This window comes from Bubalus bubalis, chromosome 21 (assembly GCF_019923935.1).
Source record: "Bubalus bubalis isolate 160015118507 breed Murrah chromosome 21, NDDB_SH_1, whole genome shotgun sequence".
In the NCBI taxonomy this organism is placed as follows: domain Eukaryota; kingdom Metazoa; phylum Chordata; class Mammalia; order Artiodactyla; family Bovidae; genus Bubalus; species Bubalus bubalis.
In genome coordinates this window covers 58,985,546-59,124,142 of record NC_059177.1, presented here as the reverse complement: position 1 = coordinate 59,124,142, position 138,597 = coordinate 58,985,546, and the positions used below count along the sequence as shown (strand labels likewise).

Genomic DNA, 138,597 nt, shown 5'->3' with positions numbered 1-138,597 from the left:
CCTGTCTGACTATTTGTGACCCCATGGGCCATAGCCTGCCAGGCTCTGTCCATGGGGATTCTCCAGGCAAGAATACTGGAGCGGGTTGCCATGCCCTCCTCCAGGGGAATCTCCCGAACCAGGGATCAAACCTTCATCTCCTGCATTGCAGGCAGATTCTTTACCGCTGAGACATGGGGGAGGCCCTGTGTTTTTAGGGTTAGTATTGTGGAAAACAACTGAAGCAAGTTCTGCCTTAAAGTCATGCCAAAATGTCTGCTCAGTGCTTAAAAAATAAAGTAGTGACAACCTTAGAACCGACGTTGATCTTGGGAATCACCAGTTTGAATGTGAAAGAAATGTCCTCCTTCTTGAAGCCACTGACCGTTCCTGAGCTTTACTGGTGTGCTGGGTGCTGGACAGGCTGGCACCCTTACACGTGCCACTCCAGGCTATGGCATGTGTTAAATATGGCAATGGAATTAAGTCAGCCAGGTTCCTCACCTGCACTTAATGCTCGGTAAGCAGCAGTCACTGCTGGGGGTGACCTTGAGTGGCTTTCTGTGTCTAGGGCCTTTGTTCTTGTTCAGTAGCTAAGTCGAGTCCGACTCTTTGCGACCCCATGGAGTACAGCACGCCAGGCTTCCCTGTCCTTCACTATCTCCTGGAGTTTGCTCAAATTCACGTCCATTGAATTGGTGATGCTGTCTAACCATTGTATCCTGTGCCTCTGGGGCCTGTAGGAGCTTAAAAAATATGCCGGTTGCCCTATGGGCGTTTATCGACTTCGGCCGCATGGTGTGATGGGAAGAATTTTGCTCCTTCTTGTGCACGTTGAGTAAGTCAGTCAGTTACACAACCTTTCCAGACTTCAGTCTCCTCCTGAGTAAGAGAATCACAAAACCTCTTTCTCAGCCTCACTGTGAGCATGACCATTAGAACACCGTGTGTGAAGCGCATCGCGCAGGGCATGCCACAGGCCCTCAGTCCTGGCCTCCAGTGCGGCCACAGGGCTAAGGGACTAACACTGGACTCAGAATTCTGTGTTCACGGGGCAGGAGCGGGTGGCCGCAGAGTGCCAGTTAACACAGGAAGCCTGTGAGAAGTTGGAGGGCGGGCAGGTCTGCTGGCTCCAGGGCCGCAGGCTTCCTGTTTGCATGGGGAGGCTGCAGGTATGGTCTGCAGGCCGTTTGTGGCCGTGTCTCCTTGCCGGCAGCCACCTCTCTGTTCAGTCCCAGACACCCCTTTGGAGCATCTTCCAGCGCCTTTCACAGGCGTCAGCCTTGGTTTCTGAGGCTCAGTGCTCGCACTTTATTGCTCATTTAATATGGAACTCATACCGCATAGATTTAAAAGTTTTAAGAAAATTTAATAGGTAAGGTACACATAATGTAGAATTTACCGTTTTAATATTTTTAAGTGTACATTTCAGTGGCATTAAGTGCATTCACACTGTTGTGTCTTTTCATTTCACAAAAAGATGAAGCTCTGCAGTAAACGGTGCCTCTCCATTTTTCCTCCCCCTGACCCCCTGGCAGTCACCGCCTACCTTCGTTGTCTGTGAAGTTGACTGCTCCAGGGACCTCCTATAAGAGGAGCGAGAGTGCTTGTTTCTCTCTCTGTGACTGGCCCATTTCACTTAGCATAACGTGTCCTCGGGGCTCACCCCCTGTAGCCAGTGTCAGAACTTCCTTCCTCTTAAAGGCGGAGTAATGCTTTCTTGTCTGCGTGTAGCCCGGACGGGAGCAGAATACACCAGCCGAAACATGCCACTTTGTCATGTGAATTATTTTGAGCCGAAGGAAATCAAGACCCAGCAGTTTTTAGGAAAAACCTTTATCTCTTTATCTGCCTACAAGAATTTAAATAGGGGGCCAGCCCGTAGAGACAGCAGTTACCAGAGATAGCTGTTTTATCTTCTGGACTTACCTGTGCGGCAGGACCAACATGTGATCGCCAGACATGTGTCCTCATCGTCCTGTGGGCGGCCCTCCCCTCTGCACACCCAGCCCCTAGCCATTTCCTCAGCTCAGGGAGGCAGATAAGCCTTAATTGCCCAACTGCCTATGGGTCTCATATTTTTATGGGGCTCCCATGCATATGAAATGAAATCGGTTTGTCTCCAGTTAATCTGTCTTCTATCAGTTTAACCATTAGACCAACCAAGGGGAGAAGGGACATGTTTCTGCCCCAACACCGCATTGTGTTGTTCACCTGTCAGTGGACAGCTGGGTTTCTTCTACCTTTTGGCTCTTGTGAATAATACTGCTACGAAGCTGAGTGCATGCATATTTTAACTTGAAGTAATGTCCAATAGGATTATAATAGAGGGTAGAGTGTGTTTTATATGCTTACATTTGATGAAGTAATTCTGAATCATGAAAAATGCAGTAGTAAGCTGTTCACAAGATCATTAGATGGTTTAAGAGACGTAGTCACAGTGCTTCATGGGCCGTCGCGGCTGGCGATGGGACGCAGGTTCAGGGCGCTGTGACTGTCAAAGCTCCCTTCTGCCCCCCGGCGGGCTTGGGGGAGGGTGTGGCTACTCTTATTTAAAGGTGGCATTGAAAACCTAAGACAGAGGTGCACAAAGATTGGAATCAAAGAGCCTTAAGAAATGACTGTGAGGTGACCTGTTGGGAGCACTGGCGGCCTAATCTGTGAGGCTGGATAATGAGTGTTCATCTCGGGGTCGTGGTGAGCACAGCAGGTCACGTGCACATGGGGCTCGCCTGGCCAGGAGTGGATGTTGGCCATGACGACCGAGGATGTGGAATCATGTCCGTGGTGTGCAAGTAATTTTTAAAAGGAATGCAGTGAATCTAGGTGAAGGGAACGCGGGGATTTACAGGAGTTCCGTGTAAGCTTTCCTATAAACTCTTCTGTAAGTTTACGTCAAACTAAGCTAAAAAAACACGCATCAAGGGACTTCCCTGGTGGTCCACTGGTTAAGACTTCGCCTCCCAATGCAGGGAGTTCAGGCTGGATCTCTGGTCAGGGGGTGAACATCCCACAGGCCTCAGGAGCAAAAAGGCAAAACAGAAAACAGAAGTGCCGTTGTAACAAATTTGACACAGACTTAAAAAGATGGCCCATGTCAAAAGAATCTTCAAAAACCCACATCAAAATAGCACATAAAATAGAATACAATTCAGTAAAGAGTCTGCCTGCAGTGCAGGAGACCCAGGTTCAATTCCTGGGTTGGGAAGATCCCCTGAAGAAGGCAATGGCACCCCGCTCCAGCACTCTCGCCTGGAAAATCCCATGGGCAGAGGAGCCTGGTGGGCTGCAGTCCATGGGGTTGCAAAGAGTCGGACACAACTGAGCAACTTCACTTTCACTTTTCACTTTCCTGCACTGGAGAAGGCAGTGGCAACCCACTCCAGTGTTCTTGCCTGGAGAATCCCAGGGGCGGCGGAGCCTGGTGGGCTGCCGTCTATGGGGTCGCATAGAGTCGGACACGACTGAAGCGACTCAGCAGCAAGAGTCGGACACGACTAAGCACACAGCACGCACGGAAACACCTGAGGCCTTTCCTGGACTCGCGTTCATCCAGACGGCCCCGGGCTTCTGTGACGGGCCATGGCCTCTGGGCAAGGATGCCTACTGAAGCGTGATGGCTTCTGGTCCCACTTTGGGCGGGTCCTTTATCCAAGGTTGACAACATCACAGTTGAGAGCCACAGCAGATGCTGGGAACATCAACAGCTCGAGGGTGAAACATCCTTCATGGTCGTGGAGTTCACTTCCTGGCGCTCTGGACGGCTCCCCCTCCAGTGCCTGGTCTCAGCTGGTCCTTGCTCTGCAGCTCTGTCTGTGGAAAGGCCTTTCTTCACTTGGAGTCCAGATCTGATGGCTGCTCTGTTCCTCAGAGACGTGCCCGACCAAGACCGCCAGCGAGGGGCTCTAAAGTGTCTGCCCTGAACTCCTGTGACGCGCGCTTCCCCAGCCCAGCTCTTTCCCCCAAGCCCCAGACCCGCCCCTCCAGCTCTCCTGTTCTCTGTCCTCGTCCGCCTCACTGAGACCTCAGCGTGGCCGTCCTCTTCCCCCGTCCAGGACCCGAGAACAACGCGTGCCATCCCCTGTCCCTGCTGCAGTGATGGATAGGTTAAGCAGGGAGCTCTTGGTCGCAGCTGTAGGCTCTGCTGCTTGCTCTTGCTCGCTGCCTCCAAGACACGGCTTTCTCCTGGCCGCCTGGGCACCTCTGCTGTGACGGACACGCAAAATACAGTAACTGTATTCAGATGAAAGAGTGGCTCCTCTCGGCAGCTCCAGCGACCGGAGCACGAGGGCTCAGAGTCAGAGTGCTGGTCATGGCCAAAGGATGACAGAGGCACAGAAGGAGCGTGAGCCTCCTGTGCCAGCCGGAGCGGGAAAAGGGCCGCACCAGACGTCCCCGGCAGACTGTCCCTGGTGCCCCCTCACACTCGGTGCCAGTGAGTGGGAATTACCAGAGCTGGAACTTGAGGCTGAACTCCCGTCTGCAGTGGGAGAATCCATTAGAATCGGGGAACAGATGAAGCCTCACAGAGAAAAGCCACAGGCCGAGAGAGCAGAGGAAGATGGTCTGAGGGGGATGGCAGTGCCGGGTGGACGCGTAGAAGTGGTGACTGAAGCCGGCCCACTGCTGCGTCAGGATCAGAGGGCTGAGAGCCCCGCACTGGCGTCCCCTCACTTGTAGGCAGGGAGCTGCGGCAGCTGGAATGCTGGGTCCGGCTCACCCCAGGCGTGGGCCGTGCTTGCGGGGCTGGTGGGGGGCACAGAGCCCCGGTCACAGTGGCGAGGGCAGGACAGGTCCCCAGGACACTGCACTGATGGGGGTGGGGGTAGGATAACCAAAGAGTCTGTTGCGCTCCCTCTCTCTTCCTGAACATTAGGGGAGGGGGTGTGATGATGTTCTCTGTCGCCCCCTTCGAGGAAATGGCCGGGCATGTCCCGGACCCCTGTGGAGGGAGCTGGGGAGGCTGCCTGGAGGAAGCCCTGTTCCCACTGACATTTGTGAGCAGAACAGCCTGCGTGTCTCCCGAGCGTGGTGGGTGGGTGCCCGCTGCGCTGCCTTCATCTGCTGGGCACACGCAGTGCTCTCTCCCGTAAGGCCTGCCTGTGCTCAGCCACTCAGTCATGTCTGCCTCTTTGCGACCCGTGGTCCCAAAGACACAGTAACGCGTCAGGCCCATCAGGAATTATATTTAAAAAAAAATATTGAAATACTTATACACTGCTGGTGGGAATGTAAAATAGTGTGGCTGCTGTGGAAAACAGTTTGAGGTTCCCCCCAAAATTACCTATAGAATGTCCACGCTGCTGCTGCTAAGTCACTTCAGTTGTGTCCGACTCTGTGCGACCCCATGGACTGCAGCCCACCAGGCAGCTCCGCCCATGGGATTTTCCAGGCGAGAGTGCTGGAGTGGGGTGCCATCGCCTTCTCCGATAGAATGTCCACATGATCCAGCAATTCCTTTTCTGGGTGCATTGCTAAAAGAACTGGAAGCAGGTACTCAGGTGTGCACACAAGCATGCTCACAGCAGTGCTCCCCAGGCGGCCCAGTGACAAAGAGTCCGCCCGCCAGTGCTGGAGGCGCCCGTTTCATCCAGGGCTGGGAAGATCCCCTGAAGGAGGAAATGGCAGCCTGCTCCGGCGCTCTCGCCTGAGAAATCCCATGCACATAGGAGTGTGGCGGGCTACGGTCCAGGGAGCTGCAAAGAGTCAGACACAACTGAGCGATCGGACATGGACACATGGGGTAAGCGGCGAAGAAAGCAGTTAAGAGTGACTGCTCTGAGGAGCAGCCTTGGGGTTGGGAAGGGCTGGGGTGGCTGGCTTTTACTAAATGCCTTTAGTGCTACTATTTTTTAACCATAGGCATGCGTTGCTTTGATTTTTAAAGGACTTCAAAACCATGCAAAAGATCACACTGCAGAGTAACATGTCATCTCTGACCCCATTTTTAAAACGAGACCAAACCCCAGCAGACCATCCGTCTGTGTACAGATCATCTGAGCACCGAGAGTCGTGAAAGCGGGCGCTGGAGTCCGGGAGCAGCAGCAGAGGGTGGGGAGAGACCCTCACCTGTCCTCCGTGCTGTGCTGTCTGACGTGACCACAGACTGCTTAGGTGAATTTTTTGTCTTTATCATTCCTTCTCGCTAAACCACTTGAGAGTGAATTGAAAACATCTTTGTTTACCCTCTAACTCAGGGGTTATTTCCTGAGATCACAGGCTGATTGTTGTTCAGTCCCTAAGTCCTGTCCTTCACTGTCTCCCAGAGTTTGCTCAAATTCATGTCCACTGAGTCAGTGATGCTATATAGCCGTCTCATCCTCTGTCTCCCCTTCTCCTCCTGCCCTCAATCTTTCCCAGCATCAGGGTCTTTTCTAAGGAGTCGGCTCTTTGCATCAGGTGGCCAAAGTATTGCAGCTTCAGCATCAGTTCTTCCAATGAATATTCAGAGTTTATTTTCTTTAGGATTGGCTAGTTTCATCTCCTGGCAGTCCACTGGACTCTCAAGAGTCTTCAACACCACAGTTCAAAAGCATCAGTTCTTCGGCACTCAGCCTTTTTGATGGTCCAAGTCTCACATCTGTACGTGACTACTGGGAAAACCATAAGTTTGACTATACAGACCTTTGGCAGCAAAGTGATGTCTCTGCTATTTAATACCCTGTCATAACTTTCCTTCCAAGGAGTGAGCGTCTTTTAATTTCATGGCCGCAGTCACCATCTGCAGTGATTTTGGAGCCCAAGAAAATGAAGTCTGTCACTGCTTCCACTTTTTCCCTGTCTATTTGCCATGAAGTGATGGCCCTGGATTCCATGATCTTTGTTTATTTCATGTTGAGTTTCAAACCAACTTTTTCACTTGCCTCTTTTACCTTCATCAAGAGACTCTGTAGTTCCTCTTTGATTCTGGCATTAGCGTGGTATCATCTGCATATCTGAGGTTGTTGATATTTCTCCCAGCAATCTTGATTCCAGCTTGTGAGTCTTCCAGCCCAGCATTTTGCATTATGTACTCTGCATATAAGTTAAATAAGCCGGGTGACAATATGTAGCCTTGTCATACTCTTTCCCAATTTTGAACCAGTCAGTTTTTCCATGTCTGGTTCTAACTGTTGCTTCCTGACCTACATAAAGGTTTTTCAGGAGACAGGTAAGGTGGTCTGGTATTCCCATCTCTTTAAGAATTTCACACAGTTTGTTGTGATCCACACAGTCAAAGGCTTTAGCATAGTCAGTGAAGCAGAAGTAGATATTTTTCTTGATGTCCCTTGTTTTCTCTGTGATCCAGCGAATGTTGATAATTCGATCTCTGGTTCCTCTCTACCTTTGAGGCCCAGCTTGTGCATCTGGAAGTTCTCAGTCCACATACTGCTAAAGCCTAGCTTGAAGGATTTTGAGCATAACCTTGCTGGCATGTGAAATGAGCACAACTGTGCCGTAGTTTGAGCATTCTTTGGCATTGCCCTTCTTTGGGATTAGAACGAAAGCTGACTTTTTCCAGTCCTGTGGCCACTGCAGAGTTCTGATACAAAACCAGAGTACTGTCATCAAAATCTAGAAATTGGACGTTGATACAATCCTGTTATCTAATGTACAGCCCATGGTCAGGTTCTCCCAAGTCACAATAATGTCCTTTCTGGCCAAGATCCATAGGGCTTTCCTGGTGGCTCAGTTGGTAAAGAATCCACCCGCAATGCAGGAGACCCCGGTTCAATTCCTGGGTTGGGAAGATCCCCTGGAGAAGGGACAGGCTGCCCACTCCAGTATTCTTGGGCTTCCCTGGTGGCTCAGCTGGTAGAGAATCTGCCTGCAGTGTGGGAGACCTGGGCTTGATCTCTGGGTTGGGAAGATTCCCAGGAGAAGGAAACAGCTAAACACTCCAGTATTCTGGCCTGGAGAATTCCACGGACTATGGTCATGGCGTCGCAAAGAGTCAGACATGACTGAGTGACTTTAACTTCCAAGATCCATTCGAGGACCACGCGTTGCATTTTATGTTCATGTCCCTTGAGTCTTGATCGGGAACAGTTTCTTAGCCCTTCTTTGTCTTTCTGACCTTGATATTTGTAAAGAGCACAGGCCAGTTGCTTTTTAGATGGTCCCTCCTCGTGGATCTGCCTGACGTTTCCTTCTCGTTACACGCGGCCTTTGCATTTTCGGCAGGAACGCTGTATATAATACTGGGTCTGTCTCAGGTCACCTTGTCACGAGGTCCTGGTGCCACTGTGTCCCGGCATTGCTGATGTTAGGTGGGGTCACTTGGTTATGCTGGAAGTCTGCCAGCGCTCTCCACTATAAAGTTACTGTCCACTGGTGAGTGAGTGAGTGTGGGGCTGTCGTTCACGTTACTTTATTTACAGCATGTGAATTTCTGCTCTTCAGCAGAGTGATTGAGTTGTACATACACATACTGTTAATATTCTTTCCCATTAGGGTTTGTCCCAGGATACTCATACACAGTAGAACTTGGGGTTTATTCAGCCTGTATACAAAAGCTTATCCATCCACTCACCCCATCTTTCACTCCCTCTCCTCGGCAACCACACATCTGTGATGCTGTTTCCATTTCACAGATGGGTTCATTGGTGTCGTAGTTTAGAGTCCGCATCTAAGTGGCAGCGTACGGCGTTTGTCTTTCTCCTTCCGACTTGCTGAGTATGGTGGTCTCTGGGTGCCTCCGTGTTCCTGCAAACGGCATTATTTCATTCTTTTTATGCCCAAGCGGTGCTCCACTGTGTGTGCATATGGCGTTTTCTGTGCCCATTCCTCTGCTGTTGGACGTGTAGGTTGTTTTTCAGCTTTGTGTACTTGTTTATTTGTTTTGGGTGCCTGGACAGTGACTTGAACCCTGGACCCTCAGAGTAAAGCTCTGATGCTCTGCCGACTGAGCTACCCAGGCACTCGGCCAGCACATCTTTTTTAAGCCAGGCGAGAATGACAAGGAAGCGCTTAAGACGGTCTGGTCAAGGCCAGCGTCCAGAACCTGCCATCCCTCATGCTCCCCCGCTCCCCAGGTCCCTTGGTCACCACTCGCATCCCGTCCATCTCTGCCCTGGGTACTGCAGAGCCAGGCTCGGAAGGAGGCCCTGCACACAGTTCTTCAAGGCTGAGGCCTCGGCGATGCGAAGGCAGTGTTCCTCCAGCTGTTATGAGAATCTAAGACAGAGGAGACAGAAGTCTTTTGGTTGGAGGAGAGCAGTGAGCTGCAGCCGAGCCCAGCAGACGTCCTGTCCCCCGTGGGCCGGCCTGTGGGTGCCCAGCCGGCGCCCTGGGTCAGCGCTGAAAGCCCTGGTGCGGGGGGTGTACCCACGGCACTGGCTGCTCAGGAGGCTGGCTCGGACAGCTCTGAGCCCGAGTCCTGGGCCACACGGGTCCCTGGCTTTTGAGAAGGGACTCAGCCTGTGTTCAGGCAGCCTCCCAACCCCCGCACCACCCCAGCTGCACTTTCTCTCTTGTTTTCCTGGGATATTGACTGCAGCCCCGAGAGGAGGCCAAGAAGCTCAGGACAGGCCCCTGCCTCCTCTCTGCCGCTGAACCTGAAGGCGCCCGCTTCCTTTTGACCTGTGCCTTGGAGGAAGCGGCCAGCGTGGACATGCATCCCCCAGACCTGGCACCTCCCCTGGGTGCTCTCTGCAACACACCAGCCCCTCCGAGGGGAACCAGGACCTGGGGGATGCGACAGCCACCAGGAGGAAGTGGCCTGGAAGAGTTTCTCACTTCTCCAAAGTCCCTCTCCCTGGTGTGTTTCAGGGTCTGCCTATGACAAATACGGTGGGGGTGGGAGGGGGCAAAGACCGCAGCAGCCAGGGAAGAATCCCAACTGCGTCACCAACCGCTGGCAGCCACGTGACACTGGCAGATCACTTCAGTCATCTGAGCCTCACTCCATCCTAATGTGGGGGCAGAGCTAAGCGACTCGCGGTTGTCACAAGGGCCAGATGTCATCTCGCCGTGGGACTTCCAGATCTTAGGAATCGGCATGCCACCTGCGTGGTTCTGGCCATCTCTTCATGCCACTTCTGCTATTATTTCCCTAATAATTCTCTGTAATTGGTTTTCCTTTCTAACATGTTCTAAAGAAATATTGCTCATGAAATTCAGCTTGTTTCACATGTCATATTTTCCTACTCCACCTTAAAATAAGTAGATGATGATTAAATTGGAAAAATCCTCTTGTGGTCCCCAGTGGGGTCCCGGGTGCAGTGTGGGGGCCCCTCCTCTGTGCTCTGCACACCAGCAGTCCTCCCCAACAATCCCCCGGAGGCTCTGATTGAACCTCCGGTGGCTTTGTCTGTAGGGAATAGAAGGAGGCCCCCAGTCTCTAGGATGAAAGGCGCTTCAACTCACTCCGTGCGTTGCTGCAGACTCTGATCAGGCCCGAGTCGTATGGCGTCAGGCCAGGACGGTATGGCCCTTGCCCTCTGTGTGGACAGAGGCAACCCGGCAGTAGCAGGATTTCCGCAGCGCAGGTGGTGTCTGCTGGCCCTGAGCCCCCTCAGAGGCGGCCTGTGCGCCACTGGGGCCAGCCAGGCCAGGGGATCTGTTTGATGCGGGGTGTCCACGTTGCTGCTTCGGCATAACAGCAGGAGGCTCTCCAGAACGCAGGCAGAGCCTGGACTTGAGCCACATTTTAGGTGGAATATGGCTGAATCGCCAGCTCTGACTGCAGGCCTCTGCATAAGTCATGGTCCAGTTAAGGAAACAGAAGCCATCCCCGCAATTCTAATCAGAAAGGGATTTAACCCAGGGCGTTAGATGCTCCCAGAGTCACTGCTGGCTCTGGGGGGCGGGGGGAGGGCGGGGGCCGGGGCTCTGAGCAGCAGGGCGCTGGGCCGCTGATAGAGGAGGAGGGATGCTGCGTCAGGTGCGTGCGTCGGGGCTCTGGGAGCAGCTGCAGCAGCACCCGATGCCTCCTGGGTCGGAACTGTGCAGCGCCGCGGGCACTGCTGTCGTGTAGCCGCGGCTTCCCCTGGAGACAGCACGGAAACCCGAAAGGCAGCACCTGCCTGGGGCTGTGCGGTGCAGGCGTGTTCTTCCTGCGTCCCTGGAGCAGGGAGGCGGACCCAGAAGAGACACTCACTCTGTAAAAGTTAACGATCTAGGAGGTCGTGTGTGTGTTTTACTCTGTCTCAGGCTTTCTTGTGACAAGGTGGCCTGTTCCCAGCCTCTCTCGGGGAGGGTTGTCTTTTTTAATGCATTTTTGAAATTGTAAACTAGTTTTTACCTATTTATTTTGGTTGTGCTGAGTCTGTGTTGCTGTTCACGGGCTTTCTCTGGTTGCAGCGGACAGGGGCTCCTGTCTAGCTGCCGCGGACGGGGGCTCCTGTCTAGCTGCAGCGTGAAGGCTTTGCCTTGCGGTGGGTTCAGTAGTTACAGCTCCTGGGCCCTAGAGAGCAGCTCAGCAGCTGTGGCACGCAGGCTTGGCTGCTCCACGGCACGTGGATCTTCCTGGACCAGGGAGGGAACATGTCCCCTGCACTGCCAGGCGGACTCTTAACCGCGGGACCACCAGGCAAGTCCTGTTCCCAGCTTTAAAGGAGTTTCAACAAGGTGCAGAAAGCTCATTACATGACAGTGTTCAGCATCGTGAAATATTAGAAATGATCTACTAATAAATCAACATGGGAGAGATTAAAAAAATTCATTAAGTCAAAGGAAAATTTCATCCATTAAAATGACAATTATGTGTCAATGAATACTATGCTTTGAAGTTATGCTAAATCAAGAAAGATTATAAAATAAGACTGTTGAGTCTTAGAGATACACAGATTAATAAAACATGGTCTTGGGCTTCCATAGTGGTCCGGTGGTTAAGATTCTGTGCTTCCACTTCAGAGGGCAGAGGTTTGATCCCTGGTGAGAGAACTAAGATCCCACATGCTGCGGCAGCCAAAAAAAAAAACCTCATGGTCCTGTTACGGCTCTGCTACGAGACCTTCAACCGCCGGTATGCAGTTAAATGCATAACCAGCTGCCACTCAGTTGGGAGTAGGGAGAAATGTTTTGTAATTTCTGTCAATTTCTGTGGTGTAAGCATTTCCCCCATGGCTGATTTCAAGCCACCAGTGGGACCTACTGAACGGGGAATTGGGAAGACATGCACACAAGTGGCTCTTGAGAGTCAATACCAGCTGGCTTCCTATGTCCCCAGAGCCCGCCACCTCTTCATGTGGGCCAGTTGGGAGGGGGTTTTAAGTAAATAATAATGTATTCATAGAATGGAATGCTAATCAGTCATGAGACGATGGTTTTTTGAAACACAGTCATGAGACGATGGTTTTTTGAAACAATCAATCATATTTGAGAAAAATTGAGGTTTACTTGCAAGTTTAAAACACAAGCAAGTGTGAGCGAGATCAGTGAAAATGTCAGTGTAAGGATTACAGACATTGCCTCCTCCATAAAGTCAACCGGAAAATGGGCAAAAATTGTCAACTTTTTGAAAAGTGTGGAAATTAGCCAAACGGTTGAAACAGCCTGGAGAGCGTTTATTCGAGAATAAGGCTGAACAGAGAGTGTGCTGACATTTGTCTTTGCTCTAGACTCATCCTGTGTTCTCCAGTCCACAGTCACCTTAGAAATAACAGCTTGCGTTCCCGGGGCTGCCCACCAGCTGCCAGAGGGACAAGAGTGGAGCTGGAACCTACTCCAGGACACGCTCTCAAGTGGGGCCCTCGTGGGACTGTCCGGGGTTTCCCGGAAGCCCTCAGGGGCCAGGCTGTCTAGGAGCTCACTCAGTGTGGGAAGGCTTCTCTCCATAGAGGGCGTTTTGGAGAAGCCATCACAGGGCTTCCCTGCTGGCTCAGTGGTAAAGAACCCACCTGCCAGCGCAGGGGACACAGGTTCAGTCCCTAGTCCAGGCGGATCCCACGTGCCGCAGGGCAGCTAAGCCTGTGGGCCACAACTGTTGAGCCTGCGCCCCGGAGCCCCGAGGCCACAACTACTGAAGCCCGTGTGCCCTGCAGCCCAAGCTCCACCGCAAGAGAAGCCGCCGCAAGAGAAGCGCGTGCGCCGCACCTAGAGAAAAACCCGCACAACGAAGGCCTGGCACAGCCACAGATAAAGAAAATTAACTTTTTTTAAATGAAGAATTACAGACAAGTGTCTTAACTATGTGAGTGTTAGAGGCAGCAGAAAAGAGTCCGGTCAAACACCAGACCCAAAAGAGGAAAAGCTTGAAAAAGCAGGTTAGGGAACAGAGTCCCTAAGGGCTTTGGAGGCGCTGACGTACTCGGGCGTGTAGGTGGCCGTGCTCATCTGTGGTCTGTGTGCCCAGGGATGTGCGCTTGCTCAGGACAGAGCTCAGAGGGCCCTAAGCACTCACCTCCGGTTGACCTCAAAGCCTTGCATACACAAGGCAACGAAGCCTAAGGTGGAGCCGTAAACCGCCTGCCTGTACGCTGAAAGCCTGTCCTAACACGCACTCTGAGCCCCATGGCAAAGACTGGGAGAACTATGTGTTCCAGGCATTTGAAGAAGACTCTGTCCCGTGAGCCGATCACTAACCTGACTGACTGGAGATGGTAGAGGCCTCATGTGACAAAGGATACAGACGCTATAGCATTAGTTCAGCACAATTACTCGACCAACAACTCTGACAACCAGCAGTAATGACAGCGGACCCGGGGGACGGAGAAGACCTTATTTCTAAAGCTGCACATTCAGTTGTTTAAAATATTCAGTTTTCAGCAACAAAAAAACGAGAACACTTCCCAGCTCATTTTCTGAAGCCAGAATTACCCTGACACTGAAACCAAAGACACCGCAGGAAAACTACAGACCAGTATCTTTTGTGACTACTGTGTATTTTGTTGTTGTTTAGTTGCTCAGTCGTGTCTGACTCCTTGCGACCCCGTGGACTGTAGCCCGCCAGGCTCCTCTGTCCACGGGATTCTCCAGGCAAGAATCCTGGCGTGGGGTGCCATTCCTCACAAAGTGAATCCAGTAGCATATAAAGAGGATTATACGCCATGGCCAGCTGGGACTTCTCTCAGGATGCAAAGCTGGTTCAACACACAAAAATCCAAATTGATCTACAGATTCAATGCAATTTGTATCAAAATCCAGCTGCCTTTTTTTCCAGACATTGACAGGCTGATCCTAATATTAATATGGAAATGCAAGGGACCCATCATAGTCAAGACAGTCTTGAAAAATAAGGACAAAGTTAGAAGACTTCATTCTCCCCAGTGTGAGAAGTACCTGTAATCCAGGCAGTGTGGTGCTGGCATCAGGGTAGACATGTGGATTAACGGAACAAGTTGGGGAGTCCAGAAGTAAACCCATACACCTGTAGGCAACTGTTTTCAAGAAGGGTGCCAGGCCATTTACTGGGATCAGGAAACAGATGGTATTTACTGTCAACAGACGGTGCTGGGGCCATGGCAAGAGAATGAAGTTGACTCCCTAACCATCCTGTGTACAGACGTGAATTCAAATTGCTCAAAGGCCCAAGTGTTGCCACTGACACTGTAAAACTTGTAGAAGAAAACATGAGAATTCCCTGGCGGCCCCGTGGCTGGGACTCTGTGGTTTCACTCCCGAGGCCCCAGGGCCAGTCCCTGGGTGGGGAGCTGGGATCCTGTGAGCTGCATGGTATGGGCAAAAAAGAAGAAAACAGATGGAAACGTTTTCGCCTTTAGAGTACACAGTGGTTTCTTAGGTATGACATCTAAACCACAAGCAGCCAAGGATAAAATTATTGGGACTTCATCAAATTTTAAAGGTTTCATATGTCAATACTGTCAAAAAGTGAAAAAATCCACAGAATGGAAGAAAATATTTGCAAATCATATATATGCAAAGGATATAATACCCAGAATATATAAAGAATAGTTACAACTCAATAATAAGACAACCCATTGAAAAATGGGCATAGGATTTGAATGGACATTTCTCTCAGTAAGCACATGAAAATATACACAACTTCATTCATCACTAGGAAAACGCAAACCCAAATCACAATGAGAGACCATTTCACCCACTGGGATGAGTAAAGGAAAAGAAAAGTGGACAGTAACAAGTGTTGTCCAGGATATCAGGCAACCAGAACTCTCATCCATTGCCGGTAAGAATGTAAAATGATGCAGCAGCCTTGGAAAATAGCTTGGCGGTTCCTCAAAAAATTAACAGAGTTACCACATGACCAGCCAGGTGTATACCCAAGAGAGATGAAAACATATGTTCATGAACATGTGTACATGAATATTACTAATAGCGCCATGATTCCTGATAGCTGGAAAGGAGAACAGATGTCCATGGACTGAGGACTGAATGAACAAAATGTGTCCATCCATATAGTGGGGCTTTTCTTGGTCACAGAAAGGGATGACATGCGGTAACACGGATGAGCCTTGAAAAGATTATTGCTAAGAAGCCAAGAACAAAAGGCCGCAAAATGTATGCAGTTCATATGCACACAGATGTGTAACAGCCGATACTTCACGTGTGCATTTATGTGCAATATTCAGAATAGACAATGCTTGTAGATAAAGTAGATCAGTGGTCTCTGGGCTGGGAAAGAGGGAACAGGGAGTGGCTGCTCACGGCACAGTTTTTTATAGGGTCTTGAAAATGCCGGGAGTTGGTGATGGACAGGGAGGCCTGGCGTGCTGCAATTCATGGGGTCGCAAAGAGTCAGACGCGACTGAGCGACTGAACTGAACTAAACTGAAAATGTCATGGAGTAAGTGGTGGTCTCCCCACAGCCCTGTGAACATACTAGAAGCCACCGAGTTGCCCGCGTTAAAACTGGTTTTGTGGAATATGAACTATCTCCAATTAACAAAAAACAAGTAGGCTACAAGACAGTCTTGCCTGTAAGTGGTTAGTAGGTAGCCTGTAAAGTGGCCCCAAATGGTTTTCTTCCCCTGTGTATCCCTCACCCTTTGGTGCAGGTCACATTTAGGGACTCACTTGTGTTAATCACACACGACAGAGCAGAAGTGGTGGAAGGTCGCCTGCAGCGTTAAGTTGAAAAAAGATGGAGCCTCCCCATTGCCCTTCCTCTCACGCACATCCCTCCCCCTGGGCGGCAGGCAGCTCCACGCCGAGTCCTCTGTGGGGCTCCCGTGTTGGGGGACACTGCTGCCTCAGACAGGCCAGCTCAGCCCCACCGCTCGCCAGCAGCCACGTGGGTCAGCACCTGGGGTCCTTGCCCAGCCACGGCACGAGGTGATCACAGCTTCAGCCAACACGGCAGCTGCAGCCGGGTGACTTGTCGAAACCGTGGGAGCTGAGTGCTCATCTTTCACAGCTGCTGAGTTTTAAGGTGATTTTTATATTTTCTGAAGGTAAGTAACGTGGTATGTTGTGTCCGACATAGACAAAAGACATGGATGATGAACACCACTTATTATTTTCCCAGTTCTCTCTAGGCAGAATGATGGTTGGTGCCTCATTTTCCTATCCACAGATGCCCGATTTTCCTAAAATGTTCAATAATGGACCTATGCTGTTTACAGAGTCAGGGAGAAAGTGCAAGTGAGAGCTGATTTTAGGAGACTTGGGGACTGTTTGGTCACACAGACGCATTTGGTGCAACATTTGGTAAAATGGGGAGTATAAAAATGGTCTGCACGGAACTCCCTCGTGGCCCGGTGGTTAGGACTCCTTGCTCATTGGCAAGGGCTCAGGTTCCACCCCTGGCTGGGGAACTAAAAGCTCACAAGCTGCTCGGTGCAGGTCTGTATTCTGTTATCATTGCATAAAAATTCCATCTGCGTTTGAACGAGGCCTGGACAGGAAAAGTCAAAACATTTAGTTCTTTTGGACTATCTATCTTAAATAGCAAATGCATTGTTAATTGCAATGTCTAATTATTGAGTTGCATTAGCCATAACATGGAAAGTAAAGAAAGGTCCCTCTGGCAGACACTGGAGGGAGACAGGGTGGACCCCAGCCCCAAGCAGCAGGGGAATGGGGAATGCCATAGGGAATGCGAAGGTTGGGGTTTGGAGTGGACCAAAGGCTGAACCCAGGAGAGGACTAGGAGGGGACAGTTGGGTCCTGGTGCCTGGCTTCACATGAGGACAGAGAGACATGGTCCAGATAACTGCCCCACACTTGAGAACACAGAAAAGGAAAATGCAGTATTGATACAGCTTCCCCCACTGTTTGAAAGTAAAGTGTTCCTAAGAAACCTTTCATGAGCCAAGCGGCATAAAGGGAAAAAACAGTCACCTTAGGAGACATCTTGCTCTCAGATGCACAGACAAGTCAGGATGAGACGCTCGCAGACACAGCTCACAGCTCTGGCTGCGGATTCTGAGATGCTGAGTGCGCTTCCTGGGAAGGACCTGGGGGGAGGGGGGCGGGGCGGGTTGCCGCTTCTGCTGCTCAGAGCTTGCACTGCCTCTAACAGCTTGCAGCAGAACTCACGGGAAACGCTATTTCCACTTTTTGCCTTTTTCTTATAAAAGTGAAAATCCTCTTTGGATTTCTTTTGGTTAGTAAAAACTAAAGTAGGGCTTTCTTAAAATTGGAGTGGCATAAAGCAACCGTTTAACAAGTGGGGAATGCCTGCGTCGGGTCATTTTGAAAGTTTTACATAACTGTCTGTGTTCTCTTTGCCTTGTTTCTTCCAAGAATAGATTAGAGACCTGGCCTTTTAGGGTGCTCACCAGTGCATTCAGAGGGGGAGGAACGTCTAACCATGAGATGATGGTCATTAATACTCAGTTACTGTTCGAACAGTCACTGCTGTTCCTTAGCGCTCAGATTCCTCTCCTTTCATGGACGTGGTAAGATCCTGCTTCCCTGCCTCGTGGAGGTTGCTGTGACCCGGGGTGGGGAGGGGGGCAGTGCAGGGAGGCATGGCGGTTCACGTGCGGCTGGGGTCTCCAGGGGGCAGTACAGGAGTGGGCCACATCGCACCTGAGACACAGCAGGCAGGGGGCCCGCAGGGGTCGGGGCTGGCACCATCAGCCCGTATTCCTGAGTTAGAATGGCGTTCAAACACAGTTGGGTGATGGTGGATACACAGACCTGCATGGGGGATGAACTTACATAGCACGCATGTGCACACACGCGCACACACACGCAGAAGGGAGTCCAGGTAAGACTGAGGAGCTCAAAATACCACCGGTGTCAGTGTCCCCGTGGGGGCACCCTTGGGGGATGCCGAGTAAAGCGTACAGGCCGTCTTTCTGGACTGTGTCTCACGCCTACATGTGGGCTCCGGAAAACCAAAAAGTGACCGAATTATTCCTTTTCCAGCAGTTTTCCAATCTTCCTGATCACCTCAGGGAGAAATTCTTGGTATGCTGGCAATGCGCATGTCGCATTTCTCTAAAACTTGCAAATATGCATTTTGAATAGAGAAAGTGTAGGCTTCCTTCTCAACTTTCAGCAGACCACAGCCAGTTATAAGTCAACAATCTTATTTTTGTGATGCTTGCCTTGCCAGTTATCTTTGCTTGGCAGGAGAGACTCATCCCCTTATGATGCTGATACAAAGGTTTATTTACAAAGAGTTTAAATTTTTAAAAATCAACTCCCTTTCCATAACTAGCAGTATTGATGGCATAGGATATATAAAAAAAAAATCATGAAGATGGTATGCAAATGATAGAATTTGAGGGAACACAGATCCCTTGGGGAAAAAGTTTTGAAAGAAGTTTAATGTTAATCGGTTGAAGAATCTCAATGTCGTGTAACATAAATACAAAATACGCCATGAGTTCGATCCCTGGGTTAGGAAGATCCCCTGGAGGAGGGCATGGCGACCCACTCCAGTATTCTTGCCTGGAGAATCCCATGGGCAGAGAAGTCTGGCAGAGTATGATCCATAGGGTCGCAAAGAGTTGGACACGTCTGAGCAACTTAACACACATGTGCCATGGATAACAGATTTCCTAATGGCATTAAATATTTTGAAGTGTAACACATATATGAAAAAGCATTCAAATAATACGTTAAGTGTACAACTCAATAAAATTCTCCCCAAGTGGATCATAAATGCGATATGATTCCAGTCTATAGCAGAATTTTTATGTGGAAATTGACAAGCTGAGTCTAAAATTTATATAGAAATGCAAAGGGCCAACGATCGCAAAGGCCTTCCAGAAGGGGAGGAGGAGAAAGTTGGAGAACTTACCCGCCAGATCTCAGGACCTCCCATGTAAGTATAGTAATTAATCCAGTGTGGTGTTGGCATAAAGTTGGGCAGACAAATCAATGGAACAGGACAGTCTAGAAATAGACCCATAAATCTACAGTCATCTGACTTCTGGCAAAGGTGACAGCTGAGCGCCGTGGGGGAAGGGCGTCTTTTGAACAGATCCTTCAGGTCGTGGCTGCTTCTCTATGCTCTGGGAGCCCCGACACCTGTGCGGGGCCATGGGTGAGCTACCCACAGAGCTCTGTGGGCCTTCCCCTCGTCTGGGTCCATGGTAGGGTAGAGCCGGCCAGGCTAGAACTCTTCTGCCTCTCCAGCTCATCCTCCTCGGGTGCCCTGTCCCTGGCCAGCCCTCCCAGCCGCAGAGCCAGCAAGAGAGCCGTGGTCTGCAGCCTCCATGACAGCCATGATTCTCCTGCCAGGGCTGCACGTCCTTCCGTGGTCCTTGCACACTGAGTCAGAGCTACTCCGTGCGAGCCCACCGAGTTCTGTGGAGGTGATGGCGGCTGACTTGTGAGGCTTGGTCATGTCAGAGATTGCAGCGTCACCTTGGCCTTTGGGTGGTTTTCTCCGGCGGGAGCCAGCTGCCACGTGGTGCGTACACGAGCAGCCCCGTGGGAAGGCCGCGTGGAGAGAAGTGCACGTGTCAGCACCAGCACCATTGTGTGACCAGCCCCAGGCGAACCCTCAGCTCATCCCTTAGCCGTGTCCCTCTGCCGTGGCCCAGGCAGCATGGAGGATACAGGGGTCATGCTCACGACCCACTGTATGACCTCCTGGTCCACAGGAGTCATGAGATAAGAGGTGAGCACAGGTTTTCGTCACTTAGGCTTGGGGGTGTTTTGTTTTGCAGTGAAGGATCGCTGATACAGTGGCTTAAGCAAGCTGCTGCCCTTTGGACCGACCTCTTGACTCCAGGAAAAGCCTACAGGGTGGCCTCGCCCAGGCCAGGCAGGTATGCAAGCAGCCACCCTGTAGCCTCCTCTCCTCTCGGGAGTCCTCTCCTGCCCCTGCCAGGGGTTGGAGGGCAGGATCCATTCAGAGATTCCCCAGGAAAGGAGAGTCCCATGGGTCCTGTTCCCCCCACCCCAGCTGTAAGTCTCACAGAGCCCCCTCACCTCGGTAACCGGGGTGGGGGGCAGCCCAGTGATCCCCAGCGGCCCTGTGGCCCCGTGAATTCTGTCTCCCCTCTCCTCGGTGCGGTGGAGGTGAGCCGGGTGGCGGGGCCAGTCCTGCCACTTCTGCCTGCGCCGAGACAGGGCCGGGTCTCACCCGTCTTAGCCGGTGTCCCAGTCCCCCTAAATGTCAGCTCCTCCACACTCTTTGCCCTCAATTGTGGATCTGGACTGTCAATAGCAGGGAAACAGGAAAAGGCTCCCTCAGCCTCGGGATCAAAGGCACTCAGGACACACCACCAGCCAGCCTTTGTGCATGAGTTTCCTCTCGGCTCCTGCTTCCTTCCCTCCAACTCTGTTCTCCAGGAACACCAACTGGTCAGCAATTTCTGGAATGAGTTATGACATGCTCTCTTTTCTCAACCTTTGCACATAGCCGTCCCTCCAGGGTAGTCACCTTCCTCTTGGCCCAGCAGGTTCTTATTCATCCTTCATGAATCACCTCGGCACCACCTCCTCTGGGGAGCCCTCCTTGGCTACTCCATCTCCTGGGCAACCTCAGCTGTTTCTCCTGCGCCGCCCTCACTCCTTGGCGTCCTGTATCCAGTGTTCTCCACGCTGTATCTCTGGCAGGGCAGACAGCTCGTGACCAGGTTCATTCTCCCTCTTCCGGAGCACATAGCTGGCTCCTCGCCCGCTGCCACGTTTTGCAGGTCGTCTTGTATCCAGGTGTGCAGCACAACTAGCTCTCACCAGAGGAATGTGAGCAGAGGTGGTGTGTGTCACTTCTGCGCCCAGGTGTTTAAGAAGCAGGTGTGCCATCTCTACGGAGCTCCTCCCCTGCTCCCAGCTCTCTATACAGTAACAAGCCCCTTGTGAACAGTGTGGCCACGGGGTTGCCCACGTCTGCGTGTGCAGGAGAGCCACCTACTTCTGTCTTGTTTCAAATCTGACTCCTTGGAGGCCTCCTGTTAAAGCAGGTAGGGTCACCTTCTGAAATACAGCACCATGACTGCATGTTTACTAATATAATCTTGCTGGACTAGCCTCAGGGGAGTGGTGGGAGCTCCTCATGTGAAAGGAGAGGATTAGGGAGATGGCAGAGGAATGAATTTATCAGTCGCTCAGTGAATACTCACTGCGTACCTGTCACGACTCAGGCACTGTTCCAGGCATTGGCATCTCAGCATCAAACCAGGTAGACAAGGAAGTGGCCTGATTTGGGGAGACAGGCTGGAGTCACTCCCTACCCACTGCCTTTGCTGTGTTTCTCTTCATCACACTTAATTTTTTTTTTCTTATTTATTTGGCTGTGATCTTTATTGCAGAATCTTTAGTTGCCCACAAAGCCTTAGCTCTGGCATGTGGGATTCTTAGTTTTGTGACCAAGGATCGAACCTAGGCCCCCTGCATTGGGAGTGGGGAGTCCCAACCATTGGACCACCAGAGAAGTCCCAGGATAGGAACTTTGGGTTGTAAAGCCTTTAGTTTGAGCAGGAGAATGACATGTTATTGTGCCTGCTGGGTTGATACTAGATAGGGAATGGGGTGGGAGCAGGAAGCCAAGTTGTTGCCATAATCCAGGTGAGAAAGGATGGTGGTTCAGAGCAGGTGGTGGTGGCAGAGAGTGGAAGGGGTCACATTCTGGGTATCTCTCAAAGGCTGTGGGTGAGGGGTCCAAGAGAGAGAGAGATTTAGTGTCCTGGAACTGCTGGAGGCTTAGAACAGCACAAATAGATTCTCTCAAATACAAAAGTCAAACTCAGCACCGGCCCCCACCCCTTGCTGCTGGCATCCTTTCGATTGTGGCCACTCTATCTCCACATGGCCTTTTCCTCTTGATTTGTCTCTTACAAGGAGGGAATCCAGGAGGATCTCATCTCCAGATCCTTAATTACACCTTCAAATACATTTTTTTCCAAATCAGATCACACCCACAGGTTCCACGATGTGGACATACCTTTTGGGGCGTCACTATTCAACCCACTACGGTAATCAAGAATGATTCCATAGTTACTGTATCCAGCAACCAGAAGAATGAAGTTTGCAGGAACCAACACAGGAAAAGGCTATGAGAGGAGCATGTTGTTGAAGACGGAGCCAAAATTCTGAGCAGCTCCTACGGTGTGCACGTGGAGCTAGAGCTGGGTGGGCTGCCCCACCCTCCGCGGAGCTCTCCGGGTTCAATTTCTTCGCTCCTTTTGATGAGGAGCTGCTTAGGGGCTGAGGCTTCGGTGGGTGGGTCCAGCATGGCGCCGCTCTGCTCCCCGCGGGGCCGCCAAGATGGCCGCAACTGCTGGGGGCAGACATGTTTGTACCACGTGACTCGGGCCGGGGCCGGAGACGGCGGAACGTGACGCACGGCTGAGGTGGGGCTCCGCCCCCGCAGCCCTGGCGTCGAGCGTCTCGTGACAGGTACTTCCGTTCGGGGCGGCGGCGGTGGCGGAAGTGGGAGCGGAGCCGGAGTCTTGGCCATAAAGCCCGAGGCGGCGGCGGCGGCGGCGTTGGAAGCTTGGACAGGCCCGGGAGCCCGCAGGAGCCGCAGCTTGGACCTCCCCGCGCGCCGGTCAGCCCCCGTCTGCTCCTCGGCGGAGCCCTCGCGACGCGCCCGGCCCGGAGCCCTGCGGAGCGGCCGCGGTAAGCGGCGGCCCGGCCCCATCCCCCTCCCTGGCCTCGGTCGCCGGCGCGAGCCGTCCGCGTCTCGGGCAGGCCGGGCCCGGCCCCGCCGGGAGCCCCGCGCCCTCGGGCCCGGCGGCAGGCCAGCCGAGAGGTGGCCGGGTGTGACCGTGGCCGGCCGCGACTCGGGTCGGCGCCGCGCACGCCCTCCTCTCGGGCCGGCCGACCGGAGCGGCCCGGTCTGCGCGCCCGGGCGGTGGCCGGCCAGCCGGCCGGCCGCGGGGGCGCCGCCCACCCCGCCCCGATGCCAGGCCAAGCCGCGTGCCCGCCGTCCCGTCCGCCGAGCAGCAGATCGGCCGAGGGTCCCCGACGCCGGGAGTCGGCGGAGAGCCGGTCACGTGCCCCCAGCTCCCCCGAGCGCCGCGGGCTCCACGGGACGCGGAGCTTTTTCTCTTAAACGGGTCGCGGGGAAGCCTGGAAGAAGTTTGCAAACTTGCTGGGGGCGAACCGCTGCCGGGTGCTGCGCCGTGTTAGGTCTGGACCGCTACGGGGCCCGCCTGTGCATTCAGCCCGGGCTTCCCGGCGAGGAATGGTTCGCGAAACTGGACGATTGAGAATAAAGACAGCGGCCACTGGGGTGCTTACTGTCTGTCGGGCGGCGTGGCGAGAGACCTCTGCACCGATTGTTAGGTTTGATTCTTAGCACAGCCTTCTCAAGTACATTGCTGTATCCACTGGTACATAGCGAAGTCGAAGATCAGAGAGGTTAAGTCACTGGCCCAAGGTCGCGGAGCGGAGATCGGAGTGCGGGTCCCTGAAGCTTGTGATCTGTCTCTTGCCACCGGGTATCTGCCTCTGTCCGCGTCTTTTCTTTCTGGTGATGTGACGTTGGAAACCTCTGGTAGCATTAGTTCTGCCTTCAAACCACAACATTCCGTTTTCAGTTGTGAGTTACAACGCTTTTTTTTTTTTTTTTTTTTTTTTGTAGTGTCGCGCCAGTCAATTGGGAACTCTAAAATTCTAGTAGAGTTGTTGGTTGAGGTTTGAAAATTTTTGTCACCTTGGTCTCTTGTCAAGTGAATTGGGCTGGCAGTCTTGCGTGTGAACCTTTCTGAAGCCGTAGTGCGTGGGTGTCCGGCCAGTTGGTTCTCTACTATTGGAAATACTGTATCTTCTCTTTAGATTCCAGAAGAACAGGCTCTTGTCTCTTCCTTGTGACTGAAGCAGCTGATTCCCCGCATGACTTCTCATCCAGGGATTAATGAAGTCTCCTGTTAGTGTGCTTCTCTCTTCAGACTTAGGAGAGTTTGTTCAGTTTTGAGTCCTAAGAGCTGGGAAGTGAGTCCTGAGTGCTTCTCCTGAAGGTCCTGTCCAGGCTAGAAGTTGGTGCCTCCTACCTTGTTGTAGTTTGATTTCTTTCTTTCTTTTTTTTTTGTTACCTGGTCTGATATATTGATGTGAGTAATCTGCGTGGTAGCTATAACTACTGTTTGTGTTTGGAGCAGAGTAATGGTGATGAGTGTCTTTTCATCCATTCATCAGGTGTTTTCGGTATCTCCCGAGTATCAGGCATGGCTGAGTATTGACTCAGGGAGAGAGCTCTGGTTCCTGTCCTCAAGGACTTTAAAGCTGCTGAGAGATCATGGCCAGGAATTCTCTTGTGGACTGGCATGACGGCGCTGTAGATGCTGAGATTTTTCATAAGGGAGAGTTATTTTTCATCTCAGCAAGTGCATCTGTGGTAATCCGGACAGCATGGTGTTCTGCCCTAACTTGAAGGCTTTGTTAATTTTCACAGCAGCATTTGGTTTGGTTTGCTTTTGAAGAGGGTGTGTAGAAGATAATATCACAGTTTCTAACTGATCGTGTTTTTTGAAGAGTAACTTTCAGCTCTAAACTTGTTCTTTTGCTCTGGGGCATTTGTTGTCCACTCCACATGGAGTTTGTGTCGCCAGAACCTTCCAGGACAAGTCTTAGCTGTTGGGGGCTCTCTGAGCAGAGATACCCTTGTGGGGCTGAGGTGGCTGCTTCGGCTGACAGCACAGGTTTAATGTGCCAGGGTCACCCTAGGTAACTCCCGCCACCCCGTCTCCACCAGCCCTCTGTCTCTGCTTGGTTCACAGGGGAGTTTTACATTTGCTGTAGGATTGCATGAGTAAACAAGTAGAAGGGGGGAGTGGAATGTAGAGGACACTCTAAAAATAGCTTTATTGGTACGTTTTTCCAGGTAATTGTAAGCAATCTCCTGAGGCAAAAATATTTTTTGGTGCCAAACAAGTCTAAGCCACCCCCCCTCCCCCCATCAAACCCCATAATCAAAGACCATTGCTTTATAGTAAAGTGTGGCTTTGAATCCAATTCCTTACTCTACCACCAAAGAAAGCAAAAAAAAAGGGGGGGGTTGGCTGTTTGATTAGCTGTTAATAAATTTCCAACGGGACCTGCACTGAATGTGTACTCACCCTTTGATTCGGCATTGGGGCTTCTACGCGAGGGTGTAGCAAACCCAGATCCCACACGTGGGACTATCGTTGTACGAACTGTTTCTCTGAAATTGGACCTAAATATTTGTCATGACTCCTGTCTGGAGTTGTCTGGTTCTCCATCTAGTAGTTCACATAGGACTGAGGAGAACTGGACCAGTTACTGGACTGGGAGCTGTACCGGCAGGGTGTTCGGGGGCAGTCAGGAGGCGTCCTGAGCCAGGCCCAGGTGGGGGTTCCCCCGCGCCAGTGGCATCTGGAAGTGAGCTCCCTGCTGCCCACCCCACTCTGCAGCGCCTGGCTCTCTGTCGCCTCGAGTCTCCCCTGTAGGGTCGCTCCTGTGTGTGATCAGACACGCGTCCGGGATGCCGTCTTGGGACTCTGTGCTGTCTGCAGTTTGCTGCGGTGTTGATGTCTTCAGTTACTGGCTCTCGTCTCTTTCCTCTGTTTTCTGGTTTTTGCTTCCCGTGTATGGCATTAAATACAAACAGTTTGCATTCACGTTTTAAAGCTTCTTAATGGTGGCTGTGGTCAGTGTGACCTGAGAGTCAAAGGTGAAAGCGAAGCAGCGGGGAACTTAGAGCAGGCTCTTCAGCGCCGCCGCCCACTGGTTTCAGTCTCAGCACTCCAGGCTGCGATTTCAAAAACAAATTTAAGAATAGCTACAGAATGCCTCTGTGGGGGAGGAAGCGAGCTCGGCAGTTGGTTCCAGGGGTGACACGCAGTCCTGGCCGAGTTCTCCTGCCTGGAGATGCAGCACTTATGCAGGGGATCGCAGGCCTCGCCCGGCTGCTCTGTTTTGGTGATGTCATCACTGCTGAGGAGAGCAGTCTGAGTCCCTTGTCCATTTCCTGGCTGCGCTGGACTGCTCGCTGTCCGGCAGAGCAGCTCCGAGGCGGCCTGTGAGAGGGAGCTGGGGGCCTGGTGAGGCTGGCATGCGAACCTGCCGCCAGGTGCCACGAGCCACCTTCCCTGGTCTCCCCTCCCTGTCAGGTGTGAGCGGCTTGCTGCTTGCTACTGGCCTTCCTGGCCTGACCCAGCTCCTCTAGGGAGTCTTTGGAACATTAACCTGCGGACACCATTGGTTTCCCATTCTTGTAGGCAATTTTAATTTTTTAAAATTGACTTCCATTTGAGTTGTTTGCGAGTACACAACAAAGCTACTATGAATTATCCTTTTAAAAACCCGATCGTAACAGCACAGAACTTCGGGAAAATTGGTGCCCTTTACATGTGGCTTTCAGTCAGGCTGCTGACAGTTCTCTGGACACTTACTGGTCCGGGGGCCCCAGAAATAGCTCAGGGTTGCCCTGGCAGCCCGCAGGTTAAGAGACTCGATAAAACCCCCTGACCTATGCCTTGCTGTGGATGCTTGCTCAGGAGCACTTTTGTAGAAACTTTGCTACACGACTCGTCTTGCAGTGTTACTTCATTAGAATTTGGGGAGTGCTCACGGTTCCACCGCTTTCGGCCGGAGCTCACAACTGTCCTGCAGGCTCAGGAGGCCGGCCACTTGAGTGCTGGCCGGGGTCTCTTGGAACACACTGAAGCTCTGACACCCCAGTTTGGCTTTTGGATTATTCACGATTGCTCTGAAGCTCTCAACTTTCGAGTCTTTATAAAAACGTTATCCTTCCTCCACCAAAAATTGCTTGTTGCTCAGTTGTGTCTGACTCTTGGCAACCCCTTGGACTGTAGTCTGCCAGCCTTTTCTGACCATGGGATTTTCAGGGAAGAATACTGGAGTGGGTTGCCATGCCCTTTTCCAGGGGATCTTCAGGACCCAGGGATCAAACCCGGGTCTCCTGCATTGCAGGCAGATTCTTTACCGTCTGAGCCACCAGGGAAGCCCTATTTTTTATTTAAAGTGACATTTTTCTTTTGCTAATTATTAAACTAGTCACTTCTTTAAAAAAAAAAAAAAGCTAGGAAAATACAGAAGTGAAAAAGAAGAAAAATGTAATTCGCTATCCAGAGGAAGACCAGAGTGTTGGTTGGTAATGTTGTTTTTATGAATGCGTGTTTTAATGCCTTCCTTTAACGAGATGGAGTTTTAAAGAGATGGCGTGAGAAAGTCACTGTGGGTGTCCGTTGGCCTCTCTGACGGGTGGGAGGGGAGCTGGTGGTCAGGAGACGAGCTGTGCGTTCCGGCTGTGTGCTGGCAGCAAGGGAAGAGCCTGGTGAGTGCAGTTCGGCGGCGAGGTCAGCCTGCTGTGGTGACGGTGGGCAGCCAGGTGCTGCAGCTGTCGTTTCTGTGTTTTACTAAGCTCTGAATTTGCAGTGGGACATACGAAGCGCGTGCAAGGGAGTGAGAAACTGGGAGAGTTCCCATGGGCTCGGAAGGCCGCTCGTGCCTGCTTGCGGGCGTCGTCACCCGCGCCTGCCGGTTTTCTTTCCTGTGTAAACGCTGTGCTTCGGCTCCGGCGGTGTCCCTGCGTCAGTCCCGTGCCCTTTTGTCTCTGTCCCTCCGAGTCGCTGTTGCCGGTGGGATTTTCTGGTGGGTGCAGTCCCGATGCCGTTCTCATTGCTCCCTAGTGCTTCTTCACGTGATGCGCCGTGATGTTTTTAGCAACTTCCTGGTGGGCATCTGGGTGGCTTGTAGTGCGTGGCTGTTAGAAGTAGTGCTGTCCTGGGAGCCCCCTGGCGCTCCAGTGGCTAAGACCCCACATTGCCGCGGCAGGCGGCCCAGGTTCCATCCCTGGCAAGGGGACTGGCCAAACAATCTCCATGGCGAGAGGAGTGGCCAGCAAACCTCCGTGTGAATAGTGCCGGGTCTGTCTGCTGATGGACCTGTGTGCACATGTCCGTTATGTCAGCCCTGAGGCGCGGAAAGGCTGGGTTCTAGCCCATGTATCTGTAGATTGCTAGGCCACTGTACCAGAACAACAGATTTATTGTCTCTTAATTTCGGAGCCTGGAAGTCCAAGTTTGAGGTGCTGGCAGAGTTGGTTTCCTCGGAGGCCCCTTCCTTGCCTTGTGGGGACCGTCTTCTCCCTGTCTGCTCACCCTGTCTTTCCTCTGCAGGGGTCTGCTTCCTAGCCCTCTCTTCTCAGGACCCCGGTTAGATCCACCGGGGCCTGCGGGACCTCGTCTAATCTCCCTCCCCCTGTGAGGGCTCGTCTCCACCTGCGGTCACGGTTTGACGTTCTGAGGTGGCGGGGTTGGGACTGGAGTGTGGGGGGCACAGTTCAGCCGTAACCGTGTGTGCGGCGCTGTGGTGGACCCGCTAGTTTCCCACAGTCCTGCTGCCTCCGCGCCCGCCAGCCGTGTGTCAGGGCTCCAGATACTCCGAGTCTTTCCTGACTTAGCTTCGTTTTGCCCCTGGGGTACTGGCGTTGCACCCCCGTCCAGTACTAGTGTGAGCAGTCCTCGAGCAGGTGGGGAGGTTGTTTTCGAAACAAAATGCGTCAGAATTTGAGACTGCCTCTTGTGAATGCTTCTTGAATCCACCGGGGATAGAAGAGCAGAGTGGCTTTAGCAGGGGAGCAGGTGGCCCTACGTGCTGGCCCGTGGGGGCTTCTGCAGTTATCGTCTGACTCACTCCTGGAGGTGCAGCTGCCTCAGAGCGCCAGCTGTAGGGTGTAAAGGTAGCCAGACGAGAGTTCTTCTTTGGCCGGACACTTGTGTCCTTAAAACACTGGATTCCCTCATATGTATGCCCCGAAGTGGCCTGTATTGCGTGTTCTGACTGAGCGTTTAGACGGTGGCTGGTGTTTGAGCAGCAGCCTTGGAGCTGAGTGCTGGCTGTAGACCTGGGATCGCTGAGGTAGTGCTGCCCCACCCCTCCCCCACACTCACCTTGCGGGCAGGGGTGAGTCCCGCTCCAGGATGAGCCTTGAAATACTGCTCAGTAGCTTGATAATATTTCTCCAGTTCTAACTTTGCACACTGGGTTGCTATTTGTAGCATGTAAGATTTGCTTCTGGGCCAGTGATGAATATGGATAGCCTTCCTGAATGATACATTGCGCGTTCATTCGCCGCAGTTTTATTGTCTACTACAACAAAGCACGGCTGGCAGCTGCGGGGACGATCAGATGAAAAGCGCTGGAGGTTTCCGAGTCGTCGTAGAAACGAAACAGATGCCAGTCCCAGGATCGTTAGAAGAGGCCAGGGGCTGGGTCAGAGGGTGCTGTGGAGACGTTGGGAGAGTGCCTTGCAGGGGGATCTGGGAGAGCTGCTGGAGGGCACTAGAGGGAGTGGGGGGCATAGGGCAGGTGAGGGGCTGTGGCACTGGGACTCGGGAGTGGCCATCCGGGTGGGGCAGAGCCGGGTGGGGAGTGGACGAGCCCCGAGCACGGTGAAGGGTGGTGTTGAAGTGCTAGGCTGGGTCAGAGACCTTTTCCCTGACCCGCACAGCCCTGGTGGGTAGGGAGGGTGGTGTCAGTCATCCACGAGGAGTGCCTTTGATGGTGCAGTTTACCTGAAGACACACGGAGAGATGAATGGGGCTGGGCCTGAGATACAGAGGGCATGCGTCAACCTTCAGGGGCGCACTCCCTCAGACGCACCTGCAGCACAGGGGAAATCGGGGGCTGGCTTGGGGGGACTGACTGGAGACAGAGGGCAGGTGGTTTGGTCTTCTTCAGCCAGCTTGCCATGTGGGCTCTTCTGAATAGTGAATGGGTGCTGTTTTATCAGGTAAATGCCTGAGATAATCTAAAGCTGATGTCAGATGTTCAAAGTATTGAAAAATAGTGTGTGTAGCTTTCTCTTATTTTCCAGTCTGCCTTACCAAAAAGGGAAAAAAAAAGGGCACTGTCATTCTGGCCTCTTAATGAGGACTCTTAGCTCTTCGTTTGGCACCTGCTTGAGAACAGTGGGAGCGTCCCTTAAAAGAGTCTATTGATTGGGGCTGCAAAGTCCTTGCGACAAGAATTGCTTTCCAGGGAGCTTGACTCACTGTGAAAAGTGGCTCCACGTGAATGTGATACCTTGGAAGAAAGTGTGTGTGTGTCTGTATGTACACAGTCTCTTTACATTTTAGCGAGCTCAGTGCTCACCTTGAAGCAGCATCTAGGTTGTCAGCGTCTGTTTCCACAGGAGAGACCCACCTGAAAGAACATGCTCAGTATCACGGGCCAGCACTGCATGTTCCAGGTCAGCACACGTGTCTTTAACCCCAACAGTGCTGAGCCGAGAGCGCCTCCTATGGAAGCAGAGCCTCTGAATTTTAGTGAAAAGGTGTGTTTATTTAAAAGTGTTTTGGAAAGAGGGATGCTTTGACAGGTCTGTTTTTTCTGAGATGTAAATTTCCGGGTAGTGAATGTCATGCCGCGTCTGACTGGACTGGCTGTTCCTTACTCAGTAGTAACACACCATCCCCGAGTGGCCGCAGACTACCTCGCGTTCGCTTCCTGTGGGGGCGGGTGCTCGGTGTGGCTCTCTCTGGAGGTCTGCGTCAGCCTCCCGCCGCTGTTGGGGCGCTGCCGGAGGGTCCCGGCCGTCGCTTGTGGCTGGCTGGAGCACGTCAGGGTGCCAGGAGCAGGAGGCTGGCCGTGCTCGGCCGCGGGGGAGGGCGGCCCGCTGACTTTGGTGAGGTGCCCGGTGTGCGGGCTCCCGGCCCGGCCCGCTGGCCCTGGGGCACCCGGCACCCTCACTCGCGGTCCTTCCGTCCCGTCGGGCGGCAGGGCTGAGCCCGCGCGGGTGCCTGGCAGTGCGCTGAGCACAGCATTGGTGGGGAGGCAGCAGTGGGCCCGGGTCCCCCCTGCCATCTGCACATTCAGGGCCCACCCTGTCCTTGTCGCGGGCCCCTGTGCATTCAGGGCCCACTCTTTGTCGCGGGCCCCTGTGGTCCTGGCCCCGCACAGCGGTCTCCAGCAGCTTGCCGGCTGTGTCCCGGTGCCGACCGCGTCCGGCCTGCTGACCCTGCCTGCCCTGAGTGCGCTTTGCTTTTGCTGCCTTGGGTCCAGGCCCTGCCGCGTCCCTCGTCCACGCTCATGTGCGCCTCCCGCCTCGCCAGGCTCCAGCGGCGTCGCTTCTTAAGCTTTTCTGGCTGCGTCCCCCTTGGTCTCACCTCTCACTGAGTCCTCGAGTGGGTCTTAGATGTATCTTTCACAGGTTTTGTGGGTGCTGCACCTGCTCTCAGAGGCTCTTAATGGAGACCCTAGACTGCTTGTTTAAACCAGTAAGCCTTTCGGGAGGGGAGCGCCATGCAGCTTGCGGGACCCGAGTTCCCTGACCAGGGATTGACCGTGGGCCCCAGCAGGGAAAGCCTGGACCCTAACACTAGGCTGCCGGGAGCTCCAGATCCTAGACTGATCTGTGGTTTCCCCCAGAAGGTAGCCACAGGAAAGAATGAACTAAAATACATTCCCCAAGTGGCTTTTGAGACACACTCCCCCCACCCCGCCACCCCATGCCCTCATCCCCATCCCCCTCACCTCCACCCCGCCTGGTGCTCCCTGGCTGAAAAGTAGCACATGCCTGTGAATCCCTCAGCTTGCCTGGAATCAGTGGACCGGAAGCCAAGGGCATTGTAGAGGCTTCCTTAAGCAGGGCCACAGGATGGCTCTGAAGAGAGTTGCTGAGCTTCAGTTTCCATGGCTGCAAAATAAGAATTCAGCATCCCCCCTTTATTCCCAGTTTCACTTTTTGCTGTTTCAGTTACCTTCGGTCAGCTACTAGACGGACGCTTCCAGGAGTAAACCGTTGGTCATTTGACAATGCGTGCTGTTGTGAGCGGTGTGATGGAGCCTCACGCTGTCCTGCCCCTCCCCACCTGGGGTATCAGACATCCAGGCCTGCCCAGCTCACTGCATGGTGGTCCTCCTGCTGTAGGGTCTGAGTGTGGGTTGGGGCACAGGGCCTGTGTCGCCTGCCTCCCTTCCCCACGTCAGGCAGGCAGCTAACCTCTCGCCTCATACGAGGAGGCGGGGGCCGCGGTGCGGCCAGATGTCTTGAGAGAGACCGCACTCACTTGCGTTCAGTACAGTCTGTTGTTAGTAGCATCCTGTGCCTACCTTAGAGGTGATCACAGACTGGAGGCACAGGAAGGGCCCGCTGTGCGTGGGCTCTGGCTTCTCCGTGGTTTCAGGCACTCACTGGAGTCCCGGCGCGTGTCTCCCGTGGACTGGGCCCGGACTGTGCACAGGCTCGGTCACAGTTTGCCTCTCGGGCTCCTGCCCTCCTGCGGTAGCTTTTGCAGGATGAAATTGCTGAAGTGCAAAAGACCCTTCCAGCCATTTGAAAAGCCAGGGCCCCTGTGGAGCCCTGTTCGTTCCAGTCCTGCTGGGTGGGGAGGTCTTCCTAAATGGCTTGTTTCTAAATGACAGACGCAGCATAGGAGTCTCGGGGAGGGTTCTCTGTCCCCCTTCTGGGTTACTGGGTGCCCGTGCTTCCTGACGAACACCTCTCCTCCATTCTGGGCTCGTTCAGCACACACGCTCTGCAGCTGCTTGTGAAAGCCTCCCCCTGCGCACACAGCACCTTCCCTTGTGGGTGCGCTCTGCCGGCCGCGCCACACTGCCACACCGGAGTGTAACCATCCGCCGTGGGCGTCTGGGTTACTTCCGCCTCTTCTCCGTAACAGAATCATTTAGTCTCTGTCTCTGTCCGCTTCCGTGATCATGTCCCTAAGATCCCGTGATTGTACATCCTTAGAATTTGGTACTTGTTGTTATCCTGCCCCAAGGAAAGTTGTGTACTTAGCTGTTTGTAGTTGGAAGGTTCTATTTATATAGGCGTCACTTTTCTTAGTGGTTGCCAGTGTAACTACTGGGGAAAATTTTAAAGGTGCCTCGTTGTTGAACATTTACGTTTCATTGGTTAATGGATTAAATTTTGTAAAAAGGGATTAGTTATTTTTCTTTTTTTTTTTTATTTTTTTTTTTTTTATTTTTCTTTTGTTATTTGGCTTTTGTTCTTGAAAGCCCAGGTGAGGATTTTTTTTTTTTAATGTATAGCAAGAATGTTTTTTATATAATAGTTTTTAAGAATATCTTTTGTATAGGAAGAATATGGTCCGTTTTTTATGTTACAGTGTTCCTGGCTTGTTTCTCTTGGCTTGGTTTGGTTGATGCTGCGTTTTTGTAGTGTTCCGTTCAGTTCAGTCACTCAGTCGTGTCCGACTCCTTGCGACCCCGTGAATCGCAGCATGCCAGGCCTCCCAGTCCATCACCATCTCCTGGAGTTCATTCAAACTCACGTCCATCGAGTCAGTGATGCCATCCAGCCATCTCATCGTCTGTCGTCCCCTTCTCCTCCTGCCCCCAATCCCTCCCGGCATCAAGTCTTTTCCAATGAGTCAACTCTTCGCATGAGGTGCCCACAGTACTGGAGCTTCAGCTTTGGCATCAGTCCTTCCAATGAGCACCCAGGACTGCTCTCCTTAGGATGGACTGGCTGGAGAAAGTTTAAGTAGTCAGACCTGTTACTGTGTTTCATATTCTGGGTTCTGTGTTGTGCTTTGGCCTTCTCCTTTCCTGCGCTGGTTTTTTCCCTGGTACGGAGCACGTTGAAGGTTCTGTGTGATGTGATGTCAGACAGTTCTTTGCACACGCATGCTTGCTCCAGCATTTCACTGCATTGTCATCCTTTCTTCACCAGCTAAACATTTTTTCATCGCACACACTAGCTTCCCCCCACGTGTCTTTTCTAGACGCTCTGTTCCAGTCTTTGTCTCCAGGACGTTGCCACTGTCTTGCTGGCTTCTCTGCTTTGTGATGCCTTTTGATAAGCTCGTAGCTCTCCATCTTCATAGAGCTCTGTTGAAGCTGTGCTCAGAGACGCGTCTGCTTCTGATAAAGCGGTGCTCCTCCTGCCGCTTGTCCTGTGTCCTTGATCAGTTTGTCTGACAGTCTTTCCTCAGGTTGAGGGGATGCCCTTTCCCCAGATGGCCTGGTGGAGGGAGGGAAGGCCCAACCCCTGTGTCGCGTGCCTGCTGTGCAGACAGGAGAACCCCTGGCTCTGAGCGCCCGTGCGCGAGGCTCCGTCCCAGTGTGTGTCCCCGTCGCCGCGAGATGGCCCGGAAGGCAGGCAGCCGGGCTCACGTGTGTCCGTCATGCTCTTCACGTCCCGTTCTGCCACCTCTGGTCTCCTGCAGCATTTGAGCGGACACAGTTACCTCATAATCTACTCTCCAGGTGGATTTCTAGAATGTTTTATTCATTTATTGTTTGTCCAGGGGTGGCATGTAGGATCTCAGTGCATTAAAAAAAATGCTGCTTTTTATGAATTAATTTTCACAGATAAAGAGTAGACCATTGGGCCAGTCTTTATTTTTATGACTCTTAAGGAAATGTTAGCAGTCTGAGTTGGTAAAAAGTTACCTTTTGGACAGGAAAAAGTGCACTAGTCAACCAGTTCTTCCCTCTTTCTCTCGCTTGTTGACAAGTCTGTGCACGTGAACTCCTGCCTGCTCTCCAGACTCGCAGGTGCCCGCAGTCCCTAGGGAGGGGGAAGGGGGAAGCCTGGTGGCCCTCAGTAGCCCAGTGGAGAGGCCTGGCGAGGGGTCCTTTGGGGGTGGGGTGCAGTCAGGTCTGGAAAAGGTGTGGCCGTGCTGGGGCGGTGCCCAGGAGTCCCAGAGGGGTGTCCTGTATTGGCCCAGAGGAAGCCCTGGAAACAAGTCTATGTCCCTCAGTCTCTCCACCTGGAGACCATGGTGGATCCCCTGATGGCTTAGTGTTCACTACAAAAAGAACAGTTTGTAGGCATCGCTCAACAGAGTGAGAGCTGAGTTTGTACCCTTAGAAATAAACCTAACTACATTTTAGAATGTTCATTAATGGTCCCTGTGATTCTGCCTGGCATATTTATGTGTTTTGAGTCTGTGTCTTGGAGGGGAGGAGAGAAGGGAACCTGAGACCCTCCGTGTGTGGCGTCCTGGTCGAGCCTGGAAGCAGGCTGCCTGGGTTCTGGACCTCACTGAGTGTGAAGTGGTGGTCAGCCTGGAAGAGGGCGGTCTGGCGAGCTGGGGCTGAGTGCAGTGCGCAGGCAGCGTGGGGCGGGCTTGGGGGGCTGCGCTTTTCAGCTGTGTGGGCATTTGAGAGCCCAGGTAGAAGTGCCGTGACGGGGCTGAAAGCAGTTTTGTGGTGGCCTCGCTTCCGCCCCAGCCACAGTTGCTCACCACCGCCGATCACATCTCCAAGTTGAAGTGGGCGGCAGTCCCTGTGGTGGAAAGGCTCTGCAGCTGGAACAGCGGGGGTGTGATGCGACCCAGCCCGGTCAGGTCGAGGCTCTGAAAGCAGCGAAGCCTGTTTGACTTGCTTGGGGGAGGGGGGGAGGGCCGGGCAGCAGTCCTGAGAGGAAGCGGGCTCACTGCTCCGGAGCAGAGGAGGAAGCGGCGGTGCTGGGCGGTGCCGGCGTGCCGCGGGCCCGGCCATCCCTGCCTCTGGGGACAGGAGCTCTCACTTCCCCTGCTGCTTGGTGGTGCTCACGTCACACCCGGGTGACCGATGGTCAGTTGTTGATGCCATTCGGCTGTTGTTACTGGAGGAAGGACTTGTTGGATGGGATCTGCCGACTGTTACCACATCAGTTTTTCAAACATTGTAGCCTGTGGGTTACTCACTGATACAAAGTAACTGCTGCAGAAAAAGCTTCTGGTAGGAGAGCTAAATGCTTACCCTGTAGAGACTGTTGTGTTTTCTTATGTGTATTTCCAGAAAGATGTTTAGGACAAAACAAGGGGAATCTTGTAGCAAATACTCAGGTTTCTAATGTGGGTGGGGTTAGAATGCAGAGTTGGAAGTATTGATTTCAGTTGCAGTCTCGGGCCCTGGAAAGTTGCCCTGGAATAAAGACTCGAGAGGCAGACTCTGTGCCACGCCCCTCTTAACGCTAGGTCCACCTCCAGTGTTCTGAACAGCGTAAAGCCAGGAGCCAGGATTCTGATGTTGGGGTCTGTGCCGTTAGAGGAGCGGATCTTTGCCTTCATCTTTTCCTGCGGTTACAAGAGTTTTACGGAAGGAGCTACATTGAAGGGAGGATGACTCATCCCGATGATTTACCAACACCACAAACCACGTCATACCTTATGCTGGAAGGATATGCATGTACCTGGCATTTTCTGCTGAATTATCAGTGATTCGAGGGCTTGGGTGAGTTTGATCAAGGTGTTTAAAGACCGTGGACCACAGTGACGCTATGCAAAGTGATGGGTTGGGAAACCTGAGCGCAGCCCCTCTACCAGGCCAGTGCTGAGCTCCCAGCAGGCAGCAGCCCCGGAGGGAGGGAGATAGATCTCCAGAACACCACCGTGAAACTCTCAACAACAGAAAATTATGGACCATACAGAGAACCGCAGGAAGAAATGCAAGGAGATCCAACCAGTCCATCCTAAAGAAAATCAGTCCTGAATATTCATTGGGAGGACTGATGCTGAAGCTGAAACTCCAATGCTTTGGCCACCTGATGGGAAGAACTAGCTCCTTGGAAGAGACCCTGATGCTGGGAAAGATTGAAGGCGGGAGAAGGGGATGACAGGATGAGATGGTTGGATGGTATCACTGACTTGATGGACTTAAGTTTGAATAAGCTCCAGGAGTTGGCAATGGACAGGGAGGCCTGGCATGCTGCAGTCCATGGGGTCAGAAAGAGTTGGACACGTCTGAGCGACTGAACTGAACTGACAGAGAACCAGCAATGTGTGGCCATTCACAGGAAAAATGAGTTTGACGGAAACCCTCGCAGAGGAGGTGGTGACGTGAGGATACTAGTCAAAGCACGTTAATGTGCTCGAGGAGCCAAAGGAGAGCGCGGGCAAAGAAGTAAAGGAAATTGGGGATAGGTGTCTGAACAAAATGAGGGTATCCAGAAAAAGTAATTCTAGAGAAGCAGACAGTTCTGAGACGGAAACGCACAGTAGCCGAAAGGGGAAGCTTACAGAGGGGAAGCTTACAGAGGGGTTAGGAGCCGTGTGAGCAGGCAGGAGAGTGAGCCAGCAAGCTGAAGCGACTCCACGTGAGGGCAGAGGCGCCTGGAGAGGACTGAGCACGGCCTGAGTGTGAGTGGGTTAGACTGTCCTGGGCCAGCTTGGACTGACAAGGGCGACCAGAGGCAACTGCGGCCCAGCTCAGGCCTGAGGCTCCCAGGATGGAGGAGACGGTGTCGTCAGAGCAGAACAGCGGAAACTGCGAAAGAGAAACAGACTCGCAGATTTGTGGTTGCCGGAGGCGGGGAGCCGTGGGCTTTGGGGGCAGACTCAGGCTGCCGTCCAGAGGGCGGGTAAGGGAACAGCGTCCTCTGTGCCGCACAGAGCTGTCTTCAGCATCCTGTGATGGGCTGTCGGGTAGAGGAGCACGAGAAAGAACGTGTGTGTGTGTGACTGAAGCTCTGCACCGGGCAGTAGAGACGCGCGACGTGGTGCGTCAGCTGCACTTTAATGAAAAATAGAGGAGAGCTTCCCTGGTGGCTCCGTGGGGAAGAATCTGCCTGCCAGTGCAGGAGATTTGGGTTTGATCCCGGATCCGGGAAAATCCCACATGCCACAGAGCAACTAAACCTGTGTGCCAAAATAAATGAATATAATAATTTTTAAATCCCCCAAACCTTCATGCCATGGCCTTCATGGAAAAGTGCCTTGGAGGTGGAGGAGCTCCGCTGCTGTTCCTTAATGTCCTTGATGGCCAGTCGGTCAGTGTCACCTTGGTGAAGCTACATGGGCCAGTGATCTCGAGGAGCTTGGAGTAGTCCACAGGAGCCTCCTGTCAGCAGGGAGGCCTCAGCGAGGCCCTGCGCCGTGGCCACCTGCCAGCTGTGCTCACTGTCCGCAACCGCGCTGACGGTGCTAGCCGCCCGCCTCGCGCGATGCGCTGCTTCATTGCACCAGCAAGTAGCGCGCTGTTTCAGACTGCAGGTTTGTGGCAATCCTGTGGGGCCAGTCTGCCAGTACCATTTTTTTCCCACAGCATTTGCTCAGGTCAGGTCTCTCACATTTTGGTAATTCTCAAAATATTTCAAACTTATTTGTTGTATTTGTTATGGTGATCTGTGATCAGTGATCGTTGATGTTACTGTTGCAGAAACATTACAACTCCCTGAAGGCTCGGGGGGTGCTTGGTAATTTTAGTAATGAAGTATTTGTGTGAATCACAATAAACTGTGGAAAATTCTAAAAGAGATGGGAATACCAGACCACCTGATCTGCCTCTTGAGAAATTTGTGCGCACATCAGGAAGCAACAGTTAGAACTGGACATGGAACAACAGACTGGTTCCAAATAGGAAAAGGAGTACGTCAAGGCTGTGTATTGTCACCCTGTTTATTTAACTTATATGCAGAGTACATCATGAGAAACGCTGGGCTGGAAGGAGCACAAGCTGGAATCAAGATTGCTGGGAGAAATATCAATAACGTCAGACATGCAGATGACACCACCCTTAGGGCAGAAAGTGAAGAGGAACTATAAAAAGCCTCTTGACAAAGGTGAAAGTGGAGAGTGAAAAAGTTGGCTTAAAGCTCAACATTCAGAAAACGAAGATCATGGCATCCGGTCCCATCACTTCATGGGAAATAGATGGGGAAACAGTGGAAACAGTGTCAGACTTTATTTTTCTGGGCTCCAAAATCACTGCAGATGGTGACTGCAGCCATGAAATTAAAAGACGCTTACTCCTTGGAAGGAAAGTTATGACCAACCTAGATAGCATATTCAAAAGCAGAGACATTACTTTGCCAACAAAGGTCTGTCCAGTCAAGGCTATGGTTTTTCCTGTGGTCATGTATGGATGTGAGAGTTGGACTATGAAGAAGGCTGAGCACTGAAGAATTGATGCTTTTGAAGTGTGGCGTTGGAGAAGACTCTTGAGAGTCCCTTGGACTGCAAGGAGATCCAACCAGTCCATTCTGGAGAAGATCAGCCCTGCGATTTCTTTGGAAGGAATGATGCTAAAGCTGAAACTGCAGTACTTTAGCCACCTCATGCGAAGAGTTGACTCACTGGAAAAGACCCTGATGCTGGGAGGGATTGGGGGCAGGAGGAGAAGGGGATGACAGAGGATGAGATGGCTGGATGGCATCACTGCCTCGATGGATGTGAGTCTCAGTGAACTCTGGGAGTTGGTGATGGACAGGGAGGCCTGGCGTGCTGCGATTCATGGGGTCGCAGAGTTGGACACGACTGAGCGACTGATCTGATCTGATTTTGAAATAAAGGCACATACGTTTTCTTAGACATAACACTATCGCACACTTAACAGACGAGAGTACAGTGTAAACGTGACTTGCACGCAGCAGAAAGTCCGTGTGGCTCGGTTTTGTGCAGCCTCACTGTTCGGCAGTGGTTGGAACCAAACCTGCAGTGTCTGAGGTGCCCTGCTTGTGCCAGCTGCTACGCTGAGAGTGCTGACCCTGTTAACAAAGCTAAGTATTCTCAGGGTACTAATGAAATGAAAAGTATTTTGAGAAAAACAGCTGAAAATCAAAGATTATTGGTAAATTTCTCGTCAGAAACCTTGGAAGCTGTGTTGCTGTGTTCAAAATCTAGAGGGGGGAAAGCTGTCGACCAGGAAGCCTGTCACGGGTAACACTGTCCTTCAGAACTGAGAGAGAAACAGAACTTTCCGGAGAAGCCAGAGCCGAGCGCGTTCCTCACCACAGACCTGCCTGCACTGAGGCTCTTCCTCCAGGTTGGAGGGTGCTGGACAGTGACCAGAGCCCGTGAAGAAGTAAAGGTCTGCTGAAAGGAGACACCCGGACGGTCAGAAAAGCTGGTGCTGTTGCAGCTCACCTTATTGTTTCCACTCGATTTCAGGCACTAACCCAGTTGTTCATCTTCTGGGAGGACGCGATGCACAGAGATGTCATGTGGTGACATCTGTGAGTGAGAGGGCGTGGGCTCCGAGTTGTATGTAAACAGTTTTGTATGTTACTGAAGTTAAGCTGGTGTAAATTGGCCCTTTAAACTGCTGCAGCTTTAGGATGTGAAATGTAATTCCATGGCTACAAGGAAAAAGTTAGCCATGGGATATACTTAAAAGGAAATGAGAGGGGAATTAAAAGTGTTTTGCTATAAAGAATCAATCAATAACAAAAGAAGATGGCCGTGCAGGAAACGAGGGACAAAGAAGCAATGAGGCATCTGAAAAACAAACAGGAAGAGGGCTGAAACGAGCACTTCCCTATCCGTGATCCCTTTAACTAAATGCACGGAACCCGCCAGTCAAAAGACAGATTGGCAGTTTGGGTAGAAAAAGAGCCATTTACTTGCTCTCCACAAGACACTGACTTTGGAGCCAAAGACAGAGAAATGTTCATTGTGAAAGGATGTGGAAAGGACTCATGCAAATAGTAACCAAAAGAGATGGCACGTGTACTCATCTGAGGCGAATACGCTTCACGTCAAAGAGAGCTTACAAGACAGAACACGTTAGTAGATAATTCGGTACAGCAGGAAGGTAAAGCAGTGATAAACGTTTACACACCGTTCCACAGCCATCAAAATACATGAGGCACAAATGAACAGGGCTGAAGGGAGAGAAGTTTGACAATAACGCTGACAGGGGATGGACCCCGACAGCAGATACGAGAGAGAGGACAACGTGAACGACTCAGTAAATGGGCCGCGTGCAGCAGGCACGGGTCTCTGCCCCCCGCCACCAGGACACACGTTCTGCTCAAGTGGACACGCTCGTTCTCCACGATAGGATACACGTTGAGCTATAGTAAGTCTCGGAAGGTTTTAAAAAGTAGGTTGTCATACAAAGTACCTTTCTTTCTTCTTGTGATGTCGAGCACTTTGAAGTCTTTATTGAATTTGTTACAGTTATTGTTTCTGTTTTATGTTTGATTTCTCGGCCTTGAGGCATGTGGGATATTCGCTCCCCAACCAGGGGTGGAACGTGCACCCCCTGTGCTGGAAAGCAAGGTCTTAACCACCGATCGCCAGGGAAGTCCCCCAAAGTACCTCTCGGACCACAATGAGAGAAAGTTAGAAGTCAGTAACAAGAGGAAAACTAGAAAATCCACAGATACCATAGATGGTAAACAACACATTCTTAGAGAACTACTGGGCCAAAGAAGCAATCACAAGAGAAATCTTAAAATGTTTAGGGATGGGGAACTCACTGGCAGCGGTTAGGACTCAGCGCTTTTGCTTCTGGGAGCCTAGGTTCAGTCCCTGGTCTGGGAGCAATGACCCTGCAAACACAAATAGTAAAACGTACAGGGCCCAGCACAGAAGTACTGAGGGGAAATTACAGCCGTGCATGCTGACGTTAAAAAGATCTCAAATCAACAACCTAACTGCACGTCCTGAGGAACTAGAAGAACAGTGTAAACCCGAAGCTTAAAAGGGAAGGAAATAATCCAGGTTAGAGCAGAAAATCCTTTAGATTGAGAATTTTTTAAAGGTTCATATGAATAAAGATTCTGACTAGGAACACTTGTACGAGAATGAACTGCATAGCCTGGGTGACACATTCCTAGAAATACACGAACTGCCAAACCAAATAGAGAATAGGGGCCGCGCTTTTGTCAGGCTAGGAGATGGAGTCCGTTACCGAAAGCTTCCAGACACACAGGCGCCCTGGGTCTAACGGCTTCACTGGTGAGTTCTCACGGGTGAAGAACTAACACCAGTTTGCAAATTCTTCCCAGATACTGAAGAGGGGAGAGCGTTGCTTCTTTTTGTTGTAACTTTGTTTTGTATTGGGGTACAGCCTGTTAACAATGTTGAGATAGTTTCAGGTGAGCGGCGAAGGGCCCCAGCCACACGGATGCACGTATCCCTTCTCCCCCAAACTCCACTCCCATCCAGGCTGCCACATGACACTGAGCGGAGTTCCCTGTGCTTTGCAGTAGATCCTTGTTGGTTATCCATTGTAAATATAGCCCTGTGTACATGTTCATCCCAAACTCTGTAATTTCGAGGGGAAGACAATTCTTAACTCATTCAGTGAGGCCAGTCCTGACAGTGAAGTGAAAGCGTTGGTGACTCGGTCGTGTCCAGCTCTTTGCGACCCGTGGACTGTTGCCCTTCAGACTCCTCTGCCCATGGGATTTTCTAGGCGAGGATACTGGAGTGGGTAGCTATTGTCTTCTCCAGGGGATCTTCCTGACCCAGAAATTGAATCCAGGTCTCCTGCATTACAGGCAGATTCTTTACCATCTGAGTCACCAAGGAGGCCAGCATTGCTCTCATACTAAAGTCAGACAGACACTACAAAAGAAGGAAAGTGTCAGTCAATATCTCTTATGAACAGTGGTACAAAAGTCCTTAACAGAATACCTGTAAAATTTTAATTCGGCAGTCTGTTAAAAGGATTTATGTACCATGACCAAGTGGGATTTATTCCTTGGTTGGATTTCTTCCTTGGAATGTTAGGTTGGTTCCACAACCAAATAGCAATCATTAATACACCACATTAACAGAATGAAAGGGGAAAAACATCATCTCAGCTGATGTAGAAGACAGCACCCTTTCCGGATGAAAACACTAGAAATACTGGAAATAGGAGGAATGATTTCCACATAATGAAGGTCGTATGTGGCACACCCACGGTGAGTATCATGTACAGTGGCGAAGGACACACTTTGTCTTCTAAGATCAGGAACAAGGCACGGATGCCCACTTTACCACCTCTCTTCAAAACAGTCCTGAAAGTTCCAGCCAGAGCAGTTCAGCAAGAAAAAGAAAAGACATCCAGACTGGACAGGAAAGAGATATGTGATCTTACGTGTGGAGTACCTTACACAGAGTTCATACCCCGAAATTAACTAAAATCTCTTAAAGCTAATAAACTAATTCAACAAATTTCAGGATAGAATCTCAAAAAGAAATTAAGGAAACAGTTCCATGTACAGTAGCATCAAAAGGAATAAAATACCTAGGAATATATTTTAACTTGGTAAATGAAAAAGACTTCTAAATGAAAAACTATAAATGTTGCTGAGAGAAGTTAAAGATGTAAGTAACTGGAAAGACATCTCATTTATGGATTAGAAAAATTAATATTGTTGGGAAACCATCTACAGATTCAAGGCAGTCCTTGTAAAAATTCCCAATGACTTTTTTTTTTTTTTTGCAGAAATAGAAAAACCTGTCCTGAAAGCCACGGGACCCTCAGTAGTCAAGTAATTTTGAAAACTCCTAAGTTGGAGGTCTCCCACTTTGAGATTTTGAAACTGCAAATCTCTGTGGTAATTAGAACAGTTTGATACTGGAATACGATACGCATGTAAACCAGCAGAACAGACTGGTAAGCCCAGACAGTAATCTTCACATTCAAGGTGAACTGACCTTTGGCAAAGATGCCAAGTGCATTCAGTGGTGAAAGCAGTGCCTTCTGTGACTGATGGTGCCGGGAAAATGTCTGCCTGCAGGAGGATTTGGACCTGGACCTGTCGTCATACACAAAATTAAACCAGAGACCTAAAGCTTCTTTTCACTGAAGAATAGTTGATTTACCGCGTTGTTTTGCCTTCTGCTGTGGAGCAGGTGACTCCGTTGTGCATTGTATTCTTTTTCCTGTTCTCTTCCGCGGTTTACCGTAGGGTGTTGAGTGGATCGCTCCCTGTGCTGCACGGTCGGGCCGTGTTGCCCGTCCCGTGGGTAACGGTTTGCCTCTGCTCATCCTAACCTCCCAGTCCACCCCCCACCTTCCTTCCTCGTGGTAACCACAGAGACACCTCTGTTTTCTCTGTCCGTGAGTCTGTTTCATAACCGGGTTTGTGGGTGTCCTGTTTTGGGTTTCCCGTGTGAGTGGAAGTGGGTGTGTCCTGGCGGTTCGCTCGGTGTCGCCTCCGTCGCCGCGCACGGTGGCGCTGTTTCCTGCGCCGCTGTCGTGCTCCATTGCGCATGTGCGCCGCGGCTGCTCTGTCCATTCGTCCGCCACTGGACGTCTGAGTGTTTCCAGATCCTGACTGCTGGGACGGTGCTGCTGTGGGCCCTGGGCTGCGTGTGTCTTTCAGAATTAGAGTCTGTCTGGATATCTGCCCAGGAGTGGGACTGCTGGATCATATGACAACGCTAGTTTTAGTTTTTGAGGAACTCTCCTAGTGGCTGCACCAGCGTGTCGATCAGTTCCTACCAAGCGTGTAGGAGGGCTCCCTTTTCTCCACACCCTCTCCAGCATTTATTATTTGCATACTTTTTAATCATGGCCATTCTGACCAGTGTAAGGCAGTACCTCGTTGTAGTTTTGAATTGCATTTCTTGAAACATTAGTGATATTGAGCATATTTTTATGTGCCTGTTGGCTACCTGTATTTCTTTGGAGAAATGTCTGTTTAGGTCTTTTACCCATTTTTTTTTTTTAAGTTTATTCGGCTGTGTCAGATCTTATTTGTGGTGTGGGGGTGTTCATTTCGTCATGCCGGACCTTTTCATTGCGAGGCGCGCACTCTGGTTACGGTGCGTGGGCTTGGTTGCTCTGTGGCCGTTTGTCGTGTTTTGTTGTTGCTGTTACTGAGTTGTGTGAGCTGTTTGTCTATTTTGGAAGTTAGACCCTTGTCAGTCATATCGTTTGCAGATATTTTCTCCCATTCTGTAGATTTTTCCCTTTGTTTATGTTTTCCTTTTCTGTGCAAAAGCTTGTAAGTTTGATTAGTTCCCATTTGTTTATTTCAGTTTTTATTTCTATTGCTGTGGGAGACTGACCTAAGGTAAGAAAGCATCGGAATGACTTAGTCAGAGAATGTTTTGTCTCCATTTTCTCCTGGGAGTTTTATGGTGTCATGTCTTGAATTTCAGTCTCAAATATCTCAATCTTAAGAGGTAAAAGTAAAAAAGTGAGGGACTTCCTTGGTGGTCCAGTGGTTTAAGACTCTACGCTTCCACTGTGGGAGACTTGATCCCCGGTCAGGGAACCAAGATCCCACAATGCTGCTCAGTGCTGCAAAAAAAAAAAAAAAAGACTTAGAGCTGTGAGACTCTGAGAAGTAAACAGGGCGAGATCCCTGGTGCTGGACTCGGTGATGTGGCTGAGACACCAAGGGCACCTGCAGCAGCAGAGGAAACAGATAACCTCGGCTTCATCAAAATGAGATCTTTTGTGTTTCCAAGCACAGTGTTAGGGCAGTAAAAAGACAACCTACAGAATGGGGAAGATACTTACAGATTGTACATCTGATAAGCCTGACATTCAGAATACATATTTACAGTTTGAACAACTCAACAGCAGACAAGCAATTTGATCATAGATGGTTCAGGATCGGAGTAGACATTTCTCCGAAAAAGACGTGGAAACGGCTGATCCACACAAACCATAAACACCCAGCACCACTAGCTATTGGGCACTCAGGACGGTGACATGCGCTTTACGTGGACTATGGTGGCTCTTGTTTTCCCCTGCCCGAAGTAACTTTATGACTTATTTATTTATGGCCGTGCTGGGTCTTCGTTGCTGCTCAGGCCGTCTCTAGTTGTGGCGAACAAGGGCTCCCCTCTGGTTGCCCTGTGTGGGCTTACTGCAGTGCTTCTCGTTGCGGAGCCCGGGCTCTAGGGCGCTTGAGCTGCGGTAGCTGCAGTTTGCATGCTCTAAAAGCGCAGGCTCGGTAGGTGTGGCGCATGGGCTTAGTTGTTCCAAAGCACGTGGGATCTTCCTGGACCAGGGATCAAACCTGTGTCTCTTGCATTGGCAGGTGGATTTTTTACCACCGAGCCACAACGGAAGCCTGGCTCTTTATTTAAAAAAAAAAAACGTGTTGGTGAGAATTACAGAAATTGGGACCCTCGCATATTGCTAGTAGGAATGTAAAATGCTGGAGTTGTATGGAGAGCAGTGCGCAGATTACAGAAAATTACCGTATGTCCTGGCACTTAGGTGCATCTACCCACCAGATTTGAAATCAGGATCTCCAGCAGATACTCATACACTATGGTTTATGGCAGAGTTATTCACAGCAGTCGGGGGGTAGAAAGACCATGTGTGCCCGTCCGTTGGTGAAATAGATAAGCGAAAGACAGTATCTAGATAGAGGGGTGTATTATTCACCATGTAAAGGAATGAAGTTCCAGTGTGGGCCGCAAGGTGGACAGGCCTTGAAAACATGCCAAGTGAGATAAGCCAGACAGGAAAGGACAGATATTGTAGGACCCGGTGCACGAGCGCTGTTTGGAGGAAGCCAATTCCAAGACAGAAGCCAGGGCTGGGGGCAGGCGAGGGGGGGCTGCTGCATACATAATCCGCACAGGGTTCCTGCTGGCCCTGGCGGAAAGGTCCTGGAAACAGTCATGATGGCTGCTCCACGGGTGAGGCTCTTACAGATGTGCACACTGAGATGAGTGTCCTCGCTTCAGACACTGTCTTTCTCACAAATAAGAGCCAGACGGCATCTCAGCTGGCAGATCTCTGACCTCGAGATGTGATTTCGTGTTTCCATCCCCAGTGGTCACAGCGCCGGCCAGGGAATCTGCGAGCTCTGCTCTTGAGCAGCTGTCCTGACTGAGGAGAAGGACCGTGGTCTGCATGCGGCGTGTGCCTGGCAGCGCTGTGTGGATCTGCGGAGAAGCACCCACACCTGACCTGGCGATGGGACGTTCGGTTCTTCTCCTTTCTAGTGGGCTACTGGCGCGTTTCCACCCTGAGTTAGTGTTTAGCAGTGATTTTCCTAAATGTTACCTGAAGCAAGCTGGCCGTCAGTGATCTTGTGAGGCAGGTGGATCTGTGTTTTGCCAGATCTTGCACACACTGCTTTTGAATCCCTGTAAAGTAAACTTGAGTAACAACCTTCAGATAGTAGCCTTTGTAATGGAGGCAGAGTGTTTGGACGCTTCGAACTTCCTCAGTCAGAGGAGCTGAACACGTGCCCGAGCCCTGAGCTCTGTGGGGCTTTCACACCTGCCTGGTATGCTGGTGATTCTGTGCGTCACTGGCCGGCAGGGCCCCAGGGGTAGCTAATGCTTGCTTCCAGGGCGTCCGTGCTGTGTTGCTGGGTGAGGCGCACAGCTGGGCGTGAGGGCTGAGCAGGGCACGCTGCTCTCGTCCAGGCCTGGGAGGCTCGCCGAGGGGGAGAATTCTCTCCCGGTTGGAGGTTTTCCCAGCCCACGCCCCCAACCCCCGCTCAGCTCAGATCTGACACCAGCTTGCTTGGTTCCCAGGCCTTCAGACTGCCGATCGTGGGGCATCTCAGCCTCCATAATCTTGTGAGAACCTCCTCACTAGTCTAAATGCTACATTTCACGTGTGCATTCCATGATCTTATACATCCTTACAGAAACGGGAATCTCATGTATGTCAAGTTTATTTTTAACAACACATTTGAAATCTCACTTTAACTGGCAAAAACATAGGCTCTTACACGGTGCCAGCAGGAGAATTAGCTTCTGTTCCTTCATTCTTGGATCCATGGTTCTGTCTCTGGAGAGTCCTAACTGGTACATACTTAACTGAGTGCAAAGTTCCAGAGAATAGCAAGGAGCGCCTTCTTCACTGAACAGTGTAGAGAAGTAGAGGACAGCAACAGACTAGGAAAGGCTAGATCCCTCTTCAGGAAGATTGTAGCTATCAAGGGGACTTTCCATGGAAGACTAAGCGCGGTAAAGGACAGAGACGGCGTGCACCTGACGGAAGCAGAAGAGATAAAGAAGAGGCGGCAAGATACACAGAAGCAGCTCTACAAAAAACCTCGTGACTGGGATAACTGCAACGGTGTGGTCACTCACCTAGAGCCAGACATCCTGGAGCGTAAAGTCAAGTAGGCCTTTGTAAGCATCACTACCAACAAAGCCAGTGGAGATAATGAAATTCCAGCTGAACTGTTTAAAATCCTTAAAGATCATGCTGTTAAAGTGTTGCACTCAATATAAAAGTGTTACAAATTTGGAAGACTCAGCAGTGGCCATAGAACTGGAAAGTGTCGGTTTTCATTCCAATCCCAAAGATGACAGCGCTGGAAAGTTCAGACTGTTGTACAGTGGCACTCGTTTCACACGCTGGCAAGGTGGTGCTCAAAATCCTTTAAGCTAGGCTTCAGCTGTAGGTGAACCAGGAACTTCCAGATGTACAAGCAGGATTTAGAAAAGGCAGAGGAACCAGAGATCAAATTGCAAATATTCGTTGGATCATAGAGAAAGCCTGCGGTAAAGCCTTTGTGCCGATTACAACAAACTGGGGAAAATTCTTAAAGAGATGGGAATACCAGACCACCTTACCTGTCTCCTGAGACTCCTCTATGTGGGTCAAGAAGCAAGAAGCAACTGTTAGAACCGGACATGAAACAATGGTCTGGTTCCAAATTGAAAAAGAAATATGTCAAGACTGTATATTGTCACCCTTGCAGAGTAATCACGTGAAATGCCAGGCTGGATATTTCACATGGTGGAATCAAGACTACCAGGAGAAATATCAACCTCAGATACGCAGATAACCATGTTAATAGCAGAAAGTGAAGAGGAACTAAAGAGCCTCTTGATGAGAGCAAAAGCCTGGCGGGAAACTCAGCATTCAAAATACTAAGATCATGGCATCGAGTCCCATCACTTCATGGCAAATAGAAGGCAAGAAAGTGGAAACAGTGACAGATTTTCTTTTTTGGGGTCTTAATATCACTTCAAACAGTGATTACAATCATGAAATAAAAGATGCTTACTCCTTGGAAGGAAAGATATGACAAATCTAGATAGCATATTAAAAAGTAGAGACCTCACTTTGCCAACAAAGGTCCATATAGTCAAGGCTATGGTTTTTCCAGTAGTCATGTATGGATGTGAGAGTTGGACCATAAAGAAGGCTGAGTGCTGAAGAACTGGTGCATTTGAATTTTGGTGCTGGAGAATACTCTTGAGAGTCCCTTGGACAGCAAGGAGATCAAACCAGTCAATCCCAAAGGAAATCAACCCTGAGTATTCATTAGAAGGACTGATGCTGAAGCTGAAGCTCCAGTACTTTGTCCATCTGATGCAAAGAGCCAACTCATTGGAAAAGACCCTGATGCTGGGAAAGATTGGAGGCGGGAGGAGAAAGGGAGGACAGAGGATGAGATGGATGGATGGCATCACCAACTTGATGGACATGAGTCTGAGCGAACTTCGGGAGATGGTGAAGGGCAGGGAGGCCTGGCGTGCTACAGTCCATGGGCTCGCAGAGAGTGAGATGTAGCTTAGCAACCAAAGAACGACCGCAATTAGTACTTTAACAGAATTACTCTTCAGAGACAGGCATCAGAGTAGCCTTGTTTGGGGTGGATATTGGGGGCTTTTTTGTTGTTTGTTTTTGATCGTGTGGCCTGTGGGAAATCTTAGTTCTCTGACCAGGGATTGAACCTGTGCCCCTTGCAGTGGAAGCTTGGAGTCTTATCCACTGGACCAAGGGAAGTCCCTAGGTGATGGGCATTGTTAAAGACAATTTTCAAGAAAAGATAATACCATGGCTGTCATTTGTGGAATGAACGAAGAGCAGATGCACATGGAGGTCAGCCGTGTTGTAAGGAACCTGCAGCTGGCCACAAAACTGGCTTTTCCACATGACAAGCTTGTTCCGATAGAATCCACTTGTGTGTCTGAGAATCATTTGTTCTGCCATCGTTTCTACACGTTCAGCTGGTCAGGGACAGTGAAGGCCTGGAGTGACAGCCCCAGGGTGCTCTGGAATCTGGGCTCCGAGTTGTGCACCGCTCACCACAGGAGGCATCCCACCCTTTTAGCTGTAAGTCTCCTTACAGAATATGAGTTCATAATGCTAAATTGGGCTACTTTTTCATTTAATACTGAAACTTTTGAACACTTGTTTAAAAATGTTTTGTTGAGGAGGCTTTGTGAATTAAAGCCCCAGCGGTTACGTATTTGGTTTAATGTACTTTGATGACTTGATATGAAATGTGGTCTTTTCTCCAGGGGTCTGTTCTGAGGACAGTGGCCCTGGGACCAAGCGTGGGGCTCCTGGGACTCCTGTATTCCTGATATCTGACTTGGCAGCAGGCAGTGCTCGAGGTTCGGAGCCTGTGACCCCAAACGTTGGGCGAGAGTTGCTGCTCTAACCTGTTTTTCCCTGGGGGTAGCGCCCCACTTCACGCCAAAGCGGTAAATGCCGTGTACCTGCAGGTGTGTAGTCCTGTGATCTTGTTCCCTGAAGCGGTGGCGGGATCGTGGTGGTGTGACAGTGGGCACGGGGAACTGAAGTTCATGGTGTGGGAGAGACAAGCCAGTCCTGAGCTGGAGCAGCTTCAGAACGGAGGGGCCCTTGGGTCCTTCCAGGGTCCCAGCGGCCACTGAGAGCCCTCCACTGAGGAGGGGGCGCCGCCGGCGGGGCGAGTCCTGCTTGGGCCTGTGGGCCAGAGGAGACGGGGCCCTGACGGGGCCTGGCCTCGGCTCAGGGAGGGTGCTGCCGGCCTAGCGGCGCGCTCCGCTGGCTTGGTGCCCCCATGGGTGCTGACAGGGTCTGTCTTCCCCGGTTCCTACCGTTCCTCTTCGCTGGTGAAATGTGCCCTGCCTCTCTGACTGCTGTCCTGGTGGTGGTGGTGTACCGCGTGACCTGGGCCTCCCTGTCTGAACTCCAGGTCATAGACCCATGGCCGGTGGTGTTAACTTGTCAGCATCTAACCTGACCACATGTGTGATACTCTGCATTCTGTGCTCTGGGTGATGTGGAGCCTTAAAAATTGCCAAGTGTGGAGACAGACTGTCACTTAGCTGACTGGGTTTTTTTTTTTTAATTTTGGCATCTTGACTCAGAAATGGTCGGGAAGGAGTTGTTTAGGAGTCAGTCTAACCTTGTGGCATACCTCAGTCACTATGGTTCCTGCAAGAGTCCTTGAGGAAAAAGTGTCTGAGCCAAAGTGGGTGTGCTTGCTACCCTAGGTCGTGGTTAGTGACCAGTGTTCCTGAAAGAGACAGGGACTTGTGAGTGGACGTGGTTAAGTATGAGGCATGGAGGAGGGTGTCAGGACGTAGGGTGCCGTAGTCTGAGGTCGTCTGATCAGCCTGGGTTAGGATCTCGAGAGCGGGGAGCCACACTTGTCGCACTCATGGGCCTAAACTGTTACCGCAGAACAGTAGACGCGGAGGCGAAAACCCGAGTGGGTAGTCACCGAGTGCCCGCGTGTCAGCTGTGCTTTTCCTTCCCTGGCGCCGAGCGTGCGTCTTCCGTCGGTGACACACCTCCACCGCAGCGTTTGCTGGTGTTGACGCAGTCCCGGTTTGTACAGTGACTTCAGGATACACGTAAATGAAGCTGTGGTTTGTCTTAGATGTTTGACTAGGACCTCAGACACACCTGTGTGAGTTAACGTGCTAGTGTAGCAGCAGAGCCAGAGAGCCAGTGTGAGGTGGGGTGATGAGATGTGGAAGGTGACGTGATAATACTAGGAATACTGGTTGCTGCTGCTGCTGCTAAGTCGTGTCAGTCGTGTCCGACTCTGCGCGACCCCATAGACGGCAGCCCACCAGGCTCCCCCGTCCCTGGGATTCTCCAGGCAGGAACACTGGAGTGAGTTGCCATTTCCTTCTCCAATGCATGAAAGTGAAAAGTGAAAGGGAAGTCGCTCAGTCGTGTCCGGCTCTTAGCGACCCCAGGACTGCAGCCCACCAGGCTCCTCCATCCATGGGAGTTTCCAGGCAAGAGTACTGGAGTGATGTGCCATTGCCTTCTCCGACTGGTTGACTAGGTACGTGTTTCACACTGTTAGAAAAGCCCTCATAGGGACTTCCCCAGTGGCTAAGAATCCGCCTTTCAGGGCAGGGAGTGCAGATTCAGTTTCTGGTCGGGCAACAGATCCCACGTGGTGCAAAAACTGAGCCTACACCACTGCTAGAGAGTCTGTGCTCTGCAGCTAGAGGCCCCGCCCCATACCAGGCAGGCCCCGCCCCATACCAGACAGGCCCCGCCCCATACCAGGCAGGCCCCGCCCCACAGCGTTAGCTCCCTCATGATGTAAGTTGATGCTGCGGCGGCTCCAGAGAATGTGCCCTGGTGAGAATGCCAGCCAGGCCTTTCCTGGTGAGCAGTGGGCGGGGGTTTAGAAGTCCTCATCTCAGAGAGTGCTGACCTTGTGCTTGTGTGGGGAGCTTGGCACGTCACTGCGGGCCAAGCCTAGGAGGCGGCGCTCGGGGCCGCCCCTGGACCTGCACTCTCAGGTCCGTCTCCGGGATTGTCCCCCGTCCTCATGTGCACAGGGCACCTGGGGGGGCAGTGTGGAGTGGCAGGCACACCTTTGAAGGAGCACTGGGGGGGACGGGGCGTGTTGGGGGCAGTGTTGGCGGGTCAGCGGGTTGTCCTGCCTGGGACATCCTGGTCCCTTTTCTCCTTCCAGTCCAGGCTCATCGTCTCCTGGAGCAGAGCTTGTCTCACTCTGCAGCTGAGGTCACTGCCCTTGAAGTGCCCGCGCAGCTCAGCGGTGTGCTGCTCTCGCTCGTGTGTCTCCTGTGTCTTCTCGGGCCTCCCAGTGTCCTCTTGAAGCCTTCTGGGAGCTCTTGCCTGCTGCGTTTCCCCTGGGGTGCTTTAAATGGGACATCAGAGCAGCAGCCCGTTGGCTGACACCATCACAGCGGAAGGCTTGCTTGGAGCACACAGGCTGTATGATCAGTGGACCCTGGGTTTCAAGTTGCATAAACCCCGAGGACTCAGCGCAGGCTGCGCCCCCGCGTGGCCGGCACGGGGGCAGTTCCTTGGTTGAGGGGCCGCCCTCGGGCTGGCGGCAGAGGTGGAGGTGGCCCGGCTTCCTGCTCCTCCCCTCCCCGGCCCTGTGTCCCCGGGCCCCGCCCACCTCCTCTGGCAGTCCCTTGCTGTCCTCACTGGCCCTGCCCAGCCCACAGTCTGGGCTGGGTCACGATGTTTTCCTGATGGTTCTGCCTGCTTGTGGCTCTGCTTTTATGGCCAATTGGCTGCTCAGCTTCAAAGGTGAGGAGAGCAGTGACTCCAGGTTTGTGTGTGGGGGGGGAGTCTAGCTTTTGATTTCCCACCTGAGAAACAGTGTCCCTGGGGGAAGGAATCCATGCAGCACGTGGAACAGTGATGTACACTGACCATGCTGGATTTGAGGACAGAAGGAAGGGGATGTGCTGTGAGTATCCCTTCTTCTAGAAAGGCTCTGGGAGAGACTCCTGGGCTGCTGGGTGTCCTCTCCACGCCCGGTCCCAGGCCCTGGGGACACTTGAACTCTGTAGGGTTTTTCAGAGCAGTTTGTGTCTCCAGAAGTCCGTGGAGACGGTGCTGGAAGAGGGTGAGAGAAAGCAGGTGCTGCCAGTGAGGGTTCTGGAGGCGCTGCTCCTTGGGGCAGAGTCCAGGGTTGCTTTGGTTTTGCTTTTTCCTTCGCTGTTTTCTAGAAACAAGCGTCCTGCGCTCCGATCCCAGAGAACATGATGTACAAAAGCGTAGCTTTTAGCGGTTGCCAGTGTGAAGCCGGTGGCACCCTCTGGGCTGGCCCTGACCGTGACCCCTCTAGCCTGTTGACTTGGTGCGCGCGGGGGCGCGTGTCCTGCAGGACAGGAATGCTCTTGGAAGCAGAACTGACCGGAAGGTCAACAGTGAACGTTTTCCTCCAAAATGGAAGCGGCCTTTTGAGTTTGAAGGTCGTTTGCCCCTGGAAAGATGACAGTAAGTGAATATGAAGAAAAGAAAGTCATTTGTGAGCCGCCCTCCAGGAGAGGCCTTCTGATCTGTGTGTCCCTTGCGTTTGCGCCTCTGCTCTGCTGGGGAGTCTGTTTGGGAAGACGAGCTGTAGGGGTGTCAGCCTGGCTCTCACCACCAAGTGGGGTCAGCCTGCACTGCTGAGTTCTGTTGCTGGAGCTCCAGCCCGTCCTGTTAGTACTCTGTGTTGATGGCGTACTTTCCAAGACGGTTAGGCCAGCTCACTGTCACTACTCTGTTTTGAAAGGATTGGGAGGGATTCTTGATCATTTTCTAGTAAGAAAGACAGAATGACTTCATCACATCCCCCCAAATCCTTGCAGTTATTTAAATAGGGAAGAACTTTTATCTTTATGGCAAGGCTTCCTGTAGGAGATATCTCTTCATTTATTCTGATTTTCTTTGTCTCAGTAAAATTTTTCTCATTTAGACCCTATTTCTGTTAACCTCTGCAGCAGTGGCTGAAGTTGCATTTGGAAGCTCCTTCAGAAAAGTGAATCAGCACAAGTCATAAAAGTGCTTTATACTTTTGACTCAGTAATCCCAGTCTTAAGCAGTTAATCCCATTCTTAATCTCAGTAATCCCATTCTTAAACATCTTGGGTTAAGATGGACAGAAACCTTTCCCCTGAGTAAGAATTTGACCTTTCATTGACTTTCTACCCCTTTGCCTGGGAACCCTGTTGAAGGCACATGAGCGCCTCTGTTGTGGGAAGCTTGCTTGTGGTCATGTGTCTGGCTTCGTGATGGCATCTGATGGGTGGGGAGGGGCTGGGCGTACCCGATGGGCCCCCAGCCTTGGGCTCCGTGGAGCACAGTGGCTCCTGTGCTGGACATGTCTCTTGTGGGGAGCCCCCAGGAATGAGGGCTCTCAGAGTCGGTGTTGAGGCCAGGCCGCCTCCCTGTGCCTGGGCTGCCTGCTGTGTGGACTGGCCATTTGGTCCTCAGCTCCGTGTGGCTGGCAAGGGTCTCAGGAGCCTGAGCGCCTACAAGACCTCCACCCAGCGGGCATTGCGGTGTCCCAGAAAAGGACCCCATGGGTGGAAGCTCAGAGGTATTGTCTAGGGCACTGTTTTCCCTAGAGTTTTGGTATGTCAAACAGAAGGTAGGAACGACTGTTTAAATGCTTAGTGCAGTCAGAGAAATATCAGACACTGAGACAGTGGCTGACCAGTAGTACCATGGGAGAGACAGTTCCAGCCTGTGTGCAGGGCCACACGAGCTTGGAGGGGCCTCCCGGATGCGCCTCAGGTGGGTCCCCAGGCCTGTGATGGGGTGTGCAGGGAGGAAGGGCACTCGGGGCCGCCTGCTACCTGTGAGCAGAACCGAGAGGAGGGAACGCGAGCTGTCGTGGGGGCAGCGAGGGTGGGGCGTGCTTCTTATGTCATCTTTCTGATGTTAGGAAAGAGCGCTTGATGCAAAGTGAAACTTACTGAACTCTGAGAATCGGTGTATTTCTTTGCAAAGTCATCTTCTTTTCAGTCCTTTCCTTAACCTGCCCTTTGCATCTGAAGCGTGTCCCAGCCATCACACTCTGATCTCCGCCCCTATTCAGCCCCAGACCTCCTGGTGAGACGCTTCAACTTTGGTCAAGGCAGTCCCTCGGGAGGCCGGTGGGGCTGGCGGTCTCATGGGTGATTGGAGATGCTGGGGCTGAACCTCTCACTGCAGGTAGGAAAAGCCAGCGCCAGCCTGGATGTGATGGAGAAAACGCTACAGGAAGGAGGCCTGGCGTGACTCGTCTAGTCCCACTCCTGACTAGCACGGGTGGGCGCTGCGTAGAAGGAACTGGGGGGTTGAGACAGCCTGCCCCGGGCTTGGCTGTGGGGCCTGCTCACCGCCTCCAGTTTGCCTCCCATCCCCACACTGAGCGGAGCTGCGGAGAGCCCTGCTCTCAGGGGCACGGGGCCCTCCCTCTAACCCTGCCCTGCAGGCACTGGCCGTTCTAGCCCTTGCCATTTCTTTTCGTGGAGCACAGCTGGCAGCCAGCGTCTGGAAACGGGGTGCGCAGTGGCCGGCTCTGAGTTCCCGCCGCGCTCGCTGCCTTCTGGACTCCGCTGTGTACTCAGCTCTGCACTCAGTGCAGGTTGGAACCAGTGCACCGGCATTCACTGAGCGCTGCCTGGGCTCTCGTCACTGTGCTGTGCGTTTTTCTCATCCACACCTGATACCCTTCCTCCGACCTAAGAGCTGTTTCTCCTTCTCCCAGCAGAGGGGTTGGCTGGCGTGTCCGAGGTCACAGCGCTGGGGAGTGTGGGGCCAGGAATCCCCTTCTTGAGTCACGGCCCTGTGGCAGGCAGTGCCGTCAGCCTCAGCCTTCAGGAAGCCAGGCAGGTGAAGAAGAGACCAAAGGCAGCTTTTCTCAGGCCCCATCTGGAGCATCTTGTCGGCCCAGACTGGAAGGACAGCACGCCCTCCCCGCTCGGTCCCGTGTAAGCCCCGAGGTCCCTGCTCCACTGACCGTGGGAGGCGGACGCCGCCCCTGCTGGTTCTGGTTGTCTCCATCCGGCCTTTCCGGTGTCTCCGGAGGAGGGGCCAGGGCTCGGGGTCCCCGGAAGGCGTGGGGTCCTTTCTGAGGACGCTGCTGCCTCTGGAGGCGGCGGCAGCCCCAGCCCTCCCGGGGGGTCAGCGCCGAGGGGTGCTCCTCGCGGTCCTCACGTGCGGCCCCGACACCAGTCCAGGGTCGGAACTGCTGCCCTCCTGCCACCGCTCTTCCCCTGAAGGCCTCTGAGGCACTCCTGAGGACCACGGGGCCCGTGCCCATAAGGAAAGTGATCCGGGGTCAGGCTGAGGCAGGGGGTTGAGCACCAGCGGGGCCTCTTCCATGCTCTCTGGTCCAGGCTCCGGAAGACTTCCGGAAGGGCTTTCTGGGGAAAGATGGTTTCAAGCTGCAGAGTCAAACGCTGTTGCTGCCAATATTTGATAACTCTCTACTGGGCACTGGGGATGGAGAATAAAATGGTTTAGACAGAAATCGTTAGGATAAGAGAGACGAATGTAACACATTAAAATGTCAAGTCTGCGCGTCCACTTGCGGGAGGATTTCTGGCTGTGCCGGGCCTCATCGCCGCACAGGCTCTTGCCCAGGTCGGAGCTCGGCTCTGGGCGCAGTGGTCACAGCTCCTGGGTTGTGGCTCAGGGCTCAGTTGTTCCACCGCACGTGGGATCTTCCTGGGCCAGGGATGGAAACTGTGCCCCCTCCACTGGCGGGTGGATTCCTAACCTCTGGCCCACCAGGGACACTCGTGAGGGTTTTTTAGAGAATGCAGACTGCACAGCCTGCGTGGTTGAGCTGCAGAGGCAGGACCGCGGGTGCCGAGGGCCAGCTGTGAGGTTGTCCACGGCCTCCAGCTGCGTGCAGGGTCCCTGCTCTGGAGACTGACAGGCGGCGGCAGGGGTAGACAGCAGTGGGGAGAGGCGGGCTGCTCCACGGTGGACGAAGGGCTCACCGCGAGGAGGCCTGTGTGAGCAGCACTCAGGCTCACCCACGCCGCCCCAGCGTCCCGGCGGCCGCGCGCTCCTGCAGGCTCCTCCGGGTGCTCCCTGGCGTGCTCCTGGCCCGGGTCCCGTGCTGAGCCTGCGCTCCATCCAGGCCCCAGGTGCAGCGGGGAGCCGGCTGGAAGGCTGGGGTGCGGAGCTCCCAGGCCGCGCCGGTGCATGTGCCAAGAGGGGGGCTCCCCTCGGCAGTTCTGTCCCGCTCACGTGCCTTCTCCTTCCTTCCAGCTTGAAGGATGACCTCGAGGAAGAAAGTGCTGCTGAAGGTGATCATCCTGGGAGACTCTGGGTGAGTGTCCCTGCACGTGAGCGGACACCCTGGTGGTGCTCTCGCGCTGGTCTCCACGGGGCCTGATCTCCCTGCCGTGGGGCCTGCTCTCCGTGGGGCTGGGTCTCCCTGCCGTGGGGCCCTGCTCTCCGTGAGGCCGGGTCTCCCTGCCGTGGGGCCAGGTCCCCAGTTTGGAGAGAATGGTGGCTGTTTGAACTCAGTGATAATTTGATGCGGTTCCTTTTTCCTGCTGGTGAGAGGAGGGAGGAGAGTTTCGCGTGGATTTGCTGCTGTGGGCAGCATGCCGTGCCACGCGGGAGGTTGGGGCGCACTGTGTGGCACAGGCAGAGCCCCGAGACACTGCAGGGCTTACAGGCCGCCTCCCGCCGTCAGTGTCGCGGCGAAGCGAGCCGCGTGCGCTTCCTGGTTTCCCGGGGCGTACGACAGTCGTGTTTGCACTATGCTGTCACCACTTACGTGTGCAGTGACCATGTGCCTGAAGGGCGTCGTACATACTGCACTTTAAAAATAATTTACTGCCGGAAAAGGCTAACCATCCCCTGACCCTTCGGTGAGTCTTCATGTTTTTGCAGTAGTAACATCAAAGATCACTGATCACAGATCATAACAGAGTAATGATGGGAGAGTTAGAACTACTGCAAGAATTATCAAAAGGTGACACAGACATGAAGGGAGCAAACGTCACTGGAAAAGTGGTGCCACCTGACTAGCTTGGCACAGGGCTGCCACAGACGTGCAGTCTGCAGGAAAGAGAAAACACAAGCGGAAGGCACTTGCTGCAGAGCGCCTGAAAGTGAGGCCTGCCTGCACCCGCCTCCGGCTGGGCCTGCGTCTCCACTGACCAAGTAACTGCCTATTTCTGTGATCACTGGGAAGGCTCGAGGCGGGTGCGGGTGAGGTTTTTGGACTTGGCATCCGAAGTGACCCTTGAAAGCTTAGACTGGAGGCAACATGCTTTTAAAAATCATATAATAATGCAAGTGTGCCTCCTATGCCAAAGTTCTTTTTAAAAGGCAGTGATTTTCCTACCCTGGCTGGCTTCCTTAATCACCTGAGAAGCCTTTAAAAGTGAGCGTCCGCCCCGAGCCGCGGGCCCGCGCTGGCCGGCATCCGTACATCCACATACACGCTCCGTCCGTCTCCGCTCTCCCTGGACCTCCTCCCGCGCTCGCGCTCTCTGGTTCCTCTGCTCCACTGTCAGGATTGAAAGTGCTTTTCAGCCCGTTACGCAGACTTGCCTGAAGACAGACTTCCTGTCTCTTCCGCCGGAGACTCGGGCGCAGATGCCCGGGTGGGGAGTGCTGCCCTGGGCTGTGCTCCCGGGTCCTCTGCGGGTGGAGTGAGTGTTCGCCTTTGTGGAAAGGAAGGTGTTACCGGCCTGTCCTGCTGCCTCGTCACCCGAAGAGTCACCCTGGTCTCTTGCTGAGTTCTCTTACTGAAACACACCTCTGGGGAGCCTGGTTTGGTGGATTCCGATTTGGCGGAATATTGGTGCTTTTTCTGCTTCAGATTGTAAACTTGGTTTGGGCTTCCCTCATAGCTCAGTCGGTAAAGAATCTGCCTGCAATGCAGGAGACCCGGGTTCGGTTCCTGGGTCGGGAAGATCCTATGGAGAAGGAAATGGCTATCCACTCTAGTAATTCTTGCCTGGAAAATGCCACGGACAGAGGAGCCTGGTGGGCTACAGTCCATGGGGTCACAAGAGTCGGACGCGACTTAGCGACTAACCCAATGGCAGCAGACTGGCTGGCTGTGTGAATGTTTGCTGGGAGCCAGTGGCTTCCTCTGGCCACTACTCTCTTGGACTGAATAACCACCACCAAACGGAGAGACCCAAGACGGCAGAGACACTTGGGGACAAGTGGAGGGGTCTTCCTGCTGGAGCTTCTTTGAGAAGGAGAGCGTTTGCCGGCCTCCTTTTAAGGAGAGAAATGGAAACACGAGGCTCTGCCGGCTGCACCAGAGCTTAGAAGCGCTTCTCCGGACCTGAACCCCGCCGGTAGCCCATGTCCGTCCCTGGTGAGCGCGCATCGTCACTGGGTGACCTGGAGGCTTCTCCCCACTGGGAGGGGCAGGCCTTGTTCTCCGGCGAGACAGACAGTCCTTCCAGACTGCACGCGGCGGAGTCGGTGTGCAGGGCCGACCTGCCTGACTTATTGTGGTTTCTCTCCAATTTCAGAGTCGGGAAGACCTCACTCATGAACCAGTACGTGAACAAGAAGTTCAGTAACCAGTACAAAGCCACAATCGGAGCCGACTTCCTGACGAAGGAGGTGATGGTGGACGACAGGCTAGTGACCATGCAGGTGAGCGCCTCCCCTCTGCCGGCCCGGCCCGGCCGTCCAGTCTGAGCGCCTGCCTCTGTCTTGGCGCCGCCCTCCCTTTCAGATCTCACGGTTGTGTTCACGGGCAGCTCGCTTCCAGCGGCCTGCCAGATACAGCATTGGACACCGAGGGCGTCCTCAGCATCGTGAGGCACACCAGCAATTTTCCTTTTTTTCCCAAAGTTTGAATTTAACTGGCGTCCCTGCGTTTTGTTGTTTTGGTTAGTTTTTTGCTATAAAATTGGCTTCTTCATGTAGCACCTTAATCTGATTTCAGGGGCTTCCTTTCAACACTTGGGATAAACACGATTACCTCACGTGGCTCCTTAAGAGGCTTCACGTTCGGGGGCTTCCCTGGCGGTCCAGTGGTTCTGACCACGCGTCCACTACAGGGCCTGGGCCTGATCCCTGGGAAGGAGCTAAGCTCCCGCCAGCCTCGTGCGCTCACTCGGGGCTCTGCCGGCCAGGCCCTTCCGCCCCAGCGTCGGGCATCCCGAAGCTCCGGCTTTTGGCCCACTGTTGTGTTTGGGAGCCGCTGCCTCCACAGCACTTGAGCCTGTTCTCTGCCCTGAGTGCTGCCCAGGGGAGACCACGCGGTGTAGTCCTGGCCGACACCCGGCTCCCTGAGACGTCTGGACGGTACGGGCTGTGGTGGGAGCGTGTCCCGTGCTCCCGGGGCACGCACTCCTCCAGGTGGGGCCGACGTGGCTCCCACCCCACCGCATCAGACATGCAGAGGCGTGCAGGGGTGGGCAGGTTCCAAGGTGCAGACTTCCAGTTGTGCGGTAAACAGGCGGTAGGGGGTGGGTGCTCTCCAGGTGGCAGAATTGTAAGCGCTGGATGTTGTGGCGGAGCTCGTGTGACATGAACATACAAACCCAGGGTGGCACACCTGAGACAGACGTGGCATTGTGGTCGGCAAGGCCCCCGTGTGCGTGCGACTGAGGTCCGAGGAAGCCACGCTCGAGAGAAAAGACTTCTGGACAGCAGGGCAGACAGCGGGAGCTGGTGGCAAGCTCGGGCTCCTGCCACGGTGGTGCATGGATTCACAGCAGGGCCTGGCATTCTGCCCATCATCAGGACAAGAGTGGCCTACACAGGGTGGGCTCCGGAACTGAGACGCCGTTGGACACACAGACACACAGGGCTCTTGGGCCCTTGGAGGTTGTGGAAACGGGACCACAGGCCTCAGCCCCCAGAAGGGGTACAGCTGGCCTGTGGGGTGCAGGCTGGGGCTCTGCTACCCTGCCCCTGGTGGGGGACATCCCGTCTCGCTGTGCATGTCTCTGCTCTGCAGGGCACGGAGAACTTTGTCTGCAGGATCTGACATAAGCCTCTGCCACTCCTGGTGAGGACAAAGATAAGACCACCCTGTTGGGAGATGCACAACTTCCGGTTAGAAGATGAGCCCTTGAGGAAGTAGTGTGCCACAGAAAGCGCTCAGAGACCGGAGGCTTCTGGACGAGGGATGGAGACTGACGAAGAGGGCCCCTGAGAGATGGGATGTGGCCAGCCGAGAAAATGGAGACAGACTGCACAGGCCAAGCTCAGGTTAAACTCAATAGAGGGAACAGGGAGCTTTAGGATTGAGCTGAGCAGATCACCTCAAAGAAAACTGGAATGCCAGAAAGCAGAATGCTCAGAGCACTTGGGGAGAGGAGATGGGTGCAGGAACAGCAGGTGGACAGGTGAGCTCCTGGCCTTGCGCCCGAGGGCTGTGTTCAGGTCCTGGGCTCAGATGCTGCCTGGAGACCCCTGCGTCCCAGAGCAGGAGCAGACGGACAGCGGTGGTTCTCATAGCCACGAGGGCTTGCAGAAGGGAGGCCCAGCCCCTCCCGGCTCGGCGCCAGTCTGATGAAGCCCCACAGCTCAGATCTTAAGAGTTTCTGAAGTCAGTGCACCCGCTGAGAACCCAGGGCACTGAGCAGTCTGGAAACAGCACGAAAGAAAGTGTGGTCCTTGGGTTGAAACAGAAGGCTGACGCTCAGGCTTCTGCAGCCAGCTTAAAAGACTGGAAGTAAATGAAAACACCATCTCCGGACAAAGGCATCCTCATTCCAGGTCTTAAGGAATCCTCCCCTATTTTTATGGGTCTTCAGCAGCATGCCGAAAAAAGAGAGATGATTCACAGAGGGCAACACAGGGGAGACCAATGGAAACCTCCCTGGCGGTTCAGAGTGGTTTTTGTATTGAAAGAAATCAAGCCATCTCATCTATCTGCAGAGAAACTAAGCAGGTGGCATGGGTCAGTAGGGTTGCTGAAAATGAAGCACGGTAACCCAGAATTAGAAATTAGAGAGTGTTTAGCAGATGGGATACAGCAGATGAGGGCCGAAAGGAGAGTTACGGGAAGGGAGAAAAGGCAGAAACAGGACTCGGTGAGCAGCGCAGACTTGTCATTGTCTCTGAAGAGCGGGAAGGTCAAAGATGCGTATTTGCTAGGAAGTTTTCACGGTAGATGTGGTACGAATCCACGGATTCAGGGGAGCCCACGTTCCAAGGAGAAGACGGGAAAAACCATATTGAAAGAAAAATCTATTTGAGACAAACTTGAAAGCAGCGAGAGGAACAAGAACGACCTGGAAGTGCAGCGGCGAGGCTGCTCAAGGCTGCAGTGGGTCCGGCGACTGCGGCTTGTTCTCTGGGCAGGCTGCTCTGCCCTCGAGGTGCCCGGCTGCGAGGAGGAGGGCGCGCCTCCCTCGACTCTGTGCAGAGAGCCTCAGAGCCGCACTCTAGGCAGGGGGGAAGGTCCGCGATGCAATTGCAGCTTGCTGGTGTGACAGAAACGGGAGTCCCCTAACGCGGCCCTGTGCCGCTGGGCTGTCCTCGTGTGGGCTTGCTCTCTCCGGGCAGACATTGGTCTGGTTTTGTGCAGGAGGCCGTCCTCCCTGACCCGGCCGTCCGTGTGGCCCCGGCAGGTTGCCGTGTTCGCCAGTGCAGCGGGGTCTCAGGAGGCCAGGCCGGCTGCACGGAGGCTGGGCCGCCTCCTGCAGAGGCTGGTTCATTAGATGAGACGGGTGGCTCAGCCCACACTCCGTGTTGACCTAAAACCCAGCCCTTGAGTCCCGGCCGGTGCTGTGGACGTAGTTTTTACTTGGGTTGTGAGGATGGTTCAGTCTCCTGCTGTCCTGAAGCTAAGTGCTTTCCTGCAGACAGACAGACAGACAGACAGACAGAGGGTCCAGCAGGTGGTGACTGCTGTCAGCTGGAGGTAACTGCGTGCCTTCTGCCCCGGCACTGGGGCCTGTCCTGGGAACACTGGTCGTCCCTCCCGGCGACCCGGGCCCTGCTGGGGTCTGGGGCATCCAGGAGGTGCGTCCTGCATCCCGGCCTGGCGGGGCAGTGCATGATCAGAAGCTCTGAGAGCCGGGTGCCGCTGTGCCCTCGGTCAGCACCTGCCCTCCGGGCCGAGTCCTCACCACCTTGGCCTTCATTGCTCTCTCCCTCCCCTTCCCCTCCTCACACAGTGCTTTTCTTTGTCTTGAGATATGATAAAAAGAAGGGCGTTTTAAGGTAAATGTCATATACAGTAAGATACGCAAATGTAAAGAAATGTACGGTCGGGAGTTCCGTGCTGGCCTAGTCGTTAGGGCTTGTGCTTTCACCGCTGAGGCCCTGGTTCAGTCCCTGGCTGGGGAACTACAGTCCTGCCGGCCTCACGGTGTGGCCAAACAAAAGTAAACGTGCCCTGAGCAGACGCTCCCTGCGGGGAGCTCCCCGAGTGCGGAACGCCTAGGTTTTCGATGCAGCTTTTCCGTACGTACCTCCCTGTGTGACTTCCACCTGGATCAGGACCCAGGCTTGGGTCTCCGGGCTTCGGGCGCATGCACCCAGCTGCTGTCAGTCAGCATGCTCCGCGCACTCCCCGAGTCCTGAGGTGCTAGTCTCAGGGTAGCCCTGCCGTCCCCAGTGCCCCCCGTCCAGGGCTGCGCCCCCAGGAGTGATGGTGTGTCTTGGGCAGATTTGGGACACGGCGGGACAGGAGCGGTTCCAGTCCCTGGGCGTGGCCTTCTACAGAGGCGCCGACTGCTGCGTCCTGGTGTTCGACGTGACCGCCCCCAACACGTTCAAGACCCTTGACAGCTGGAGAGACGAGTTTCTCATCCAGGCCAGTCCCCGGGACCCCGAGAACTTCCCCTTTGTCGTGCTGGGAAACAAGATTGACCTCGAAAACAGACAGGTGCGTGCTGGCGATGGCCGGGTACTTGGTGGGGGGCTGCCTTTTAAAGGGGGCGGCGCCAGTGTTCAGGTTTGACTGGTAAAGAACCGTGTGCCCGGAGGATCACCCCATCTTTCTGTCTGCGTGTGACTCCTGCAGGGGAAGGGTACAACTAACGGGGGGGCACCTGGCCGCCCTGGGGTGGCGCCTGGCTCCCTGGGAGCAGAGCGGGGAGGGTGTGCGGGGTCGGAGCTCCCCATGGAGCGGCCCGCTGCCAGCCTCCTGGCTCCGGTCCGGGATTGACCTCTAGGCCCTGTGGGACCTCGGTCTCCAGGCTGCGGGGCAGACTTACCCTTGGTCTGGCTCACGCACTGCTGAGCTGAGGACAGCTCTGGGCGGAGGCCAGGGCCGCGGGGCCCCAGAGGGCCTGCCCAGCGCCCTGCTCTCTCGCCTGGGCCTCCTGCTCTGAGGTGCCCTGTGCACATGGAGGGTCTGTGCTGAGCGCCTCGTGGCTCTGGGGGTGCACAGGGGCACCATCTCCAGGCTGGCTGCTCTTGGGGACTGGGGCCCAGGAGGCCCGTTGAGATCCCCACACCACCCTCACGGCCATGACTCGGGCTTGTGGGCGCCTCTGCCTCTGACCCGGGAGGAGGGTTCGGTTGCCCTCAGCTGTCATCCTTGCGCTGCGGGGCCCTCCCAGATCCCTTGGGTCAGGAGGTGCTTTGGGCTTTGAGTAAAACTGCTCTGGCTTCCTTTCCAGTAGCATCTCTCTGGGGAGTGTAGACAAAGTTATTCTTAAGTATAGCCGAGTTTATTTTTGACCAGTCAGCTCTTTCCTAAATGAATTGGTTCTTCTCTCGTTCCTGAAAACAGGTTCGGGTGGGGAGTCAGGAAACAGGACGTGGCTGGGTTGGGGGCTCTGGGGCCTGGGTGTGTGATCAGGCCAGGGGCCCAGGCAGGTACGCTGAGCAGTCACAGGAGGGGCTGTAGACCTGGAGACGAAGCTCCCAGGCCTGTCCTGGGCCGGGGGCCCCTGCGGCCCCAGGAGCGGCAGGCACTTCTTCCCGGGCTGGCTGCCGCCTGCCTTCACAAGCTGCTTCCAAGTGCAGCTCAGGGTTGCGGGCTGAGGGGAAAGCCCAGCTGTATCGTGCTTAGCTGGCGCGGGGCTGGCGGGTGGTGGCCGGCGGGGGTCCCGGGGTTCTTCCGGTGAGATTCCTGCTTTTCCTGGCACCTGCGCCCTGCCTCTCCCTTCAGGTGGCCACCAAGCGGGCACAGGCCTGGTGCTACAGCAAAAACAACATTCCCTACTTCGAGACCAGCGCCAAGGAGGCCATCAACGTGGAGCAGGCCTTCCAGACGATCGCCCGGAACGCGCTCAAGCAGGTCGGTGTCTGCAGCATTGGCGCCTCCGGGTTCCGAGCCCCGGCCTGGCCGCCTCAGCCTGCACCTCTCCCTGCGGGCTCTCTGTGCAGCCAGAGGCGGTGGCGGGCCTTTGAGAGCGGCCCTGTCCCGCCGTCCTTAGGCCAGCTCCACGGGGCCGCTGAGGCCGCCTCGTGTGGGGCCGCTCTGCTCGGCATGCTCCTCCCGTTTGAGGGTACACTTGAGTTTGAAGCCCAGCTCTGCTGCCCGTCTTGGGATCTGGTCTAGTTTTTAAATCCTGTCTGAGTTGTACAATGAGACTGCCCGCTTCCAGGGCGTTTGTGAAGATTCAGTGAGGTGTACCAACTTCTGGAATTATCCTAAACGATCCTCATAAAGGTTAACCCAAAAGGCTCTAGGAATCGTCTTCCTTAGGCAAGGTTTCCTTGCATTTTCTCTGTGTTTATTCAAATGTTCCCCCCCCCCCCCAAATACTAGTGGCATCTTGTTGGCATGTGCCAGGTGAAGGCTCTTCTGACCCACAGCGGCAGGGCAGTGCTTTCCTCCCTGAACACTCCTGCCCCAGAGCAGGAGTCGCAGGAGTAAGACTGTCCAACTGGTAAGGTGGCCCCCGGCTGCCCCTGGGGACATCGGTGACCCTCGGTCCCGGCACCACAGTGGCGCCCTCGGCGCAGCGTCCACGCTCTGCAGAGGGGCCCTCGCAGCCCTCACCTGGGCCTCGGCTGTGCGTAGAGGTGGGGGGTGAGCTGTGTGTGGCGGGCCTTTTTCTCAGTCCCTCTCGCCACGGTGAGGAACCTGCTGGTGGGTGTGCCTTTCCCTCCGTGGGGCGCGCGCTCCCCGCGTCGGGCCCTCCCCACCCGTCAAGCTCTCCCTGCGTCAGGCCCTCCCCACGTTGGCCCCGCCTGCAGTCCATGTGCTCCCCGCGCGGCCTCTGCCCTCGCTGGTGGTGTCCTCCTCCTTGGCCGTGTTTGGTTCGTTATCCATTTAAACTAAGACTTTCACTCCAGGTGCAACCTTTTCCTCCTCCGTCCTCTCCCCACCACCCACCCCCCAAAAAAGAAACCTTCCTGAGGTTCTAAGTGAACTGCACTTCAGCTGTGTCAGCCAGCAGTGGGCCCGTGACAGACTCCACAGACCGCACGGCTCACGGACACACTTTTATTTCCTGTCGGTTTTGGGGCCACAGTCTGCAGTCCAGGGGCCAGCAAGTCCGATCTCCGCTGAGGCCTCTGTTAAGACAGAAAGCAGATGAGCGCTGGTCAGGGCTGGGAGCAGGGGGCGGGACAGGCCGCCGCTGCTGGAGCCGGCTCGCCTCCGGGCCGGGAAGGTCCTGATGGCGCTGACCAGTGAGCAGACGAGGCCACACGTGCACATGCTCACTCCTCAGGGAGAGGTCCTCCTTAAAATACAGGTAGTCCTGGGCGTGGTCGCGTGTACAGCACTTGTGAACAGAGTGGTTTCCCCAGAGGACCTCGACCCGCGTGTGCTCCGTGTCTAAGGGACAGGTGAATTTTTTCCCTAGGAAGTAGGAAGCTGCCCCTTGCTGGAAACACGTTAATTCAGCCCAAGTCCCCGTGAAGTGACCCCAGTCCCTGTCCTGTGGGCCCCACAGTGAGGGAGTTGTCCTGGGCGGGCCCGGCGTGTGCAGCCTTGGGGGCAAGCTCTCCTGAAGGCCTGGAAGAGACGGCATACAGACCTGGGTCCGAGAGAGGCGCGCAGGGCGAGCTCGCGGGGTGTGTGTGGGCCGGGGCCCAGACCCTGCCTTTGTCAGGCGCTGGCAGAAGCTCCCGGAGCGGGCACATGCGGGCGGAGGGCGTCAGCCTACCCCTCCTGCCGCTGCCCCGCAGCGTCCCTCGTCGCCCGCCTGGCCCGCCCGCTGCGGGGCCCGCCCCCCTGCACTGCGGGAGCGCGCCCGGCCCCGGCCCGCAGTCACCGCCTCTCTCCCTGCCCAGGAAACGGAAGTGGAGCTGTACAACGAGTTCCCCGAGCCCATCAAACTGGACAAGAACGACCGCACCAAGCCCTCGGCTGAGGGCTGCAGCTGCTGAAGAGGCAGAGAGCAGAGCGCACAGTCCTTCGCGACCGAGAACACACGTACAGGCCTTCTTCCACGAGCCCCTCCTCCACACAGACAGTCATCTCTCGCCCAGCTGCCCGGAGAGCCCAGCACACCGCCGACCCCGCACACGCCGCACCGGCCCCAGCGCCGCCCCGCGGGCCCGTGGCAGCAGCACTGCCGGCCGCGCACACCGCCGGGGGCGGAGTCTGCGCTGGAAGCTTTTCCTTTCGTCCACTGGAGAGAGAACTGTTTACAGTTAATCTGTGTCTAATTAGTTCTGATTTTTTTAACCGTCTTGTGGTCTTTTTACCCACCCCCTCCTGTGAAGGCCACCACGTGGGAAGGCTGGTGCCCTGCGCTCCATCACAGGCTCACACCCAGTCTGATCAGGCTGAGTTTTGTATGTATCTGTTAATGCTTGTTACTTTTAACTAATCAGATCTTTTTACAGTATCCATTTATTATGTAATGCTTCGTAGAAAAGAATCTTATAGTACATGTTAATATATGCAACCAATTAAAATGTATAAATCAGTGTAAGAAATTCTTGGGTTATGTGTGTAAGTCCTGTGATGCAGGCGTAGAGACCGAGGGCTGAACTTGGTCTGGCCCGCAGCGTGTTCAGCATCTCGAGGTGAGAAGCGCAGCAGGAGGCAGTATTCTGTACAGTAGACACGAGAATCATTACGCCTTTTATCAAGACTTCAGAGCCAAATGCTTTGCACCTCTCCAGGGGAGACTGTCCAGCTCCCTCTGCACCTAAATTTTCCAAGAGGCGATTTGCATAATACTTAGTGTGTGCAATGGAGAAACAGCTGTTTCAAGATTTAAAACTCTCATTTTCCCTTTTTTTTCTTTCCTGCTCCACACTTTAAAACTCCCGTTAGATTCGCATCCACGTCCAAGAGGGAGGGAGAGGAGGCCTCCCAGACCTGTCTAGCGACGGTACCTTTGTTCTAGAAGGCACTCCTCCCGGGGTGTGGCGTCCTCGGTGGGCACACCTTCCCCCGCCCCCCGACTCCCCAGTGGAGCCCCTGCGCCCCCGCTTCCTGGCGGGGCCACCCCCCACCCCCGCACTGTAGCCTGCTTCACAGAGCTCCCCTCCAAGGGCCTGCGTCCCAGGGTGTGGGCCAAGTTCTTCTGTAAAGAGATGAACGTGATGCCAATAAAATGTACCGAGAACAAAGACCGTCTGTCTTCGCCCCATCTTTTCCTCCAAGCCTGGGCTCGGGCGGCCGTGCAGCTGGTCGCCCTCACGGCGCTTTCTCTCGAGCGGCAGCCTCCTCCGTCCAGCCCCTCAGCACCGGCCCCTGGTGTGTGCCGTCTGTGTTTCTGATCGCAGTGGCGGGGGGACGCCTGCTGGAGAGCGCTGTCCCTGCAGAGGCGGGGCCGAGCGGCCTTTGGGTTTGTGGTGGTTTAACCCACGTGGTCACTGACACGTGGCCCTTGCGTGGTTCTGGGTTTCTGACTCTTGACAGGACAGGAGGGTTCGGCAGCAGGGCCCGCGTTCCAGCACAGATGAGCCACGCCGGGATGGCAGATGCCACGAGGATCAGTGTTACGAAACGGCCACATGTCGGTCGGTGGGAGAGTGGAGGCTGGCAGACCGCGCCTGGGGCTCTACGCGCCCCACGTCTCAGGTCCCCGGTGGGTTGCTTCCTCCGGCTGCTCTGGGCTCACCCCCTGGATGCTCACGACCACGACAGCACCCGTCAGGGGCACACGGCTCCCCGTGCTCCGGCCCAGCCTCCTGGGCTGGGCGTGGGGGGCCCAGTGGCCTCCCCTGGTGCCGGGTGGCGACGAGTGGACCCCGAGGGGTGCTTACCTCACAAACCAGGCTGTAGCCCTCTGGTCCTGACCGTGAACAAGTCGGGGAAATAGACTTGGACCTCTGACCTCAACCACCCCCTGAAACCAGTGATTATCCTTACAGTGTCCTAGCTTGTTTTTTAAATAGATATTTAATAGTGCTATAACCATGCATGTAAAAGTCACCGTTAGAATGAAAAGGTAAGCCAAAAGTAGGAGAAACTATTTGCAAATCATGTATCTTATGGAAACCTTGCGTCTACAATATGAAAAGTAATAACTTATTATGACTCAATAATAAAATGGGGAAAGACTAGAATTAAACATTTTATCAAAGAAGACATTCAAACTGTTTTCTAAGAATTAGAAGAAAATGTTCTCAAAATTGTTAGTCACTAGGAAAATGCCAATTGAAACCACGATGGAGGGACTGGACTTCCCTGGTTGAGGAGTCTGCCATCCAGTATCAGGGACTCGGGCTCAGTGCCCCTTCTGGGAGCTGAGAGCCTGCGTGCGTCCAGGGAAGCAGTCCCACGTGCTGCAACTGCTGAGCCCACACGCCACAACTACACCTGATGTAGCCCAATAAATGATAAACACATGCAGAGGAGTTTCACTACACGTGGACCAGGGTCACTATAATACAAAAGAATGCCAAGCCTTATGAGGACGTCAAGAAAATGGAACCTCCCCACAGTGCTGGTGGGGATGAAAATAGTACAATCCCCACTGGAAACATCTGCCAGTTTCTTAAAAAGCTAAACATAAGCTTAGCATATGACCCAACACCTTGACTCCTGTGAATCTCAGAGAAATAAAATCATACCCGCTCAAACCCTATCGGTGCTCTTGGCAGCATTGTTCATAACAGATGAAATACGGAAGCAGAGTTGGACGCAGCGGAGCAACTGAACTGAACTGATGGAAGCAACTTCACTAGCAAACGGATACACAAGTGCGGGAAGTCCGTGCAGCGGACATACAGAAACAAAGCGACGAGCAACGCAGATGCGCCTCAGCCTCAGCGGAGGGCGACGAAGAATGTTAGCACGCCGTGGGATTTCACGTGCAGTGTTCAGAACAGAAACATTTAAACTGAAGTCAGACCTGCGGCGACCTGGGGCTGAGGGGTGGGTTGGGGGCCTGGCTTCAGACAGGCTCAGTGGAGTTAGCGGGAGTGAAGATGTTCGAGTGGACCACGGTGCCGGCGCAACTCGATAAACTTACCAACTTACTGTAAATAACAACTAAAGTGTATTGGATCAAAAGTCTCTTCAATGAAGTTATTAAAATTATCTTTGGAAAATAAGTTTGAAGAACCATATAGACAGTCCCTTTACTCAGATACTGTTTGACGGTAGACCGCGCTTACAGTATGGCTCGCTCTGCACGCTCCTGCCCAGGCCAGCCGCACTCCGGAATGAGCTCAAACATAACTTCGTGGCCCTGAACCCAAGCACAGTCGGCCGATTTTAAGTCAAATTTGACTTTGAACTGACCTTGACTCACATCTCACTGACAAATCATCCTAAGCATGGTCCCCTTGAAATGACCTTGAGTCTGACCCTCCTCCTGACCCTGTTATATTCCAACTTTCAAGTTAACACTGAGCCCCACCCACTGTGACAAGCCCTGTCCAACCTGGGACTAACCCGCCTTAATGTCCCATCAGCCCAACATCATCTTACTTGTGTCCTGTGCACACACAGCTACCTCACCTAGATGTGGTTTTCCCTCAGTAAGGAGAGGTGGAGGCTGAACTCCACCACCGCAGTATCTTTTCCCGTGTTCCCACCAGGATTGCACGCGCTCTTGAGAGAAGCAAGTTTGCTCCAACAAGGAGTAACGTGCTTTTGAAGAGAATGGGATTTGCAGTGTTTGCACGAATGCAAATTCTTACCTGTCACACTCCTTAGATCCTTTGAACTTGCTCTGCTTCCAGGAAGAATGTGAATTGAGACGCGTGTGTGGTGCTGTGTCTACATTCATCTCCATTCCAACAAACAGGGAGGGAGTTCCTTTTGAGAAACAGCCAAGATCTGTTGAACTGGCACCGACACCGGCTGGCCTTGAAGGGCCTGTCACTCACTCACGTGCCCACGTCTTGCCCTAATCTAGGTAGACTTCATGCTTAACCTCAAACCGGATCTCTACCTTGAAACTGACCTTGAGCCTGACCCTGATCCAGTCTCTCACCCTGTGAAGGAGTGTGTGTTCCACATGAATTGCCCTAATTTTGCCCATAACCTGAACGTGTGGAATCTAGAGAACAAAACAGTAAAAACGCAAGTTCACAGGTGCAGAGAGCACAGTGGGAACCAGAGTCGGCGTGTGCGGTGAGCGTGGGTGAGGGGGTCAGGAAGTTAGGAAGGCCGTTACAGAGTCAGTCCTGGGCAGGTCACGTACAGCCCGGTGACTAGTTTCTAAATCTGCATGTGTAAAGTCACCGGGAGAGCAGACCCTAATATTCTCATCACAAAAGCTTCAGCGCACGTGACGAGGGGGAGTCATTTCACAGCACAGACAGTATCGAGTCATGACGGCCCAAAGCCCACAGCATGTTACCTGAGGGACAAACTCCGCCTAAACCTTGTGCATGACACAAAAATTAACTCCAAATGAATCATAAACTGTAAAACTATGAAACTTTTTGAAAAAACACAGAAAAAATACCTAAGGCTTGGTGAAGAACTCAAACATGGCTCCAAAAGCATATTCTATAAAAGGAAAAAAAAAATAAATTGGACTCCATCAAAATTCAAAGCTTTTTCTCTGGGAAAGCTATGTTTAAGGGGATGAAAGGACCCACTACACAGAGTAGCTCCCAGTAGCCCTGGTGTCCAGAGTGTTTACTGGGGCTCCGTTAATGACTGATGATGGCCCACGGAGCATCTCAGCCTCCGTGTCAGGATGGGGCCTGGGCTGATGAGCTGTTGGCCGTGAGCATGGGGTGGGGGGCCAGGGGAGGCCCCCTCACGCCTGGTCGTGCACCCTCATAAAACTGACACATGGGACACGGCATGACCCTCTACCTGGCCCCAGCTCACACTGCCGGACTTTCCCCGCCGGCCTCCAGCACTCACAGGTGGGGCTCCAGCCTCAGACCCACTGTGGCCAGCCCCACCCTAACCAGAGACACGCCTGCCACAGACGACGTGGGGTGCCTCCCGGAGACCACGGGCGAAGCCAGGCCTCCCTTGGGCAAGTCCACGTTCTTTCCCACAGACCAGGGGGTTCACCCGTTTGAAGCAGGTGAGCGCAATTCGCTTGAGAAGAGCGCCCCGGGAACTTGTCTGGGAACTAGGGGGGCGGGGGGATCTGCAGAAAGCACTCAGCATTCCGCCTCTAGACTGGACGCTCTTGTGACCACAGACCCCAGACTGGAGTTGCACACGCCCCACCTCCAGCCAGCCGCGCTCGCTGCAGACCTGCCCCCCAGTCCTAACTGGCCAGAGCCAAGCTCGTAATATCTATGCTGAGCTCCCGTCTGCCCTGAATCCGGGACTTTTTGTACATGGACAGACGCCATGGTTTGTCCAAGTCTGAAGGTCTGACAGCAGATCCTGACAGCAGCCAAGGGCCTCTGTTCAGTCCTGAGCAGGCTTTTCCTCCAGGTGCTGGGCTCGTCCCTGCACTCACCGCCAGCAGATGTGTAAGGCACGCAGTCATTCCAGCCCTGGTTAGGCTCTGTTCAGTACACTGGGCACAGTGTCACACGTTGCACCCTGGAAGCTGCCCGTCCATCTTTATTTCAAAAATCTGAAATGGCCAACATGTATTTAAGTTCAGTGTTTGATGGTGTGGTTTAAACATGAATGAAACAGTGCACACACCCCTAAAGAGTGTGCACTTCAGCAGTGCAGGACCCTCCCAGTGCTGTGCAACCACAAACACTGTTTCGAGACCATTCTCATCACTCTCTCACTCCCCACTTCATCATGTTTCAGTAGAAAATCGCATGCAGAAACATGGTCAAAAGGGTTCGTTTGTTTGGTTTTTTCTCGCTTAACTTATGTGGAACCCAAACATCAAAGCAATGAACATAACCAAGCTGGTGCAGATGATTTTCAAGGCTTGATGAGGATCAGTTCAGTTCAGTTGCTCAGTCGTGTCCAACTCTTTGTTGACCCCAACTCCTGGAGTTTGCTCAAACTCATGTCCATTGAGTCAATGATGCCATCCAACCATCTCATCCTCTGTCGTCCCCTTCTCCTCCCACTTCCCATCTTTCCCAGCATCAGGGTCTTTTCCAGTGAGTCAGTTTTTCTCATCAGGTGGCCAAAGTATTGGAGTTTCAGCTTCAGCTTCAGCCTTTCCAATGAATATTCAAGACACTTGATTAGGATACTTGGAGTATATCTGCTATCTCCCGCATGGTATAAACATCGGTTGTTCTCAATGTCTCAATTTGATCGCTATCAACTTCAACTGATCTACCCAACCCTGGAGCATCGTGCAAGGAGAAATCTCCAGCAGGAAGCTTCACAAACCGCCCCGGACACGTTGGGTCAGGCACAGCACTTTGTCCGATCGCTGCACAAAGCTCTCCGCGTGCTTCAGTTGTATTTTTACCTCCACTTTCAATATGCTGAAAATGTTGCTTGCTTCCCCTCCTGTCTTCAATACTAAAATGGCTACACACAAATTGACCAATTTTGATTTTTTAAAAGTGCATACTGATGAGACGGCTGTCACCATACGACGGAACAAAATTGTTTCAAATGAAGACAATTGAGTGCTACCAGAGCCATCTTACAGAAAGAAACAAACGAACATTTTGGCCAACCCAGTACAACACTGCGGTAATCAAAACAGCAGCGGCCCTGGCACGAAGCAGAAACACACAGAGACCGGACACAGAGCAGCGCAGAGAGAAACCCGCACCCCTGGGGTCGGTCACTCTAGATGAGGGGAGGGAAGAGAAGCAGTGCAGGAAAGCAGCCTCTTCAAGAAACGGTACTCGGAAAACGGACGGCTGTGTGCAAAGAAAGAAATGGGAACCTTCCCTAACAACATATACGAAAATAGACTCAAAATGGACTCAAGACCTAAATGGAAGTGGGCGCAGCCACTGTGGAGCACAGTATGGGAGTTCCTGAGAAAACTAAAAATACAACTACTATTAATACACGATCCAGCAACTCCACTCCTGGGCATACATGTCCAAACAGAAGTGTGAATAGATGTGCGCACGCCTACACAAAAAGTCACCAATTTTGATTTTTTAAAAATGCATACTGATGAGACAGCTCTCACCATGCAACGGAACAAAATCGTTTCAAATGAAGTTGAACACAACTTCAGCACAGCAGTATTTGTCGTGGCCAAGACAAGGACACGACCTGAACGACCACCGGCAGATGGACCAAGAAGGTGTGACGGGGCTCCCCTGGTGCTCCAGTGCTTGAGCATCCGCCCGCCGACGCAGGGGACACGGTTTCTGTCCCTGGTCCAGGAACTAAGATCCCACATGCTGTGGAGTAAGTGGGCTCACGCGCCACCATTCCTGAAGCCCGGGTGCCTACAGCGTCTGCTCCGCCACAAGAGAAGCCCCCACTCGCCGCAAGTAGAGAGCAGCCTGCACAGCAGCGAAGGCCCAGCACAACCAAAACTAAAAGACAGTTTTAAAAACCGAAGGATTTCAACTACACACTAGCTCTCCTGACCACCACCCCAGCTGGCACCCCTACTCGTATTTCGTGGGTCCACTGCCCCTACATGCGTCACACCAGAATTTTCAAATGTGCAAAGGCCAGTTCTCCAGTGGCTCCTAGCTGCAGCCCCAGCGCACGTGCCTGTCTTCGCGCGTGCGCCTGCTCGCATGAGCCGAGAAGCGTGTGGCTGGAAGCCGGTGCTGGCCCTGGCGGGCCTGGAGCTGATGTGGCTGCCCTGCCCGGCTTCCCTCCGACCGCCGGCTTTCCTGGCATCCAAAAGAGACGCGAGCGTCAGCCTGGCCCACCGCCCTCCTTCCTCCGGCAGAGGCCCGCCTCGGCTCACGGGGCGCGGCGGGAGGAGCCCCTGTCAGCGGGAACTCGTCGCTTTGCTGGAGCTCCAGGGGAAGGAGCCGGCGCTGGAATGCCGTCCCCCACTCAGGGTCTTGTCTAGTCTGTGGGTTAACGGCGAGTCCAGGGAGGAAGAGGAGGGGCGAGGGGTGTAATAAAGCCCCAGCTTTAGGGGAGCAAAGGCCCGCCGCCCGAGGTGGGGGTCTGCATGGGAGCCAGCACAGCTGCCAGCCCAGAAAGGCGCCCCCCCCCACCCCGTCACGCCTCCACCCCTGGAAGGGCTGTTTGGGGGTCGTCTTGGCCCAGGGCTGCTGGCTTCACCCCCCGCTCCAGGTCCCTTTTGGGACGAGAGGACCCTCCAGCTCTGGCATCTGCTCAGGTTGCCCTGGGCATCGCCTGAGTCCTGTCAGGGGATCGCTTCCCTGCCTCTTTCCCCTGAAAAGGAAACTGCTAGAGCCTGGTGGGCTGCCGTCTATGGGGTCGCACAGTCGGACACGACTGAAGCGACTTAGCAGCAGCAGCAGCAGAGCCCGGTGGGCTGCCTTCTATGGGGTCGCAGAGTTGGACACGACCGAAGCGACTTAGCAGCAGCAGCAGCAGAGCACACGGAAAGGGCTGTATGCTGTGGCCAAGTGGCGTTTATTCCTGGACTGCAATCTGCGAAGTCTGTCGATGCATGGTGTTTATAGGGTGAAGATGAAGACCCACCGTGATCATCTCAAATGATGCAGGAAAAGCACTCCAAAAAATTCAACTATGAAGTTTCCTCAGGGGACTTCCCTGGAGTCCCAGCGGTTAGGACTCCGGAGCTTCCACCACAGGGGCCACCTGGTTGGGGAACCAAGTTTCCATCCCCAGTTGGGGAACTAAGATCCCGCCTGCCGACTGGGGCAGTGAAAAATATAATGAATTACATAAAAAAAAATGTAAACATAAGCCAACTCACAGACAAACAGACCAGACTGGATGCTGCCAGAGGTAGAGGGTGGGGTGGGAGACACGGGTGAAGGGTCAAAGGCACAGGCTTCCAGGTCCTGGGACGGTAACGCCCGTGACGGTGACTGGCGTTCAGCACGCTCAACTACCTGCATATTGCAAAGCTGCTAACGCCGCTGAACCAAGCTTTCTTAACCTGACGTGGAGCAAGCCACGCTCCACAGAGACGCCTGAGATGCCCAGGTTTGAGGGTTTATTCACAAGGCAGCCAAGCATGGAGACAGGAGAATGAACCTCCCGGCAGGCAAGGGGCTGGGGCATGATGGAATCAGGAATAAGAAGCAGGGAGAGGTGGTGGGGAAAGGCATCACGTCCCACTGTGAGTCTGCGCAGGTGGAACCAGGTCCCAGGGTCTGCAGCTTCAAAAGGTCACCCTGTGGACACCCGTGCCGGCTCAGTTGGCAGGGCCGTGGTCCCACAGCTCAGCTCACACCAGGTGCAGCTGAAGCCGAGTTCCTGGAGGACAACCCACGCAGACGTGTTGTTTAGGCTCTGAGCTTCGTGGAGGATACGTGACTGACTCTATGCAGCAACGATTAAAATGAGCTTGAGGCGTCAAGGCAGGTTACAGGTGAAATGGATTTAACTACAGACTCCATACAGTTTCACAATGAGGATAGGTCTTAAAAAGTCCTCATCAGGACAAAAAAAAAAAAATCCTGGAACTGTGTACGGTGACGGACTGCGCTGTCACGGCACATACAGACGTTCAAGTACCGGGTACACTTGGGAGCTTCCCAGGCAGCTCAGCCAGCGGTCAGGAACCCGCCTGCCCCTGCAGGAGACGCAGGTTTGATCCCTGGGTCGGGAAGATCCCCTGGAGGAGGCCATGGCAACCCACTCCAGTATGCTGGCCTGGAGAATCCCATGCCAGAGGAGCCTGGCGGGCTGCAGTCCCTGGGGTCACAAAGAGTCAGACACGACTTAGTGACTAGACAACAAACGTTTAAACCACAAGAGATGACACACTAAACAAGACCATTTTCCTCCTTGCCTTCAGAGTCTTTTGCAGCCCTGAGCCTGCCTTCCGCCTGGTGTAGCAGCGGGGGCTGCTGTCAGCTGCCCCCTTAGGGGCCCACCGGGCCTTGCAGACCACCTCATTCACTGGTATTTTCTACCTGTACGTTTGTGGACCCTGGGATAGATACAATTGGTGCTTTTGTCTGTGGTTTTCTTGTGGGGTTTTTCAGTTTCCTGGGACAAAATGTGAATAGACCAGCATCCAGACAGGAGAACGGGGAGCAGGGCAAGGAGGCACAGAGCTGTGTGGGGCGCCTCAGTGAGGACGCGGCTCCGGTGGCCCACCGTCAGCTGAGCCTGCGCCGCCTGGTCCCCGGGGCCCACGGCCCCCAGCGGTGGGGGCAGGAGTCCCCACCGGCCAAGGCCAGCAGGTGCCGACTGCACGTCGTTGAAGGCAGCACCAGGCAAGGGCGGTGAGGACGGGCAAGAGGGTGCCCTGGAAGCCAGCTCTGCCGGCTGGAGTGGCCGCAGGTCAGGTGCGCGCCGGCTGTCACCTGCCAGCTGCCCGGAGAAGCCTCCAGGTGGCCAGTCTCCAGTGGGGCTGTGGACATCTACACGTGTGTGTGTGTGTGTGTGTGTGTGTGTGTGTGTGTGTGTGTGTAGAGGGTAGGGGTGTCTTGTGAGGACACCAGCGGCTGTGGACATCTACATGTGTGTGGTGTGTGTGTGTGTGTGTGTAGGAGTAGGGGTGTCCTGTGAGGACACCAGTCGCTGTGGACGTCTATACGTGTGTGTGTCTGTGTGTGTTTGTGTGTGTGTGTAGAGAGTAGGGGTGTCTTGTGAGGAACCCGCGGCTAGTCCCCGGGCCAGGGCAGAGGGGCCCAGGCCGCTCTCGGAGACCACAGAGCCCGGAGACCGCGGTGGGGGCCGACAGGGCGGGGTGTCCGCACGGACCCACACCGCAGAGCCGCCTCCAGAGTGGCCCTGAACAAGCGACCGCCACCGAGGGTCCAGATCGCCGGCTCTGGGTCAGTGCCTTTCCCAGAGCTGCTCCCTCAGCGGCCTCGCGAGCCCGCGTCGCCCGGGAGGCCCCCAGGCCCCTCCCCGGGCCGGCCCCCGCCCGGGGCGCGCGCGCCCCCACGCCGCGGGAGGCCGGTTGGGAGGCGCGCGCGGTCTCCACGGAGACGGCCGCGGGGACGCGCGCCCAACGCCCGCCGGCGGCCCGCTTGGGAGGCGCGCGCGGTCTCCACGGAGACGGCCGCGGGGACGCGCGCCCAACGCCCGCCGGCGGCCCGCTTGGGAGGCGCGCGCGGTCTCCACGGAGACGGCCGCGGGGACGCGCGCCCAACGCCCGCCGGCGGCCCGCGGCCTAGATCTCCGGCGCGGCTGGAGGCGGGCGGGCGGGCGCGAAGGGCCGGGGGTATTTGGGGAAAACGCGGAGGCTGGGCGTCCGCTCCCGCGTCCCTGGGGCAGAGACGAGCGTCCCCACTCCGGGGACCCTTCCCCTTCTGTCCCCAGAGGCCTCCGCCGGCCGACCCCGGCCGCGGCCGCTACGCTCGCCGCGGGTGATGACTGCGCCGCCCACACGGAAGGCTGCCCCCAAGTCCCCGGAGCCCCCCCGCCCAGGCCTCCAGGCCACAAGCGTCCCGCTGGAAATGCTCCTTCCTCCGCTTGGGGCCGCTGCTAGCCCCTCGCAGGCCTGGGGTGTGTGTGTGCGGCAGGAGGAGATGCCGTCTAGCTCCCCGCGCTCTCCAGACAAGCAGCCAATACTGGGGGCAGAGAAGAGAGGCCACGTCTCAGAACTCCTCCTAGTCAGGGCCCTTTCTTCTCATTGATTCACACAAACTTTTACTGAGCATCTACTGTGTGCCGCCTACAAAGGGTCCGGTGAGCCACAAGCCAGACAAGCAGAAGCTGGGTGGGGAAGAGAGACTTAAGCTATAAATGCAGAAGCTACAGTAGTGACATGTGCTTTGAAAAAAAAAAACAACCTGGAAAAGTGAAAGCCGGTGCGGGGTGGGTGGCCCTACTTCAGATGGGGTGCTCAGGGAGGGCTTCCCGAAGGAGGTGGTATTCACATGATTGGCAAGAATGGGAGGCGAAGGAGGGCTCACAAGCACAAAAGCCCCAAGTGGAGGGGCGGGTGGGGGACACCGTGCAGGGTAGGACAGCAAGGCAGCACGCTTGGATTTTATTCTAAGTGCGATGGGAAAGAGCCTGAGGGTTCAAGTTTAAGGAGGGATGGGCAGGATCTGAAGGGGCCCAGTGGGGGCGCTCTGAGAAAACGGTGGCTTCTGTGAAGATCTGGCCACAGGGAGACCCGCTCGGAGGCTTTCTTGGTCTTCTGGGGCTGGTAGTGCCTGGTGGACAGGTCCAGGGTGAGCTCAGAGGCCAGGAGACAGCTCGGGCTCTCCCCCAGGTCCCCTCCCAATATTCCCAGGTTCTGGGGCCTGGCCCCAAAGGACAGCCTTCTCACCCAGACAAGGCGGGCACATGGCCAATGTCCGTCCTCATCCAGGGGCCTGGCCTGGCCTCCCCTCCCCATCCCTTCCCCATCCCCAGCTAACTGGCCAGATGAGAGGTCAGGAAGGGCAAGAGCACTGGACTGGGAATAAGACTTGGAGAACAACCCAGAAACCCCGGGTGGGCTTGGCCCCTTCCCTGCAGCTTGTACCTCAGCTTCTTCAGGTCCCAGGGGATCCCATCCCCTGAACCCATTGAGGATGCTCCCAAAGCATTCAGGGGGCCACCTCCTTCAAGAAGCAGTGGCTGATGAGAGGGGAGGAGTGGAGGGGAGCTCAGTTTTGGAGAGCTGTGTATGTCAGGCTCTTGAGTTAGGAGGTGTTGTCTGGTGGGCTTTGCTGGCCTCTTCATTTTCCCAATGGGTCCCCATGCACCTGTCTTCTGAAATAGCAGTTAGAGCCCCTTCTAGTCTCATATTCGAGGCTACACAAGACAGAGGGGTCTTGGGGGCAGATGTTAAAGCAGATAATTTAATTTAGTTAGAGAAAATGGGAGAAGGAATTGGGGTGACCAGGGTTGAAGGAGCTGGGGTGGGAAGCGGGCTGTGGAAGGGAGGGCAGATGAGCCGGGGATATAAAGTCGAAGAGGTCAGCAGGGCCCAGATGCTGTGGCCAGGGCGGGGTACCCTGAGTGGGAAAGCAACAAGCTCCTACTCTCCTCTTCATAGGCCTCTGGTAGGGAGGAAGCGAGGGGTGGTGGGCAGGAGGAGGGGCACCCCCAGAAAGTGGCAGTTAGGGAGCTTTCAGGGCAGCTGGGGTTGGTTCTAGATCAGGAAAGAAGTCAGGATCCCCAGGACTGGGCGAGCCCAATCACTGAGATGAGCTTCTGTGAGCCTTGCCAGCCCTCGTGCTAGCCCTAAGCCTGCCCAGCTTGGACTCCCATTTCATTCATTCAACAAATATTTATTGAGGGCCTACTATGTGTCAGGCCCCGTGCAGCAGAGCTTGAGAGCATCCCTGCTCTCGTGGGGGTGACAGGCACAAGACAGGGCAATCTCAGACAGTGATTAACGGGGCACAACCAAGAGCTAGTGCTAGAAGGGGGTGGCACGGCCCCTTGAAATGAGGGGGACAGCAGATGCTTTGCCATCTTCCCTGGCCGGGGGAACCTTGCCAGTGAGGCAACACCGGAAGATGGTTTCTCTGCTTGTCAGGCTCTGCCCTGGCCCTGGTGCCCCTACCAGAACAGTGTCTGGATGCAACCTTGCCCCAGCCCCTCGGCCTCAATCCCCGGGGACCCATGGAGAAGATATGTTAAATACTGCCGAGGCCGGACAACAGTTCCGGCCTTGGCCTCCCTGGAGCATGGGCCAGCTCGCCCCCCAGGAGACCCGGCCGGAGGAGGGAGGCAAACAGGCAAGGGGCCAGCCTCTCCTGGGCCTCCCTGTCTGTGGAACATGGCTCGAAGGTCACTCAGCGCCACTGTCCCCCGAGCCTGCCCCCCTCTGCCGGGCAGCGATCCCCCTGCAGGGGAGGCCCCTCGGGGAGGCGGGAGCCAGCCTCTCCTGGGCCGCCCTGCCCACAGATCACAGCTCAAAGGCCACTCAGCACCACTGTCTTCCCAGAGCCTGCCCCCCTCCCTGCCCCTGGCTGGGCAGAGATCCCCACAGGGGAGGCACCTCGGGGAGGCGGGGCTGTGGCTGAAGGAAAAAGGAAGAAGAGGAGGGTGGGGCAGAGCCAGGCTGTGGGGGGCAGGATGCTGGGCCATCCAAATCCCCAAAAGGCTGAATTCGATGGGGGAGCCAGGAAGCCCCAAGGAGGCATCCAGGTCACCAGGGGTGGCCCGATGGCTGTGCCTGAAGTGTGGGGTGGGGATGGAGTGGGGAGACGCACACACAGGCCAGGCCGGGTGGACTCACAAGGCCCAGGATGGGTGCTCACGGGGGACGTGGGTTGGGGGGCGCACTTGGAAGCCTGCCGGATCACAGGGTATCAACACTTAAGTGGATTTGTAAGAGTGAATCTGGAGGCTCGTTCTGGGCTGATGAACAAAGGACAGTCAGGGAAACACATCAGCAACCGCCCGGCCTGCCCCGAGGGCACGACCAGCCAGGCACAGGCCCCCGGACGCGGACCGGTGTCCAGAGCCGAGACGTGCCCCTCGGTTGTCACTTCACAGCCTTGTTCCCCCAGTCGGGTTTTATACCACGAATAACTTTACTAAGAAAAAGGGCTCTTAAAGGAAAAAGACGTAAAAGGCCTGGAGAAGGCGGTGTGGCTGAACGGGCGGTGTGGCCCAGCGGGTCCCCAGCTGTGGCAGAGCCAGCTATGGGAAGCTGGGGGGATGCCCCGAGACACAAGCCTCTGCTCACGTCCACGGGAACAGCACCACCTGCCAGGCCCCGCGTCAGCTGTTGGCTCCGGTTGGGGGGCTGTCACTTCATGCCCCTCGTTCTCAGGACCCCCCACCCTGAGACGAGCCTCCCTCACTGGGACCCCGACACACCGCGCCCAGCAGTAGTGGGTCCTTGCATGCTGAGCAGCGCCCATCCCTTCTTTACACGCTGTCTTCTAAGCACTTTGGGGGCGTCTGAAGCAGGTGGGGGGGAGCCCCCCAAGGGGAAGTGGAGGTGGGTGGGCAGCCGGGGCTCTGGGCTCGCTCCACTGCCCCTGGGGACAGGGTGTGGGGGCCTCTCAGTCCTTTGTCCTGCCTCAGCAAGAGCGTCCGCTCTCCACAGGCGGCCCGCCTGCCACTGGCGGGGAGGGGGGAGACCAGAGACCCCCAGAGCACCCCCATTCAGGGCTTCACAATACACATTTGCATCTTAAAGGCGACCTTTCCCCACCGTCACACCTGGTGAATTCCCCCATTTCCCCTTAGATACTAAAAAGCACCTAAGGCCTCTTCCATTTTAAACCCCAAAGCGGGCCCAGGCTGGAGCCAGCCTCCTGTCTAAACCAGTGTGGGGAGACAGAGCCTCCTGTTACCCCCGGAGCCCACTGGGCCTTTCCCACAGGGGCTGCGACCCCTCAGACCTCTCGGCCTCACGTCTGGGGCCCCATCCTAGGTTGTCAGAAACTGTGTGTGTGTGTGTGGACCCCTACAGGGGTGGTGACAGAGCCAGCCCAGGGCCCAGACAGGTGGGTCACACGGGGAGTGTGTGGGGGAGCGGGGGTCCACGCCCAACCACATTCTGCTGCAGGGTGTGCCCCAGGGAACAGGGCCCGCAGGGAACAGGGCCAGGCCAGCTGCGCTCAGAGGGCCCCCCCGCCCCCCTACAAATAGGCAACATAGGGTCAGATAAGGATAAGTGCTATGAGGAAAATAAAGCGGGGCGGTGGGCCTGGAGGCAGCTCTGAATGGATTCTGGAGGAAAAGGCCCAGCCCCATGGCTGTGCCAAGGCCCCAAGCGGGAGTCCCGGCAAGGAACAAAAAGGCCAGAGCCAGAGGGTGGGGCGGTGGAGGGGGGAGCGGCACCCCGCTCTCTGCAAGTGTGGGGGAGAGCGGGACTGCTGGAGAAAATGGGAGACACAGAAGAGACACTTCAGACACCCCGGAAGGGATGTGGGCGGCCGCTGTCTGCTGCTCAGGAGAGAGATGGGTGTCACCAGTGTATGGATGGTGTTTGGAGCAGCAGGACCCCAGGCCCTGGCCAATTGCAGAGGCCCCTTTCCCAGCGTTTCGTCATTCTTCCATTGGCCACCGGAGGCCTTTGCCACCTGTCCTGTCCTTACAGGGGTGGCAGGCGGCTCCCGGGAGTGTGAGGTTCATGGACCACACCTTCCTGAAGGCGTGGGTCCAGTCCTCTGTTTCCTCATCTGTATGCTGAGGTCAGTGGGAGGACACCACTCCATCCCACCAGCTCCTGGAGCCCAGAGTTGGTGCCCCCAAGCCCCGGGGCCCACCAGGCTGGAGGGGCCTCTGGAGTGTGTCCGCCACATCCTCCCAGTGGTCTGGGCTGCGCTGCCCGGCCTGCATGTGTCCACCCTCTGCTCTGAGTCCTCCACTCCTCTCGGTATGGCCAGGCCTCCCCCTAGGCCGCAGAGCCTTCCCCCTACTCCTGCCGACCCCCTCCTCGCCGATCAGGTGCGGGACATCAGCCCATTGTTACTCAGCTCCCACCCCGCTTCTGCCCCGACCCAGGTCCAATCTGCAGATTTTTTTAAAAAGGGAAATTTGAAATCTGGACTGCATTTTTGTGTGAAATGGCCTGATTTTTAAATTTCGCCTTTTAAAATACACTGGGCTGAACAGGCAAAGTCCAGGCAGAGGTTCTGAGAAGTCGGAAGCTGGCCAGTCGGCTCAAGTTCAACCAGTTTCCTAAGGGGCTGCCCTGGGTAGACAGGTCCTCAGTTCTAGAAATTCTCTCAATCTCCAGGGCCCGGGCCATGCAGGTCCTCAGTTCTAGAAATTCTCTCAATCTCCAGGGCCCGGGCCATGCCTGGTCCCCTCCTCTCTGATGATGGTACTTCCTCTGTCTCCAGAGGACAGCCACTGTCTCCTGCCAGCCCACACCCTCCCCTTCCCGGGGGAGAGGGCCCTCACTCAGCCCTGCCTGCTGCGGCTTCACATTTTCAGCCCATCCCCCGCCCCCACAGGATGAGCAGGTTTCAGTCTGGGGTCCCCTCGGGGGTCTCGCCCTCTGTTCTCCCTTTGACCTGAGTCCCTCTCACCAGTCACCTGGTTGCCCTGGGCTAGCTGTCTCCCGGGTGCCCCGCTCACTCTCCACCTCCGTGCATCCTGAGGGGGACAAGGGGTCTCCATCTCCCAGCTTCTCGCCCTGCACACACCTTGCATCTCTGGAACCCGAGGTTTTCGCTCAAGCCCTGTGTGTCCGAGGGCCCCTGACCACTGCTCCCCATTCCCCCCTGGACTCAGGGCTCCCAGCCGCTGGGCTGGAAGGGGCTCGGCTTCTCCGCAGGAGCCCACGCTGAGACTCATCTTCCTTCTCTCTCCTGCTGGATGTACTCACTGTCCCCTTTTGTGGCTCCCAGCCCCTGACCTCCCCCGTCCGCCTGCAAATCCCTGGCTCAAAGTCCTTCACCCCTGGGGCTTATTATAACCGCGGCTTGTTGGACAGCACGAGAGCACGCGGGGCCGGCCGGGCAAACGCTGGGGCAGGGGTGCGCAGACCTCTGAGGGGCCCGCGGTTCTGCTCTACGCCCCCACTCCGTTCCGCCAGCCCCTCCTCCATGCTTGGGCCTCAGGAGACTGCACGGCGCAGGATCGGGCCTAAATCACTCACCCTAAAAGGGATCCACCCTCCTCCTGGAGCGTCTCTACGTGTCTCAGCTTTTCCCAAGTGAGGGCTCCTTTGGCTTGGAGAAAGATGGTCCGACGCCGCCTGCTCACCCCCAGGACTGGACCCAGCGGCAGGGCCGCCAACTTGCACAAGCTTCCGCCTGGTACCCAGAGAGAGTGTCCCCACTCTCAACTGCGCTCCCCACACGGAGTGGAGGGTGGGGGGGGGTGGTGCCCAGAACGACGAGCCGCTCCCCTCCCTCATCCTTGGGAAATCCTCCCGGGGCCAGCGCCTCCCCTCGCCCCCGCCGGAGCCGCCTTGTGGCTTTGGGGTAAAGGTGGAAGCTACTTCGCACCATAAAAATGGGGGCACGTGTAGCATCCACGGCGGCGGCGGGGGGGGGGGGGGGGGACACCTAGGAAATGTCCCCAGAGAAGCACCTGCAGTCCTCCCCGCCGCCTCCCGCGTGGTGCCCTGGGCCCTCGAGGCCTAAGGAGGCCTCGGGTGCGCAAAGGAAAGCGCCTGCATCCGCCCTCCCCTTGCACTCAGGCGGAGACCCCCCTCGAAGCGTCCCGGCTCCTTCCACACTGCCCCAGCCGACCGCGCGAGGGCGTGCCCTGTGTTAGTTCGGACAAATTAAAGCTCGTCCAGCGGGCAGGCCCGGGGTCCCCTGGACGCGATCTGGGCTTGGGGACCCGTGGAGCACTCTTGGCTGTCGGCTGCGGAGCTCCGGGCTGCGGGGTCCCGCTGGGGGCCCGCGCTATTCGGCCTCAAACCGGGTGCCCCCCTCCTCTCGCGCTCCCTCAGCCTAGGGTGCGCCCCTCCGTCCCCCTCTAGCGAGCCCTCCCTGGGCGCGGGCCGCCTCTCCATCGCGCAGCGGGCTCGGGCCCTGTCCAGGGTGCACAGCGGCGCGCACGGCGGTGCCGGGGAGGCCGGGTCTGGGAAGCCAGCGGCCGGGGAAGGGGCTCCAAGAAGCACAAGTTGGCGCCGGCCCCGGACCAGGCTGTTGTTGTTCTCAACGTGGTCCGCCGTTGGGCTATAAAAGGGGAGAGCGACGCCCTCCCCGCCAGAGCGCAGCGCGCACGCCCAGCCAGTTCCGGCGCAGGCAGCGGTGGCGGCAGCTTGCTAGGCCGATTTCCCGGCTCCCAGACTGTCCCTGCTCCGGGCACTTCGCGCCGGACTCCTACATTCCGATCGCTCCCGCGCCGGCCCCGCTTCCGGTCCCGATCCGGGACCCCCGCTCCGGCCGGCCCGGCCCCCACCCCAGCCCTGCCGCCCGGCCCCAGGCCCGGCCGCGGCCGCTCCCGCCTGGAGCCGCCGCGAGCCCCCAGCCCCCCGGCGCCCCCGCGGCCCCTCGCCTTTCTTTTCCCGGCGCGGCCCCCGGGTTTCCGCGCCCCGCCCGCCACCAACCCGCTCGCCACTATGTCTGTGGAGCTCGAAGAGGCCCTGCCGCTGACGACTGCCGAGGGGGCGGCCAAGAAGGCGGCGAAGGCCGGAGGCTCGGCCGCATTGTCTCCGTCCAAGAAGAGGAAGAATAGCAAAAAGAAGAATCAGCCGGGCAAGTACAGCCAGCTGGTGGTGGAGACCATCCGCCGGCTAGGCGAGCGCAACGGCTCATCGCTGGCCAAGATCTACGCGGAGGCCAAGAAGGTGGCGTGGTTCGATCAGCAAAACGGGCGCACCTACCTCAAGTATTCCATCAAGGCGCTGGTGCAGAACGACACCCTGCTGCAGGTGAAGGGCACCGGCGCCAACGGCTCCTTCAAGCTCAACCGCAAGAAGCTGGAGGGTGGCGGCGGCGAGCGGCGCGGAGCCCCGGCGCCCGCCTCTGCCCCAGCGCCCGCTGCGCACAAGGCCAAGAAGGCGGCCCCAGGCGCGGCCGCCCCGCGACGCGCGGACAAGAAGTCGGCTAAGGGCCCACAGCCCGAGAAGCGCTCGCACAAGAAGGGCGCCGCTTCCAAGAAGGACAAAGGCAGCAAGGCCAAGAAGGCGGCGGCCGCGGGTGGCAAGAAGGTGAAGAAGGCGGCCAAGCCCAGCGTCCCCAAAGTGCCCAAGGGCCGCAAGTGAGCGCGGGGCCTTGGCACCCACTTTTCCACCCCGAGTGCACGTAGGTTTTGCTCGGAGCCCGAACCGCCGTGCGCGCTCCGACAACAGTGGGCCCGGGCCGTGCCGGCCTGCCCATCCCCCAACGTGGGAGTTTTTTTTTTTTTTTTTTTTTCCCGATTATTGTTTGCTTTAGATTTTTGAAACGGCCCTGGCGACGCCCTTATTGGCTCTCGCTCTTGGCCCGGGCTGTCGCCTTGGTTACCGGCTCCGGGGCGCCAATGGCCGGGCTGCGCCTGCCCGCCCCGGCCCTGCGCGCGAGGACGCCACGGCGGCGCAGCCCTTCCCGCCTCCGGGCGCGCGCCGGGTAATGGCGCGGGAGCGCGCGTGGCTTCCTTTTCTCCGGTCTCCATTTTTGGGACAAAATAAATTGTTTAAACCTTTCAACCGTTCTTGTCGTCTTCGAGTGGAGTAAGGCTGGGCGCTGCTGCCGCGGGACTTGAGCTTGGGCTGGATGGGTAGCGGAGGGTCCCCTGCGCGCCACGTCCGTTAGAGACGCAGGCGGGGAGCTGGGCGGTTGGTCCCAGAAGAAGGCATGGGTTTACCTGGGTAGAATGGCGTTTTCGCCCACCGCCCGGGGGCTGGGGGAGCAGAAGGGGCTTTGCGGAGGTCTGCTCTTAGTCGCTGCAGGGTGGGCCTTCTGGAGTTCTGAGGCTCCCTGTTGATGTGATGGACAGCGGACCCAGGCTCACCCGCCGTGATGCAAGAAGTGGTCTGAGCAAAGCTGACCCTCCTGGAGCTTGTAAATCTGGAGCCTATGTGGGATCCAGAGTTAAGGGTAAATTGGCAGGAATGAGACGGCCTTGGGAGGCCCCCACCCCTTTGTGTTCAGCATATGAAATAGTTGTTGGTCCAAGTCGGGTACTAAGCTGAGGCCTACTTTAATATGTTCCTATGAAGGGACAGCTCTGCAAAACGAGAGAACTGGAGCGATGGGGAAGCTAGCGAACATTCCAGAATAGTGCATATGTACAGACCAAGCTGAGCAAGCCTGGGCTGGGGCTAGATGAGAGCCGCAGAGAATCCTGGTACAGCAAGTTCCTTGACTGCCGCCTGGCAGCCACTACCCTCTGTAACAGGGATGGGTAACAGCACAGATCCTCCACACGGTGGGCAAACGGCCACTCAGACCCACTTGACCGCTCCCGGCCCTGCTGGGGGTCCGCACTGCCTCCTGCCTGCAGGGCCAGCTGCCAGTGTTACCGCCCAGCTCTGTCCTGGGCCAAGCCAGTTCAGGTGCAGGCCCTGCCCACGTTTTTGCTGGGGGTGGGAGGGAACCACGTCATCCTCTCTAAAGTGACCAGGCCGCCTTTGGGGAGGAGGAGGAATGCTGGACTTGGCAGTGGCTGTCTGGATTCTTGGGAAAAACACCCACCCTGCCAGCCCAGGTTTTGGCTACAGCTTCATCTACTTTGCAACTCTGATTGGGGGGCAGTGTGCCCAGTACCCTGCTGCAGGGCCAGTGTGCCAGACCGGGCCAGTCCCAAGCTGTCTGCAGAGCCAGCCAATAGGCCACCAACAGCTAGCAGCTCTGGGAGACCTTGGCCTCCCCAGGGTCCAGCGGATGGTGCTCCTGACCCACTAAACGTGAGCCCTCAGATTCCACCCTCTCTCCCTGAACCAGATGCCACCTGGGCTCACCCCAGCTGTCCAAGTCAGCCTCCGGCTGGGGCCTGGCTCTCTGGCCCTCTCCCCGGTGGCCCTTGGAGGGGTGGGGACCGGGCAGTGAACTCTGCCTCTTCTGGCCAAGTTCTTCACACCAAGCAGCTTTCCCTTGCAGAGCTCCCCCTGACCCAAGCTCCTCCCCTTGCTAACTCCACCCTTTGACGACCTCCGTCCAGCTTCACACCCCCAAGTGGCCCTGCAGGTCAGCCGTTCTGCACGGTCTTTGCAGACTTCCCGCCTAAATCGGCTCTGGCCGCTCACCACCCAGTTCTCCCAGTGGCCTCCAGCTCTGATGCCACCCCCACCTCTCCTTTCACTCCCTCCCCTCTGCTCTTTGAAGGCTTGGGCCCTGGCTTGTTGCCTTTTCCACGCTAACGCTTGTTTCTCCAAGAGCACTGGCACGCCTCTTCTGATGATACAAAGCACTTTAATTTTCTCCCAGGGACAAAGTCATGCCCTGTGTTGTCCAGCCACAATGCTCTGGGGTCTGGACCTTCCAGTCCCAAGGATGGTCATGTGACCAGAGACCTGGCTGATGATTCTTTAACCCGTTGCCTGGCCACAACGATTGGTGAAATGAGTTTTTGACCTCAATGAGTCAGTCTGGAAGTAATGAGAAAGAGGTGCTCTTCCGCCCAGGACCACTAAGGGTAGGGGCATTGGGCCAGAGCTGCCGGTGGCCACCCTTGTCGCCACTCGGGAGAATGCCCACCTGGAAAAGAGGCCAAGGCAGAGAAAGCTGGAGCCAGTACACAGAGAAACAGATCCCTAAGGATATTAATGCAAGGTCCAGAGCCAGCGGTGCCTGAAGCTACTTAGAGCCGGCTGTTCCAGGAGCCGACGCTTGCTTTTTACATAGGCTAGTTTGCCTTGTGTTTCTGTTACCTGCAATCCGGTCTCACTTCAACTCATTTTATCCTCCCATGCCCACATGGGACCTTGTCATCCATTCAAACTGCTCTTCCTCAAAACCACCCACCCAGGACTTCCCTGGTTGTCCAGTGGTTGAAAATCCACCCGCCAATGCAGGAGACGCAGGTTCTATCGCTGGTCCAGGAAGATGCTGTGTGCCGTGGAGGAAGTGAGCTCGTGGGCCACAGCCCGAGCCTGTGCTGTGGAGCCCGTGCTCTGCAACGAGAGAAGCCACTGCAGTGAGAACCTGTGCTGCGCACTGCAGAGCGCCTCCTGCAATTGGAGGAAGCCTTTGCGGCCTACAGTAAACCCGTGAAGATTGGACCCGCGCTCTCCCAGGGGCCTTCACTCCACCCACAGGCCCCTCCTCAACTCTGCCCAAGTTGCCTTCAGCCGAGCGTGGGTGGGTCCCATGCCCTGAAGGTGAAGAAACACCCTTTGTGTGCCTGGCACCCCGAGGAAGGCTTCAGACACCTTGGCCTCAAGAGAGCCCGAGAGGGAGGTGTTCCAACACCCACCTTAGTGGTGCGGGAGGTCTGTTTTCTGCTCCGTCACCACACTCAGCTCCTGCACAGAGCAGGGGCCAGGGGTGGGGCGCAGGGCGCGGGGATCGACTTACTGTGTGTCTTGGACTTGGCTTCAAGGGGCCTCAATTCCAGGTTGTGAAGAGGAACTAAAAAGCCTCTTGATGAAAGTGAAAGTGGAGAGTGAAAAAGTTTGAAGATCATGGCATCCGGTCCCATCACTTCATGGGAAATAGATGGGGAAACAGTGTCAGACTTTATTTTTTTGGGCTCCCAAATCACTGCAGATGGTGACTGCAGCCACGAAATTAAAAGACGCTTACTCCTTGGAAGGAAAGTTATGACCAACCTAGATAGCATATGGAGAAGGCAATGCACCCCACTCCAGTACTCTTGCCTGGAAAATCCCATGGACAGAGGAGCCTTGGAAGGCTGCAGTCCATGGGGTCGCTCAGGGTTGGACACGACTGAGCGACTTTACTTTCACTTTTCACTTTCATGCATTGGAGAAGGAAATGGCAACCCACTCCAGTGTTCTTGCCTGGAGAATCCCAGGGACAGGGGAGCCTGGTGGGCTGCCATCTCGGGTCGCACAGAGTCCGACACGACTGAAGTGACTTAGCAGCAGATAGCATATTCAAAAGCAGAGACCCTACTTTGCCAACAAAGGTTCATCTAGCCAATGCAATGGTTTTTCCAGTGGTCATGTATGGATGTGCGAGTTGGACTGTGAAGAAGGCTGAGCGCCGAAGAATTGATGCCTTTGAACTGTGTTGTTGGAGAAGACTCTTGAGAGTCCCTTGGATGGCAAGGAGATCCAACCAGTCCATTCTGAAGGAGATGAGCCCTGGGATTTCTTTGGAAGGAATGATGCTAAAGCTGAAACTCCAGTACTTTGGCCACCTCATGCGAAGAGTTGACTCATTGGAAAAGACTCTGATGCTGGGAGGGATTGGGGGCAGGAGGAGAAGGGGACGACAGAGGATGAGATGGCTGGATGGCATCACTGACTCAATGGACGTGAGTCTGGGTGAACTCCGGGAGTTGGTGATGGACAGGGAGGCCTGGCGTGCTGCGATTCATGGGGTCGCAGAGTCAGACACGACTGAGCGACTGAACTGAACTGAATTCCAGGTAAACATTGAAGGCACGTAACGCCACAGGGCTCTGGAGGAGGGCTTCCTGGATGAGGTGACGGTACTACAGCAAGGAGGCAAGCGACCACAGGCACAGCCATGGTCCAGGCCTGCATCCGCTGGACAGGAGGGGCTGGGTGGGGGTGGGGGTGGGGGTGGGGGCCCACAGTGGCAGGGCAGGGCTCTGGACCTGGCTCCACCATGGTCTGTCTGGGGCAAGACTGCTCTCTCCAAGCCTCAGTGTCCTCGTCTATAAACAGAGCCGAAAGAGATTTGTTTTGCTCACTCATCTGCTGAGCAGGGCTGTCTGACCCTCTGGCCAGGGTCTCAGGTTTTCCACCACCTCTGGGTGTACAGCCCTCTCTCCTGCGAGGCTGGCTCCTTCCTCTCCCTGGCCTGCGACCTGCCTCTCTGGGAACCTCCTCAGATCTCAGGTCTGCCTCTGTGTTCTGGATCCTGCTTCTCCCTGGGCCCCAGATGGCTCCACAGACACTGCAAAGGCCCCTTCCGAGGCCAAACTGCCCGAGCAACCCGTAGAATGGGGTCTTGACCCAGTCAACTCTGGCTCAAGCTGTTCTCCACCAGGACAGGGCCTGGTGCTGAGCACAGGACTGAAACCCAAGTCCATGTTGCATCTGACCTTGCCGATGGGGGTATCCTCGTCCTGCAGAAGCTGAGACTCTTCGTCCAGAGGTGGACATGTCCACATGTGGCCCGGGAATCAGGAACCCTGAGAATCCAGGGAAAGTAGACTGCCAGCTCCGGTGCCACTTCCCACTGAGGAGGTAAGTGGGCAGCCCGGCAACCACAGCGGCGGCTTCCACCTGAATTCGGCAAGAATCTGCCCGTGGCTGCCCCGCAGGGAAATATACAAGTGAGGGCGGCCCCGTACGGCCCGGCCACAGCTGTGCAAAGAGATCGAGATTCCCCATCATCAGGTGGGTGCATGCCAGCCGGGACCAGTCTCAACAGAGGTGCACAGACCCCAGAGCCCTTCTGATGGTCTCCAGGCAACAGAGGGGCAGAATGTAGCCAGAGCTTTCTTAGACACGGCAGAAGCACCTGCATGTTTCTGAGCTGCCCTCTAGAAGCAGGGAGGGGAGTGGGTTATCCAGGGAGCCTGGCAGGAGGGTCCCCCAGCGGCCTTTAGTCCCACAAGGCACTCGGTCATCAGAGGCACCTCCTGAGAAGTTTTTATGTGGAGATTACACATTTTGTGTGTGTGCGTGTGAAACCTCCCACTTTTAAAATGCAGACTTGAAACTGGAACTTTGTGCATTGATGGCAGGAATATAAAGTGATGCAGCTATTGGAAAACAGTATGGAGGTTCCTCAAAAATTCAAACATAGAGTTGAGCCATCAATTTTACTTCTGGGGACACACCCAAAAGAATTGAAAATAGTGACGCAGAGATTCGAGCAGCTGTGCTCAGAGCAGCACTAACCACAACAGCCAACTGGTGGAAGCAACCCAGGGGTCCATCAGTGGCTGATGGATGAACAGTGTGGTCTCGACACACCACTCAGTATTATTCAGTCTTAAAAGGAAGTCCTGACACTTGCGACAACATGGATTAACCTGAAAAACACTGCGCTCAGTGAAACAAGCCAGTCACAAAGGGACAAGTATTGCATGATCCCACTTATATGAGGGCCTACGGGACTCAAGTTCACAAAGACAGGAAGTAGGATGGTGGGTGTCAGAGGCTGGGACAGGGATGGGTTCAGGATCTCAGGTTTGCAAGCTGGAAAGTCTCTGGGAATGGCTGCTGGTGGTGGCCGCACAAGAGTGCGAGCCTGTTTCCTGCCCCTGGACTGTGCGCTGGAAAACAGGGCGATGGCACCCTTAGAGCATGTGGATTTTACCAGAACAAAATAAATTCCGTAACAAAATCCATAGCAAAATAAATTCCTAAGCCAAACAAAAGCACATGTAACGTGGTGTGGCCTGTGGTCCCCACCTGTGTGATCACTCAGTTTAATCTTCTTTGTGGGTTGTTTTGGCTGTTTCACGAGACAAACTGTTTTGGATGGTGGTCTCCTGATAGAGCAGGAGACAGAGGAAAGCCCCGAGGTGGTGACGAGCTCAGCCTGCCGCTGCTGAGGGCCCGCGCCCCGGGGGACCACCTCCCCGCAGAGCCCGGCACTGTGCACCTCCGGGTATGTGCTTCCCTGTCTTCACCCAACTCCTCTTGCCTCTCCCAAGTGTTCTCCTTCTCCTGGCCACCTCCATCGGGGGCTAAAAGCGGGGTAGTGAGGCCCTGTCCCAGCCCCCGCTCCCGCACCTCCACTGGGAGTGTTGCCCACGGAGTCTGCAGCACATCTTCCCTGGAGCCCAGGACCCTTCTCCACGTGAGCAGCACCGTGACAGCGGCAGGTGTTGGCTCTCCAACAACCAGCACCTGTTGCTGTGGGCTCCTGGGAGTTCAACCACGAGCACCCACTGTCCTGATTCAGAGATGAACAAACCACATCTCAGGGCAGCTTTGTATGTACCGGGGACCTCCCATGCAGCCCAAGCCAGAGCTCCTTCCCCAAGGACTGAGGCTCTACTCTCCTTATGGCTGAGGTCAGCCATCACCCTCTCTGGTTCCCATCACTAACCTACCCTCTGGGCTTTCACGGTGGAAAGCAGGGTCCTGTCCTCACCCTGCAAGCTGAGACCCAGGCCAGGAGCCTCTCCGATCTGCTCCTGTGGGCTGAGTCTCTCCCCTGCCTGGGTCTGTTTCCCTTGGGTGCACAGAGCTTTTCAGGTACACAGCTTTACAGGAAGAGATGAAGCCAGGTGGACTGCAGACAGGAATCGGGGAGACATCTGTCCATTGCAACAGAATCTGGAGTCTAGGGGACCCTCTGCTTCCTCTGAGGCCTGGAGCCAAGCCTTGTGCCCGCAGGGAGGGTGGGCTGAGGAAGCCTGCCAGCTGGGAGCCCACTGAGGAGTCAGAGAGCCTCACGCAGGGACTGTCCCTCCTGCCGGGAGAATGGCTGGGGCCTGGTCTCCGTGGCCACTGGAGACAGGCAGGAGCTGGCTGCCCTTCTCCTGAGACTTACTGGCAGAGGGGAGAAAATGGCAATCCAGCGAAAATCTGAGAGCGACCTGGCAATGCCTAGAAACGCTGAGGATTCAGACAAGGGGAAAACCGCAGAAGAAAATGCCCATGACGCCGTTTACGTAGACCTGAAAATCACAAAACCATGTTTTGATATGAGAATGCGCCTTTAAACATCACATTTATGTTGAGGTTATAAGAACCGGAATGAAAAGCACACACACTCTGGGAACGTTACATGCTCTCTGGTAAAAGCACCCATCAAACTGACAACTCTGGGAAAAAAGAGTGCGGAAAACCAAGGAAATTTCCCTTTTGCTGCTCTACTAAACGACTTAAACATGACAAAAAAAGTCTTAACAGTCGACATTCCTGTATGTTCAGTGTATTTGTAAAATCGCTTACTGCAAGCAGAAGAGCCCAGAGGAGACGGAAACTAGAGGAAAGCGCCCGCCCCTCCGCGGGCCGGCTCCAGCCCAGCCTCCGCGGCCCCGGAAGAGGAACTGGGGAGCCCGGGCCGCGCGGGCCCCGCCCCCCGGCCCCGCCATTGGCCGGACCGGCGCCGGGCCCCACTCTGATTGGCGGCGTTGCGATCCCTGATTTGCATAGACCCCGGTCGGGCTGGCGGTCCGGGATTCGGACGCAGAGGCGCCGGTTTGCAGCAGCTGCCGGGACGCCCGCGGGTCGGGGCGGGGCGGACGTCCTGGAGGCTCGCCCTGGAGCCGACTGGTCCATCCACCTCGGCGCCCCCCATCCAGACGTGGCGCCCGGGTGAGCCTGCAGAGCTGCGCGCATCCTGCCTTCCCGGACTCAGGCATCTGGGCGGGGGAGCGGACGGCCACAGCCACACAGACGGACATCTGCCTGCAGAGCAAACGCGGGCTGGGCGGGGGGCAGCCTCCGACGCGTGTCCCCGTCCGTGCGCTCCTGCCCCCGGGCGCTGCGCACCTGAGCCGGGGCAGGGCTCGTGTCCGGCCTGCGCGCCCGCCCCCGCAGCCCCTCCTGCCCGGCAGGCGCTCTGTCTGGTTGCTTTAAGCCAGTGGATTCAGACAACTTCCAGGTATTGAGTTAAAGACTCAAGAAAGAGCCCCCTGCCAAGTCTTTTTATTGTTTACAAAAAAGCAGTTTTGACAGCAAAAACCCCAGTTGCCCCCCTGCTTGTGACAAAATCATTCCTTTGGACCACGGCCAGGAGGAAACAGTTCCTCTCACCGGCAGCATTTTCTAGACAGGTTATCAAATACAGTTTATTCAGAAAAAAAGACAATGTTTTAAGAACCTAACTCCCAAACACTGAAAAAGCCCATAAGCTGAGCAGAATAAGGCCTCTGCTGAGATCCGCCAGTAGGGACAGGCTCTGAGGGAGGGCCCACCCGGCCACCGGGAGAGGGCTGTGGGCCAGCGGTCCCTCCCTTCCCTCGGAGCTGATGGGGTGGCCCGCGCCTCTCCCCAGGTTGCCCGCCCACCCCGCCGGGCAGTCCTGGTCACAGCCAGCACGCACTGTCAGGGGAGGCCGAAACCCTGAACTAACACTGAGCTATGAGGGGAGCCACTCCACCACTCCCCAGCCCCTGCAAATGCAACCTGTGATCAACAGTAGGATTCAGCACAGCACCTCTCGGCTTGGAACTCCCCCAACACACACACACACACACACACACACACACGACCTGTGATCGCGTGGTATTCAGCAACCTGTGATCAACAGTAGGATTCAGCACAGCACCTCTCGGCTTGGAACTCCCCCAACACACACACACACACACACACACACACACACACACACGACCTGTGATCGCGTGGTATTCAGCAACCTGTGATCAACAGTAGGATTCAGCACAGCACCTCTCGGCTTGGAACTCCCCCAACACACACACACACACACACACACACACACACAACCTGTGATCGCGTGGTATTCAGCAACCTGTGATCAACAGTAGGATTCAGCACAGCACCTCTCGGCTTGGAACTCCCCCAACACACACACACACACACACACACACACACACAACACACACACACACACACGACCTGTGATCGCGTGGTATTCAGCAACCTGTGATCAACAGTAGGATTCAGCACAGCACCTCTCGGCTTGGAACTCCCCCAACACACACACACACGCACGCACGCACGCACGCACGCCCTGTGATCGCGTGGTATTCAGCGCTGTGCCCCTCGGCTGCGGTCTCCGGAAGACCTGCGCTACTGCGTGTGAGGCCGCTTGGCCACAGGCTCTTCCTCCTGCCCCCGCTTCAGCCATCGCTCCAGGAGGCCGGCGCTGCCTCTCTTGGGGGTTACTGGGCTCTTCTGCAGGAACTGGCTGGACCACTGGGGCACATCTGGCTCTGCCTTTTCGGGTGTTCTGGGCTCTTCCTTTTTGGGTGACTTCGTGGCCAGCCACTGCAGCATCTTCTGGCTGCTGGCACTCACCCTGAGCTCCTAGGAGAAAGCAGCGGCAGCTCAGACCCCCAGCTCAAGCTCCAGGGAAACCGGGGAAGAGGCGCTGCGCGAGGCACCGGCCTGGGCACGGAGATGTGACCAGGGGCACGAGGAGGGGAGCAGGGCGGGTTCCCAGGGCCGGAAGGGAGAGGGGGCAGCTCGTGGTGGGCGAGACCGGCCACAGAAGACAGCGGGCAGGCTCTCCAAACCCGGGCAGAGAATGAAGCAAGCTCAGGAGAAAGAGCTTAGCCTGAGCAGGCCGTGCGGGGAGCCAGCTGGAGATGCAGCCCTCAGAGGCTGGGTGAGAGGGGCCTGCTGCTCCCTGCGCCCGAGCCCAGCACAGGATGCCAGCTCTCCAGAGCGTGAGTTATTCTGCAGAGATGACCATGGCAGACATGGGGCCTTGTCTGGTGCAAAATGAATATCTACAGTTGCATTTTTTGAGAGACAGGTAATGAAAAGCGCTACCAGGGATACAAGGCTTTGAAAGAACCAAGAGAAAAAGGCTGACACTGACTGTGAGTGAAAACGTACGAGGCTTGAGGGAGGCGGGGCGGGGGCCGCGGTTCTCTGGCTGTCCCCATCCTCCGGCCATGGAGGAGCAGCTGCTGCCCCCATGCCTCATCTCTGGGTATCAGCGGGGCCAACTTCTGCTCTGGGGCTTCTTATCACTCAGGCCTCTTGTCTGTCCACCTTCCTTTCAAAATACAGCCCCGTGATCCCCGCCAACTCTAAAGCTTGTGCTCCTCGCAGGAACATTCTCCAGTCTCCTGAAGGAGAATGAGGACTGAAATCCCCCCATCTTGTAGCTGGGAAAGCAGAGAAAACAGACGGAAACATGTCTCCCATTCAGTTGGCAAGAGAGACGGTTCTGGTCAGGGCCCCTCTGTCCTTTTCAGTCACCCTTCAGATGAGGAGTGCTCAAAGCTGGCTTCTTATCAGACCCACCCGAGCAGCTTCGTACAGTCACAGAAGGCCCGGCCCAGCCTGAACACTGACAGGCACGCGCCGGGCCCACCCGCAGCCCCTCTGAGAGTCACAGCCCAGGGCTGCCTTGCTGCATGAGGAAGACGAACTGTGGGTGCTTTGGATTCAGCCTCTGGCAGTAAAGGTCCCAGCGTGCGCTGAGAGGCCCCTCGGAGCAGGTGGAGCTTGGCAGGGACGGGCGGGTGTCCGGGCCCTACCTTTCCGGCCAGCAGGTGGAGCGGGAACAGACACTCGGGAGCGTTGTTCCGGGAGCTGTTCACCACGGACGACACCCGGTGGAAGGCGATGTTCTCTGTGGGGCGGATCAACTTCAGAGCTTCCTGAGCTGGGACCTCACCAAAGTCCAGCCACTTGGAGACCGCCTCTTCGCCATCCAGTATGGCAGGCATCCTAGGGGGTAAGTGCAAGACAGGGGTCGGGGGCGCCGGGCGGGGGGGTCTAGTCAGCTGATGCTCAGGCCGCCCCCTCCTGGTCTACACCTGCACACTGTCCCGTGCCCCCGGGAACAACAGGGCACGGAGCTCAGCACGGGAGAGCCAGCTCAGAGTGTGGTGGCGAAGACCGTGCCCGGTGCTGCAAGTGGGTGCCCTCCTGCGCAAACGCTAGCAGACTGGTGACCTTTACGGTGCCCCGGCTTAGACTTCAAGGGGAAACAAAGCCTGGGGAACCTGTCTATCATTAAGACCCCAGCCTTCCCACCCACGCAGGTTTATGTAAGGAAGAGCTATTTCTAAAACTGTGACCGAAAGGCAACCCAAAGGCAACTGTGGCCGAAATGGCTCAGAAAAGCGAAGAGGCCGCCCCAGACGACTCCTGGTACCCAGGAGACGTTAGGAAAACAGCGCTTGTTGAGCTTCCAATTTTATGTTCTGGGCCAGTACAAAGCATGCACACCCTTCACTGGGGGATGGCACGGTTGAATTTAGGAGAGAAATGCATGAACGTTACTTTTAATAATTCTTGTCACTTCAGCGAATTAACCACTTGCTCGCTTCACTGTTTTCCTTTTTGGCTGCACCACACAGTCTGTGGGACCTCTGATCCCAGGGAGCAATCGAGGCCCCAGCAGGGAGGCGCGGAGGCCTGACCACTGCACTGCCAGGGAATCTCCCAAGATACGCTTTTAAACAGTGTTTTACAATCTCTGACATCTAGATTTACAATGAATGGTATCTTTGCACTGTATCACAACTTCACTGGCAGTAATTGGCAGCAGTTTACTTAACTGTATAAAATCATGGAACAAAATCTTAGATTTGATGAAATAGGACTTTATTTTAAGGTGAATTAGCAAAACTAGAACTATCATACCCTAGGAAAGCATCATTTCAGACAGAATGCTTAGGGCACAGGGGTTAAAATAGATAATCCAATATGTGCCGTACTGGATTTTTTTCAGTAAAACATCATAAAATGACCCCTGAGGGCACTGAGACCTGGCAAAAGTTGTGAAAGCATTACACAAGTATGTCGGTTCTGCCAATGCTTGTTTTTAAAATGAAAATTTATTCCAGTGTGATGGACTATTAGACAGCAATTTAAGCATAATGCAAACTTTGCATTTGCTTATACACAGTTTTATCTGTGAGGAAACCCACTGTGAACACAGAAAACGTCACCCCGCTGGGCTGCACCTTGTGAGACGCGCACCTCAGACACTGGTGGCTCGGCCCAGCGCATACTCTCCAAAGTGGCGGTCTGCTCTTACTGTGCGCTTGTAAACGCTTCTCTTAAAAAAACTGCTCATTCAACACCTCAAACATGTCTGAGCTTCCAGGTTCAGACATTCTAACCAGTGCACGAAAACGGAAAACTTTTAAGTCTTGGGGAGAAGGGTGAAATAATAATAAACCATCTCGAAAGCCAGACTCCCCAGGTGTCTCAGTAGTAAAGAATCCACCTGCCAACGCAGGAAACGTAGGTTCAGTCCCTGGGGTGGGACGATCCCCTGGGGAGGGAAATGGCAGCCCACTCCGGTATTCTTGCCTAGGAAATCCCATGGACAGAGGAGCCTGGCGGGTTACAGTCCATGGAGTTGCAAAGAGCCAGACACGACTGAGCGACTGAATGACAGCCTTGAAAGCAGGAACAGAACACGTGGTGTCTCCTGGGCAACAACACAAAGGATCCACAACAGTGAGGGGCTGGAAAAGGGACATCCACGGCCAGATGGGCGCAAGCAGCCGAAGAAGCGCAGCAACCAGGCTTGAAGGAGCAGACGCAGCGGGAAGATTGCTCAGCATGCCGAGAAAGCCAAGCAGTGAAAAAAAAGGGGGGGCTTTCTCACAAAGAGAACGCGCTGTCTGTACACAAAGACCACAGGAGAGCACGGGGGCTCCTCTCAGGGCTCTGATGGCGGTCTGCGCAGCTCCAGGCACGATGCTGAAGTTAACTGGGGGAGGCGGCCCATTGCATCAGAACGTTCGGTTCTGATTAAATATGTATCTACTATGAAGGCCAAAGAATGCTCAAACTACTGCACAATTGCACTCATCTCACATGCTAGTAAAGTAATGCTCAAAATTCTCCAAGCCAGGCTTCAGCAATATGTGAACCGTGAACTTCCTGATGTTCAAGCTGGTTTTAGAAAAGGCAGAGGAACCAGAGATCAAATTGCCAACATCCGCTGGATCATAGGAAAAGCAAGTGATTTCCAGAAAAACATCTATTTCTGCTTTCTTGACTATGCCAAAGCCTTTGACTGTGTGGATCACAATAAACTGTGGAAAATTCTGAAAGAGATGGGAATACCAGACCACCTGATCTGCCTCTTGAGAAATCTGTATGCAGGTCAGGAAGCAACAGTTAGAACTGGACATGGAACAACAGACTGGTTCCAAATAGGAAAAGGAGTTCGTCAAGGCTGTATATTGTCACCCTGTTTATTTAACTTATATGCAGAGTACATCATGAGAAACACTGGACTGGAGGAAGCACAAGCTGGAATCAAGACTGCCAGGAGAAATATCAATAACCTCAGATATGCAGATGACACCACCCTTATGGCAGAAAGTGAAGAGGAACTCAAAAGCCTCTTGATGAAAGTGAAAGTGGAGAGTGAAAAAGTTGGCTTAAAGCTCAACATTCAGAAAACGAAGATCATGGCATCCGGTCTCACCACTTCATGGGAAATAGATGGGGAAACAGTGTCAGACTTTATTTTTCTGGGCTCCAAAATCACTACAGATGGTGACTGCAGCCATGAAATTAAAAGACGCTTACCCCTTGGAAGGAAAGTTACGACCAACCTAGATAGCATATTCAAAAGCAGAGACATTACTTTGCCAACAAAGGTTCGTCTAGTCAAGGCTATGGTTTTTCCAGTGGTCATGTATGGATGTGAGAGTTGGACTGTGAAGAAGGCTGAGCGCCAAAGAATTGATGCTTTTGAACTGTGGTGTTGGAGGAGACTCTTGAGAGTCCCTTGGACTGCAAGGAGATCCAACCAGTCCATTCTGAAGGAGATGAGCCCTGGGATTTCTTTGGAAGGAATGATGCTAAAGCTGAAACTCCAGTACTTTGGCCACCTCATGCGAAGAGTTGACTCATTGGAAAAGACTCTGATGCTGGGAGGGATTGGGGGCAGGAGGAGAAGGGGACGACAGAGGATGAGATGGCTGGATGGCATCACTGACTCAATGGACGTGAGTCTGAGTGAACTCCAGGAGTTGGTGATGGACAGGGAGGCCTGGCGTGCTGCTATTCATGGGGTCGCAAAGAGTCGGACACGACTGAGCGACTGATCTGATCTGATGAAGGCCAGCCTTGGAGGAACAACATTTCAAAGGCAGAAGAACACATCCCAGGATTTAAGACCGGAAAAGACAATCATTTCGCATCACCTTTCTCCCGCTAGGTCACAGTAAGTCACAAGCTGCGGCTCCTCCAGCACAAGCTGACTTCAGGCCTTTTCAAGGTGTGGTGCCATTTTCACTGTAACTGCTTTGTACTTCTCAACCACAGAACGCATGCTACTGCAGTGTGGGCTTTATTAGATTCCTGTTATTTTTTTAACTGGGTCACTGACAAAATGTTTAAGTGTTGTCCCCTTATTCCCACTTTTTTGTAAGTTCTCTGGATTTCACTGTGCAGTTTTGCATAGCGTGGTAACTTCCAGGAACATGTGTCATATTACAGCCACGCAGACTGTACCTGTATCTTGTGAATCAGGCTTTGTTTCCGACTCTCTAAATCTGTGCATGCAGAAACTCTGAATTCCGGAAGCTGCTTGTTTAAACCCAAAGACGACAAGCCCTGCCCTGAACCCTCTGAACGCAGGCGCGGGGGGCATGGCTTGCCTGTTGTGGATGTCGTTCATGACTTTGCAGGAGTCCACTGTGATGATGCTGTAGGAATAGAGGCAGTCTCCTCCCTCCGGGGGCTCCCAGCAGTCAAAGATCCCGGCCATCGTCAGCGGCCTCCAGTTGTCCCAGACCTTCTCCCAGTCCTCGGGGCTGGCCACAGCACCCACCTGCTCGGACTGGAAGCAAACCCACAGCAGATCAGGCACTCCGCGGCCACCCTCCCCTGCAGGCAACAGCACGGCCATCATCTCAGCACAGAGGCCCTGGACCCATCGTCAGAGGACAGAGGCTTGGTGGCAGACCCTGCCTGAGGCAGTAGATTTATGGCCCTGGAACGCTTTCACGATACAGTCTAACACCTCCCGTGGCATTCAGGCCTTCCGTGATCTGGAGCCTCACTCCAGCTTTCATGCACAAGGGGAACTTGCGTCCCGCCCAGCTGTCTATAAACAAAGCCCACGGGTCTCGCGGAAGTAACTTTCCTCTTCCTACCCGAAAGGTCTTTTCTGCCCAAGCTCAACATGCCCACTCCCACTTGCCTTCAAGATTCAGCTCCCAGCTTCCAAAGGCTGGGGAGTCGCCTCCACCCTCCCTCTCTACAAGAAGAGATAGAGACTCTCCATAAGCGTAACTTTCCCTAAACTCATCAGAGAACTCAGGTCATAGGGCAGCCACTTAGCCTGAACTGTAAAGCGAAGACAGGGTCATCCAAAGGGAGAGGAGACCCGACTACGGGCTTCCCAGTGGTGACAGGAGGCAAACAAGGCCTCCTTTATACAGCAGCTAAGCATTCAGATAAAATGACCATCCAACTGCTCTCTGCAGAGTGCAGGCTCGCCCAAGAGGGCTGCAGGTGTCCGGACCAGCCTCCGCAGGTGCTCACGAGACAGACAGGGCCGGGGATGGAGGAAGACTCCCTGCCCGGCGTGTCCAGGTGCTCAGGGATGGCAAGAAGCCTCACCACGCCCTTTTCCTCCAAAGAGCACGAAGCTTAAGGAGCCAGGGGAGAAGGGATAAAGCCTGTCACTCCTACGAGTCAAGGGAAGCCCCGCTGAGGCTGCAAAAGGGCAACAGGAACAGCTCTCTGCTTCCCTGGGGAGGAGCAGGCTCACCGAGAAAGCCCGAGAGCTGGGGCCACGGTTCTGCTTAAGACGAGGCTGAACCAGGACAGCAGAGAGCGCGCTGCAGCCTCTGTGGATGAGCAGGCCCCGGGTGATGGGCAGCAGGGCGTGCCTGGGGAGAGCGTCCCGAGGGCTTCAAAGCGCGGGGAGCAGGGGTCTTGAGGAAAACCAACCCTCACCCTGAACACGGGGCGACACCAGACAAACAGTTGAAGTGTCCGGTGCACGACAAAACCCAAGTCCAGCCCAGCTCCTGACAAGACCACCTCAGCCTAAGGGCAGACACACACGTGCACGTCCAGAGACAAATATGGTTGGTCTCAGTCTCTCTCCTACCTCCTATGTCTGGCAACCAGTAAAAAAAAAAAATCTAAGATACACAAAACAGCCAGATAACCAAGGAACTGCTAAGATACATAGAAATCAACAGGGCTGGACTCAAGAGTAAATAAGAAAGAGTGAACTTAAGAACAGATGAGTAAAAACGGCCCAGCCTGAAACACAGAGAAAAAGAATGGAGTATATAAAATGTCTGGAAGCTACGGGACAACATCACACTGTCTAACACATGTATAACGAGAATCCCAGAAAGAAGAAATAATGGGACAGAAGGAACATCTGAATAGATAATTTATGGCTGAGAATTAAAAAAAAAAAAATAGGAAAGACACCCAACCAAACATCCAAGAAGCCCGAGAGCCAGAGAGGACACGCTGCTGCTGCTACCTTCTCGGGCTTGACCTGGGGGAAGTAGATGAAGTAGGGCTGCCGGTGGTTCGTGGCCTGACGTCGCTGCCACTCGTAGAATCCGTCCGCCAAGACGACACAGCGTCTCCCCTTGACCAGAGGCACCTGGGGGAAAGCACAGGCGACCTCAGAGCGGGAATTCCTCTGCATGTCACGTTTCATAGGTATGAAGTCACACGTACATGGGTGTCGGAAAGATTAAATAACGTGCCTAAGAGGAAATAGGCGCTGTGGAGCCGCTCTCCAAAGCTGGCCACCCCCGCAGCGAGCCCCACCCAGCAGGATTCACAGCGATGAGGTCCCCTCCCTTGGTGACCTCGGGCCGGCTCGGTATAAACCAAGGAACACAGCAGAAGCGATGCTTGGGACTTCTGAGGCAGGGCCATACAGCCCCGCGGCTGTGCCCGCTCCCTGGAGGGTGAGCAGGGTGCCACGTGAGATGCCTGACTGCCCACCCTCACGAGACACGTGGGTGGGCCTCCCACTGTCCCTGCATCCTGGCTGAGGGCAGGACACGTGGGTTAGAAGCCACCTGGACGTCCAGCTGTCCTGCGACACGAGCGCTACATGAGAACCTCTGGTTGGATACCATGTGTCCAGCTGGGCCCAGCAGCCCACGATTGAGTGGGAGAAAAAGCCCCGCTCGGTCTCACCGGGGTACAGAGAACAGCACTCTACAGCGACGAGTGGGACACAGCCTGGAGCTGTTTCGCAGGCGTCCAAGGCGCCGGCAGTTCTGACCGAGAACCGCCGGCCCGCGTGCCTCCTCCTACCTTGAAGGACCGCTTCTCCATTATGGTGTCGCTGCGGCAGTTGCTGGTGTTGATCTGCAGCTTGGAAGGATCCGCTTCTCTGAACCAGTAGGGGACCAGGCCCCACCGCATGGGTGCAATGATCCGCTCGGACGAGTCTGCGTCCTGCCACGAGAAAGGGTGCGGTGCAGTGAGGAGACGGGGAGGACCCTGCAAAACCTCCTGGAGGGCACGCAGCACAGCACTTGGAGGAGGGGATGGCAAGCCCCTCCAGTGTTCTCGCCTGGAGAATCCCGGCGAGGGGCAGGGCGGGCCACAATCCCAGGGGTCTCAAGAGTCGGACACGCCTGAGCGGCTAAACCACCACCACCGCCAGGGTCAAAACGCAGAGAGTAGATGACTGTGGATAGGGAGAGCTCCTGCCAGCAGTCCTAATGACTTATGATGTGCGTGGCTGGCGTTCTCAGGCTGCTGCTGCTGCTGCTGCTAAGTCGCTTCAGTCGTGTCCGACTCTGTGCGACCCCATAGACGGCAGCCCACCAGGCTCCCCCGTCCCTGGGATTCTCCACGCAAGAACACTGGAGTGGGTTGCCATTTCCTTCTCCAATGCATGAAAGTGAAAAGTAAAAGTGAAGTCGTGCAGTCGTGTCCGACTCTTTGCGACCCCATGGACTGCAGCATACCAGGCTCCTCTGTCCATGGGATTTTCCAGGCAAGAGTACTGGAGTGGGGTGCCATTGCCTTCTCCGGCGTTCTCAGGCAACCGTGCTTATCAGGATGGTGACATTCTGCCTGGGGGTTGGGGGGTACTAAGAGGTTCAGCTCCTGTAAGCTGTGAATCAGTGCCGGCCACAGGAGAGACGGGCTCTGAGGCCCTGCACCACACGTGGCCCAGCTCTGACAAGGCACACACGACAGTCATCCCACGGAAGGTCCGTGCCAAGACGAGGACATGGAAGGACGTGCGCCATGCCTTGTGAGGCCACACAGACGCTGAGCGACACGTGATACGATGCTACGGGCTACGGCCCTGTTAAGTGGTGCGCACAGGTGTGCTGGAAAAGTTCAGCGGACAGTGATCTGTGAGAGGGCGCCAAGCGATCAGCTCCTTGGGAGGTGCAGAAGGGGGGAGAGGGTGAGGGGGTTCTCAGACTGGACCCCACAAGAGGAACAGGACTGGGACAGAGAAGAGATGGGAGGAGGGACCAGAGGGGAAATCAGAGGCTACGCCTAGACTGGGCAGGAAGTGGTTTTGCGCAGCAAGCGTACAGCAAGCCTAGGGTGCTATTTTTAGGAGGCCCGTTCACAGGGCTGGCCCTCAAGCAGCATGTGAGAACTTGGCTCTTGAGAGCGCCTCACTTTCCCTAACTGATTGGGATGGTATCCTATGCCCGCTTCAGGCAGGAAACGAGGTTCTTGCTGAGCACCGGCTTTCCTTATGGGCGTCTGCTGCTTGCTAGGCAGAGCGCCCACGAGACCAGCCCCCAGCAAACCTTGGGCCTGTGTCTAACGGGTCTCTCTGGGCAGAAACGCTACACACGAGTTACCACCTCTTTCACTGCTGGAGAAAACTCGCTCGGTGTGTCCCCTCCCTGGGAGGCAGGAAAGGTTGTACGGAAGCCGGGCACGAATTTCTCCAGATCTCTACTTGCTTCTGTCCATGCTGATTCTGCTGTGTATGCCTTCACCGCAATAAACTGTAGCCGCGTCACATGCTGCCTTTTAAGCAACCTCCAAATGCGAGGGTAGTCTTGGGGCCCCTGCCCTGAACGTACGGTGCTAAACTTTTTTGGGGTACCTGGCCCCCTGAGAATTTGATGAGACTGACAGATTGAAACGCACACACTGTTCTCTCGGTACAGACACTGGGCTGGCACAGACCGAGCAGAGAGTGCATGCTGGGTTCTGCTGCGGTGGCACGGCGGGTCTGCTGAGAGAGGAGGAGGCCTCTACGCCAGATGCGCACAGACTTTTCTCTGGAAGGCTAGTAAGTGCTGCGGACTTGGCAGCCCCTACAGTCTCTGGTATGTTAATAAAACTATTACAGGGGCAGAGCAGCCAAAGGCAACAGGTAAATGGATGCTGCTCTGTCCCAGAAAATTGCATGTAGGGAAATGATCAGAGGACCCTGGCTTTCTGCCTCCTGAGACCCCAGACTCCAGGGAAGAGGCAAACCGTACCTGCAAGGCCTTGCCCTAATTCCTCACTGGTGAACAAGACAAAAAAGTTTTCTGAGTCACCAGAATAAAATCCACAGAGAGATGCTTCCTATGTCCAACAAGCACGTGGAGTTAAAACTGAGGAGACAGGCGGCCTGGCAGAGAAGGGAAAAGCAGAGTTTTCCTGCAATGGACCAGACAGCGGGTATTTGTGGCTTTCTGAGCCCTACAGTCTCTGCTGCCACTCAACTCAACTCTGGCACCCTTGGCATGTCAGGGCAGCCGAAGAGCGAGCATGGCTGTATTCTAATAAAACTGTTTTATAAACACAGTGCACAGGACTTGATCCCATGGTTTGCCAATCTCTGGAATAAAGGCAAGAATAAGGTCTTCGTAAGAAGACCCTGGTTAGATGTGTGGCACGGAGTAGGCACACACGCGATAGTTTAATATTTTTCAAGGTTATGACTAAAACGAAGCCGCAAAATCTACATAAAGGTGAGTGGTGAAGCCATGAGGATAAAATTTCTTAGAGTAAATCAACCACAGGATGAAACCTGCGGGAAGTAGGAGGGGGTGGAGAAAAAAGGAAAATGGAGAAATGAGGGGAGAGTGCAGTCCAAGAAGGAGTATCTAGAGAGGATGGCAGGACGGAAAAAGCGGAGAGCAAGGGGCTCCGAGAGCGCGGGACACCGTCTAATAGGCCCTTAGGAGGCTTTCCCTTTTTGTTCCAGGCTAATGCATCACTGACTCCACGGACATGAGTTTGAGCAGACTCCAGGAGTTGGTGATGGACAGGGAGGCCTGGCGTGCTGTGGTCCATGGGGTCGCCAACAGTCGGACACGACTGAGCGATTGAACTGAACTGATGCCCCAACTGTGCTCTTCACAAGATCCTATCTCATTTCTTTCAAAACCTTGCCTGTTAATGAGTCAACCCCTCCCCGACACACCACAGAGTCCATGCTTGTCCCACATGCAGTCAGGTTTCGCAAAGTCACCGCAAACAGCCAGTCAGGGAAACCCAAGAGCTGCTCTGGGGGAAATACACAGTTAGGTGGCCAAGAGCCTGTAGTGATGTTTTCATTAGCTGGTCCGTATACAACCGTGCCTTCTCTGTATTTCTGTGCAGCATGTTTACTATTATATGTTAGACTTAATGTAACATATATTGTTGGTTCATTAATTTTGAATTCATGACCAACAGTCACAGAAACTCACGCGTGAGTGAAGCGTCTCTGACACATGCATGTTCTCTGTAAGGCATGTTACCATCCTTCTTGCTTTCAGGAATCCTAGCCTGCGCTTTACCACTATGCCTGGAGACCATTTTAAACAGTGAGATTGCCGGCACAAAGCACAGAAATGCAAAAAAACCAGCAACAAACAGACCTCAAGAAAGACACTTGTTTATAGTATAAAAGCCGAAACAAGAAGGTGGAGCTTTGATCTCAGCTGGGAATGTGTATTTGGGACTCATATTTCACCACTCTATGTCCATAAGGGACTCGAAAGCAACATGAGTATTATTTTGGGGGGTTCCAAAGTAGGCCAGTGATGCTGCTAAACATTCTACAGTGCAGACAGGCCAGCTTCCCACAACAAACATCTCAAAGTGTCAGCAGCGCCGAGGCTGGGAAATCGTCCTCTTCCAAGTTCCACGCGTCGCCTTTTAACTTGAGTGCATTCACTCAACAACTGGAAACCCAGCCCAGGTCAGGGGCTGCCCCACAGGGGACATGATGAATAGAAAGTTCTTCTAAACCAGAATGCTGCGAGTACCGCTCAGTATTACTCATCCCCCCTGCCCTCTCGGGCTTGCGAGCGGTACAGCTGGTAGCACTGGGCTTGGGTAAGCAGAAGGGGAAGCAGGGTGCAAATTGGCGGTTTCAGATGCAAACATTCCAATCCGCACACGGGCGCGGTCTTTGATGACGTGGATTAACAAGCTGACATGGTTCTATTTTGGCTTTACGATTCCACAGTTTTTCATTTTCAGATAAACGAAAACTCAACTATCAAAATCAGGAAATCCTAGCGATCTTTATAAAATTTATGAGAGATGTGGAGTCAAAACATTACATCAGTAAATGCGCAGCACTGCCAGGAGAGGGGGGCTCTGTGTGTTCAGGAGCCCACCGTCCCATTCCTAGTTACAGGAAGCATCACCGGAGCGGAAGGGTGGACAGGACCTTCGTACCAGCTGCCCCTCACTGACTGGGTAACCTGGGACCACTCACAGTCTTTCTGCACTTCTGTCTTCACACCTGTTAAGTTTTCTTCCAGCTAACATTCATTCTATAATGAGGTGGTACAAAGAGAACCATGGCTAAACACTAATAAACCGCATACAGTCAATCCTTGTCTCCAGATTATGCTTTCTTCTGAAATGTTTTATTTTTTTCCTTTCCCAGTCAAGGTTTCCCATAGTATTTATTTTATTTTGATTTTTTGCTCATTAAAGGTTTTTTTAGTTTCAGTGGGGAAGTATGCACCGACTAAAAACGGCTCGAGTACACTATTTCATGTAAATGGCTTCACTCAACCAAAAAAATCAGTTATCTCGTATGTTGATTTCAAAATATGGTCTTCCTAATGTAAAGATGAATCTTTTGACTACCATATAAACACAACACTTCTGAAGAGTACGCAACAGGGACTTCCCTGGGGGTCCAGTGGGTAAGACTCTGTGTGTCCACTACCCGGGGGGCAGGTTCAGTCCCTGGTAACCAAACACGATCCCTGCATGTTGCCTGGTGGGGCCTAAAACTTGAAAAAGAGAAAAGCATGCAACAGGGGTTCAAGCAACTTCATGAAGTGACTTGTGCATTACGGACCAAATCGAAGAAAAATCCAAGATGGAAACAATCAGAATTTAAAAACACATCAAAGATATTCAAAATATCTAAGACATGGAGAAACTATTACTCTCCAGAATGAAGCACTTTTACTACACTGCATGTATACATACATTTCCCCTCTCTCTCTTTCAGGAGATAAAGCAAGGAAGCAAAACATTATAAATTATTGACCACTACAACACTAGAGGTAGATTTTATAAACACAAAGAAAGCAATTAAACTTTGCAATACCAGACCAAATACCTCTGTTCCTAGCTTCAGTTAAAGATAAAACGAGCAGAAAGGGTAGAAGCTTCAGCGTTCAAGAAACATCAGAGGTGTTGTAGACTAGTTTTTACGCTGCCCTAAGTCTAGAGAGTCTGATAAGCTGGACTCCTAAGGAGCATAGCGATCCCCCCGCTCTTTTCTTTAAGATATCTAAATGACCCAGATCAGGTCGGCGCTCACCTTCTCCAGGTGCAGCCGGGACAGGAGCACCGGGCTGCTGGAGCGCGGGCTCTTGTTGTACGAGGGGCAGTACCGGTCGGGGTCCCTCCACTCCGGGAGCCGCTGGTGGCCCTGTCGGTCCCGGTAGGCGCAGGCTCGGGCCAGGACCTCCGTGGGCAGGTGGCAGGACATCCGGCCGCACATCCTCGGCGCCCACACCGCGGGCCCTGCGCGCGGAGACGGGGGAGTCGGACTCGGGCCTCGCCCCACGCGGCCCGCCTCTCCCCAGCCCCAACCCCCGCCCGCGCGCCCGGCTCCCGGGGACGCCGCCCGCCTCGCGGCCCGGCGCTGCCCGGCGACAGAAGGGAGCCCCCCAGTCTGGGCCGCCTCCCGCCCAGCCGCGCCGCCGCCCCCAGCCCCGCTCCGCCCGCTCCAGGACCGCTGACCCTGAGGGACGAGCCCGCCGCTGCCCGCAACCGCCGCGTCTCACCCGCAGCTCACCCGTCGCTCTGGCGCGCCCGCGGGCCCCGCCCCCAGCGGCCGCCTGGCCCCGCCCCGCGACAGGCTCCGCCCCCCACGCGCCGGCGGTTCCTTCCGGCCCCGCGCTGCACCCACTCCCGCACGGTGCCCAGGGACTACCCGGGAACGTGGCTCTCCTGAAAGCGCCCGACGAGGAGACGGATAGTCTCGGGGTCCACGTCCTCCGTGTTGGCCGTGCCCCTACAGGGTGAACTGGCCCCATGGCTAACCTCGGGCAGGGGCCGGGAAGGGCCCGAAGGTCCAGGCTGTCCTGAGAGGCCCGCGATGCGACCCCGCGGCCTGCGGGCCCTGCTCCGCGCAGCGGGAACCAGGGCTCCAGGTCGTTGTGGGGGTGAAATCAGAAAACATTGTCTGTACCTGGCAGTCATACCAACTGCCCATGGTTTGGGGCAAAACTTGAAAAACCATCAGGAAAATTCCACGAATCACAGGTCACTCAAACTTCAGTGGGCACCAGAACACTTTGCAAGGCCTCCACCTTTACCCCCAAATACGAATCTCTAACGGTTGACGCCAATGTTGTTAAAAATAGGCGAAACAGATGTATTGGCAAAACCACCACGCCTGGGTTTAAAAGGCCAGCTGCGGAAACCAGGGCCTTCCGCTCTGTGGGGCTGTTCCTCCAGCAGCAGGAGTGCACCCCCACCTCAGACCTTGCACTAGGCCCACCCAGACCCCCAGACCTCACTGATCTCCTACAGAAGGAGGGTGGTTTTGCCCACCCACTGCTGTCATCCCCTCAGCAAATCTGTGCTGCTCCCGCTCCTGGGTGTGGGGCACGGGCGGAGGCCAGTGAGAGGGTCCTGCCTCCTTGTAGGTACAGTGGCAAAGGGCTCCGGGTGGCAGGGAAGCCGGACACCTAAGCACGAGTCTGCAGAAGTAGCAGTCATTCAATAAATACGTGCTGATTTATTTGTAGGGATAAGATGATGGTTCCAAAGGGGAGAAACTCAGGTGGTGCAAGCACTTTATTTGCAATGCCCCTTCCCTGGCAGGCAAGGCAGCAAGTTCTAGGATGCGCTACAATCAAGCCCTGTTTAAAGAGTCACTGTCAGCAGGGGGGTTTGGGGCAGGGGGTCAATTTAAGAAAACAAAAAACCCTCAGTGATTCCTAATTGCTTTTCAATACACAGGCTTGGAAAGGAGCTTCCACTGGGTTCAGGAGGAAGGCGCGACTCCTGCATAGTGTTCGGGGAAAGGGGAGGACGTGGTCCGACGCAAGCTGGCCTCCTAGCCCACAGACGCCAAGACGATGTCCACCGGCAGCTCCTCCGAACTTCTGGCTGTCACCTGCATAGTGACTGTGTCCAAAAGCAGCAGCCGGGAGCGCACCAGGATGTCATGGCCGCCCCGGAACACGCCTGCAAGGGAGGAGAGAAGGCAGGCGCGCAAGGCTGAAGGGGGCCGCAGGGCTGGGCTGAGGGCGGCCTGCCACAGCTGGCAGAGGCAACTCTGGGGTGAGACGGGAGCTGTGCGAGGCGCTGGGCACGTCACTGCACCTCTCTGAGCTGCAGCGTCATCAGCGACCTCGCGGAGATCAGTCTGCACGTCTCGCTGCTGCCAAGCCCAAAACTACTGGATGTGTATGGTTCTGTGCGACATCACCGAGGCTCTCACACATCCCAACCGCATCGAAGCTCACAGCCCGAGGGACAGCCCCACCGTGGCAAAATCGCGGTGCAGGTGTCTGCAAAACCCAGGGGACGGGCTGCCTCACTGTGAGCTTGGGGGCAGCCAGCTGTGAGCAGGGCACTGGGGCAGAGCCACCTCCTAACCCTGTTTATAAACACTCAGAAAAAAGCACTTCCCTTCGTTCACTGTTTCAGGCGCAGTAAGCGCATTGGCTCATTAGCTTTTGGAGAACCAACGATCAGAAACATTTACATACGAAATGTCTACGTATGGCGTTTGCTCTAAAATAATCTGGGGGTGGAGAACGCGTCTGGGTAGAGATGCTTGTTGCTACAGCTGGAGGAGGAGTGCCTGGGGGTTGTGTGTGTGTAAGTTTGAAAATTTCCAGAAGTGCTTAAAAATCCCATTCCTATTAGAAACGAATAACCAACTCAGTGGAAAAATATACATGATATAAATAAAATCCATACGCTGTTTCATATGGCGCTTTGCATTTGAGGAGATGCTGAGCGCTGTTCAGTACACGAGATACACAGAGTGAAGCCACGCGAGACACCATTAACACGCCTGCAGAGACCACACAGGTTGGGAACACACTGCTTGGTTGGAAGTGTGGGAGAGAAGGCATACGATTCCTATGGAAGGCAACTGGAAATATTTACCGAGATGAAAAATGCACTTTGACCTGGTAAAGCCTTGAGAGACTCACCCTACAAATACCCAGAGTGCACACATCCAAAATAAAGTGCCTAAGTAGACACGTATGTATGGGATTATTCCCTACAGCACAGTTTGTAACAGCAGAACACTAGAACAGTCTTGGCGTTCAGCAGTACATGTACCGGTTCTGTGAAACAGTCAGCTACAAGAAACAGTGGAGCTCAGTCTGGGAAGACGTCTGGGATGACGGGAAGTTCTGGAGGTGGATGATGGTGATAGATGCAAAACACTGGGAATGTGCTTAATGCCGCTGAAGTGATGTAAAAATCATTACACTGGTAAATTTCATGTTATTAAAAAAAGAAAAAGAGGACACTCTCCAAGATGCACTGTGAAGTGAATACCCAGGCGCAGAGCAGCGTGTCCGCCACCTGCATATGGCCGTCTGACTCTGCACGGGGCAGCGTGCACTCTCGCTCTCACGCCCTTAGGATCACAGGCAGGTGCCTGGAGTGCTGTGCAGTAGCTCGCTGGCTGCCCGTGGGCAGGGACACTGACAGGCAGCAGGCGCTGGGGGAAGGCGGCTCTAGCTGGCCTTCTTATACCTTGTGATGTTCAGCGCCACGAGCTCTGGATCCCTGGGTTCCCCAGTGGCACCCAGGCCCTTCCCCCGACAAATGCCACTTACCGGCCAGGAGCAGCGTGTGCATGTTCTTGTTGTCCGGCACTTTGTCAGACCGCTCACAAGGGTGCATTCCTAAGAACTTGACGATATTGCCCACAGCCTCTGCAGGGAGAGGTTCTAGAGTTATTAACCCACTTACCTCATCTCCACTTTGCGCCATCACCACTCCCCCAGCCCCAAATCCCACCGTGCGCAGCTTTTAATGAAGCAGCATCTGAACTTTCCCTTGTGGCTCAGCTGGTAAAGAATCCGCCTGCAGGGTGGGAGACCTGGGTTCGATCCCTGGGTTGGGAAGATCCCCTGGAGAAGGGAAAGGCTCCCCACTCCAGTATTCTGGTCTGGAGAATCCCGTGGACTGTATCGTTCGTGGGGTTGCAAAGCATCAGATGCGACTGAGTGTCTGACGTTTTTATTATTTTATGTATCTGAACTGTGTGCTCCAGACTTGGCCCTGGATCTTCGGGGGATGGGGGTGGGGATGCGGGGGGGAGGAACACTTCAACAGTGGCCCAGGGTCTTGAAAGGCAGGCAAACCAGAACCGGCACCCCCAGCATTTACCCTCGAGTGTCTTGATGGTGGACAAGGTGAACGTCTCCTCCTTCTGGAACTCATCCCCCACCTCGTCCCAGGCTGCCTCGAAGTTCAGCTTCATGACCTTCTGGATGTGATCCGCTATCGTGACTTCCAGATCCTCCAGCTGGGGGACGATAGGGGGGTGCCGTATTTGCATTTAAGCTACACGTTTTCCTTATACTCTGCGTCACCTCTCGATTATTTATAATAACTGATATGATGTAAATGTTACGGAAACAGCTGTAAATACAGTGCAAACGCTATGTAAATTGTCGCCTTGTGTGATAAGCTCAAGTTTTGCTTTTGCGGATTTTCTGGAACCCACTCTATTTTCCATCTGTTGGTTGGATCCATGGAGGCAGAACCCACAGGTGTGGAGGGCCCACCGTCCTCCTCTTGGGGTGTCGGCTGTGAGAGCGCACCCTCTGAAGCCGCCAGTGCCTGACTGGACGGGGCAGGGGCGAGGAGTGCTCAGAGGCTGCCCCCCAAGAGTCAGCCGGGCCCGCTCTGGACGCACACCCTGGACCGACTGTGAGGAAAGGCTACCGCTCATTCGCCAGCAGCTCTCCGCTGAGCCCCTGCTCCCGCGCACAGGGAGGGCGTTCACAGGTAGGATGCAGCCCCTACGGCAGAAGCCGGGCCTCATACCCAGCCCTCCTGGCCTTGGCTTAGCTCACTGCTGGCTCAGGCCTGGACCCGGGAGGACACAAGTGCCCCTTGGGTGTGCTCCAGTGACTGCCCCTCTGGCCACGAGGGCTCTGGCAGTCTCCATCCCAGGCTGCCTTTCAGGGTCTGCACTCAGATGGCATGGAGCCACAGCGCCCTGGGCAAATCGAGAATGAGCCTACCCTCGGCTCCATGCTAGCCCCGTGAGCTGGAGCCGGAAGGACCATCTCGTTGCACCAGAAGGTCGCCAGCAGATACAAACTGGACTGAGGGCACCCGCTTCTCCAGAAAGCAACTGACACCATGAACCAAAAAGCCTGAAAATCGTCCTGAGTCTTTGACCCAATTATCCTACTCGTAGAAAAAAATTGTTAAAAAAAATTTTTTTTTAATTATTCTACTTCTAAAGAAGTCAGATCTGAAACACAGGTATGAATTTATACTGAAAGGGGTGTTTAATGTAGCACTGAAAAACCGTGAGAATCTGGAATCACAAATGCCCAATGTTAACGAATACAAAGTCAGGTGAATTAGGATATGTCAATAGAAGGGAGTATTTTAAAGTCATTAAGACTTGTGTTTATGAAGTATTTGTACTGACGGGAAATTACACCCTGGTTCTAAGTGAACCCAACGAGATCTGTAATGTATGTAATGACCTCAAAGATACAACTTCCCTCCCCCCAGCCATTCCCAAGACTACGGTTAACGCTTCCCTGTCGTGTGTACTTGTTTTTGTATTTCCCAGGTTTTCTTCTGACACTTGAACATGTATTTTTTAAGTTAAAAACAAGAGCTCTTTTGTGACATCTAAACTGAAGCCAGCGCACACGCGTGCAGACTGGCCGTGAGCGGGCCCCGCCGGCGCTTACCACATACTCGTCCTCGTAGCCCTCGTCGTCCGCCTCCCCGGTGGTGGGGTCGCAGTCTTTGACGGTGAACTTCATCACGCAGCTGAACGTGCAGGCCACTGCGGGAGGGAAGGCGCGCCGTCAGGGGGCCTCTGCGGGTGGGCGGGCGGGCGGCCACGGCCTGCCCTCCAGGCCTCGGCTGCACCAGCGGCCCATGCCAGCCTGGCGTGGGGAGGCAGGAGCGCCCGGTCGCAGCCTGAGGAGCTGCCCTCACGAGGAAAGAGGAGCCGGGGGGCACAGACACTTCAGGCTGGCCACGTCCACGTGCCACCCAGGCCTGGGAAAGCCCCTGCCTCTCTGGGAGGAGTGGATTTGGACGGTCATGTGTGTGCCTCTCTCTGGCTCCTTCACAGCCAAGACAGAGTCCTGCCTGAGGACCTGGGCTCAGCCTCTCAGCCTGGTGAATTCAGGCAAGCTGTTTACCCCATCTCGGTCACCCTCTAAGACAGAGAGCAGTGCTGCCCCGAAGGGTGTGTGAGGAGGAAATGAGCTGCTGTGTGCAAAGCCCCAGGGCGGGCTGGCCTTCCTCTCTGGACCGACCTCAAGGAGCTGAAGCTCTAACCGGAGACGAACAGCTGGCGCACAGGCTGCCCTCCCCACCCCGACCCAGGGGCTCCCAGGAGGCCGGGGGTCTCACCCGCCGTGGGGTCTTCCTTGGGCAGGGCCACCAGCGTGTAGCAGGTCCCAGGCTGGTTGTAGGGCAGGCTCCGGGCAGGCACGTAACACAGCACCTCATAGGCCTCCGTGGGCTCCATCTGCACCGTGACGTTCTCCAGGGTCTGGTCGTTGAGTGTGTTCGTGCAGTCAAACTGGACCCGGGAGCAGAGGGGCTGAGATGCTGAGCCGGGGGGTGGAGCCCCCCCGAGCGGCAGAGGGGGCGTCGGGAGCCCTGCCTCTCACCCCAGGGCCACCCTGAGTCCTGACTCAGGCCCCCTGCCCAGATCCCCCGTCTCCATGTGGGCACGCGGGAGCCACAGAGGCCCTGAATCAAGGAGTCTACACACAGCAGTTGGAGGCAGACCCGGCATCGTACCAGGCTCCAGCCACTCGGCGTGGGGGTGCCAGGACCCCACAGGAGGCCCTCCCCGCTCACCTGGAAGACCATGTGGTCAGTGAAGGTGTGCTTCGTGCAGCGGATGACGTACTCCGTCTCCGACTCAGTGAGGGCCACGGGCTCAGGCGAGGACTTGAAGAGGGGCCCCAGCCCCTGGAACTCGGGCACAGCCGCCAGCTGCTCTGAAACCCACAGGCTGCGCATTCACCCAGCGGCTCAGCGGGGCCTCTGATCAGTTTTCAGGCCGCAGGCCCTTCACTCCCGGTTCCCCAACACACCCAAGTACGCCCTCCCCGCTGTCCCACACAGGACGGCAGACCAACCGATGGACATCAGGCCCATGGCCTGGCCTCATCCCATCCAGAGACTCCCTCAAGCTTAGAAGCTCAGCAAGGGTGCTCAGAGAGGGAGACGGGGAAAGACAAAGAGGAAGCGAACTCTGCTGGCCACGGAACCAGGCAGGAGGACAGACTGCTCTCAGACACGTGGCTGTTGGGACAAGTGGCCCCAAAGGAGAGTGGGCAGATTCAGAGTGTTACAGAACACCCAGCTCAGAGTGGCCAGCAGGCGTCTGGTGCAGGCCAGCTTCCGGCCCTGGGGCGCCTGGGAGAACCGGGCAGCTGGCCCTGCTCCCCGAGCTGTGCTCCGGAGTCATCGCGCCGGAAGCACCTGGGGGTGCGGGCACGGCGACAGTGCAGACCCTCAGGCCTCCCCAGACCTGCCCGTCAGAGACTCCCCCGTCCTGCATCCTGAATAAGCTTTCCCTCGTGACTCTGACGCACACGGATGTCTGAGGACCACTAGTCAAGACCCGTCACTCGTCTTCCTGGTTACACTGACCTCCACGTGGAAAAGAACTCTACCCAAGGCAGTGTGATCCTCTGCCCTAGACTTAGTAGGATTTCGGGGACAGACGGAGAAGGCAGGCGGGATCATTCTTCTGCTCTTTCCCCCCATAAAGAGGCTGAACTCAGACCTCAGGACAAGGGGTGGAGCAGCGTTGGGTGAAACCACTAAGTTCATGCTTATCTCTGCCGGCAGCAAGAGGGAAGGGACACACAGGGAAAGCCTGCGGGGAGAGCGACGCCAGCCAGCTCAGGGTCCCGGTTCAGCCACATCTGAGACGGCGTGTTGGTGGAAGACAGGTTCGGGAGTGGAAAGGAAAAGGTGGACTTAAAATGAATCCCACTATAAGGAAGGCAGGCACCAGTGCAGTGACGGACAGAAAACAGAGAAGACAGAAGCCGCGGACAGTATGCGGAACGACAGGAGAGGAGACGAGTCAGGGAGTCGGCTGGCGTCACCCAAGACGGGAGGCCGTTGCTGGGCCTTGAAGGCAGGAATCTAGTGGACAACGTGGTCTGCCAACTAGACACACAGCCTCTCCCCTGAGAAACGTAGGAGCAGAGGGACAGACAGAATCCTCACCAAACCCTGCCAGACAAGGTGGGCGGAGCACATTTGGAGCCCGAGACACAGGACTGTGTCGTGCGCTCAACTCCACTGAGCGGCGCCAGACGTCCCGAACCGACTGGGCCCAGGGCCTGCAGCACTCAGAACAAGGCCCAGGCGGCTCTGAGCCAGCTGGAGCTGGACTGTAATTCTTGCCGCCCTCCCCTTGGTGTTGTGCAAACTGGGGCAAATCACCGTGTCTCTCTGAACATCCAAATTCTCAGATACCAAATGGATGCAACAACCTCCACCTGAGGGTCAAGTACGCTGTCTAAACACTCTCAGAGCCAGCTCGCAGGGGAGACCCGATCTCGGTTCCTGGGGGAAGAGCCGCCGCCCCAGCTGCGGCCTGTGAGCCCTGCGAGCCCCCTCACTCACCCTGGAAGATCTCCTGCCGGGTGGCGGCCACCTTCTCGGGCTGCTTGGCGGTGGTGACCGGGGTGCTTTCTGCAGGAACAAGCACACGTGGTGAGCCACAGCTCAGAGACGGCCAGGGCGCGTCGACCGCAGCGCTGTCGCTCACAAGTGTGCTCTCCACCTCCCCGTGTGGAGTGTGGACACGGGCGGCCGCGCGAGTGTCTGTGTGCAGGCGGCCTCCTCTCCCGGGGCAGAGGCGGGCGGGGAACTCCCTGCGCCCAGCACGGCCCCGTCCACCCTGGGCAGCTGCGGGGGCCTTGTGGGCCAGGCAGAGCCTCCAGAGGGGGCCTGGGCCCGAGGGCCTCTGGAGGACACAGGCACGGCTCACCTGTCCTCTGCTCCGCCACGGGCGCGGTGGCCAGGGGCACGGACTTGAGGTCGAAGGGCTTCTCCGACGGCTCCAGAGTGTACTGCTGCAGTGCCCGCTCCAGACCCGGGATGGACACGGCCAGACCTGGGGGCGGGAGCGAGACGGGGCCGGGGGTCAAGGCTGCAGGACCCCGAGGAAACCAGCAAGGCGCCGAGCCCCCGCTTCTCAGGACACCCTCCTTGGCAGGACTGCTGCGAGGAGCGAATGGACACAGGACAGGGGCTTGGGCACGGGGGGGGGGGGGCGGGGGCGCGCTGCTCAGCTCGAGGAGGTTCGTATGACTGGCGAGCGATTCAGCTCTCTGGGCTATTCCTACCCTTGGGGCCCCAGGCCTCCTGAGATGACAGTGATGCCCTGCAGTTGCCAGGGGAGTCCAGCGGAGGGCACGCCGCCCGGGAAGGCCGCAGCTCAGGGAAGGGGCTAGGGGAGTTGTCGGGTGGGGAGGACTCACCGTTCAGGATGTAGCCTGCATTGAGGGCCTTCTGCTTCTGCTCCAGCACGTTGAGGTAGAAGGTGGCCCGGTCCCTGACCTCGTTGTCGTCATCCATCACACACCTGTGGCCAGAACACAGGGAGCTCCTGACGGGGGCCCGTAGGGGGCCGGGGGCGCTACAGGGCCCCAGCAGGGGGCGGGCAGAGGTGGCAGGGCGCTTCCACCCCAATCACCAGACGCGGTGCCCGGATATCAGAGGCACAGGGGGGCTGGTATTCACTCTCCTGGGACCCTCTCCCAGAGCCCACCCAGGGAGGGAGCCACGAGCCTGTATCCGGCAGCACTCGTCAAAAAGGACTTGAACATGAGTCCGCAATTCCACTCCTGGGTGCACACCCCAGAGAACTGAAAGCAAGTCACATAAAGACTTGTGCACAAATGTTCACAGCAGCTCGAGCCACGCCAGCCGCGAACCGGAAATGGCCCAAATGCCTACCGACTGATGACCAGATAAACAAACGAGGGCTCTTCATGCCATGCAAGAGTGGCATGAACTGCTGGCATGTGTGACAACACGAGTGAACCCTGGAAACCCCGTGAAGGAGCCAGGCTCGTGAGAGGCGACACGCTGAAGGCCTGCGGCTGCACGCAAGTCAGGACAGGCAAATCCAGAGCCAGATGGCGAGCAAGGGGCGGGCAGGGCTGGGGCAGGGCTCGACTACTCGCTGGTACACGGTTTCTCTGGGGTGGTAGAAGTCTTTTTGAGAATTCCCAGGTGGTCGAGTGGCTGGGACTCTGCGTTTCCACTGCAGAGGGCCCAGGTTCGATCCCTGGTCAGGGAGCTAAGATTCCAGAAGCCGTACAGTGCGGTCAAGAGAAAAGTTCTTAACTTAGATGGCGGTAATGGTTAAACAACTCGGAATGTAACAAATCCACTGTATTATGCATTTAAGATGGGGACACTGTGTGGATTGCAAGTTATATCTCAATAAAGCTGTTTTTTAAAACAGAAAACACCTCAAGTTAACACCTAGGGAAGGGGCTTCTGCACAGCACCGTGTTTCACAGTTTTCTGTTCCCATTGTTTTCTACCATCAATAGTCGTGCATCTTGTCTCCCCCTTTCCAGCTACAGAGACGGGGAGCAGCCGCCGGCCGAGGGGACGCCACACACACCTCTTCAGCAGCACCAGGATACTGGGCAGCATCTCTTCGTTCTGCGCCCCAAACTTGGCCAGAGCACTCACAGCGCCTGCGTGCACAAGGCAAACTCGGCTCAGGCCAGGGCTCGGAGCGGGCCGGCCGGAGCCGAGCGGCCCCGAGCCGCAGGCCCAACCCCACACCCCACGACAAGCAGCCTCCAGGCCTGGCTTCTCCCGGGGAGGCGGCCCTGTCCTTGGGCCCAGCAGCCCTTCTCAGCTCTGACCACCAAGGGGCCACGAGGGATGCCCTCAATCTCTGTATCCTAACGGCCTCAGGGGCAGCGAAGCCTCACCTGACCGCAAATGAGAGAGAGAATGAGCTACAACTGATAACCAAGAACTGCTTGGGGACCGTCTATTCAGAGCAGGCATGAGAGGGAAACAGCAGTAAGTAAAACGAAGGATCGGATGGCTGCGCATGCAAGTGCACACTCATTGAACAGAGTATGCTGTGTGAATTATAAATCAAGAAAGCTATCATTAAAAAGAAAAACCTAGATACCAAGAAGAAAGGAAGGAGAAAGGTGAAAAAGGAGAAAGGTAAACGACCACACACAGTGAAACAGAGAGGCAGCTGAGGTGAGCCTGCGGTCGGAACGGTCGCCGGGTGCCGCCCGCACCCCTGGCCGCCCTCAGGCCCGGTGCCCGCGCCCCCGGCACAGCCTGCTCCGACGCACCTGCGCGGACCTCGGCGTGCTCCAGCACCACGCGGTTGTAGATGAATCGGATGTATTTGGAGGGGTTGCTGGTCCTGGGACCCTCCTGGCCCAGCAGGTGCAGGATGCGCGTGGCCAGCACGGTGAACTCGCAGTCCTCGATGAACTCGCATAGGTGGGACAGCCCCGTCTCCTTGCTCTCTGCGTTCTCCTCGATAATGCTGATGATGCAGTCCACGATGGCCCGCTTGTACTCGAAGCCGCCCTGCGGGCCAGGGCGACAGGAGGCTGAGCACCAGGGGCTCTGCAGAGCCCAGCTGCAGCCTGGCCCAGCGGCCCAGCCGGAGCCCGCAGGCCAGGGCCTGGCTCCCCTGCCGCTACCTCCGTTTTGTGTAAAAACTAAAGGCTCAGGCCGAATGCTCGCCGGGGCTGTTCCGGACTAACTGCAGATGCTTTAATAGAAACCTCTGGGATTTGATTTTCTTACCACCTTTGAGATAAAGGAAGAATGGACGGTGTAGAGGCTGGAGGAGTAGAGAGTAGGGGGTTATTGTTAAATGGGAACAGAGTTCAGTTTTGCAGGACGAGAAAGTTCTGGAAATTAAGTGCACTCCTGTGTGAAGGTATTTAACAATACTAAACGATATACATGTACAGTTAAGGTGATAAATTCTAGTCTGAAAGTCGCTAGGTCTTTGTGACCCCATGGACTATAGAGTCCATGGAATTCTCCAGGCCAGAATACTGGAGTGGGCATCCTTTCCCTTCTCCAGTGGATCTTCCCGACCCAGGAATCAAACCAGGGTCTCCTGCATAGCAGGTGGATTCTTTACCAGCTGAGTTACATGGGAAGCCCTCGATGAATTCTGTGTCGTGTGTATTTTATGACAGCGGTCTCCAACCTTTTCGGCACCAAGGACCGATTTTTGTGGGAAAATTTTTTCTATGAAAAATTGCAATGGCTAGAATATTTCTATACCAGATGACACGAGACAGACCGTCAGCCACCTTCTGCTCAAGCATCGCCTCAGGGCGTCCGCTGAGTCTGTATGGCCAGGGTGGCACGTCGTCGTTTACGACTGTAACCACAGCGGCTGGGCTGTGTCTGCGCTGCCTGCGCTCGAGGGGCCGAAAGGGCTGCGGGCGCCAGAAGCCAGCCAGCTGACGGGCGGATCCAGGCCCGCCTGCCAGAGCCCGCGGCCAAGCCGCCCGCTCTTACCTCTTCCCGCAGCATGGAGAACAGGAAGCTCATGAGCACGGCGTGCTTGCGGGGGTACTTCTGACACAGCGCGCTGATGGCCTGCACCACCACGACCTGTGCCAGAGACCGGCGTGAGCGCGGCCCAGCCCCGCGGGCGGTCCTTCAGTCCCCGGGGCCAGGAGAGCCCCTCCTCAGGAGGAGAGCCCCTCCTCAGGCGGGGCCGGGCCAAGGGGACCTCCGAGCCCCCGAGCAGGGTGGCGAGCACCGCGGTCCAAGGCCCCGATCCACACTGTGGGTCCCCCCCGTCTGCTCGTCTACTCAGAGCTCAGGGCAAGTGCACACGCACTCGCTGGCCCTTCCCAGGTCCTCCCGGGCGGCTCCCCCGGGAACTGCTGCCCTGAGGGTTTCCTCGCTGCAACAGCGTGTGGAACGATCCCGTCCACACTGGAGTCAGCTCCCACAGTCCCGTCCCAGAAAGCGAGCTCCGAGGGCGGGCCGGCATGCGCACTGCTCTGCTCCCCTCTCTGGCTCTGCCCAGCACAGGGCACAGTGCTCACGGGAGACAACAAAGGGCTTGACGGGCCGGTCTGGAAGCTCCCAGCCTCGCTGACAAAGGCCGGGAGCAGCACCTCGCACAGCGCCATAGCGAGGCCCCACGGCAGCCCCTGGCCCGCCCCGCCCCAGGTGCAGACTGTGGACCTTGAATTCGTCTGTGATCTCGGACATGAAGGAGGAGATCTGCTTCATGAGGCGGTCAATGCTGCCCTCGCTGCCCGTCTTGAGCAGGGTGGTGATGGCCAGAGTGGCGATGCTGCGGTTCGCGTCCGTCACCAGGTTCTCCAGGTCCAGGTTACAGGCCGTCACTGCGGATGGGTGCTTCATGGCCACCTGTCCGGGAGCAAAGAGATGAGGACACGGACGGGCCACAGAAGGCCTCCTGCCATTCTGCGGGCCTTCAGGTGGGCTCACGCCAGCACCTGGGGCACAGAGACCAGCCAGGGCTGCACCTCCTGCTGTGAGGGACCAGGAGACAGGTCTCCTGGGCCCAGGCCCCCTCCCCCAGCCCTGTCGGAAGGCCGGCCCCTCTGTCCACTGCGAACTCACCTTGTTGAGGGTGCGGACGGCGGCATAACGGAGGGCGGCCTTGGGGGAGCTGCAGAAGAGCTGGAGCACTGTGGGGGACAGACGCTGGTGAAGGGCTGCCCCCTGCGTGGCAGCCAGGAAACCCAGGGGCCCCGGGAGGGGCAGGGACAGGGCACGGGGCACAGTTCGGGGATCAGGGCTCAGAGACTGTTCAGACCCAAATCCCCCACTCAGCTATTCCCCAACTGGCACGGCCACCCCAATCGAGGAGAGCACACCTGCCCACCCCCAGGCAGGGCCTCGCCCCTGGGAAACCCAGCTGCACAGGGCGGGCGGGGGGTGCTTGGGCACCTGGGCACCTGAGATGGCAGGGGGGCGGGGCCTGGGCACCTGAGACAGCTGGGGCCAGCTCCTTGGCGCTGCACCCGGGCAGGTTGACAATGGCCGAGGCGGCCTCGTACACCACCATCTCGTGCTTATTGCGCAGGCAGCTCTCGATGAAGTCGAACAGCGGGCTGTCACGGCTGCAACGACAGGCGGCAGGAGGACGCTGGGGGGCCGCCCGGGGGTCGGCGAGGGCTCGGGGGGCGAGCGGCGGGGCGTGGTGCCTCTACCTGCCGTCCTCGTCCTCCAGCTGCCGGCTGGCCACGCGGATCATCATGCAGTAGGCGAAGGGCGACTTGAGGCCGTGCCGCGTGAACTTGCTGATCATCTTGCTGACGGCCAGGCGGTCGTTTTTCCGCACGTGGTACAGGAGCCCCAGCGCGTGGTACTGGGGGTGTTGCAGAGCAGGGCGAGTGAGGCCTGAGGCCACGCTGCCTGCTCCTCACCTCTGGAGTGGGCATGGAGCCCAGGTGTGGGCCACGCCCACCAAGCCACCTAGCCACCTGGGACTCTGCAGGCCTCTGTCCCCCAAGCCCGCCAGGCACCATACAGATGGAGGTACTGGAGACCAGGTGTCTCCGACCAGAAAGAGGAAGCGGGAGCTGGCCTGGGCTGAGGACATGTGTCGTCAGGGGCCGTACAGACGGGCGCCCTCACAGCAGGCCCTCGGCCCCCTGGCCCTGCCCCAGGATGCGTGGCTGCTGCTGCGAAGCCAGCAGGGGGAGGGGAGGCACACAGACTACCCCTCTGCCCTCTGGAGTCCTTACTAGGGCTGCGCTCAGGGCCTTCTATGTGGGAAGAAGCTTCTGTGATCCTGGAGGGTTTGAGGGGCCAGGGTGGGCCCTGGAAACGAGACCCAGCACCAAGACATGGGGAGAGGGAACAGATGCCCACACGGGGGCCTGCAGGTCTGGGCAGGAGGGCAGAAGCTCCCACTGAACCCTCACCAGGCACCAGGCAGATGGCATTGCACACCCAAAACAATACTCGCTGGTTATTAAACCACATGCATATTTAAGCACGAGCCCATCATGTCTGTAACCCAACTCCCCCTGCAAGAGATGCCCTAGATTCTTTTTCTCAAACCCCCAAGTCTCCCCACCACGAGAAATGGATTGAAGCCTGCTCCGGCCAGGGGCCACCAGGACCTCCGTGGTGAAAGTCCATCCTGCTGGCCAGCGCCTGAGTATTTTCAGCATCCCTGCCCCATTCGCGGCTTACCTGGACCATGATGTTGTCACTGGACGCAGCCTCCTGGGCCTCATTCACCCAGCGCTTGACCACGTCGAAGCTGCACTTGAGCAGGTGCTGCGGGGCACAGGGCACGCTGAGTGGGGCGGGCAGGACGCCTGCTGTTGCGGTCCTCCGAGAGGGCGCAGACTCAGCACGGCTCCCACCCTCACTTCCCCTGCCCCGGAAGAATTCCTGCCAGGCTCAAATCCCCAAAACCTGTCACCCCAGGGCATGGGTCAAGGCCGCCAACTGGGCCCTCGATCCACCCAGAGTCCCCTGGGCACTTTTCACCGAGCAAGGGGTGGGACTCTCACAACTGGGGCCACACAGCTTTGGTTTTCCTTGGGAAAGCGATCTTTGATGTTTCCTCAGTCTCCCGAGCAGCCCCAGCCCTGGCCCCAGCCCCAGCCCCGGCCCCGGCCGAGGCTACACACCAGTGAAGACACGAGAGCGGAGCTGGAGACGCTGGGCACCTTATCCACGATGGCCTGCTTCATGTAGCGCTCGATGGCCTGCAGCATGGTGCTCTGCGGGGTCGCAGGCGACAGGGTGTGGGGCAGTGAGGCCCGGAGTGGGGAGCGGGCATGCACCCCGGGGCCCCGCGCCCCTCCCCGAGCGCGGCACTCACGTCGGTGATCTGGCAGAGGGCACGCACGGCCGGGCCCCGGTAGCTGTCCTCCTTGCCGGTCATGTCCTTGGTCAGGCTGCAGGGACATGGCGCGGGCCTCACACGGGGGCCGGGCCTGCTCCCACGCCTCACCCACCCCAGCCGGGTCAGCAGGCCGGTCTCCATTATTAACGGGTGTCTGCTCTGGGCTCTTAACCCTTCATCAAGGTGTCTCCATGAAACTCCACACTGCCCGGGGCACTGCCCTGCTCCGACGGCAATCTACCCTTGCGGGGTTTCCTGCTGCCGTCCCCGCTGGGTGGTTGCAGAGAAGTCCCCAGACTACCCGCAGGTCCTGGCAGCTGCGCTCCACCCGCCCCACCTTCGTCCTGCTCTGCCTGCCTTGCCCTGCAGGACTCCACTCCCCAGTTCCAGGAGGCCTCTCCTGACCCAGATTCAAGCTGGTGGTCCTCTGGCCTGCTTTCACAGCCGTCACCCCCTAATGCCGGTCTGTGGGGTTACCTCCCTGCAAGCTCTGGGGCTGTGGAAGCCATGTCTGCCACGTTCTCTACACGTGTGTGTGTAGCATACCCCCCAAACGGCGTGACCCCTGAGCCGAACGCTTCCTGAGCACAGCAGTCCTTCATGGGAAAGTCTGCCTGTGGGCTTTGTGCACCCCACCGGCCCCGTCCCTGTCGCTTCTTCCCAGGCTCTCCTGGGAAGAGCTGGAGTTGCCATGGAAGCTCCCGGCTGCCTCAGCGGGCCAAGAGAAAGCAGGGAAGGGACAGTTTGTGCCTAAGTCCAGGCCAGAGAATTACAAGCGGAACCGCCCACCCTGGAGGCGCCATGGCTGGGCAGAGTAACTGAAGGAGAGGGCGAGAGGAGAGGAAAGGAGGCAACGGCACTGGCAACACGTGGCCGAGGACTGAGCGGCGGGAGCTCGGAGGAGAGGGGAGATGACGTGGGGGCGGCCATCAGGGACCCGGGACTCGCCTGCTGGTCACGATGATGACATCCTCTGCGATGCACGACATCTCCTTGATGGTCAAGTAGCACATCCGACGGAGGGTGGGCTGGGCAGGAGAGGCGAAAAGACCTGTGACCCCTGGCTCAGCCTGACCAGGGGCAGCCGCTGACAGGGGCCCTCCCACCACCGAGAGCTGTCCCCCCGGAGGAGGGCAGGGCTGGCGGCACTTACGTCATTGGACTGAAAGAGTTTGGTCATGGCGAAGAAGGCCTCGGTCGCTTCCGTAGTCCCCAGGTGCTCCCCCTGTTTCAGTTCAGAAAGAAGCTTCAGCTTGGGACAGAAAGGCCGGAAGGCTCTTCCAGCTAAGACAGCCCAGGTCGGAGCCTCAGACCCGGCAGAGGCTGCATCAGGGGCAACACCTCAGAGTGAGACCCTGAGGGCACCCAGAGATGGGCCGCTGGCTGCAACCACACAGGGGCTGTGCCCCTGCCCCCAACACAGCCCAGGACCGTTTTCCCCACCCCCAAGCCTCACCCTGTTACCTGGTTTATGAGGTAAAGGATCTTGGTGAGGATGTGGGCACATTTCCGAGGATTGATGGGCGTTTCGTTAAACACACGGGCCTGAGAAGAAGCGACCAAGGATATTTACCTTCTGGCTGAGTTTATTTCCCTTCCATGACTGTTCTCAAGCACATCAGAGATCTGAGAAGGCCCAGGGTAAAGAAATACACTTGTTCTACTGTATTTTCACATGGAAGGAGCTTTGTTTTCCCTTTTTTTTTTTAATTCATCTATTAACAACTCCTGAAATCCTCGCTAGATATTACCTGGAGATGTGCTGACTTGGAGACTAATGAATACTTAGTAAAGGCTTTTTTGGGGGGTGGGCACACTGCGTGGCCTGCACACAGGAGCTTAGTTCCGCAAACAGGGCTGGAGCCAGTGTCCCCTGCAGTGCCAGCGCAGAGCCCTACCCACTGGACCTCCAGAGAAACCCTCAGAGCTTGTTAATTAACTGGAAGGAGAGACAAAGACGAAGAAAAGGATCGGCATAATGAACTCCCCATCTTTCCACGAACAGATTTCTCCCCTAATGTCCCACAAACCAGCACTGTGAATATGCTAGCGTTTTGATCACACTGACTGAACATTCTCAATGGAAGACCCAGGGGAGCACATGACACTTGCCTCCTGCAGGACCGCACTCTTCTCCAGGTGCTGGAACGGGTTGGAGCCTCCACCTTCCACGAGAGAAGAGACGGGACTGAGCACAGGTTGCGACCCTAAATTTCAAAACTCTCCCAGATGTAGACAATGGAGAAAGACTTCCCGATGGCTCGGAGATTCAAGCTCCAAGTCCTCTGAACAGCAGTCAAAGCCCTACAGGCTGCCAATAGATCCAGCCAGCCTCCTCCAGGGAGCTCCACTCCCCCAGACCACTAACTCGCAGTCGCCCAGCAGCCCTGGTACAGTCCTCGTGTGCCTCTCAGAGTGTCATGCCTTTCATTCATTTACGCAGCTGGTACTTAGCTGAGCCCCTACTGCGTGAGGGACCACCATCTCCAGTGGCTAGGGCTTCTGCACATAGCAGAAGTCACACTTGTAATTAATGACACGCTTGAGGATCTGACTGACGTCTGTTCCCTCCACTCCGCTGCGACCATTCTTATATTCCTAGTTTGCTCACTAGCTCTCACCAGCTCTGCTGCAGAGTCAGGGCGCAGTGCAACCTGGCATGCACCAGGCGCTCGATACGTTTGCTGGATAAATGAATCGGAGTCAGGGTTCTCAACCACCGATCCGGGCACTACCGACTAGGGCGCCCCAGCACGGGCGCAGCCCCAGAAAATCCCTAGAGGACCACCGGGTCTGGCGCCCTCCCCTAACAGGCGCGGAAGCAGAGGCCCAGAGGCGCAGACCCGCCCAAGGTCATCCAGCGAATCGCGGCCCGAGCTGCCGGGTGAGGGGCAGCGGAGCCCGCTCGGGCTCTCCGGGGCCGGCCGCGGATGGGCGCTGCACCTTCGCTCAAGTCCCCGGGACCTCCTGGGGCCTCGCGTCCAGACGGAGGTCCGGTAGGAGGCCTCCCGGGGAGGCCGCGGAGGGCTTGCGCGGGAGTCCGGGCTCCCCCAGGGCCTCGGCCCTCTCACCCGATTCCTCGTCCTTCTTGTCGAATTTCTTCAGCATGGCGATGTCGCTTCGGGAGCCCAGCGGCAGCCAAGGATGGACGCTGCGGCCGGCGGCGGCGGTTCCGCACTGGCTTCTTCCGGCCGGCCACGTCGCCCGGCGCTGTGCGCAGGCGCAGTCCGCGCTCGGCGCAGGCGCACATCCGGGCCGCGCCGCCGCGGGAGGCGTTAACCCCGTCGCGGCCGCGGGTCAGCCTCCACGCCCCACGCCCTCCTGTCAGTGCCGTCGTCCCCGCCTCACTGACTCCCGGCTGGAGTCTAAGCGGGCGTTTCGGAGGTGAGGCCGAACGTGGCACGCTGGCCCGCGCAACCGCGCGCTTCCCAGTGCCCCCTGTTCTGGTCAGCCCCCCGGGAGGCGCGCCGTCCTCGCCTCCCGGCAGCCGCTCGCCCGCCGGCCTTCCCCGCCCGCTGGAGGCGACCCTGACACCTGCCACACACTCTCATGGCCGCGGTGACCGTCTCTCATGCCCCGCGCCGGACAGTGTCGGCGTACAGAGGCGCTCTATAAGCGGCTGCGTGCCGGACTCCTGCAGCTCGCCTCAGCCCGGCCGCGCCCGGCCGCTCCCGGCGCGCGAGCAATGTCGGGGGCGCGGCTCAGCGGCGGGGACCTGGCTGAAGTGACTGAAGGCCGGCGTGGCTGCGGCGGCCCGCTCTTTAAACCCGCGGGCACTGGTCGAGCGCCCAGTGCGTGCGCCGCCGGGCGCTGGGGGCGGGCAGGGACGCGAAGGGGAGACAGGCGTCGCCCAGGGCCACCCCCGCGGAGCCGGGAGGACATCCCGAGGCCGAGCTGAGGACGCGCGCTGGCCCGAGGGCGGGAGCGCAGGTGAGTCCGGGCGCCGGCAGGGCCGCGGGGCGCGGGGACCCGGGGGCTGGCTCCGCGGAGGCCGAGCCCGCGGTCGGCGGCCGCAGGGGACCGGGGCCCACGTGGGTCTTGCGCCGTCGGGAAATAAGTCGGAAAGATGCGCAAAGTCTTTAACCAGTAACTCCACCCCTTGTCCGGAGGAAATCATCCAAAAGAGAAAATTAAGTTGCTCGCTGCGGCACTTTGCCGCAAGAAAATTGGAAACATCCTAAACGTCCAGCCATAAGGGGATGGTTAACGGAATTATGGTGCATCCATTGGATGAAAGATTCCACATCCCTGTATAAAGGGATATTTCCGATGGCTTGGGAGGCAGCAATCCAAACTTCTTAAACAAAATGAGACATTAACAGGGAAAAACAGACTGTAAAAGTCTACTTAATTCAGTTGAAGTAAGTACGCCTCTTGGTTAAAAACCAGGAAAGAACCCCAGAGATTTGCGTTGTTCGGTTAAGACTATGAAATACAGATAAGTTATGTTGAGTAAAGTACAAATAAATACAAAATACCCTTTTATGTTATGATGTTAATTCTATAGAATTATATACCAAGGGCAATGTTTATAACACCTCATTTTTACAATAAGAATCGTGGATTGTGACTCCAACCCTGAGTATGAGGTCATATATCATTGTGGGGGTTTTAGTGCTTTTAAACAGTAATGTACATTCTTCCAGAGAAGGCAATGGCACCCCACTCCAGTACTCTTGCCTGGAAAATCCCATGGGGAGAGGAGCCTGGTGGGCTGCAGTCCACGGGGTCGCCAAGAGTTGGACATGACTGAGTGACTTCACTTTCACTTTTCACTTTCATGCATTGGAGAAGGAAATGGCAACCCACTCCAGTGTTCTTGCGTGGAGAATCCCAGGGACGGGGGAGCCTGTGGGCTGCTTTCTATGGGGTCGCACAGAGTCGGACACGACTGAAGCGACTTAGCAGCAACAGCAGCAGCAGTACATTCTTTGGATAATTGCTAGATCCTTTGTAGAAACACAGGGTATGGGGAAGTACAGAGGAAATTAGGGAAATCTGAGTAAGATTTGTAGGTTGAACCAATATCAGTGTTATCCTGGTTGTGGTATTCTCGCTCTTTTTTTTTAAATTGATTTTGCTAGTTTAAAAAAATTGAGATATAATCCACATGCGTTAAGATTCATTCTTTCGGGACTTCCGTGGTGGTCCAGTGGCCAAGACTGCCAGTTCCCGATGCAGGGGGCCCAGGTGTGACCCCTGATCAGGGAACTGGATCCCACGTGCTGAAGCTGGGGATTCACAGGCAGCAACTGAAAGACCCCGCGCACTGCAGTGAGGCTGGAAGGTCCCGGCGCTGCAGCCGAGAGCCGTGCAGCCAGACAAACATAAACATTTAAAAACAATTAACTCTTCTCTAAGTGTACAGTTTGGTGGTTTGTAATACAATTTTAAAAATTGTGCCTCCATTACCACTAATTCCAGAACATTCTCATTATCCCTGAAAGACATCGATCTCCGTTAGCAGTCATTCTCCATTTCTCACTCCCTTCCCCGCAACCATTACCCTCCTTTCTGTCTCTGTGGATTTGCATGTTTGGATATTTCATGTAAACAGAATCATACAACATGTGGCCTTTTGTGTGTCTGGCTTCTTAGCATAATGTTTTCAAGGTTCATGTCATAGCATGAATTAATATTCCGTTCTTTTTTATTGCTGAATAATATTCCATTTAGGGATATACACACACACACACATTTTGTTTACTTAACTTTTACCAGTTAGCGCAACTTGGGTTGTTTGCACTTTTTGGCTCCTCAGTAAGGCTGCCCTGAAGGTTTCTGTACAAGTCTTTGTGTGACATATGTTTCCATTTCTCTTGAGTACAATGCTGTGGAATGGTAACTGTAACATTTTCCCTGATTTCCAAAGCGTCTGCTCCCCCTGTATTTTCCCACCAGCAGTGTGTTAAAGGTCTCAGTTTCTCCAGGTCCTCACTTACACTTACTATCTTTTTTATTTATAGTCACCTTAGTGAATGTGAAATGGTATTTCATTGTGGTTTTCATCTGCATTTCCCTGACGGTTAATGATGTTGAGCATCATGTCAGGTACTTTTGGCTTTTTGTACATCTTCTTTGAAAAAATGTCTATTCACATACCATGTCCATTTTTAAGTTGAGTTATTTATCTTTTTATCATAGACTTATGAGTTCTTTATAACCCTAGCTGGACCCTTATCAGGTATATGATTTACAGATACTTTCTTTCATTCCGTGGTTGTCTTTTCACTGTCTTTACAGTGTACTTGGAAGCACAAACATTTTTTACTGTGATGAGATGCAATTTATTCATTTGTTGGCGTTGCTTACGTTTTTATTGTCTTTCTTATATATAAGAAATCATTGCTTGATCCAAGGTCATGAAGATTTACCCATATGTTGTCGAGAATTTTATAGTTTTCCCTCTTACGATTAGGTCTTTGGCCCATTTTGGGTTAGTTTGTGTATAAGGTATGAGGTTGGGGTCCACCCTCATTCTTTTGCGTGCATCCAGTCGTCCCAACACCATTTGTTGAAAATCGTTCTTTCTCCCACTGACTTGTGTTGGCACTTTTATTACAAAACAATTGACCACAAATGTATGGATTTATTTCTGGACTCTGGTTTCTATTCCATTGATCTTAGTTTTGCAAGATCTTACCATTGGGGGAAATTGGGCAAAGGGTATGAAAGATCTTTCTGTATTATTTCTTACAATTGCTAGTGAGCATACAATTATCTTAATAAAAATTTACTTTAAAAAAGGCAGATGTTATTTTAATGATACGTTCTCACTACCACCACCACCCTGACACCACACCCCACCCCAAATAAAATAACTGTTTTGTGTTAAGAATTTCCCCAGCTGTCCTCTGTGGTCCCTGTTCTTTACTGCTAGGTGGCACCAACTCTCTCTTTTTTCAGAAGCTACCGCAGGAAGAGGCTGTGCCAGGACTTCTTGCCAAGAGCAGGGCCCCTTGCCAGGCCCTGGCTGCCACCATCATGATTCAGGGCAGAGTCCTGGCCGCCCTGACTGTGCCAAGGTAACAGGGAGACTCAGGCTGCCTTTGCTTTAGGGGCTGCTTGCTGCCTTGTAAGATGAGCTCTCCCCACGTCTTCTCTGCTCAGGCTTCGAAAGCATTCCTTCGCTCACTCATTGGTTGTTCAGTCGGTCACTCGTGTCCAGCTCTTTGCAGCCCTGTGGTGCAGCACGCCAGGCTTCCCTGTCCTTGACCGTGTCCCAGATTTTTCTCAAACTCACATCCACCCACGATTACATAATGCTTATAAACACAGCTGGTACTCTATCCAGGTAAGTCATTGTTAGTAATAAAAATTAGACCTTCGGGGAACTTCCTGACAGTCCAGTGGTTAAGACTTGGCAAAATCACTGCTGAGGGCCCAGGTTCAATTCCTGGTCAGGAAACTGAGGTCCCACAAGCTTCACAGTGTGGGGGGTGGGAAAAAAAGCCAAAATAACTTTAAAACATTGGACTGTTAAAGGATGTGATAAAGATAAAACCACCCCACACACCTTTGCAAACTATAAAGGACTACTCTTTAATAAGCTATGATCATTGCTGGAGCTAGGAGATCCCAAAGAAAGTTCAAAGTAAATACCATTGTGCCTTTATAGTCATAAAAGCGAACTTCAGAGAGGCTTGTGTACAGGCCTGAAGTACACGGTAAAGAATCTGCCTGTAACGCAGGAGACCCTGGTTTGATCCCTGGGTCGGGAAGATCCCCTGGAGGAGGGCATGGCAACCCACTCCAGTATTCTTGCCTGGAGAATCCCCATGGACAGAGGACCCTGGCGGGCTACAGTCCATGGAGTCGCAGAGAGCTGGGCAACTGAGCGACTAGCATATAGGACACGTGGAGGCCATGTGGCTGCAGTTCCCTGCTTCCACAGCCATATAATATCCGGTTGTGAATAAACCACAGCACACCTATCTATTTTCTTACTGCTGGGCATTTACATTGTTTCCAGCTTTTTTTTTTTAATCACCAAAAATAAATGCTACTGTGAATATCGTGTGCCTGTCTTCTGATGCATGTGTTTACAGGAATGCCTCTCGGACAGACACATCCAGGAGCGGAATAGCCGTGTAGGGACAGTCAAGCTTACGACATAGCTCCAGTTGCTGCCCAGAGTCCCTGTACCGACTGACACTTCCCACCGTGGGCCACACCTTCTCCAGCTCAGTGTTATTAAATCCACTTTCTGCCAACCCAGCGGGTATAGATGGAATCTCACTGAGATCTAATCTGCTTTTCCCTGAAGGTCCAAACTTTTTTCTTGCTTGTTGAGCAGCCACGATCTTCTCTGAAGTGCCCATTCATTTCTTATGGTAACCAGAATGTAAGAGTTCTCTGTATGGTGTGGGTGCTGCTCTTTGTCGATGGTGTTTATTGCAGTTCTCTTCTCCCAGTTTGTGACTTGTGTTTTCATTTTCTTTATGGTGAATTTTGATCAAGGTAAGCTTAAGAATTTAATATTTTTAAATGAGCGATGTTTTCTTTTGTGGAAAGTGTATAGTGTGTCTTTTTATTTTTTATTTTGAATGGCGTGTAGTTGATGACCAATGTTAATTTCAGGTATCAGCACAGTGATTCAGTTATCCACGGACATGTATCTATTCTGTTATGAATTCTTTTCCAATTTAGGTTGTTACAGAATATTCAGTAGAGTTCCCTGTGCTTGGCAGTAGGTTCTTCTTGATTATTGTATATAGTGTGTGTGTATATGTCAGTCCCAAACTCCCTATTTACCCCTCTCCCCCACCTTTCCCCTTTGGTAACCATTAGTCGGACACGACTGAAGCGACTTAGCAGCACAGCAGCAGCAGCAGTCTGTTTTTAAAGTCTGTGAGTCTGTTTCTGTTTTATAAATAAATTCATTTGTGTAATTTTAATTTCTATTCTATATCAACGATACCATATGATATTTGCCTTTATTTGACTTAGTTCCCTTAGAATGATAATCTCTAGGTCAGTCATGTTGCTGCAGATGGCATGATTTTGTTCTTTTAATGACTGAGTGATATTCCATTGCATATATGGGCCACACCTTTTCTACCCACTCACCTGTTGATGGACACTTAGGTTGCTCCCGTGTCTTGGCTGCTGTAAACAGTGCTGCTGTGAACATTGGTGTATGTATCTTTTTGAAGAAGAGTTTTCATCTTTTCCTGATATATACTCAGGAGTGGGGTTGCTGGATCATATAGTAGTTCTATTTTTAGTTTCCTTTTTTCTCAGGAACCTGCATACTGTTCTCTATAATGGCTGTATCAATCTACATCCCCCCCCAACTGCATAGGGGGATTCCTTTTGCTCCACACCCTCTCCAGCATTCATTATTTGTAAACTTTTTGATGATTGACATTCTGACTGGTGTAAAGTGATACCTCACTGTAGTTTTAATTTGCATTTCTCTAATGGAAACAGTGTCAGACTTACTTTTTGGGGGCTCCATAATCACTGCAGATGGTAATCGCAGCCATGAAATTAAAAGATGCTTACTCCTTGGAAGGAAAGTTATGACCAACTTAGACAGCATATTAAAAAGCAGAGATATTACTTTGCCAACAGAGGTCTGTCTAGTCAAGACTGTGGTTTTTCCAGTGGTCATGTATGGATGTGAGAGTTGGACTGTGAAGAAAGCTGAGTGCAGAAGAATTTATGCTTTTGAACTGTAGTGTTGGAGAAGACTCTTGAGAGTCCCTTGGACTGCAAGGAGGTCCAACCAGTCCATCCTAAAGGAGATCGATCCTGGGATTTCTTTGGAAGGACTGATGCTAAAGCTGAAACTCCAGTACTTTGGCCACCTCACGCGAAGAGTTGACTCATTGGATAAGACTCTGATGCTGGAAGGGATTGAGGGCAGGAGGAGAAGGGGACGACAGAGGATGACATGGCTGGATGGCATCACCGACTCGATGCTCGTGAGTTTCAGTGAATTCCGGGAGTTGGTGATGGACAGGGAGGCCTGGCGTGCTGCGATTCATGGGGTCACAGAGAGTTGGACATGACTGAGCGACTGAACTGAACTGAATGATTAGTGATTTTGAGCATCTTTTCAGGTGCCTGTTGGCCATCCCGGTATTTTCTTTGGAGAAATGTCTATTTAGACCTTCTGCCCATATTTTGATTGGGTTGTTTGGGGTTTTGTTGTTACGCTACATTGAACAACACAGTTTTATGTTTTCTTCCAAAGATTTAAAATTTGCCGTTCACATGTACATTCTGACTTCATCATCAGTTTTTTATGGTGTGAGGTAAGGAGTTGATTTCATTTTTCTTCCACTTGGATAATCGGTTGACCAGCACAGTTCATTGAATGATCCTTTCCTCCCACACTGACCTGCAATGCCACTTCTACCGCACGTCAGACCCCGTCTATCGCCTGTGCGGCCCACGGGTCTGTTTCTGAGCTCCTACGCTGTATCATTGTCAGTCTGTCCGTCCCTCTGTCGGTTTCTCACTTTCTTAATCATCACAGTCTTAGGGTAAGTGTTCACATTAGTATCTCGGAGGGTGAGTCCTTCCATCTTATTTTTGAAACATGGCTTGCCTTTTTTTTTTTTTTTTTTTTGCCCTTATTTCTCCATAGAAATCCTCCAAATAAAGCTTGTTTCATAGACAAACCTGTGAGATTTTAATTAGAGTTGAAGTAAATCTGTAGATCAGCTTAAACAGTCCTTAGCATAACCATCGCTATATGCACATGTATATAACTTTCTACTTTTTTAAAGTTACCCTTGGCACTTGTGCGTGCCCCCCGATGGCTCTGACGGGGGGCCAGGTAGTTATGATCTGCACAAGCTGTCTACTTTAATTCTCACAGTCCCCATTTCCCGAGTTCACCAAGCCTTGCAGGATTTGATGATTTGCCAAAACTCGCCTGGGGGAGGTGAAAGAGCCAGAGTTTGAGCCCAAGTCTGTCTGACCCACAGCTCTGGCTTTACTGCTCAGGATTTAACCGGCTCCAGTCTCTCCACGTGTACACGGCACATGATGAGTGTCTCTGGTATACATTTTGCCCCCGTTCCCAGAAAGTTCACGTCACTTTTACTTCCCCAGCTTGTTCCAGCATCAACATTTACAGTCGGAACCCACGGCGAATAGCAAGCCAGAGAAACCGACACTTCCTGAGCTGCTGCTTAACGCCAGGCACAGTGCTAAGTCGTTCTCTTGTGTTATCTCATTTGATCCTCACAACACCACCAGGAAACTGACGCTCAGAGAGGCACATTCATTCTGAAGATCACACGGCAGACTCGGGACACAGAGGAGGCAGAGGGTTAACATCTTCTTAAGAGCTTCCAGAGGCTGCCCCTCACCTGGGAGTAAAACGCGGACTCCTCCCTGCAGTCTGTGAGGCCCTAACATGCCCCGCGCCTGCCTCCCTGGGATTCTTCCTGTTTCCCCCACTCTCTGTGGCCCTGCCCTGCGGGCAAGGCCTCGGCCCAGCTTGCTCCCACAGTGCGTAAGGGGCTGTGCTCTCCTGTGCAGTCAGCTGAAAGGCCACCTCCTCAGAGAGGCATTCCGAACCTCTGTAGCTGAAGTCCCACCTCCTCTCTTTTCCATGGTCTTGTTCCGCTTTCTTCATGGCACTTTATCCCTGTCTGGGTTGACCATTTGTAGTAAAAGTTACCAAAAAGGTGAAAATAATAGAGTGTGTTGGTGTGTGTGTAGACAGATAGGGATGCTGAGGTTGATTGTAAGGAATTGGCTCCTGTGGTTATGGGAGTGGGCGGGTCCCAAGACCTGCGAGGTGCTCAGCAGTCTGGAGCCCCAGGGGAGCTGGTGACTTAGTTCCAGGCCAAGTCCAAAGGTCTGAGGAGCAGGGGAGCTGATGGTGTGGTTTCTGTCTGAACACTGGCAGCCTCAAGACTCAGGAAGAGCTGACATTTCAGTTTGAGGACAAAGGCAGAAAAAAAGCCAATATCTTAGTTGGAAAGGCTGTCAGGCAGGTGTAGCTCCCTCTTATTCAGTGAATTTTTTTTTAAAACACAAGCCTTCAACTGATTGGGCGAGGCCCACCCGCATTGAGGGGAGCAATCTTCTTTACCCAGTCTAGTGTTTTAAATGTAATCTCGTCCAAAGCACCATCACAGACACACCAAGGATATTGAGTGAGCAGATATCCAGGTGCCCCATGGCCAGTCAAGTTGACATATAAAGTTAACCATCACACTTGCTGACTGTATCTCTCTACCTTCAGCTGCCAAGGCAAGCCTGGCATGTTCCTGCGCACAGCAGGGGCTCGGTGGACAGCAGTGAAACGAGTGAATGATGGAGCCCAGATCCAGCCCTGCTCTCAGCAACTCCGCGTTGATTCTCTGCAGTGAGACTCTCCTCCACATCGATCGCTTGGTTGACTGAAAAGGAAAAAATATAGCATCTGAAGTCAAATGAATGTCCATGTGCAAAAGCTTGGTATTCGTTTTGTGTGATGAAAGCACCCAGGAGTTCAGCTTCTCCTGGACCTGCTTGGTGCCCAGGAAAACAGAATTAACGCCCACCCTGCTCGTCTCTGGACACGCGGCGGCGAGCCTGAGAGGCCTACAACACGGCTGCGGGCTTCCCGAGAGACAGTGTTCCTGTCACTGCAAGGCAGGAGGAGAGGCAGCCCTCTGCAGGCTCACCTCCTGGAGGGGCAGCAGGGCTGGTCGTTACGCGACT

At 54.8% G+C, this 138,597-nt stretch overlaps 4 protein-coding genes, 1 long non-coding RNA gene and 1 other non-coding gene across 15 annotated transcripts; 2 read left to right on the top strand and 4 right to left on the bottom strand.

The window, feature by feature from the left end:
* Positions 1-8,805: 8,805 nt before the first annotated feature.
* Positions 8,806-8,878, bottom strand: TRNAK-UUU. Its single transcript has one exon. It is a non-coding gene; the product is annotated as a tRNA-Lys (tRNA).
* A 9,694-nt stretch (positions 8,879-18,572) lies between these two features.
* Positions 18,573-22,559, bottom strand: LOC112581186. The gene is made up of 2 exons (XR_003105660.3): positions 22,172-22,559; positions 18,573-21,873 (listed from the first exon to the last, which is right to left on the bottom strand). It is a non-coding gene; the product is annotated as an uncharacterized LOC112581186 (long non-coding RNA).
* A 103-nt stretch (positions 22,560-22,662) lies between these two features.
* RAB7A (RAB7A, member RAS oncogene family) lies at positions 22,663-68,643 on the top strand. 2 transcript variants are annotated; one of them, XM_006078848.3, is made up of 6 exons: positions 22,663-22,848; positions 57,475-57,535; positions 59,715-59,841; positions 63,821-64,039; positions 65,273-65,401; positions 67,351-68,643. In XM_006078848.3, exons 2-6 carry the CDS (start codon positions 57,483-57,485, stop codon positions 67,444-67,446), a joined length of 624 nt encoding a protein of 207 aa, XP_006078910.1. In that variant the 5' UTR covers positions 22,663-22,848; positions 57,475-57,482; the 3' UTR covers positions 67,447-68,643. The 2 variants fall into 2 exon arrangements, with proteins under 2 accessions (XP_006078910.1, XP_025128250.1); XM_025272465.2 differs by lacking the exon at positions 22,663-22,848 and adding an exon at positions 53,004-53,022.
* A 17,345-nt stretch (positions 68,644-85,988) lies between these two features.
* Positions 85,989-87,419, top strand: LOC102392521 (histone H1.10). Its single transcript, XM_006078849.4, has one exon. The coding sequence runs from the start codon at positions 86,352-86,354 to the stop codon at positions 86,994-86,996; it is 645 nt and encodes a 214-aa protein (XP_006078911.1). The 5' UTR covers positions 85,989-86,351; the 3' UTR covers positions 86,997-87,419.
* Positions 87,420-95,382: 7,963 nt separating this feature from the next.
* Positions 95,383-110,687, bottom strand: HMCES (5-hydroxymethylcytosine binding, ES cell specific). 8 transcript variants are annotated; one of them, XR_006547203.2, is made up of 8 exons: positions 110,568-110,687; positions 110,143-110,348; positions 104,697-104,840; positions 103,903-104,028; positions 102,050-102,231; positions 97,949-98,141; positions 96,015-96,764; positions 95,383-95,903 (listed from the first exon to the last, which is right to left on the bottom strand). XR_006547203.2 is itself a non-coding variant. In XM_006078850.4 (7 exons), exons 2-7 carry the CDS (start codon positions 110,323-110,325, stop codon positions 96,528-96,530), a joined length of 1,065 nt encoding a protein of 354 aa, XP_006078912.1. In that variant the 5' UTR covers positions 110,326-110,348; positions 110,568-110,687; the 3' UTR covers positions 95,383-96,527. The 8 variants fall into 8 exon arrangements, 3 of the variants coding, with proteins under 3 accessions (XP_006078912.1, XP_006078913.1, XP_044789439.1); XR_006640445.1 differs by having other exon boundaries at positions 95,383-96,108; positions 96,222-96,764; XR_003105652.2 differs by having other exon boundaries at positions 95,383-96,221; positions 96,335-96,764.
* Positions 110,688-111,550: 863 nt separating this feature from the next.
* Positions 111,551-129,147, bottom strand: COPG1 (COPI coat complex subunit gamma 1). 2 transcript variants are annotated; one of them, XM_006078852.3, is made up of 24 exons: positions 128,997-129,147; positions 128,038-128,090; positions 127,390-127,470; positions 127,079-127,150; positions 126,874-126,953; positions 125,902-125,977; positions 125,708-125,800; positions 125,262-125,348; positions 124,271-124,428; positions 124,047-124,180; positions 123,678-123,745; positions 123,273-123,461; positions 122,592-122,687; positions 121,394-121,637; positions 120,691-120,766; positions 119,534-119,637; positions 119,041-119,166; positions 118,674-118,742; positions 116,883-117,025; positions 116,427-116,598; positions 115,751-115,848; positions 114,198-114,336; positions 113,642-113,740; positions 111,551-112,022 (listed from the first exon to the last, which is right to left on the bottom strand). In XM_006078852.3, the coding sequence occupies exons 1-24, from the start codon at positions 129,031-129,033 to the stop codon at positions 111,892-111,894; spliced, it is 2,625 nt and encodes an 874-aa protein (XP_006078914.1). In that variant the 5' UTR covers positions 129,034-129,147; the 3' UTR covers positions 111,551-111,891. The 2 variants fall into 2 exon arrangements, with proteins under 2 accessions (XP_006078914.1, XP_025128239.1); XM_025272454.2 differs by lacking the exon at positions 111,551-112,022 and adding an exon at positions 112,761-113,263.
* Positions 129,148-138,597: the final 9,450 nt, after the last annotated feature.

What these genes read in the sequence shown, in the direction of transcription:
- LOC102392521 (XM_006078849.4), top strand. Translation starts at nt 86,352, where the DNA reads ATGTCTGTGGAGCTCGAAGAGGCCCTGCCGCTGACGACTGCCGAGGGG.
- RAB7A (XM_006078848.3), top strand. Translation starts at nt 57,483, where the DNA reads ATGACCTCGAGGAAGAAAGTGCTGCTGAAGGTGATCATCCTGGGAGAC. An exon ending in ATCATCCTGGGAGACTCTGG is followed by an intron (nt 57,536 to 59,714) that starts GTGAGTGTCCCT and finishes CTCCAATTTCAG; the next exon opens with AGTCGGGAAGACCTCACTCA. An exon ending in CCCGGAACGCGCTCAAGCAG is followed by an intron (nt 65,402 to 67,350) that starts GTCGGTGTCTGC and finishes CTCCCTGCCCAG; the next exon opens with GAAACGGAAGTGGAGCTGTA.
- COPG1 (XM_006078852.3), bottom strand. Translation starts at nt 129,033, where the DNA reads ATGCTGAAGAAATTCGACAAGAAGGACGAGGAATCGG. An exon ending in TCTCCATGCTGCGGGAAGAG is followed by an intron (nt 121,638 to 122,591) that starts GTAAGAGCGGGC and finishes CCTGGCCCGCAG; the next exon opens with GGCGGCTTCGAGTACAAGCG. An exon ending in ATCCTGGTGCTGCTGAAGAG is followed by an intron (nt 119,638 to 120,690) that starts GTGTGTGTGGCG and finishes TTCTGGCCACAG; the next exon opens with GTGTGTGATGGATGACGACA.
- HMCES (XM_006078850.4), bottom strand. Translation starts at nt 110,325, where the DNA reads ATGTGCGGCCGGATGTCCTGCCACCTGCCCACGGAGGTCCTGGCCCGA. An exon ending in CCCGGCTGCACCTGGAGAAG is followed by an intron (nt 104,841 to 110,142) that starts GTGAGCGCCGAC and finishes TTCTCGTGGCAG; the next exon opens with GACGCAGACTCGTCCGAGCG. An exon ending in TCCACCTGCTGGCCGGAAAG is followed by an intron (nt 96,765 to 97,948) that starts GTAGGGCCCGGA and finishes GCTTTCTCCTAG; the next exon opens with GAGCTCAGGGTGAGTGCCAG.